This window comes from Podarcis gaigeae, assembly GCF_964106915.1.
Source record: "Podarcis gaigeae genome assembly, chromosome: 15".
Classification (NCBI taxonomy): Eukaryota; Metazoa; Chordata; class Lepidosauria; order Squamata; family Lacertidae; genus Podarcis; species Podarcis gaigeae.
The window spans coordinates 44458340-44575043 of NC_139692.1; the positions used below are offsets into that span (position 1 = coordinate 44458340).

At 49.9% G+C, this 116704-nt stretch overlaps 4 protein-coding genes and 1 long non-coding RNA gene across 16 annotated transcripts; 2 read left to right on the forward strand and 3 right to left on the reverse strand.

Moving 5' to 3' along the window:
* Positions 1 to 751: 751 nt before the first annotated feature.
* LOC310832978 lies at positions 752 to 3606 on the reverse strand. The gene is made up of 2 exons (XR_014558500.1): positions 3076 to 3606; positions 752 to 2837 (listed from the first exon to the last, which is right to left on the reverse strand). It is a non-coding gene; the product is annotated as an uncharacterized lncRNA (long non-coding RNA).
* A 1475-nt stretch (positions 3607 to 5081) lies between these two features.
* On the forward strand, positions 5082 to 14697 carry ERAL1 (Era like 12S mitochondrial rRNA chaperone 1). Of its 3 annotated transcripts, none has more exons than XM_083715183.1 (11): positions 5082 to 5364; positions 6732 to 6893; positions 7597 to 7724; positions 7827 to 7904; positions 8238 to 8284; positions 8380 to 8441; positions 9493 to 9605; positions 10553 to 10912; positions 11884 to 12033; positions 12159 to 12239; positions 13527 to 14697. In XM_083715183.1, the coding sequence occupies exons 1-11, from the start codon at positions 5097 to 5099 to the stop codon at positions 13647 to 13649; spliced, it is 1572 nt and encodes a 523-aa protein (XP_083571309.1). In that variant the 5' UTR covers positions 5082 to 5096; the 3' UTR covers positions 13650 to 14697. The 3 variants fall into 3 exon arrangements, with proteins under 3 accessions (XP_083571309.1, XP_083571311.1, XP_083571310.1); XM_083715185.1 differs by having other exon boundaries at positions 5086 to 5282; positions 13524 to 14697; XM_083715184.1 differs by having other exon boundaries at positions 5087 to 5282.
* A 2133-nt stretch (positions 14698 to 16830) lies between these two features.
* FAM222B (family with sequence similarity 222 member B) lies at positions 16831 to 46049 on the forward strand. Of its 7 annotated transcripts, none has more exons than XM_083715175.1 (4): positions 16833 to 16963; positions 33980 to 34104; positions 36258 to 37846; positions 45314 to 46049. In XM_083715175.1, exons 2-3 carry the CDS (start codon positions 34023 to 34025, stop codon positions 37805 to 37807), a joined length of 1632 nt encoding a protein of 543 aa, XP_083571301.1. In that variant the 5' UTR covers positions 16833 to 16963; positions 33980 to 34022; the 3' UTR covers positions 37808 to 37846; positions 45314 to 46049. The 7 variants fall into 7 exon arrangements, with proteins under 7 accessions (XP_083571297.1, XP_083571301.1, XP_083571300.1 ...); XM_083715174.1 differs by lacking the exon at positions 45314 to 46049 and adding an exon at positions 41251 to 41290; XM_083715171.1 differs by lacking the exon at positions 45314 to 46049 and having other exon boundaries at positions 16831 to 16963; positions 36258 to 41290.
* Positions 46050 to 54559: 8510 nt separating this feature from the next.
* TRAF4 (TNF receptor associated factor 4) lies at positions 54560 to 80629 on the reverse strand. Of its 3 annotated transcripts, none has more exons than XM_083715196.1 (7): positions 80358 to 80629; positions 63305 to 63356; positions 61700 to 61804; positions 60264 to 60425; positions 59081 to 59242; positions 58152 to 58307; positions 54560 to 56390 (listed from the first exon to the last, which is right to left on the reverse strand). In XM_083715196.1, the coding sequence occupies exons 1-7, from the start codon at positions 80495 to 80497 to the stop codon at positions 55758 to 55760; spliced, it is 1410 nt and encodes a 469-aa protein (XP_083571322.1). In that variant the 5' UTR covers positions 80498 to 80629; the 3' UTR covers positions 54560 to 55757. The 3 variants fall into 3 exon arrangements, with proteins under 3 accessions (XP_083571322.1, XP_083571321.1, XP_083571320.1); XM_083715195.1 differs by lacking the exon at positions 80358 to 80629 and adding an exon at positions 77167 to 77447; XM_083715194.1 differs by lacking the exon at positions 80358 to 80629 and having other exon boundaries at positions 63305 to 65885.
* Positions 80630 to 83032: 2403 nt separating this feature from the next.
* Positions 83033 to 109303, reverse strand: NEK8 (NIMA related kinase 8). Of its 2 annotated transcripts, XM_083715106.1 has the most exons (16): positions 109167 to 109278; positions 106186 to 106391; positions 102550 to 102782; positions 100126 to 100257; positions 98859 to 99067; positions 97269 to 97348; positions 96588 to 96769; positions 95520 to 95670; positions 94715 to 94791; positions 92786 to 92903; positions 92090 to 92240; positions 91563 to 91726; positions 91160 to 91318; positions 90884 to 91042; positions 86763 to 86949; positions 83033 to 83385 (listed from the first exon to the last, which is right to left on the reverse strand). In XM_083715106.1, exons 1-15 carry the CDS (start codon positions 109211 to 109213, stop codon positions 86921 to 86923), a joined length of 2097 nt encoding a protein of 698 aa, XP_083571232.1. In that variant the 5' UTR covers positions 109214 to 109278; the 3' UTR covers positions 83033 to 83385; positions 86763 to 86920. The 2 variants fall into 2 exon arrangements, with proteins under 2 accessions (XP_083571232.1, XP_083571231.1); XM_083715105.1 differs by lacking the exons at positions 83033 to 83385; positions 86763 to 86949 and adding an exon at positions 86981 to 88237 and having other exon boundaries at positions 109167 to 109303.
* Between the last annotated feature and the right edge of the window lie 7401 nt (positions 109304 to 116704).

Genomic DNA, 116704 nt, shown 5'->3' on the forward strand with positions numbered 1-116704 from the left:
CAGGAGACCCTTCAAATTCTCTCTATATATAGAATTTTTGTGCACTTGTACTGCCCCTTATGCACAAGCCTTTCTTCCTTGTGTTCCAAGGGGGCTGCATGTGGGTCTCCCCTTCACCCACCCTATATTCTCCCTACAACTGCACCAGGCAGGCCAGGCTGGGTCAGTTTTAGAGCTGAGAGGGGTCTGAACCCATGAGTCTCTTGACCCAACTGCAGTCCAATACTCTAACCACTATACCACACTGTGCAGCACTAAAAAAAGGCTGTGAGAACCTGCCACAGATGGGTGTCTTGCCCAGTACGGCATGCATTGGAAGTTTTAAAACAGATGTTAGGTGGTCACCTGTCGGGGATTCTTGAGCTGTGTTTGGAAGGGGATTGGACTAGATGACCCTTGGGGTCCCTCCAAATTCTACGAAAATACACCAGCCTTCTCCTGCAAGATGGTGCCCTCCAGATGCTCTGGACTACAAATCCCATCCTCCTTGACCGTGCTCATTCTGGCTAGAGATGATGGAAATTGTAGTACAAAACTAAGTTGGGAGACAGCTGATACAAACATTAAAAAGAAGAAAGTAAGTCCTGTTTTACCTCCTGGTGTGAGAATGAGAGAGTTGCACTGGTGAGTCTAGCATTGTGTGAATGATTAAAGTTTGGCAGAGTCCACATGTCAGTTTTGTAGCGGGGGAGCGGGTTCGAATTCCCAGTGTGAGTTTCCCACACCTAAACCTGCATTCCTTCTCCTTCCAGCTCCCCACTCGCCAAAGTCTGCTGCGGAGCAAAACTGACCCATTGAGGTTCCAGGCTGGATATCATCATATACTGTAAGTTGGAATGAGACACTACAGTATAGATGATGTACTACCTTGAACTCCTGGAGCCGCCAAGATCCCAAAGCAACCTTTTCATTGTCCTCAGTGCTCCCCACCGGAGCTGAGGTTGGGCTGAGCCCAGCTTGGTTGGGGTGGTTGGATAGAAACTGATTATTTTAAAAGCGCAGAGCCCAGCTTTATTTTTAAGGCCTTTCCACAGGGGGTCTTCACCCCACCAGAATGACTGTGAAATATGGAACCTTCTCTGTCTCCCCCGCCATTAAATCTAGGTATTTCAGAGCAGTGCAGTTCACCTATGGAACTCCTTCCCACAGGAGGAAGAGATGGCTACCAGCTTGGATGGCTTTAAAAGAATAGACAAATTCACAGAGGGCTATTAATGGCTACTAGCTGCAATGGCTGTACTCTGCCTCCATAGCTGGAGACAGTGAGGCCTCCGAGTACTGGTTGTTGGAAACTGCAAGAGGGGAAAGGGCTCTTGGGTCCTGCTTTCAGGTTTCCCATAATAGGATCTGTTTGGCCCCAGTGAGAACAGGATGCTGAGCTAGGTGGGCCATTGGCCTGATTCAGCAGAGCTCTTCTGCCCTTCTTCTACATCCCTCCAGATGTTGCTAGACTCAGCCCCCTTCTGCCCTGATCCTTGCAACACCTGGAGGACAACAGGGTCCCTATCCCTGACAGTGATGAGGGGGAAAGGCACCCTTCTTTAGTCTTCCATTGGACCACAGGAAATATATCTAAGAAGCTGACTTATTGGCAGCTCAGACTGCGTGTCTTTTCTAGCCCAAGATTTTTCACTTGCCTTAGCAGCAGTTATTCAGAAACAAGATTTTCCCGTCATCCTTTTTGGAAAAAAGCTAGAACCAGCTTAGAGTTTGTTTTGCCGGGGTGTGTGTGCGTGTGTGCAACACTGACTGGACAAGAAGAAGAAAATGCAATCCTGCTCAGAAGACAAATCTTGCGGGGTGTCAGCAAAACCGTTACCATTACTGAGTTTAGTAATGGTAATGGTTCTTCTGCCATCTTGCCCACCATCTGACTCCACAGATGCAGGAATTTCAGCTTCATCTGATGAAAGGGGGCTCCTTTTCACATCGGCCTATATCAGGCCACTTCTTTCTTGCTCCTGTAAGAAATAAAAAAAGTTATAGAAGCTTTTGCGTTTCCCTTTTATTTGCAGAGGGAGGGGTTCCCAAGGATGGCCAACTGGAGCACACGTCTGGGCATAAAGCCTGTGGTATTTATTTTTATGTAATTATAAAACATTTGCATACTGTGTCATATAAAATATATAAAAGAGGTTGACCGCAATAAAAACATACAAAAAAAGTAAAAAGCAGACATCAATCAAGCACAGTGGAAGGGTGCATTCTTAACTGCCTGTGTAAGCCTGGCAGAATGGGAAAGTTTTCAGCAGACATTTTAAAGCTGAAACAAAAGGCGCCTGCTGATTCTCTAGTGGCAGTGAGTTCCATCAGACTGGGTCGATGACACCAAAGGCTCAGTTTCTCATTGCTGTCGGGGGAGGGCTATTGGGAATGCTGTGCCCCAAAATTCTGAAGCCAGCACTGCAGGAAGAGGGAAAATTAGAACACAATCCTTGAAAGTTTCAAATTGTGCCACAGGTTTCTCGAAAGCACATCTGAGCTCTGTTGAGGGAAGAAATTGCAGAAGCTTGCCCTCCATATAATCTTAGAATTGTAGAGTTGGAAGGGAATCCCAAAGGTCATCCAGTCCAACCCCTGCTGCCACGCAGGAATCTCAACTAAAGCATCCCTGACAGATGGCCATCCAACCTCTGCTTAAAAACCTCCAAGGAAGGAGAGTCCACAACACCTTTCCGCTGTCAAACAGCTCTTACTGTCCACTCCCCATCTAAATCCACAACCCCCTGGGAACACTGGGTGGGCTTTAGGGTGGTTTATGAAAGGTGGAGGTGAGGCCTAAAAGGGCCCCTCCCTGTGAATGGAGCATGTGTCCTAGAATGTTAATGCTCAGAACACTGAAACTTACTGTTATGTATTGAAGTGCTCACCCTGGCCACCAGGGGTATTGTGTATATAGTTTTCACTCAGGTCCATTTCAGTTAATTTAGGCGGGAAACCCTGGGGTGTTGTTGTTACAATGTTGACAGCCGGCTGCCTATAAAAGCAGGCCGACTGAGCTGTTCAGTTCAGTTCCAGCTTACTATAAAAAACCACTTGGATAAATCTCTGTCGCCTGCTTTGTCAACCCACTACTTAATACTTACGGCATCACCTGGTTAGCAGGAAAAGGAATAATGGAAAGTAGAGACCTTGAAAAGGGAGGCTGGGCTTGACCTCTTCACTCTCATGAAGCTCTCTAGGCCAGCCTCGGGCCATTCACCTTGCAGGGTCGTTGTAAAGGGTGAGTTGGCTAGAAGAGGCACAAACTCTACCCTGAGCAACTTGGGATATACAATCCCATTAAAATTACAAGATAAGTTAGGTAAAGGTACCCCTGACCATTAGGTCCAGTCGCGGACGACTCTGGGGTTGTGGCGCTCATCTTGCTCTATAGGCCGAGGGAGCCAGCGTTTGTCCGCAGACAGCTTCCAGGTCATGTGGCCAGCCTGCTTCTTGGGAGGAAAGCAATGACAAACCTAGACAGCATCTTAAAAAGCAGAGACATCACCTTGCCAACAAAGGTCCGTATAGTTAAAACTATGGCTTTCCCAGTAGTGATGTATGGAAGTGAGAGCTGGACCATAAAGAAGGCTGATCGCCTAAGAATTGATGCTTTTAAATTCTGGTGCTTGGAGGAGACTCTTGAGAGTCCCATGGACTGCAAGAAGATCAAACCTCTCCATTCTTAAGGAAATCAGCCCCGAGAGCTCACTGGAAGGACGGATCCTGAAGCTGAGGCTCCAAGACTTTGGCCATCTCATGAGAAGAGAAGACTCCCTGGAAAAGACCCTGATGTTGGGAAAGATGGAGGGCACAAGGAGAAGGGGACGGCAGAGGACGAGATGGTTGGACAGTGTTCTCGAAGCTACCAGCATGAGTTTGACCAAACTGCGGGAGGCAGTGGAAGACAGGAGTGCCTGGCGTGCTCTGGTCCAGGGGTCACGAAGAGTCGGACACGACTAAACAACAACAAAGCATTCAGAGGCATTTGCTGCCTCCAACAGTGGAGGGAGAAGTGGGGCGCTGTGGCTGGCAGGCCCCCTCAGTGGCGTAGCCTGGGGGCTGCAGGGGGGCGGGCGCACCGGGGGCAACATCTGGGGGTTAGGGGGCGCAAATCCACGGGTTAGGGGGCGCAAATTACTTGCCTTGCCCCAGGTGCTGACAACCCACGCTACGCCACTGAGCCCCCTATTCGTTTAACAAAACGGTTTGTTTTAATATTTCTGCAAAGCTCAGTGAGCTCAGCCTCCAGCTCTGTCGACAAAGCCGTTTCTTGACGATCGCTCTAGCAAGGAAGTGCAAGAGGAATAAATCTGCAGTTCTGCTGCGGGAGAGAGACGGGTTGCAGCCCTCCTCTCTCGATCTCCCCTACAGCTTAGGAGCTTCCCTGCTTGGCTCTGACACTTCCAGACAGGACCCCCCTCTGCGCTGGCCTACTGATCTGTAAGCTAACAACTACACGACTCAACGAGTCAACGACAACGATGCTTATTGATGTTTTTCCTCATTTCCCCTGCAAATGGTTCCCTATATCAAGACAGACGCGTCTCCCAGGTCCAGGAAACTTAATTCCTCGTCCACGTCCTCAGAGGCTTGGTTTTGTCTCGCAACTCTGTGAGCGGCTTCCCGTCTCTTCCGCCTTCCATTTATTCACTGGCATAAAGTGACTCCCTGCGCTGCTCATCGTGGGAAATGGATTGCACGGATACAAATATGATCACGTGACTGAAAACGGCCGCCCTGTGACTGCGGAAAAACGGGTATGCAATGGATACTCTTTCGGAAGTGACATCACTTCCTATTTCCGGTGGTGACCCTTCCTGTTTCCGCCGGGCAAACTGGAACGAGGGGGGGCAGAGAGTTAAGCTCACCCCTCAGGGTGTACTAAGTAGTGAAATAAATAATAATAATAATAATAATAATAATAATAATAATAATAATAATAATAATAATAATAATAATAATAATAATAGCAGTTGCTCCAGGCTCTTCCTCCGACTTCCGTCATCGAAGCCGCTTTCGCCACCGCCACCCTTGCTTCTCTATGGTTCCCCTCTTCCGCCCCCTCCAGCCAATCAGATTGCACGGCTGCTTTCTTCCCCTTCCCTCCCAGAATGCATTTCGTGCCGCCAAGATGGCGCCGCCCGTCCGCCGAGGCGTTTCTTGAGCTTCGACGGCGGCGCCGGTGGTTGCCATGGCGGCGGCGTGCCTGGCCCGGCGTGGCTGGCGGGCCTTGGGCCTGGCCGGACTTGGTGCCTCGGCGGGGAGAGGGAGGCCGTCGTCGCGCTGCACCTGCTCAGGTGGCGTTGGGCGTGGTTAATCTTTGGAACTCGCAGCCGCATGTTGTGAGGTTGTCTCACTGGCGGGAAGCTGGATTAATCTGTAGATAGATCAGCCGAGTAGAAGGCCCAAAGCCAAAGCCTTTTTAGTTTTAGGGAAAGGGCCACTGGTCTTTAATATTGTTTTTAATGCTGTAAGCCGACCTGGGAGCTTAGGCTGAAGGGTGGGCAATTCATTCATTCGTTAATCATATCTTAAGTGCTGGCACGACACCTGTTTTGCATGCAGAAGGCTCCAGGTTCAATGCCAAGTAGCATCTCCAGCTACCAAGCTAAAACATTGGAGAGTTGCTGCCAGCCAAAGTAAACAATACTGAGTTTATTGACCCTACTCAGTATAAGGAAGCTGCCCGTTTTCTCCTGTTGTTCTGCATGAAAATCATTTGCCTTAGCTCCCTTCTTCCTGCCACTAGTACCTCTGTGCTTCCTGGCCTTTAATAGCCCTACTTCCTGGAATTTCTTTGTACAGTGGTACCTTGGTTTAAGAACAGTCCTGTTTACGAACTATTCAGTTTACGAACGCAGCAAAACTGGAAGTAGTGTCCTGGTTTGTGAACTTTACCAGTTTACAAACAGAATCCAAACGGTGGAAGGGCACTGGCAGTGGGAGGCCTCATTAGGGAAAGCGCGCCTCGGTTTAATAACGATTTCGGTTTAAGAACAGACTTCCGGAATGGATTAAGTTCATAAACCGAGGTACCACTCTATTCTTTAGCCTACCTGCAAAAGTGTTTCCATTTCTAGAACCTGCTTTCACCAGAGGAAAGTGTACTCCTCCTTCCCCTTCTTTCTCGGCAGATTGACTGCAAACACTCTTTGGTTCCTGAGAATTTTCCTGCCTCTCTCATTAACACTGGAACATGTGGGCATCCATTGAAGCTGAATGCTTGAAAATTCAGGAGAGTGAAAAGGAAATCCTTCTTCATGTAGTGCATAGTTAAACTGGAAAACTCACTTCCATAGATGGCAGTGATGGCTGACAACCTAGATGGCTTTTAAAAAGTAGACAAATGCATTCCTATTAGCCATGATAGCTATGCTTTGCCCACCACAGCTGGAGGCAGGAATATGCCTGAATATCAGTTGCTGGAAACTCCAGGAGGGGGATCTTGTGCTCAAATCCTGCTTGAAGGTTTCCCATTGGGGCATCTAGTCAGCCACTGTGAGAACAAAATGCTGGACTAGTTGGGCCCGATCCAGCAAGCTCATCTTATCTTCTTATGAGTAGCTGTAATGTTTGCCAGCATTCTGTGCCGTCACACCCATAGTTCACCTCGTATCAGAGCAAGTTCAACCCCCACAAATGCCTGACATTCTGGGTTCTTGGTCCTGAGGTTTCCCCACCACATCCTTGATCTGCAAGAGGAGTATTTCTAAAATGTGGGTTTTCTCTCTTGTTATTTGCTTTAGGTATCGGCCTCCATTTCTCGAAGGACCCATCCCATCAGGGCAGGACTGTCCCTGCTCGCTTGTATGGAAATGACTCTGCCCTGGATTACATCCTTGGGATTACTAAAGAAGATGCCCCATCTTTGGTTGGTCAGCACCCACCACCTTTGAGCGCCTTTAAAGGTGAACCTTGACTTCCGTCAGTTATTTTTGGGTAGCAGGCCGAAATTGATTTCCTTTGGTAGAAGCTGATTAGAATTCCCTTGGTAGAAGCTGATTGGAATTATCGTAGGGACACAGGTGGCGCTGTGGGCTAAACCACAGAGCCTAGGGCTTGCCGATCAGAAGGTTGGCGGTTCAAATCCCCGCGATGGGGTGAGCTCCCGTTACTTGATCCCTGCTCCTGCCAACCTAGCAGTTTGAAAGCACATCAAGTAGATAAATAGATACCACTCCGGCGAGAAGGTAAATGGCATTTCCATGCACTGCTCTGGTTCTCCAGAAGCAGCTTAGTCATGCTGGCCACATGACCCGGAAGCTGTACGCCGGCTCCCTCGGCCAATAAAGTGAGATGAGCGCCGCAACCCCAGAGTCAGCCAGGACTAGACCTAATGGTCAGGGGTTCCTTTACCTTTACCTTTAATCATCATAATTATTATTATTAGTTGCCAACCCTTCACCCTCAGGTCCCAGGGAGGGCTACAACATTAAAACACAATATTAAAAACGGTTTTAAAAAAACTTGCAATCACAAAATTAGCCTAGTTCTGGATGTGGAAGCCTTTAGTTTAATCTATTGGGACTCGCAAAGCACTGAGGTCCCATAGAGATTGTTCATGTGAAACCACTGGAAATAGCAAGTGATGTCTGGGCGTTCTTTCTGCAGCTGAGCAAGACATTTTGCTGGGGCACCAGCCGGATCAGCCTGAGAATCCCAAGATCTTGAGAATCGCCATCATTGGGGCTCCAAATGCTGGGAAATCGACCCTGTCGAACCAGCTCTTGGGACGGAAGGTAATGAGCTGGAGTGCACAGCCTCCATGGGTGTGGGAGGATTGGGGCCGCCCTCCAGCACTCCCTTGCATTATACAACCCCTTGGCTTCTCTCCTTGACAGGTCCTGCCTGTCTCCAAGAAGGTGCACACGACCAGGTGCAATGCCCAGGGCGTCATCACAAAGGACGATACTCAGCTGGTTGGTATTAAGAATTGGCCCAAGCACTCTCCCTGCCCCAACACCCCAGGCACGTCTTGTGAAACTCACATGCCAAGGTTTGGTCTGTTTGCCCACAGCGACTGGCATTTGGTGGTGTGATACTCCAAAACATGGAGACTCCATGTTCAGCTAACATGGTTGACGGCAGAGCTACCATTCATTAATTGAGGAGTATTCTGTTCTACTCCATTATAGCAGGAATTCCTCTCTCTTGCTTTTCTTCAGTGAAGTTCTCAATGAGCAAATTCATTTCTTCAGCCAAGTGTTTTCTTAAACCTTTTAAGTGATTTGATTCTCTGTTTCTTTGCCTAGGTTGTCTTGGACACTCCAGGCCTCACCACACGTCTCAAAGCCAAAAGGTATAGAAGTAACTGGAGCCTGGGAGAGAAGCAGTTCTCTTGGGGCTTGGAAGTACTGAATTCACGCTGTGTGTTTCTTTCAACTTTTCTTTCAGGCATCAGTTGGAAAAAACTCTGCTTTATGACCCCTGTAAGAGCTTGAAGAATGCAGACCTAGGTAGGGACTTGGTTTCCTTTTCTTACCTTGACCTCTCTCTCCCATCATGCCACCCCTGGACCACTTAGTGGTCGCCATCCTTTGCTGCTGCAGTGATTTATGTGGTGATGGTGGGAGGTGCAGGGCTTAGAGTGTTGGACTAGGACCTGGGAGACCAGGGTCCAAATCTCCACTCGGCCATGACTCACTTGGTGACTCCAGGCCAGTCACTATATTTCAGCCTGTCCTACCTCAGAAGGCTGTGGGGATGTAAATGGGGGGGGGGGGGGACATTGCTTTATATCCCTTTTTTTTCTCCATGGAAGAAATTAATAAATTTATTTATACCCCACCCTCTCCAGCAAGACCGGGCTCAGGGCGGCTAACAACCAATAATAAAAACAAGTTGATTAAAATACAACTTAAAAAACATGATTAAAATACAACATTAAAAAATTAAGATGCAGCCTCTTCACAGGAGGAGAAAGCAAAAAAGAAAGAGGGAGAGGGAATCAAATTGATTCTAAGCCAAAGGCCAGGCAGAACAACTCTGTCTTACAGGCCCTGCGGAAAGAAATCAGATCCCGCAGGGCCCTGGGCCCATGAGACAGAGCGTTCCACCAAGTTGGGGCCAGTACTAATAAGGCCCTGGCTCTGGTTGAGGCTAATCTAACTTCCTTAGGGCCCGAGACCTCTAGGGTGTTGCTATGTATGGACCGTAAGGTCCTCCGTGGGGCGGACCGGGAGAGGCGGTCCTGTAGGTCCTCCCCCTCCTCATTTAATCTCCACAACAACCTTGTGGGGTAAATTATGCTGAGAGTGAGCGACTGACCCAAGGTCACTCAGTAAGCTTTGTGGTCAAGTGGGGATTCGAACCCTGTTCTTCCAGGTCATAGTCCAACACTCTAACCACACTCTGGGCTGCCGGCGCTAGAGGCTTTTTTCCTCCTTGGACCAGCTGATGTTACCGTTAAGGATCATTTTGCTTTAAGATGGACTGGTGGCTGTCTGCTGCTTGGGAGTGAAAGGTTGACCCAGGCTGACCTTGTAACCCCCACTTCCTCTTTTGAAGTGCTAGTTCTCGTGGATGTTTCGGACCATTATACCCGGAACCGCCTCCACCCAGAGGTGCTCAAGTGTCTGACTCGGTTCCCTGATCTTCCCAGCGTCCTTGTCTTGAACAAGGTGAGTGTGCCCCATTTCCTTATCCCAAAAGGATGGGCTGCAGGGCTGTTGTTGTTTAGTCGTTTAGTCATGTCCGACTCTTCGTGACCCCATTGAAGAGAATGTAATATAGCAACAATTTCCATTTATTGCCAAAAGGTTCTTTTTTTGTTCCGTGGTGCAGAAACCACAGCAGAACCAAAAACAGCTGCAGAAAACAATCAAGAGTGCTTGCAGTTTGTTAAAATTTGTACCCTTGACTAAAATTGCCTTCATCTCTTATCAAATGCTTTAGCTGATAGATCTCCTCTCTAATCTATGCAGCTCCTACTTAATCTCGTCTTCCTCTCTCATTCATATATATGATTGCTACTTAGACTTGCATCTTTATTTTCACTGCTATTTTTTACCATGCCTTTGGCATCCTGCGGCCTCGATGTCACTCATCTCCAGTTCTGCTTTACCCCTGGAGCTGCTGATGCCATCTTCCCTAGATGCCACTAATATTGAATTTTTTTTTGATGTTTTTCAGGCAACAATGCAAGCCAGAAATTCTGGCGAAGGGATAAAGTTCAGTTGAGCCAAGGGGCTAGGGACCAGGCCCCTCAACCACCTCAGCTGAGAGAACTGGCCATTACAGCTGGCACATACCACTCATTCCACAATTGTAATATAGTGTGGCAGCACCTACACTTTGGAACTCCCCGCCTATTGACATCAGGCAGGCACTTTCGCTACACATTTTTCAGCACCTGCTAAAAACGTCGTTTAGACAAGCCTGGCCAGATGTTTAGGAAGTCAAAAGGTGTTTTAATCTGCCTTTAGTCTATTGTTGCTTTAGCGTTATCTTTTCACAAACTGCTTTGAGGGTTTTCCTCCCTGCAATCAAGGGGTGCATAAATTTTAGGAAATAAATAAGTAAATACATTCCTGCAACTCCTGATTCCCTCCCATTTCTTCTGTGTCAGGTGGACCTTCTGAAGAAGAAATTTCTCCTGCTGTACCTGGTGACGGAGCTGACCGAGGGGGTCGTCAATGGAAAGAAGCTGAAAGTCAAGTCCAGAGTCAAGCCAGACTCCCTTACTGAGGTCACCCAGGCATCAGCGGCCTCTGAACACCTGTCCCCAGAGACCAGGCATCTGGAGGCAGATCAAGGGCCTCAGCCTGGCTCCGTTTTGGATGGTGAAGCCAGTGAGGCTGCAGAAGACTCAGTTCCTGCAAAGGAGAACAGGAAACATGTGAGGGAGAAAGCCAGGAAGGGCTGGCCCGGCTTCCAGGAGATCTTTATGCTGGCTGCTACGGAGAGAGAGGAAGTGGAGACTCTGAAGGTAAATCACAGGGCTGTTGCTTGGGGTACCTGCTTTGCCATATGTGGTGGGTCCTAGGTTTCAGTCAGCAATAGCATCTCCAGGTAGGACTGGGCGGGAGGGAAGACTTCTGCCTGGCAACAATTTCCTTTGGGGGGATGGTGGGACAGGACAGAGGGAAGGCTGGCCCCGCCTTGCATTTTATCGAAATAATGCTTTTATTTGTTTTATGCATAAATAATATTTGTTTGCTGCTGTGTCGTAAAAAATATATCAAAGCGGTTTACAGAATTAGAAGGTTAAAAACAGACGTCAATCAACCATTGCGGAAGGATGTCTTCTTATTTGCCTTCTTTGACCTGGCAGAATAGAAATGTTTTCAGCAGGCGTTTAAAAGTCAGCACATAAAGGGCGCCTGCTGAATCTCTAGTGGCAGAGAGTTCCACAAGACCGGGCCGATCACAAGGAAGCCTCGGTTTCTTGTTGTCAGACGAGCCTTCCCATAAAAGGAACGGCCAGTGGCGCTCCTGCAGGTGATCTCACTTGACTGAGCAGCGATAGGAGGGTTCAGGCAGGGCCTGACGCACCCTGGACCCAAGTTGTTCCAGGTCTGTTATAGAACAGGAGGCTGGGTTGGTGTGCCATTGGTCTGAAGCTGGGAGGCCAGGGTTCGGATCCCCTACTCAGCCACAAAGCTCTCTTGCTGACCTGGGGCCAGTCTCTCTCTTTTTCTCCACCATGCCTACCTCACAGGGTTGTTGTGAGGGTAAGATCATGAGGGGGAGAACCACATCCACTACCTTGAGCTCTTTGCACAAAAGAAGGTGTGATGTAAATGTGGTATAGAAAATAAAGTAAAATCAAAATGCCAAACACCCTCCACCCCCCAGAGGCAGTGATGCAAGAATCATGGGACTGTAGAGTTGGAAGGGACCTGCAGGGGACATCTAGTCCAACCCTCCTGGCCTGACCCTGGCTCTTGTTTTCAACAGAGGTACCTTTTGAAGCAGGCCAGGCCAGGCCCCTGGGAGTTCCACAGCGAGGTCCTGACCACCCAGACCCCGCAGGAGGTCTGTGATAACATCATCCGAGAGAAGCTTCTCGAGTATCTGCCTGAGGAAGTGCCCTACACGGTGACCCAGGTGAGGCGGGGAGGGCCAGGAGGTGATGGGTTGGGATCCTATCCCCTTCTTCCCTTCCTTACACATCCTAGCATGTGCGCTCCCCTCCACTGTAGACCTGAGGGCTCCTCCTCTTTTCCTTGCAGAGGACAGAGGTCTGGGAAGAGGGGCCTGGCGGGGAGCTGGTCATCGTGCAGAATTTGATAGTCCAGAAGGAGACGCACGTGGTGAGTACCTGGTCAGAAGGTGTCTCTCTCCTCCCGCCACCAGCCAAGAGAAACATTTCTGCCAAGCTGTCAATTTGGCATTGAGGGTGGCTATTTTTTCCCCTAAACCTCCATCCCAAAGCAGTAATGGTAGTGGCCATGAAGAGAGGGATTGTCTCCACCATAGGCATTTAAAACAGCTTCATGCCACTTCAGATAGCTGTGGCTTCCCCCAAAGAATCATGGGAATTAAATAATAATAATAATAATAATAATAATAATAATAATAATAATAATAATAATAATAATTTTTTATTTATACCCCACCCATCTGTCTGGCTTTCCCCAGCCACTCTGGGCGGCTCCCAACAGAATATTATTATTATTATTAAAGTGATAAAACATCAAACATTAAAAACTTCCCTAAATAGGGCTGCCTTCAGATGCCTTATAAAAGTGAGATAGTTGTTTATTTCCTTGACTTCTTATGGTAGGGTGTTACACAGGGAGGGTGCCACTACCGAGAAGGCCCTCTGTCTGGTTCCCTGTAACCTCACTTCTCGCAGGGAGGGAACTGCCAGAAGGCCCTCGTAGCTGGACCTCAGTGTCTGGGCTGAACGATGAGGGTGGAGACGCTCCTTCGGGTCTACGGGGCTGAGGCTGTTTCAAGGAACTGTATTTTGATAAGCCTGCTGAGAATCTTTAGGCTGCTCCCCTAGTCCCTCCCACCTCACAGAACTACAATTCTCAGAGCAGTTAAACAACGAGCGTTGGAAAATTCAGGATACATAAAAGGGGAAGACCTTCTTTATGCAGCCCATACTTAGGCTGTGGAACTCTCTCCCACAGGAGGCAGTGATGGCCACCAACCTGGGTGGTTTGAAAGAGGGTTAGACAAATCCATGGAGGAGGAGGAGAGGGCTATTGATGGCTACTAGCCAGGATGGCGGTTGGAGGCAGCAACCTCCAGTGCTCTCTGAATGCTGATTTCTGGAAACCCCCTGGGGAGGAGAGGGCTCTTGCGCTCAAATCTTGCTCGGGGAGTTCTCATTGGGACATTTCGTTGGCCCCTATGACCAAAGGATGCTGGACAAGATGGGCCATTGGCTTGATCCAGCAGGCTGTTCTTATGTTCTAATATAAGCCTTCTTCCCAATGAACTTTCTGTAGTTGCAGGTAAGCTTCTCAGCTGGGGAATGGGGTAGGGAGAGCAAAAAAGGATGCTAGGCTGTGATGCCACAAATGATAAGCTGTCTCGATTCCCACTGACACTCCTTTCTCCTTGGCCTTCGCCTTCCCCCGGAGTAGAAGATGCTCATTGGCTCCCGCGGCCACCTGATCAGCAAGATCGCCCAGGAGGCCGGCTCTGACCTGATGAACGCTTTCCTCTGCGATGTGCACCTGAAGCTTTCTGTGCAGCTGAAGAAATGAGAGCCGTCGCTCCCCCTGCAGCAGCCCGGCCTTGCCACAGAAGGGGCCACTCCAAGCGAACAACAAGGCCCTGCTTTCCTGCTCATGGGTCTCGCCAGCAACCGGCCCCAAGAACTTCTTCCTAACTTCTTCTTCTCTCCTGTCCCAAAGCCTGCAGTAATTGCTTGACGGGGGCGGCCTGGCTCTCCTGACTCAGGTCCCATTTCAGGCGCATGTTGTGTCAAGGGAAGTACTACAGATGGACCCACGGCCAGCACACGACGATACACAAGGAGGAAACGGCAGTGCTAGGTTGCCAATGCGTATCTTTCACTGAAATTGCGGACATGCACACATCTCCCTGGTTTCATGCGATGTGGACCCCCAGATCATGTGGCTGAATCTCACGCTCTCTCTGGCTCGCACAGTGACTGCTGCCTGGGGTGGGTGTAGGCTTCACTCTGTGCTAGCAGGAGAAGAGACGCAAACATTTCAGAAGCTGCTGCCTGGAGCCTGGCACTCCCATCTCAGTTTGTCTGCATCATTTTGAGTCAGGGCAAGGGCTTGTCTCTTTCAGCCAGAGACCCTTCTGGGCTCTGATGCGGCTGCCGTGCTCTCAATAAATTGAAGTGGTCACTCAGGCAACAGTTTTGTTGTCCCTTATTACTTAGGTCTAATGATCTCAGCCTCAGTGCCCTTCATCTGTAAGATGGGAGCCTTAATGGGTTGCCTTTTTGTAAAGCAGTGCTGGGCAGTTTTTCAGGAGCGCTTTGCAACCTGATCTGTGGTTGCCCTAATCAGTGGTGTCCAAACTTTTCAAAGAGGGCCAGATATGATGAAGGGCCGACCAAAGTTGTTGACCTTTTTTTAGGATTTTACCCCAGGAAACAAACTGCCACAGGGGCCAGATTAAACCGACCAGTGGACCGGATTATGCCTCCGAAACGGACTTTGGACATGCCTGCCCTAGATTATTTAGTCCGGATTTATCTTGTGAATTGCCCTTTTGATGATGGGCGGTATGTTAATCTAATAAATAACAATAATAAAAAATTATTATTTAGGGTTACTGTCAATCTTTTGTGGGCATTTACAGAGCGAAATGTATAAAGGCCATTGTTCTAGGAAGGCCCATCCTTTCTAATGGCTGAGGAAAACAGATTATAGTAGTAGTAGTAGTAGTAGTAGTAGTAGTAGTAGTAGTGAACCATCTCGCTACCCATAGTTCTCAGGGTGGTTCACAACATAAAAATACAAGATAAAAGTAACACAATATACATCTCTGGCTCATGGGTTTGAGTCACACATTGGGTGAAAGATTCCTGCATTGCAGGGGGTTGGGCTTGATGATCCTCGTGGTCCTTTCCAACTCTGATCTACAAGAACGAAAACATGCCAATAACCCTGCCCCAAATACATTTAATAATAATAATAATAATAATTTTTTATTTATACCCCGCCCTCCCCAGCCAAGGCCGGGCTCAGAGCGGCTTACAAGCAATAATAAAAACAAGATGAATGGTTACAACTTAAAAACAAAAATAAAATACATTAAAATAATGGAACATTAAAATATTAAAATGTAGCCTCATCGCAGGAGGAGAAGGAAAAGAAAGGGGGGAAAAAGAGAGAGAGAGGGAGGGAATCAAATTTAAAAGGGTATTGGATGTAATCAGCCAAAGGTCTGGTTGAAGAGGGATGTTTTCACCTGGCGCCTAAAGGCGTACAATGAAAAGCAACCCCTGCCCTCTCAGCTTCCGGTTTGCTTTAGCAATCTCCATTTTACATATGGAGGACCACAGATCCCCCATCCATCCTGACATACAGGCATGCCTGGTGTGAGGTGCCTGCGCCTTTTTTGCTGCTCACCAAGAGTCCGGTGGCACTTAGTGAAGATGTAACCATTTTACTATGGACACTAGACAGATTTTTCAACGTGATGTCAGGTGCTTGAGCTACAACGCCAGGCACACTTTCTTGGAAGCAAAACCCCACAGAAACACAAGTAGAGCTTGTGTCAATGTATGCCCACGTAGGATTGCATCGTTGGGTCTGGTCAGAGCAATGGGTACTTTTTGTTCTTCTCCATTTTGCAATAGCTGCCTGGGCCCTCTCTGCGTAATTCCTCTTTATAGTTTGCTGCATCTGGCTAACAGGCGTGGCTTTATCCTGTGGCAGCGGAGACCTGGAATAACGTGTCCTCTTTTAACCTCCCACCTTCTCTCTCAAAACAGAGGTCACAATGAAATACAGTAATAAGATTTATTCCTTGACCTTTGACACAAGGGCCCAGGGTGGCTCGCAGTAAAGCACCTCGTGCCATTTAAAAGCAAGTTAAACAGTTTATGCAGTTATTAAATGAGGAGAAAGGGCCAGTGTGGTATTGTAGTTGGAGTTTCGCACTAGGACCTGGAAGGGACCAGGGTTCAAATCCCCACTTGGCCCCAAGGTCACCCAGGGAGAGCTTAATGGCCAAGTCACTGCCTCTTGGCCTAACCTACCTCACAGGGTTGTTTTAAAGGGGGTGAGGGTCATGTACACCAGCTCCTTGAAGCTGGGGCATTATAATAACTATACTAATAATAATAATAATAATAATAATAATAATAATAATAATAATAATAATTACTAATGATAAAATATATAGGGCTGCTACAGTCTCTCTACCCTAACTCAATAGGCCACAAGGTAGGGCAGCCTGCATGTCCTCCAGATGTTCTGGACTACAACTCCCATCAGCCCCCAGCCAGCATGTGCTCGGATGTGGAGGAAAAGAGAGCGCATGCGCTGCGCGTGCGCACCAGGTTGTCAAAACCGGCATTTCCTCCATAGCACAGTAGCGAGCGATGCAGAGACTGGCACAAAAAGCCATAGAGATAAGGAAAGGTCCGTGTCTCAAACGAAAAAAACCCCCAACGTAGCTGTCACTTCCGGTTTCCATTTGACCTCCGGAGATACGGTGGGTGTGATGGAAACGAACGCGCACGTGCACGTTCAAGCTGTTATCTCGCCTTGCTCCGAACCCGCAGAAACGAACAAACCTCAAGGCCGAGCCTCTCTTCTCTTTCGCCACCACACCCCCACCAGCCCCTAATAGAGAGCCGGAAGTGTCCGTGTGCCCTTTCTTGCTGCTGTGACCCTTCCCTCTTGGAGGCGGTGCTGGTGGAAGAGGAGGAGGAGCCTCTTCTGGGCCGGGCGGCGCGTGCGCAGAAGGGGGGGAGCGGCCGAGCCGGCTCTGAGGGGAAAGAAGGCGGCGGCGGCGGCTGAAGGCGGCCAGAGGAGAGGCGAGGCGAGGCGGGCGGCGGCGCCATGAGGGCCGGGCGGGGGCTCCCACGGTGGGTGAGGCGGAGGGAAGCTGCACTGGGGGGGGGGCGGTTATAAAGACACCCTCCCCCCCTCTCCTCAGGCCCGGCCAGGCGCCCCTCCCGCTCCCGGTGGGGGGAGGGGCGGAGGGCCTATCTGGGGGGAGGGGGGCAAAAGAAAACCCCACCCGAAAAGGGGGGGGAAGCACGCAAGGTCTCTCTGCGTGGGGGGGGAATTAATGGGGGGCGACTGTGGGGTAACTAATTGGGGTGATAATTGGGGGGGTTGTGTATTTGTGGAGTAATTAATGGGGATGTTAAGGGGGGCTTAGGACGATGGAGGGGGGCTGTGTATTTGGGGAGCAATTAGGGGGACCCGAGGGAAGTTCATCCCCCCTCCCATTTATTTTGCATTTGTTGAGGTGGGGAACAGAGGATTATCCCCCCCACATTCACATATATGTACAGTATATCTATATATCTATATATACACGTGTGTTTTTTCAGCCTGCTCCAAATTAAAAAACACCCCATTTTAAAATTTGTTTCGATAAAGATGGTAGCCTCATCTGCTGCTCTTCCCCCCGCACCCCTTTTTGTCATTCTTCCCCAATCCCAGTATCAAGATGAATGTTAGAGGAAAAAGAAAAAATGCCCCCAGGGGGTCGGTGGGGCCTCTTCCCGCCCCCAATCCCGCTGCTGCTGAGGAGCCTCCTCTGGCTGCATCTCCTTCTTTGCCCCTGCTTATCTGCCTACCGATTTTGAACTTGCAAAGTCACCTGCTTCCTCGCTTCTTAGGGAAGCCCCCCCCCCCAAAAAAAAACCCCTTCCGGCCTGAGTTGCTCCTCCTCCTCCTGCACCATCAGAGTCTCCTCTTTCCATTGCAGCCACCCCCACCTCTTGAACTTGCAGCCTCTCCCCCCCTCACCAGCTTCCTCTTTCCATCAGGTGGGCTCCTGCTTTCTTTTCCTTTTCCTTCCTGCACAAATCCAGCTGGGGCTGCTCATGTTTGCTCTTGCATCATTTCTCTCTCCCCTCCCCACACCTGGGTCCTTGAACTGGCTGCCTCCGCTGGGTCCCCCCCCCCCCCCCAGTGTGAGGTGGGCCTCTTGCCCCTCCTACAATGAAGTACAGCTTGCATTGCAGCTCAAGCACTTACTCCACTTCTCTCCCCCGTTGCAAACTGCAGCCCCCACTTTCTCTTGAGGTCTCTCCCCCCCCTCCCATAAATCTTTCCCCAGTGCCATATCCTGCTCCATCACCAATATCCACCCCTTTCAGCTTGCAGCCTTGCCTGCTGTCTTTACCTGGATATGACCCCCTCCTGCACTGCCTCTTGAGTTTTCTACCGTACTGAATTGGGCGTCTGTGTGTGTCCACCTTTAGTAGCAGTAGGAATAAGGTTTGGTCTCATTCCAAAGGTGGGGGGAGACATGGTAATTTTTATTTCTTTTTAATAAGGGATGGTCTAGGGCCTTGCTTTGCTCCATACCCCTGTTTGGTCAAGGAGGCAGGTTCCGCTGAAAATCTATTTAATGCTATAGAGCAACTGCCTTGAGTGAACCTGGTTTGTTCAGTAACTTAGCTACCTTTCCCCGCCCCTACATATCAGCCCCCTAAGTCTTGGCCAGTCTAACCTGCCACGCCTCCCCAGTCCAAGGCTCTCCTGAAATTCAAACTTAATTCAAATTCAATTTAGGACATGTGTGCTTTTACAAAACAGACTTGCCCTATAGTCCCCACGCTCTCCTTGTTCAGGTCCCTTTGCCCAGCTCCCTTGTGGCAGGAATTCAGATCCGAAGGCTCCCTCACCTCCCAGCAAGGGCACCCCTGGTAGTGACATTGCATCAGGCAGGCCTGGAAGGCACCACGTCCTGCTTCTGTCCTCTGTCACAGAGACATTCAATGTCCTCTGTGGATTTTGGAAGCAGGGAACAAAAAAGATGCTGGTTTTTGGTCTTGGTGGGGCCTGGAGAGACAGCCCCCCCCCCCCCGCTGTTCTTAGGGGAAGTAACAGAAAGAACAGGTGCCTTTTGGAGACCACCTTTGGCTTCTCCTGGAATTGAGAGACTAGGCCTGGCTGATTTAATTACACTTAAGGGTCTTTCCCTAAATTTCTTTAGGTGTTCTCAGTTCTCTCTGCCTCGGTTGAAGTGTCTGATGAGTCAAATTTAGATGATGTGAATGGGTTGAGAGAGCAGGGGTGGGGGTGCCATCTAGAGGGAAGCACTTTGTCCTACTCTCATTATGCAACGCCCCCCTCCAAAAAACAAAACAAAAAAAAACCACCACCACCCCTTTGATACAGAGTTTGCAAACATGTGAAATTCCATGGCTGGTTGCCTGAGGGGCGGTTCTGTCACGGGGAGCTGAGGTAGCTTTAATCAAGCTGCCACTTCCATTCTCTGCCTCGCTCAGAGGCCTTTTTTGCATCTGGCTTGAAAAGCCAGTTCGGATTATTTCCTCTCTGTCATGGACTCAGCCTCTCCCTTCCTCAGGCCACATATCTGCTGCCAGAACTGGGGATGGTAGTGGGGGCAAATGTCTGGTGCTCCTGAACGTGTAAGGATTCTGGTACTTACAGAAATAAATAGGAAGTTGCCTTGTATTGGGTCAGGATTTATGTCCCATCTAAACCAGAATTGTTTGTTCTGACTGGCAGCAGCAGGCCTCCAGGTTTTCAGGCAGAGGGGCATTGTTCCCAGCACTCAATCCCTTTTTATCTGGCGACTGAATCTGCAACCTCCTGCACACAAAGCAGGACCTCTGCCCCTGAGCTGTGAATCCTTCTACACTTTCTGTGAAGCTGAAAACCAGAATTTTGTGATGTCACAAACCAGAATTTTCCTAGCCCCATTGATGATACTGATTTACTGGGAATCCTGAATGGGGAGAGTGCTTTTGTTGTGCCCAGGTCCTGCTCGTGGTCTTCCCAGAAGAGACGTTTTGCTAGGCCCTGTGAGAACAGGAGGCTGGACTAGGCCTGATCCAGCAGCCAGACTCTCTCCTGCTGCTCTTGTAAGTGGTAGGAGTTCTGCCCCTGCTCTCAATTACCCCATCTCCATATTGAGTTTATGGTCTCCCAATGTTGGTGGGGAGTGGGGATATTTACTACCACATACTTGGAAAACTTTCTTGGGGCAAGTTAGCCTGTCACAGGACATCACCTTTCCTCAGCATGAGATACTGGGATCAATGGAGGACCGATTCCTTGGTAATCAGGGCAGTTGATAGCTTTGATGGCCATCTGTACCAGAAAGATATTGAAAATAGTTGGCCTCTTTGGGTGTTTAAATGATCATACCCAGGAGGAACTCCAGCTCCCATCCCATGCTGGCTGGAGCTAATGAGAACCGGAGTCCCAACAACTTCCAGAGGGTCCCAACTCCTGACCTATGGGGCTGAGACATTTCCCCTCCAGTTTCTGGCACTTTAAGCCCCAACCGTGCTCAAGGTTGGAGGACAATTGTGGCCCATTTAGGAACTGATGCTAGATTTCGAGATGTTCCCCCCCCCCCCCAGTCCTGATCATATAAGTGTAATTTTCTTGAGAGAGAATGAGCCCCTCAGGTCTTGTGTTCAAATCTTCAGGAATTTGGTGGGGGGTGGGAAATCATAGCTCAGTGACAAAAGCACTGAGTCCTGGTTCTCTGGACTCTTGTTTTTACAGTCAGAAAGCTCCTTGGCTCCTAAGGTGCATATCATGACCTTTCCCAGCCAGGTGCCCTCAAGATGTTGTGGACTACAACTCCCATAAGCCCCAGCCAGCACCTTGAGGGCACCCAGTTGGCAAAGGCTGGCAGGGAGGTAGGTTGTGGCATTGTCTGTGGCCTGCCTGTGCCTTTTTGGGGTGTGTTAGGAGAACTTCCTCCCAAGCCCTATGTGCACATTTGCTATTCTTGTTCACTTGCCATTTTACAGGTGAGCTAGCGATGCAGATAGAGGTTACCTGCAGAGAGTTGATTGGCTTGGCTTTCCCCGTGCCTAAGTCCCCTCCTGCTGCAGTGGGGGTGCAGAAATCTCTGAGGAGCAAGAAAGCTCATCGGGGTTGAGTCTGAGGCTGACTTTCTAAAATTATTATTAAAAGGAAGAGTGGCACAGCTTTGATAAATGTTTTGTGATGACCTTTGGTTTTACACAAGCGATAAATGGAGGAACAGCTTTCGACAAATGCCACGGGATGGGGGATGTGAGTGGCAGGTGAAATGATTTGGTTCCCGTTTCTTATTCTCCCCTCCACCTCCCCAAAATTCATTTTTCTGTGTCTGAAGTCAAGGAAATTGCTGTAAGCAAAGTAAGGTGTTGATGGTGGTCTGTTCTAACAAGCCTGATCAAATAACCTCCTCAGAATAAGAGAATTTATTCTGCTTCTTCCCCTCTTATACAGCCTAATCCAATGCATATTTACTCAGAAGTAAGTACTGCTTTGATCTGATTTTTCTTTTCACTACATATGTATCTCTAAAAACACTGCTGACCTTGAACAACTGAGGGCCATGCTTGTTATGCTTCCATTAACCCCCCCCCAATTGCCTCTAGTTCCCTCGAGAATTTCCATGAAGTGTGTCACAGGTTTTTTCCAGCCTGTTTAACCCCTGCCTCCCCCACTTTTGCCTCCATTGTAACCAATAAACCATGCAAAGCCAAAGTGCTGCCTCCCCAAATATTTTTTGTCTTGGCCAAAGTTGTTGAGCTTTTTTGCAGATTCTCAAAGAAAATAAAGGCAGATTTTCCCAGACATTTTTGCAATTTCTGCCTGGACATTGTTTCCAACTGCCATATTCCGGCTATGTCCAGGACATTCCAGACATGTGGCAACCCTATTTTACTTCCATCTGCCTAGGAGTAAGTGCCATTGAATTCAGTTCAGGTTGTATCCCAAGTAAGAACACTGCAGATCACACAACAAGGTGGTTGTTGTAATCATGTGGGTCATCTGCTCCTCTCATGTTTACGTGGGAGTAAGTTCTTCTGAGTTCAGTATGGCTACCTTCCAAGCAAGGGAAGCATGCAAGAGACCGCAGCTTCAAGGGGTTAACTATTGAACTCGTTGGAATCTACTTCTGATTAAACATGATAAAGATCAGGTTGTAAAAATGAGATTGGACTGTGTCTTGCCCAAGGTATCTTAAGTCTGAGGTTGAACAGATCACAGCTCAAATGCTGTGGGATTCATGGCTGAGAAGTAAAATTTGATCCTTGCATGTAATAGTTTGGTAAACCCAGAGTTATTAAGATGTAACCTTCATTTAAGTTCAGTTTGTATGTGTGCAGCAGAAGCAACGGTCTGGATCCAGAGTGTAAAAAAGTGTGGCGTCTCTCATGGGCTGACTACTTTATTAAACCTATTATTTCATCTGAGGAATAGGGCTGCTTACAAACATCATGAAATAAAATGGATGTACTTGTGTCCCTGAGCTAAAACACAACAGGAACACTCCCTCCCTCCAAGCATGTGGAGTTTCCTTAAAAATATGTAGGTCCTTTTTAGCGAGGCGTCTGAATAAGCCTGTGGCTGCTTTTTGGTTTTAATTGTGCAATTTATCTTTGAACTTAGCGGTCACCTGATTTGAGCACTAACTAGTTTGGTTGAGGTGACCTAGAGACAACCCACTGCATATGTTGTTAACCCAGAGTTCTTTCTGTTTTGAGCTGCCTTGCCAAGTAAGTGCTGGAAACATTTAGGTTTTCCATCCCCTGGATGGAAGAGAGAGTTCTTACGTATGCCTGATTGCACAGCGATATGAGTTGATCCCACTGAGGCTCTCTGCTGAATTCTTCTTTCCCAGGCTGGCCCCTTTTGGTGTGCTGCAAAGTATTCTGGGGTATGGTCTAGAGCAGCCTTGGGGCTGTTGGGCACCAGTTGGTGAATGTTGTTCTAGAGTCACTGGCAGTGTCTTTGGACCTCAGTTGCCATCATCTCCACTCAGCATGGCCAATGGTCAAGCATGGTGGGGTTTGGAGGGCAGCATTGTAGAATTGTAGAGTTGAATGGGACCCAAAGGTCATTGTGAAGTAGGTTGGGGAAAGGCTGCAGAATCCTGGCTTCTACCTCATTGGCACCAACATGGCGCAGTCCTTTTGATTTTTGGCTTTTTATTCTCAAAAGTCAACCATGCTGACCAAATTGCACTCATGGCAAGGAAGGAACTGTGTCGGCTCTCAGAATTGATCTCCTGAAACCAATCAGCAGCAGCATAATCAATTTTCTTTTACTTGGAAGAGGAAAGGGAAGCGTTTGTTAATGCTGTATTCAGTGTGTATTAATTGAAGGGCAATCTTGGATGTAAAGGAGCTCGTGACCTCAGCCACATAGAAAGCCTCTCTGTGTTTCCTTATCTCCCCTCCCCTCTATGTGATTCACAAAAATGCCTAGTAATGGAGGGTTTGCAAAAAAAAAATTCCCCTCCCTCTTCTGAGACAGTCAGTGGGTGCTCCCCACCCCCTCTTGCCCCTGCCCAGCTGCACTTTCACAAGGGCAGGGAGACCGTTGTTTCTAAATAATCTTGGGAACGGGTACTTGTCTAGGATCCTTGTCTTTGGTTCTGCTTACCAAATATTTCTCTGTCTCCCTGTCAGGAGAATTGGACTAGCAGTGTGATGCTGAGCTAAATGACTCTTGGGCCAAGGCTCAAGACACAACACTGCCCATACTCTTATCTGTAATTACAGAAGCAGGCCATGAGAATTGTTCGCAACCTTCACTTTTTGCTTGCTTTTTTAAAACAAACAAAAATGCTTGCATTCTTCTTCTGCAAGGCACACAGAGAGGTTGTTGGAGAGAGCGTGGTTGCATTCAGGAACTGCTTCCAGGCATCCCATTGGGGCATCTGGTTAGCTACCAAGCAGACCATTGGACTCAATTGGCCTTTGGACTGACCCAGTTGCAGGGCCCTTCCCGTGTCCTCCTAGGATTTGCAGAGCGCTGGAGCTCTGCCCCTCAAGGTCTGCAGGTCCTCTTGACTTCTGAGAGTTTACCAGGTAACATGCTTCCAACTTCAAGCTTGTCTTCCAAACCTTAAGGGTCAGAGGCTTGTCTTTTTGCTTTGAAATGAAAGCTAATGTCTCTAAGATGCAGAGGATCTTCTCAGTAGTGGCGTCCACCCTGTGGAACGCCCTCCCATCAGAAGTCAAGGAGATAAATAACTATACAACTTTTAGAAGACATCTGAAGGCAACCCTGTGTACGGAAGCTATTTAAGGTTTGATGTTTTACTGTGTTTTTAATGTTTTGTTGGGAGCCACCCAGAGAGGCTGGAGCAACCCAATCTGATGGGCGGGGGGGTACAAATAGTAAAATGATGTTGATGGTCCATACTCCAGTTCATTCTGTTTGTGCATTCCTGTTGTGGCAGCTCAGATTTCGTACATTCTTTCTGGAAGCTGAAGCAGAAGTTGCTTGGGCAAGTAGGCATGGGAAATGGCAGACGGGGAATTTCTTGCTTGCTCATTTGGTCTCCGAATGACTTGCATTCCCCACCCCCCACCCCAGTTTTTGGTGTTGTTTGGGTGTTCCTTTTCCAGAAGCCAGCTTGGGATCAAGGGTCTGGAGGGTGCTTGTTGCAGCAGGAGAGGTGCAGAGTGTCACGAGCTGAAGGGATAGCCTGGGTATGCTGAAATCTGAAGGGAGAGCTGTGGCAAATTGAGCCTTCTGAATCTTCCCTGATTTAATCTTGGTTGATTTCTGTCTGGCCTGTGAATCAGAAGTTAGAGGGACATTGTGACTTTAGATCATAGAAGCATCAGAGCTAAGAAAGGAAAGTCAAGGGAAGAAAGGCCGGGGGGCGAGGAGGAAGGATGGCTGCAGTTTGGACAAAATTTGCTCTGTACATCATGTTTTTGAGATGTTGACAGAGAACAGGAGGGCTTTTAATTTGTGATAGAAAGGAGCTGAGGTGCTCAGCCTTCTATAGATTCACTCATTACAGCAAAGGTAGTGAAGCCCTCTGAAGGGCAGCCAGCACCCCCACCTCCAAATCTGACCTAAGGGAACGTAAGACGTTCCCTTACACTGAGCCAGCCCATTGCTCTTTCTGGCTCAGTACAGTCCACATTGACTGACAGCAGTTGGTTTTCCAGGGGTTCATGTGGGAGTGTTTTCCCAACCCTCCCCCAAAACAAAGTAAAAAAAAAAATTATTTTTTTAAATGATAGGGTGTGCAGAGGTAGCAGCTCTCCCTCTGTTGTAGACTTTGCTCCTGAGCAGCAGTCAGACTCTGTTCCTGTGTGGTGGGGCAAGGAGGACTGTTTGTGACTGCCAGCCAGGAGAGCAGCTCTCGGCTGCTGACCAAGCACTGAAGCTCACCTGTTTGTTGCCCTTGGCAAGCCAGCATCTCTTGGCCTGCTCTTCTTCCTAGGGTGCTTGCAAGGTGAAGTGGAATCATCCCCCACGTCGCCTTGGAGGCAGTGGGAGAGGTTGATAATGTAAGTGTGATCAGCTACCTCTCCAGGCTGTTGTAAATTGTGAGGGTGTCAACTTACTGGCACATTGAATCAGCTTGCAATATTAACGTTGGGCCGTTGAAATCCGGAAGCCGCAACTAGTGGAAGGGCAACCAACTCAGGTTTCTTCTTTAAAAGAAAAAGAAGTTGCCAGGCGTCAGAAAGAGCCTGTTGGTGTGTTTGTAGCAGGCATCCTGGTTGAGGTGTTGAGTGTTGTATGCAGCTGACTTTGGAGCCACAGGAGCAAAGGTGGGAGCAGGTGAGATGGGGCAGGTATGTGTGATCAAGCAGCTATGTATAATAACCCTCCTCCTCTCCAACTCATGGAAACACATCCTTTCCTTAGCTGGCTGGAAGTACAGCTTCAAATATATTGGTGATTCCTTTTGCTTTTCTCTCTCTCTCCCACTGCCTTTCCTTTCTTCAATTCACATCTAAGATGATAAATTCAGCTCCCTTGAAATAGAATCTGCCAGAGTGGATTTGGGGTTTCTGCAACTGGCAGTGGGAGTTATAAAATCAGAATTGTCAAGTCGGAAAGGGACCTCATCTAGCCCCCTGCACTACACGAGTTACTGCCTTCACTGGTTCTGATTTAAAAGAGAGGTAGAGCTGGCTACCAACCTGGTCCTCTCCAGGTATTTAGGACCACAAGTCCTGGCTGGACTTATTTATTTTTATTGCTATTTATTCAGTTTTTATACTGCCAGTTATTAAAAGATGTCAGAACGGTGTACAGCATTAAGACTCCCTTATGGGCGTTCAATCCCCAAACATCTGGAGGTCGCCAGATTGGCAAAAGATGCAGCCACTGAAGCATCACAAAAGCAGAGAGGCTTGTAAGAATTTGTATGGCCTTGTAACTTTTGTGGACTTAACAGCAAGACTGACCTCAAAAGAATCTCAGCAGTATTGTGCACCCTTGTAAGTAAGTCCACAAAAGTTACTAACCCACTTTTAAAAAGAAAAGACAGAGAGAATGAATTTAGTGATGCCCTAAATAGAGAGCCAGATTTTGTGAAGTTTCCCTTCTTTAGTCTCCTGGCCATGACTCCATTCTCCGTAGGCAATCAGGCAAGCAATGATTTGCAAATATTGTTCCATATATGAAACTGTGAGGCAAGATGGCTAAGCTGTGGCCATCCAGGATGTTGTTGGATTCCAGCTCCCAGTAGCCAGCATGACTGTTGATCAACTATAATGGGAGCAGAAGTTTAGCCCCATATAGGGCAGGGCACAGGTTGGACACCCCTGCTGAACAGTCTTAGGTTGCAGACAAGATGGGGACAAAATAATGATTCATGCTCCCACCCAGTGCCCAGAAGAGAAACTGTCTGGTTAAAAAGTCATGCTCATCATTGCAGCTTGTCTTCATCAGTGGCCTTTTAGTGGGAACACAACTTGCCAGGTAGTTTAAGTCTTCCCTTTGCCTTTAAACCTTAGTGGTTTGTAATGTTTGTAAAGGAAAGAAATAGGCCTGCTACAGCTTTGAGGTTCTTTCTTATTGTGTTTTGTTCCCGTCCCTTTTAAAGTTGTCGTTCTGGGGGGTTTCACATTTAGGTTCTGCAGTTTTTGAATAACTTGTAGCTGCTGCTGCTTCTGACAGTAAATGAAAGTGCCTGTTGCATTTGTTGAAGAAGCAATCAAGGTCTGGTTTTATTTATCTTGTAGCATCGGTAGGGGAGAGGAATGCACAAAACCTGTTGTTCTGGGTTAAAGGGAAGATGTAACGGTCCTTCAGTTCTTTCTCTCCCATGTCAGAGGCGGTTTTAGGGTCACACGACTGAGGGCTCTTGGTCTTGTGGTTTGCAATCAGGGCTGTGTGTGTGTCCTCATTCACAGGAAAGCGGAACATATTTATGGTTGTCCTGGAGATCACTTTCCCAAGGATCTAGGAGCACAGGAAGCTGCCTTACACTGAGTCAGACCATGAGTCCCATCTAGCTTAGAATTGCCTGCACTGACTGGCAGCAATGACTCCCTAGGATTTCAGGCAGGAGTCTCTCCCAGCCCTACCTGTTGGTGCCACTGGGGATTGAACCTGGGATCTTCTGCTTGTGCAACAGATGCTCTGCCACTGAACTTCTCTGCTGCTGAAGGTTGCAAAGGTACAGACCCGATGAAAGATACGCTTGGCAAAATCACAGGTTGCCCCAACAGGGTTGCCAGTAATCAGGACAGAATTTAAAGTAAGCAGGATAGGGTTTCCAGTAATCGGGATTGCGCCATTGCACCTCATTTGCATAATTTATAAAGGTTGCGCCACTTGCCCTGCCTGGATTGCATTGGCCCAGGTTGCTCTGCCAAGCAGGGTGGGGCTCCGTGCACGGTGGCGGTGGAGACACGTGCTGTAATTTGGGGAGTGATTCCCCACCTTCAAAGCCACGTCAAGCCTGGAAAACTTCAACCTCCAGAATGTGGCGCTTTATACCCAGCCGGACCCAACTGCATAATTAACGGCATAATGTATGCGCAATTAGGCCTTGGAGTTGCTGCCGTCAGGCTCTCTTCCCCACCCCCTCCTTGCCTTGCTGGGAAGGAGCAACGGCCTCAGAAGCATTGATCATCCAGCAGCAGCTTGGCTGAGTAATGTCAAGGGCGAAAAACAGAGAAGGCAAGGGAGTTTTTCAGGCACTTTGGTAAATATTAATTAAAGTGATTCATAGTCCAGATAGCACAGCCCAGAGGTTCTGAGGATCCCTGAAGCGGAGGGGCTGGTTGCAGCAGCCCTTGTTAATGCAGCAGAACCGAAGAGGCCTTCTAGTGGCATGGACTTTTCCTTCACTCTTTAACATTCTCCCCCCGCCCCCAACGCTTTACTTTTAGGGCATGTAAGCATACAAAGTGCCTGCCCTCTGAAGAGTCCCCCCTGCCTGCTATGTTCTCTGTGCGAGTCCCTGTTCTGGGTGTGCCTTCTGGTGAGAGTGAAGCCAGGCGCGTGGCTTCCTCTGAGGACAGGTAATTTTGCTGCCTCCTTGCGGGCAGTGGCTGTAGCCTCTTATGCAGCTCTCCAGATATTTCTGGACTCCCGGCTCCCATAATCCCTGGGGCGAGTGGGCCTTGGGGGTCCAGTGACACCTGGGGGGCCACATGCTCAATGCCCTTTTCAGCAGAGGTGGAGGAAGGTAGCTTTATCGCCACTGCACCAGGAGAAAGCTAGAAGGCACCGCCTCCCCCAAGCCATTGGAGCAGGAACAACCTATTTCCTCTTCTCCCCCCGTCCCCGTCCCCAAATTCGTTTGAGCAGATAATAATAAAACAGGGACTTGTTTTTAAAATCATGACACTGAGAGCCAGTGTGGCATAGTGGTCAGAGTGTTGGACTAGGACCAGGGTTCAAATCTCCACTCGACCATGAAGCCCTCTGCGTAACCTTGGGGGCCGGTCCCTGTCCCTCAGCCTAACCTACCTCGCAGGGTTGTTTGTTGTGAGGATTAAATGCGGGTGGTGGAGGGAGGCTATCCGCCACATTGAGCTCCTTTGCAGGAAAAAAGGTGGGGTAGAAATGCAAGAAATAAATGTATATAAGAATAAAGGCTTCCTTCTGAGGAGGACTTAATTTTCACCTCTTGACATAGCTTCTTCATCTCAGGAAGAGGAAGGACAGTGACTGGAAACCCCCCAAGAGGGAGGTGAGTTGCCGGACAGTGGGCGAGCAGGAAGCATGGCTACTGCCTGTATTTTGTTAAGTTTTTTTAATGGCCACCTGTGAAAAGCTGGGCCTGTGTGGTGTTGGGTTGGAGCGGATGGTGACTGACACAGGTGCTTTCTGAAACTAGATAACATCTTTTTGAGGTTCAGAACTTGTGACAGGTCTGTTTATGCGAAGGGAGGCAGCAGGGACTGTGTCTTTTTATATCCCTCCCAATAAGGAGGATCAGGAATAGTGCCCCCCGCCAGCTTCTAAAATCAGTTTAATCCTCAAGATGTCCACTTGCAGCCTGGCTCCCTGATGCCAGTTTGTGTGTTTGTTTTGTTGCCAAAGCAGCTTAAGTTAACAGGCTTGTTTCTGGGGATTGTGGGGGAGGGGGTGAGCCTGGTGGGCGCCCCATTTCCGAAACCCCTGACGTCATCCCCATTTCCTAAGTGAGATATCGGGGAATTTATTCAGGAAATGGCCTGCGGTCCTTGCACCTCTCCTTCCCCCGCCCCTTGCCATCCCAGCCCGCAGAGTGGGGGCATTTGAGCTCCCTTGCCTGAAGGAAACGTGGCTCAACATCCTTCCTGTCTGGACTCCAGTTCACAGGCAGCGCAGGGGAGAGAGAGGACCCCTGAGAAGATCCTTCAGTGTATCCCCAGCCCCTAAGCAGAGCTCTGCTGTTCAGACCTCCTGTTGGCCTGGAGCTGTTCTGGGCTGGCAGAGAACCCTCCCCTGTTGCGTGGCATGCACCTGCTATGGGGTCAGGGCTGGCAAACCTGAGGGCTGTATAGGGTGTGGGGGTGCTGGAGAGCATTTGGCCTCAGGTGTGCTTTCCCACTCCTGGTGTCTCTCTCCAGGGGACCACAACCTCCTAGGGCAGGGGTTGTGGGAGCTCTGGTGACCCTCCAGATGTTGCTGGGCTTCAGCTCCCATGTCGCTCCTTCCGGGTTGCTGGGGCTGATGGGAGTCTTGCTTCTTTTACTTTACAAATTTGTGTCCTCCTTCATACCTAGGATGTCTCCCCAGTCTGTAGGAACCACCAGCTTGTTTTCAGGGCAGACCTTTTTTGCTTCCAAAGTGATGAGCTTCTCAGCTGCCCATGTTTGCTCTTGGAAAGAATGAATGAATGAATATTTTCAAATCAGAGAGATGCTGAGACTTGCAGGCTCTGCTGGTCCTGGGAAGGAGGGAGGGTGCATCCCTGGTTATAATTTGCCTCCAAGGTGCTTTCCTGGGAGCAGCAGCTGTTTGCCAGGGGCAAATTATCGGGCAGAATTACTCAGTGGTTGTCTAGCCCTCTTAGAACACGCCATCTGTGACCAGCAGTGTTATTTCAAACCCTTTCCATTCAACAGTGTCTGCAAATCAGCAGCCAATTACTGCATAAATTGACTCCATTCCGCGGAGGTGATTTTTGCTGACTTACCGAACGGGCAGAGCGAATGCCAAGAGTTTATGCTGTAATACCTTCCCGCCCTCCTGTGTCACTTCAATAGCTTTCGGCATGGATCAGCTGTAAGAACCAATCTGGGAGTGGGGCTGTTGACATTGCAGTAAGAACATATGAGCATAAGAAGATCCTCTGGATTAGGCCAAAAGGGGCCCACCTAGTCCAGCATCCTTTTGTCGCAATGGCCAACTGGGTGCCTGCAGGAAGCCCACCAACAGCACCTGAGCTCAAGAGCAACTCTCCCCTCCTGTGGTGTCCGGCTACTGGTACTTAGAAACATGCTAGCCCTCTCCTCCATGGATTTGTCTAATCCTCTGCCTCCTGTGGAAGCAAGTTCCATAGTTCAACCATGTGCTGTGTCTCAGCATTTCTTATTCCTTTTGTCCCTCAAGCTGGGCTCCAAATGGAAAGTATTCCAGAAACGAGCATGCAGTAATTTGGTCACTTGCATGCTGATCTCATCCGTTTGCAGAGTCTGGCAGGGGGCGGCTTGCCAGATACTGGAGTCAAACCCTGACTCCCTGTGCCAGGACAGTTTGCACCTTGATGGATCTGATGGGTAGCCAGCCAGTCACCTGCTTCATTTTCTAAAAAGGCCCCAGGTAATGATTGACTGCTCTCTCTTTCTACCTTGGGGATTGGGATTAGATTCCCCGCCTCCAAAGCCTTTCTCCTTGAGAGTGTCCCTTTAAGCATCAAGGGGTGGTGTGAACGTGTGTTAAGAGACAGGTCCAAGTCTTCAGAGCTGAGCTGATAAATTGCTTTTCATTAATGGGCAAGGAGGGCCCAGGAACTGAAGCTGGCTTTCCTGCAGAAGCTTTTATGTGTATATATCCATCTTGCAAATCATGCAGGTGCCAGGAAAGGAGAGCAAGCCTCTTCTGTCACCTCCAGAGAAGCCAGCCTGTGGGCCCAGCAGGTTTGCATGGAAGCCAGTGCCTGAGGCTGAGTCCAGTGCAAGCCCTGGACAAAGTCATTGGCCTGTTGGCTCTCTTGTCCCTTCCAGGACAGTGCGGTCTCTCTCAGGAGGAGTTTTGCTTTTGACCTTCCGTGGATTTTGCTTCTGTGACTTTCAGACACTCACGGGCAGAATTGGGCACTTGTTGTGGCATTCAGTTGCCATATGGGGCCAGACTGCTCGAAAGTCATATTTTTCAATACAACTTTTTGGCTCCTGAAATTCGTTCTGATTGTGCGGATAAGATGATAGATGATAGAATTTTACAGAATGTGTTGTTAGTGTGTGAAAACAGGCAAAACCGAAGGAATCTCCAGGCGTGCACCTCCAGATGGTGGAGATGTCAGGCGGCATCCTGGCGTATGGCAAATTTCAAACACTGGTGTAGACAGGTGAGCTATTAACTTTGCTGGACTGAACTTGTAAAGTTGTCATTGCAGCTTTGCAGAGAAGACATGGAGGGCTGAGAAGGGCTCCCACTGGCAGAGGGTGGGGGAGAGAGGTATCAGTGCTTGGCAGGGGAAGCTGGTCCATTTGGCCAAGTAGGGCTCTGCCCTTCGCCAGCCCTCCTGTGCCTGCCTTCTTGCAACCAGCCCTGGAGGTAGCCCTGCCTCTCAGCTTGCTCCTCCTTCGCCTCAGTGTTGGAGCCTTCTCGTGGAGGAGGAGAACTAGAATTACTTAGTTAAGAGCTTCGGAAGCACCCTCCATCTTGCAGAATCCATCTCTGAACAGCTGTGTCCTATCAAAGTACCAGCTGGCTTTACTTGAGGCTGGTGTGCAGTACTGCCAGGACAGACAACTGGGGGGGGGGGGGGGCGACCAGTGCTGCGTGGGGTCTGGGGTCAGCCACTGGACTTACCTATTCATGTGCTCATGGTATCGGGATGATGGTGCAGGCCAGGCTTTCCCCTCTGCAGAGTGCTTTGAACCATTTATCTGGGAAGAGCAGGGTGGTGTTAATAATTAAAAAATTAAAAGCCACAACTCAGGTGGGAGGAGGTGAGCAGCTATTTTCTGGTCTGTCGGTTAGCAAAAAATGAGGTGTGTGGGCAGGGAAGGAGGCCAGAAGCTTCCCACAGTCCCAAGCCACCTGCACACAGAGCATGAGAAGGTGCTAATGTAGCTTCCTGTTCTCCATGGAGAGTGGGTGAGAGGCAGGCAAGCACTTGAGGCTTTCTCCTTGTCAGATCATACTGTTTTTAGCATTGACCTCCACCGCCACTTTCTCTCCCCGTCACCAGCACCTCTCAGACCCTTCCACGATATGGGGACATCCACATTGTGCATCATTTTAAAAACTTCCCTCACACCCGGGATGCTGGGCCTTTGGCTTGTTTCAGCTGCCAGGCTGTCCTTAGAAGCAAGCAGCTCAGGAGGAAGGGTTTCTCGGCCCCGATCTCTCCCTGCTTGTCAGTTTATGCATTTGGGCAGTTTGCAGGGAAGGGACTTGGGTAGCTTGAAGCTACCCAGCAGAACTTTAAATAGCTTCCCTCCTGATCGCCTCTGGTGAGTAAGAACTGCCTTTAGGCAAGTAGGAAGAGGAGCTTTTGCAAACTGGTCTGCGTCTGTCTTCCTTTGCTCCTTCTTTCCTGGCCATCAGAATGCCAAAAATGTCATTGACGCAGACGCAGGAAAATAGTTTGTTTTATGGATGAACTCCCCACCCCCCAACTCCTCTTCAGATGTGAATTGATTTGCAAGGCTAAGCCAGGCAAGCACTGTGCCTTGGAAACATCATAAAGATCTAATGCTGCCACGTCAGGCAGACACTGAAGGAGGAGATAGCATCTCGTCCAACCCGACTGCTTTCAGGCACCCCCACCTGGTGGAAACATCAAATAGGTTTCAGGGTTTAGGTTCTGAGAATGGGGCGTGGGGGCTGCTGCGGCTTCCATCTTCAGTAACCCCACTGCTATTCAATCTTGTTATTTCAAACACCTTTATTTTCCCCAAGTCTGAACTTGGATCTTTCATATGCTCTTTCATTCAGTGCGCTGCATTTCTCTCTCCCTCCCAGCCCTCCCAAAGCAAATGCATTGATCAATGTTGGGGTGTTGAAAGTAAGATTCTTCCCCTGTTCTGTAACGGGAGATTCTGGGAGAAATCTACAGTGGACCATGAAAAAATAATGTGTGAAGAATTTTCTGCTTTTTGCATACATCTTCACATCTGTAAAGACTCACAAGTTGATACTAGATCAATAATCATCTAGAAACTGTGTGTGTGTGTGTGTGTGTGTGTGTGTGTGTGTGTGTGTGTGTGTTTTTAAGTAAGTAAGGTAAATAAGTAAATGTAAATGTGGTCCTTTTCCTTCCAACCATCAGCAGTAGCTTCTGTTTGTTTTAAAAAGCAAATTAGATTTACTGTTCCATATATCAAAAAAGGCACCTATGTTGTGATAATAAGCAAATATGAATTGACCAGTGAATTTAAAGGCAGATAACATTTTTGAAGGGAATCTTTCCAAAGAATGAAAGCCTTAAAATAGCCTGGCGGGCGGCCCTTGTTCCCCAGGCTGGACTGGATTCTCACCTGCCTGCCTTCTCTCTCTCCTTGCAGTGTGCAGAGGACTGAGGGCCCCATGTGCTAGTGACCGCCTGCCATGCTGGCCTGTCTGCCGGGACCAGGCGACCTCTCCTTCCAGCTGCTTTCTTACCCGCAGATGAACGCTGGACTTCAGAAATGTGAGTAGCTGCCACCACCACGAATCTGGACAGTGCAGCCGTGAGTTGGGAGAACCCAGGAGGGGAGAATTGCTGTTGTGCTCAGGTCCTGCTCAAGGAGTTCCCATGGGGACATCTAGGAGGTCGCTGTGAGGACAGAAGGCTGCACCATGGACCAGCAGCCTGACCCAGCAGGCTTCTCTTAGGGTCTTCCATTCATTGTGGGTTGAACCCGGAACCTTTCTCTGGGGTCCCTTCCACCGCTCACCCAGATTGACAGCAGCCACTCTCCTTGTGGCCAACGCAGACAGAGAGAGGTGGCCTTTGGGACCCTTCTTAGCAAACTCCTCCCTGAGTGACTCTCCCATCATTTCAGAAGCCAAGCTGGGGGCAGCCGTGACCCTTGGTCATGCTGCCTGAGGCTGATGGGAGTTGGAGTCCCCACAGTATCTTGGGCAGGCAGGGCATACTTTCCTCCACCTCTATTCTAAAGTTGTTTTTAAAAGAAAAAAAGCTGTTTTAGTGAAATCTGAAAAAGAAGCTCCTGAAAAAGAACAGGAAGTGTTGACTGTTCTCACAGCTATTATTTCCACCGTGCTTTTCAGCACCATTGATGTGCTATAACAGTTGCCTTTGTCTTGCTGACACTGTGAAATGTGCTTTATCTGGGTTTACAACCCGCCCTGAAGCTGCAGTGCTTCGTGGCGGGTTGACAGCTTCCATACTCCCAAATCCTGTGCTGCAAGAAGGAAACAAGGCATAAGAGGCTCCTTTGAGCCCCAGCTACTCTTCCTCTTCTGGGTATGTGTGGACACAGAGGAGACTGCCCACCGCAGCTCTGTGTGCCTCCCTGTCCTCTCCTTTTCGATTGGCTCTGCCGGTAATTTTTGCCCTATCTCCATGTCTGCTGTGGCTGGGGTGTTCAGTCACCCCCAGAGGGGTGAGAGGCTTGCCTGCCGATGGGGGAGGCTGGCCATTGCCTTCTGCCCTTCCGTCTGGGAACGGGGTGTTTTTTGTTCTTTTTCACACACCCATTGCCTGATTCCAAGCAATGCCTATGCTTGAAATTCATTTTAATCAGAGGATAGTAACCTAAACTGAAGCTGCAGGGGGTGGAGTTAAGTCCTCATCCCAAATAAATAATAATATTTTTATTATTATTTGTACCCTGCTCATCTGACTGGGTTGAAGGAATGCTTCAGAGGAGGTTGCTTGCATTGAGACAGGACGATTGGATGGCTGCCTGTCAGGGATTCCTCAGCTGTCTTCCTTCCTCCAGGGGGTTGCACTGGATGACCCCCTGGAGACCCCTCCCCACTCGACAATTCCATGATTCTGTGAAGCTGAGGAATGGCCCACCAAGAAGGGCTGGTGGGCTGCTTTCTTTTTGTTTTTGATGGACCAATCTGATTCAGATTGAATATCTTCCTTAAGAGTTACACGCCTCCTCATTTAGGGAAGGGCCAGGGGGGACAGTCATTGTGGGGCCCTCCAGGCATTTCTGGGCTCCCAACTCTGCGCATGGCCAGTGCTGCAGGATGCTGCTGGGATTTGGGAGCCCAGCAACAGTATGGGCGAAGGCACCACCTTGGCTGCTCCTGCCTTAGGACTCCTGATCTGTCCTGGCCCAGCAGAAGTAAGCTTTGCTCCGTTTCTGTTGCCTCAAGCAAAGAAGAGAGCCTCCATGTTCAGGCGCAGTCTACCTGAGGGGGTGGTTGCCAGGTGCTGTGGGTAAACAGTGGGACCAGGCTTTGGGGACGGAGAGCATTGCCATCTATGCCCTGCTGGTGAGCTTCCCAGAAGTGTCTCTCTGTCTATATCTGGACTAGATCAAGGACAGGGAACCTGCGAGGCTCTCTGGACTGCAACTCCCGGCAGCCTGAGGATGACTGATAGCACGGGACGGTGGGAGTTGTAGTCCAGAGACATCTGGAGGGTGCAGGGTTCCCCACCCCTGGCCTAGACGGACCTTTCTTGGGGAGGGGGCAGTTCTTTTTGTTCTTAAGAGGCAGCACTGGCTGTTTGTTGAGTCAGTGTTGATGGCGTCTCTTTTCTTTCTCTCGTTTTCTCTCTCTCTCTCTCTGTCTCTCTGCCTTTCTCTCTCCCTCTTCCTGCTACTCTCCTTCCTCCTCCTCCTCCTCTTTCCCACCCACCCCTCCCTTCCCCCCAACCAGGGGACACTCCACAGAAAATGAGAGCCGCACAGCAGCACCCTACTCCAGCAGAGTTGGACGCGTATGCTAAGAAGGTGGCCAGCCATCCTCTGACTATCAAAATTTTCCCCAACAGCGTCAAGGTCCCCCAGCGGAAACACATCCGCCGCACCGTGAACGGGCTGGACACTTCCGGGCAGCGCTACAGCCCCTACCCGCCGTCGCAGGCCTCCGTGAAGACGGGCCTCCTGGCCATCGTCCGGTCCCCGCCGGCCAAAGGGATCGTCAAGGACTTTGACGGGACCCGGACGCGCCTGCTGCCGGAAGCCATGATGAACCCCCCCTCCGCCCCCTACGCGGCACCCAGCACTTTAAGCCACCCGCAGGCGTTGGCCCGCCAGCAGGCTCTGCAGCACGCCCAGGGCTTGGCGCAGCAGCAGCACCCTCAGGGGATCCCCACGGCCCTGCAGCAGCCGCAGCACCCGCAGAGCATGGCCCACCCGGCCCTGCAGCCTCCGCCACATCACGCCAACCACTTGCTCCAGCAGCAGCAGCAGCCGCCGCCGGCAGCGGGCCTGCACGGGGGCCGGAAGATGGCCGACGCCGACGCCCCCCCGAATGTGACTGTGTCTACCTCAACCATCCCCCTCTCCATGGCTGCCACGCTGCAGCAGAACCAGCCCCCGGACCTGAGCAGCATCGTCCACCAGATCAACCAGTTCTGCCAGGCCCGCGCGGGCATCAGCGCTACCTCAGTTTGCGAGGGACAGATTGCCAACCCCAGCCCCATCAGCCGCAACCTCCTGATCAGCGCGAGCACCCGGGTGTCCGCCCACAACGTCCCCACGCCCCTGCCTTCCTGCGTGGTGGACCCTGGGGTCCCCCCCTCGGGCCCCGGGGCCATGGGTGTCCCGCCGCTGGGGGGCGTCGTCGGCCGGGGGCCCCCCGCCTACCAAAGCGAAATGAAGCAGGTGGCAGCCTGGAACCAGCACCAGCTTGCTCACCTGCAGCAGATGTGCGGCGAGGCCGTCGGCCCCTCGGGCCTGATGGGGAAGCCCCCCGGGCGGGAGCTGCCTGGGCAGGGCTTTGCCGGCAAGGCCCCCGGCTACGCCCTGGACCTCTGCATGGGCCAGCCTTTCAACGTGAAGCCCCCACTGGAGAAGCCCACCCCCTCACCGCCGGTCAACAGCTTGCCGGGCCCCGCCCCCTACACCAACGGGCACTACTTCCAGCCCCTGTGGAATAACATTCTGCCCACGCCCAACAGCGACAGCTCGGGCTCCCAGGACCTGGCGATGCCTTTCCACGGCGGAGGCGGGGGGCAGCCCCTGGGGGCCGGCCTGGAGTGCACAGGCGGACCTCACTACAGGGCCGGGGCCGGTGGCCCACCTGCCCAGGGCGGCCTGATGCAGACGATGGAATACCTGAGCGGGGACTTCCAGCACTCCTGCCTCCGGGAGCAGCAGGGCGGCGGGGGGGTGCTGAGCAAAGCCCCCCGCCCCGCCATGAACCGAGCCCACGATCCCGCGGATAGTCGCAGCCTTCATATTCAGCACCCAGGGTATAGATAAGGCAGCCGTCACTTTTCACTGACCAGAGCGAAGATTAGGGTTAGTCTTAATTTGAATTAATAAGCAAAAGGTGTGTGGCTGTTTGTTTGGTTTTATTCCTTTTGGTTTATTGCTTATTTTTTTAAAAACGTGCAAACTTTGGTGATCCTGGTGGCTAACTGCCAAAGGAGGTTTTTAAGCGGAGGTCCAGCCCCCTGCAGTGCAGGAATTGTAGCTCGAGAAACCCTGGCAGGTGGCTACCCAACCTCTGCTTAGAAACCTCCAGCTAAGGAGAGTTCACCCTCTTTCCCAGGTAGTCCATTCCACTGTCAAACAGTTCTTACCCTCAGGAAGCTATTCCTAATGTTCAGCCAGAATCTCCTTCTTGTCATCAGTTTGGGTCCTCCCCTCTGGAGCGGCAGAAAACAAGCTTGCCCCATCTTCCACCTGACAACTATCATGTCGCCTCTCAGAGCCTTCTTTTCTGCAGGCTAAGTATTCCCAGCTGAACTGTTTCTTGTAAGGCTTGGTTTCCAGGCCCTTTATCACCTTGGGACGCTCGACTTCTGTTGATGCAGGCTAGAATAGCATTTGCTTTTTTTGCTGCTGCATCACACGGTTGACACATGTTAAGCTTGTCATCTACTGTGACCCCCCTAGGTCCTTTTCATAGCTTATACATAAGGCCCTGTGGTGCCCATTTGTGGGGAAGGCTGTGAGCTGGCTATTTTTGGAAGGGGTTTGTGCCGTTGGGGCACAGCCCTACAAGAAAACACCCGTGCCCAGGGTCCTGTTCACCCCCAGACAGGCTTGTCATGGTCGTCATCATGAGTTTATTTGTATGTTGCTTTTTCATGACAGAGCCACACTCAGAGCGGCTCACAAGAACATGCAGAATAAAATACAGCGTTTCAAGATAATACATTTAATACAGTGGTACCTCTGGTTATGTACTTAATTCGTTCCAGAGGTCTGTTCTTAACCTAAAACTGTTCTTAACCTGAGGTACCACTTTAGCTAATGTGCCAGGGAGGGATAATATTTTCCCAGTTTTCTTGCGTCTTCTCACAGCCTTGCCTCCAAAGACAGAACTTGAGCATACAGTGATCACCATCAAGTTTGCAGTTTAAACGAAAATAATAATAATCACAATAATGATTAACAGCTGCATTTTTTAAAAAATTCTTTCTCTGTACACTGGCTAAAGCGATTGCTGTACACTGTAAACTCGGACGTGTAATATTTCTGTGTGAATGTTACCTGGTAGCGTGGTGGGGTCTGAGTAGCACTCTGGGGGTCCGCCCACTGCCCCTTCCCCCCCTCCCCCCTTCCCTTCCCACAGCCCCGTGGGGGCTAAAAACACATTGATGACAAATTAATGAAGCCTTAAGCTGTTGCTCCTCCGGTTCTCCCTAACAAGCATGGATTAAACTCTGAAAGCTATCAGACAAAAACTTCTTTTTTTAAAAAAAGAAAAGAAAACCACGACAAAATTTCCAAATGTTTAAAAGTGATGTCCTAGTTGGCTTAGAGGTTCTTAAGGATTTTTCAGAAGTTGGGGAAATTAGGATCAGTTTTTAAAGCTGTATATCTCTTTTGATTTAGGTGTCTAGTTCTGGGCTGTAGGAAACCTCAGTAACCTTCTTGAGCTTAGCTGCCATCTCTCTCCCCGCCCCGCCCCCCAACCCAGTGCAGGATCCTGAGCACTACTTTGGCTATTTAAAAAATCCGTCGATCAGGGTGTTAGAAGAATCGTGGGGTCCTTCCTTTTTTAAAGTGCTGTTGCGCTGTCTCCTTAGGACAAGATTCAGTGATCTAAAATACTTTTTTTTTTTTAAACGGATTAAATTATGCGCCGGCTTGCGTTGCCTTAACAGGATGCCTGATCTGTTACGCCAAATCCTAGCGCCACAGAAATCCTAATTTATTGTTCTTAGAATCTGACCCCTGTGGCCTTTTTGCTTTCTTTTTTTATTCGCTGGGGAGAGGGAGGAAGAAGATGGGGTCCACACATTTTGGTGAAAAAATGGGTGGTCTCCAATCTCACTTCTGCCCCCCATCCTACTTCCAGCGAAGGGTTCTCCTGCAACCCGCCCCCCCCCCAGCAACAGGGCCAGAGCCCTCTCCCTGCTTCCCTCCTCAGCCAGTCAACCGCTGCTGGGCGCTCTTTTGTTTTGTTCCGTTTTTTAAGGTTCCTGTAAACTTCTGATACCTGGACATGTTTTTACTGAAAACCTTCCCTGTCCTCTGTCACCTCTCCAGGTACCAAGCTTAGACTGTTAAACTGCAGCTCCTTTTAACTCCTCCACCTTCTGATCCCAGAGCAGTGCCGGAGCTAGCCCCCAGACTCCCCCCCCCCCCCGCACGGCAGAGCTAGTGCCCAGACCTCTCCCCCCTCTCTCGAATTATCACTGTTGTTGCTGTCGTTTTTGTGGAGAGGCACCTCCGTTTACCTTCATAGTTTTGTTTTTCTGTTGTTTTTTGAGCTCCTAAATCAGGGGTCCAGCACAGCTCACTTAACCACCGTGGCCCCTTTTTCTCCGGTGATGGCCAGGGCCTACACTAGCTCAGCTTTGAGGTGCTCCCTTCCCCACAAGGTACCCACATGTTTCCCCTGCCCCCCCCTTGCAGAATTTGGGCTGGAAGTGAAGGGCCTGCAGCCTGCTTTGGTGCTGCCCAATTCCCTCCTCTTTTCCCCCAGCACCACCACTACAAATAAACTAGTTTTAAACAGACTTCCTTTAGCAAAGGGACGGGAGCATTTCCTCAGACACATTGGCTGTTGACCACTCCGTTCTTGACCTGCGGCCATGTTTTTACAAGCTTGGTGTGGTGGGCATCATGCAGCGTGTTCACCTTGAAGAGGAGGAGGGACACGCGAATGTCCCTTTGCACCTTCTTTTCCTTACAGTCCAACCTCCTTGGGCCACTACTCAGAAAGGTGTGTGCCTCCTAGGAAAGGGGGGAGAAGGATGTAGAGGCCTGTTGGAGCACTGTAGGAGCCCCCGTCCTATTTCATCGCAGTTCCAGTAACGCCAAGACAGCACCTCCCTCTTCTCTCCCCCCACCCCCCTTCCCAGAATCAAGCTACAGGCCCACAGTTTTGCTCAGAATGCAGAAAAGTCCTGCAGCTGCCACTTGGAGAGATTCCCCCGTCTCTCTGCAGGTTGGGGTGTGAGGGGAAGCATTTGGGGAGCCCTCAGAGCAAAAGCAGTGACCCTTGCAGGTTCCCATGGGGTGTCCACAGTGCCCCTCACCCCCCAGGAGTGGGGAAGATCTTCTGCATGGGGGGGGGGGAGGTTGATGGTCTTAAACTGCTGCTGTATTTTTCTTAAAAAACACTTCACTGATTATAATTACTGTTATTAATATAAGCTGCTGCTCATGTGCTACGGGTATCCAAACTAGAGTTTCTTCTCTCTTTCTCTCTCTCTTTATTTTATTTTATTTTTTTTGGTCTGCAGGAACAAAAAATAAAAAAGTGAAGCCAAAAAAACCCTCAAATCTCTGGTCACGCTTTCTCTGTCGCCCACAACCCTTTCTGAAGGGTGCCTGAGTGTGGTCCGTCCACCTTGCCCCAAAGCCTGCCTGCACTGTTGTGGGTGTTCTTGGAAAGTTGGGGTGGGAAGTGTCTCTGTGCCATGAGGGGTTAAAGTTAAAGGGACCACTGACCATTAGGTCCAGTCATGACCGACTCTGGGGTTGCTGCGCTCATCTCGCTTTACTGGCTGAGGGAGCCGGCGTACAGCTTCCAGGTCATGTGACCAGCATGACCAAGCCGCTTCTGGTGAACCAGAGCAGCGCACAGAAACGCCATTTACCTTCCCGCCAGAGCAGTACCTATTTATCTACTTGCACTTTGACGTGCTTTCAAACTGCTAGGTTGGCAGGAGCAGAGCAACAGGAGCTCACCCCGTCGCAGGGATTTGAACCGCCAACCTGATCGGCAAGTCCTAGGCTTAGTGGTTTAACCCACAGCGCCAGCCCCATCCCCACAAGGGCAAGCAGGGAGCCCACCTGTCCTCAGGGGAAGTTATGGAAGTGACTTTGCCTTTTGGGGTCCAATCACTCCAAAGCTGGAGCGGTTTTCCATGACTCATGGTAACGCTGCACCTCTCCCCACCGTGGCATGTGAGAGACATGGTCACCATTCAGCAGCACAGACCAGCTAGGCAGAAGCATGCAAGGAACAGGGGGGAGGCCAGTGAGGCAAGAGTCCCAAGGGTGGCATAGAGAAAGCTCTGATCCTGACACCTCACACCCGTGTTGCACAGAGTATGAAAAGAGGATCGGACACATTCACGGAGGAGAGCTATTGAAGACTGCCAGCCACAATGGCTGTGCTCTTGTCTCCACAGCTGGGAGGCAGCGATGCTTCTGAATTCCAGTTGCTAGAAACTGCAGGAGGGGAGAGTTGCTCTTGTGTCGAATTCTGCTTGCTGGTTTCCCAGCAGAGGCATCTGGCTGGCCACCTTGAGAACAGGTGGCTGGACTGGATAGTCCATCTTGGCACCTATTCCCACAATTATTGTTTGGAATAACTGGATTTTATATTATTGTAGCCCACCCTGGGACCTGCTGGTAAAGGGTCAGCTAACTGAGTACAGTAATAGCAGCTCAGCTGCGCCTACACTGACTGGCAGCAGCAGCTCTCTGGGGTCTCAGGCAGGAATGTCTCCCAGGATGCCGCTGGGAACTGAACCCTGGAACTTCCAGCCATGGTGGCTGCTGGGCGCTGACCACTTGAGTTCAAGAAAATGCCCGCCAACATTTGGAGGGCCATGCATTTCCCCTGTCTCTGCCTGAGCCGTGGCATGTGCTAGACCAGGACACTGAGTGTCAGGACAGACCAGACAGGGAGGGAGGAAGCTGAGAGCGGCATTGTGTTGGTAGGAGCAAATTGGCAGGAGCCAATGATGCGGGGGGGGGGGGGATCCTTTGGACTGTCTCTCCATCCAAAACCTCCCCCTATCATTCAATTGCATTTATATCCTTGCCTTTTCCTCCAAGGAGCTCAAGGTGGCATGCTTGCTGCTTCCCTTCCTCATTCGAATCCCCATAACAGCCCTGTGAGGTAGGTTAGGCTGAGAGGCTGTGACTGGCCCAAGGTCACACCCAGTGCGTCTCATGGCAGAGTGGGGATTTGAACCCTGGCCCGAGTCAGTCTAACCACCACACCACACTGCCTCTCGGCTGCCACCTGGGAGCTGTAGTCTTCCTGGTTCTTACTGCAGGAATCCTCAGCTTCCATGGCCTCTGTATCAGAGTGTGAGCTTTGCGCACAGCGGGATGTGGGCCACCCTGCCCAAGCGCATGGCTGTTGCTCACTGCAGCTCCCAAGCTCGTACGCTAGAGGGCAGGCTCGCCTCGCACTGCGCTGCTTCTGCACTCTCCAGAGGCTGCCTCCAGCCTTGAGAAGCAAGCGCCGCTCCATTCCTTGCTCACCTACCAAATGCCTTGTGACGTGGCCTCCTTTCAACCGCAAGCCAAGCCTCGCACTCGGCTCTCAAGCCTCTTGGCCTTCTGGGAAGTAAGCAAGCTGCCAGCTCTGCTCCGCTTTCCCCAAGGGCCTGGCTCCTGCGCTTGTACAAGTTTTTGAGCGCAGAGGTCCCTTTTGAGAACTCTCGCCAGGGGGTTGGACTAGATGGCCCTTTGGGTTCCCTTTCCATCTCTACAGTTAGGCACATGGCCAGGGACAAGGAGGTTACGCAAGACAGACAACTGCTTTTGGAGGCCCCTGAAGGAACATGGCAGTGTGAGTCGGTGCCACCCCAGGGGGGCTGCTGGAAGGGGGACAAGGGCTAATGCAGGCTGTTTTTTTAATGGTTAAGGATCCACTTGCCACCTAATACGATTCCAAGCTGGGATTAGTCAAGAGCTGAGCTGGCCAGGCTCTTTGCTTATAGCTGGAGAGGTCAGTGGGCGGTTAGAGGCCTGGTGGTCCCATTCTGCCCATCTCTGCTGGTTTGGAGACTTGCTTGGCACAAGCCTAAAAACCTGCTTGGTTGAGGAGTCCTAGGACAGTGGTTCCCAGACATTTTTTGAGCCACTGCCTCCTTGGTCCCCAGTTCCCCCTACCCTGTAAAAAGCATAATTCAGAACAGTGCTTTGCCCCAATAACACAATACAACTCAAAACAGCAGCAATTAATTGCACATTTGTTCAAACCCCAGTTAAAACAATTTAGTTTAAGGATTTGAACAAAACAGGTGAACTTTATCCCGGGACAGCAGCTTTTCAAAGTCTGATAGTCATGTATCCCTTCAACACCCCCTTGCCTCTTAGTGACCCCCAGAAAATTCCAATACCCCGCAGGGGGCAGTACTTTGGAAATCTCTCGCCTAGAGGGAAGCCTTTTGCAGCCTCTCCCAGGAAACCAAAGCTATTCTCCCTCCTCCACCACTTCAGATCCTAGTCCTCGTTGTTCCGAATAGAGGGGGACATAGAAAACTGCTTTATAATGCCTGAGGTCTTGGTTCGCAGTTTGAGACTCGGGCTCTATTGCATGCTGGGCCATTAGCTGTTGCTTCTTTCTCTTCCACCCATGGGCAGGTGATCGTATTTGGAAGATGCTGAACCTGAGATCTTCTGGGCTGAGCAATAACCCACCCCAACTGTAGCTTGCCCCATCCCTGCCCATTTTACTGGTCTCCTTAGCCACCTGCTGCATCTAAAAACAGATAATCTCCTGGCCAGCAGCTTGTACTAGCCATAGTGGCTTGGCTCTGCCTCTGCAGTCAGTCTGCAACACTTTGGAGCAGCAGCAGCAGCAGCTGGAAACCTCAGGAGGGGGCAGCCTGCTTGCGGGTTTCCCTGGCTGGCCACTGTAAGAACAGGATGCTGGACCAGATGGGCCTGATCCAGCAGCCAGGCTCTTCTTGCCTTCTGGTAACCAGGGCAGGTGACACCACAGCACTCCACAGTTGCTCACCGGGTGCCCTCCCCTCCAGGTCTGCAAAAACCGGGCTGCACTTCAAAGGCCTCTTTGGAGAAGAATATTGGCATTCAAATTCACACCTGGAGAGAAGGCTGCCAGGGATTTGATTGTCTTTCTCTCACTTGACTCCAAGCAGAGCCACTCCCACCTTCGCTGGCTCTGGTTTCAGCGAAGGAATAAAGCTGGAGGAACATTAAGGAGCAGCAAGACTTGCAGCCCCCAGCCAGCGCGGAGAGCCTGGAGGTTCTGGCCACCCTCCCTCAAAAAGGATATTGCAGAGTTGGGAAAGATTCAGAAAACGGCTCCCTTGCAAAGAAAGGTCCCAGAGTTTTTAGTTCAGAGAAAAAGTGAGGGAGAGGAGACACAATAGAAGTTCACGAAATCACACATAGCCCAGGGAAAGGGGATAAGAGAAGAGTTTTCTCCCTCTCTTGTAACACTAGAGCTCAAAGCTGAACGTTGGAAAATTCAGAGTGGATCAAATAAAGGCAGAGCTTTTTTTCCAGCCAGAACTCACTTCCGGCAGCTCTCCAGCGGGTGCATAAGAGAACGAGGGAGGCGTTCGTGGTCAGTTCCGGCACCTCTTCTAGAAAAACAGCAGTGAATAAAGGACTTCATTACAATGTTAAACTATGGAACTCCCTGCTGCAGGAGGCAGTGACGATCAACTTGGATGGCTGTAAAAATGGGCTGGACAAATCCATGGAGGGGGAGAGAGCCATTGGTGGCCACTAGCCAGGGTGGTCTGCCTCCATCCTTAGAGGCAGAGATGCTTCTGAATCCCAGAGGCTGAAAACCACAGGAGGAGAGAGCTGCCCTAACCCTTTGTGGGCTTTCCTTTGGGGCATCTGGTTAGCCCCTGTGAGAAGAGGATGCCGGGTTAGAAGGGACATGGGCCTGATCCCGCACAGGCTCTTCCTGTGTCCTTATGGGGACATTGGTGGAGAGAATAATTGGGTGCACTCTTCCCACCTTGGAACAAATCTGTGCTTCCAGGTGTCATAAGAAAGCTGCAGAGAGAGTGCAGGATAGTGCACACCCCGGAAATGATCTCTTTCAGCTTCTGCCTTCTGGAAGAAGGTCCAGGGTTATAAAGACTAGGACTAGCCGCCTGAGAAACAGTTTCTATCCAAATGCGATTTTGGTATTAAAAGCATTGTAAGGAGTCTGTATGGGAGTATATTGTATTTAAAAATGGGGTATCAGAGTTGTTAGGGGCTTAACCAGGCTGGGATAGCAGGCTTGTTGGTTTTTGAATGTCTCATGCAGATTTTTTCTATTTCGTTGTTCTGGATGGGACAAGGACAATAAAGAGTATAATAATTATCGTATCGTGTGTGCACTGGAGGGTGGGATTCAAAGCTAGGGATCAATCGAGGCAGCTCCCCTCCTGCACATCTGGGAGGGAGGTAGAGCCCAGCAGGGCAGGTTGCTTAAGGTGAGCTTGGCAGGGGATTGGGGGGCAGTGCTAGGCATATAAAGATGATTTAGTAGTGGCTGCCAGGAACCCCTCCTTGCCATCCCACTGCCAGAGGGTTGCTGTCATCATTCATTATTGCTTAAATTAGATTCTTTGCTCCATTTGGCTGCAACCTCCAACCCCCTGCGGCTCTGCAACCCTATAATCTTGGTGTGAGGACAAATGGGATCATCAGCACTGTCTCTTCCCCTCCTCCAAACACACACAAACATTATCTGGGTCTGGCATTTCCTAACCCAAGGAAGGGAGACTTTAGACTTGCAGGATCTACTTAGGGTGGTTGTGGGGTTTTGTTTTGTTTTTACCAGAATCCCAAAGGTCTGCTAACCAGAGCCCATGTTATTTACAATTAAAGAATTGAGAGCCCAGGAAGCTGCTGTTGTTTGGTAAAGAATAGCTGAAAATTCAAAGGTGGGAAGTGAAACTGTGAAACAGGCACACAGAATGAGTCCAGTTGCACACACAGGAGTTTAAATAACAAAGTCCAAGTAAAGAATATTACCTGATTTATCAAATAAAGATCCAGGTTTGGGATAAGGGCTGCTTTTAACATGATGATTCCACCCCATGTCATAAAAGAACCCCAAATCATATGGAAAGTGCCTGGGGGTTCTCAACCCTGTCAAAATCTCAGATTATTGTTTCCTCCATTATAGCTCTGTTCCAGAGCGAGGGCTGTCAAGTGTCCGGTGTTGAGATTTTGGGCTGTTTTCTAACAAGTTCAGGAAGTTGCTTTGAGCTCTAGAACTGAAGCGACTCCTCAGTCTTTCTGTACTACCACTTGTTTGTTTGTTTGTTTGTTTGTTTGTTTGTTTGTTTGTTTGTTATTACATTTCTCCCAAGTTTCTCAAGGAGGAGTACATAGTTATTCTCCTCCCCATTTTATCCTCACAACAGCCCTATGAGGTAGGTGCGGGTGAGAGGGAGTGGTTGTGACTCAAAGTCACATGCAGGGAGCTTCATGGCTGAGTGGGGATCGAACCCTAGTCTCCCAGCTCCAATGCTCTAACCTAGGGGTCAGCAAACTTTTTCAGCAGGGGGCCAGTCCACTGTCCCTCAGACCTTGCGGGGAGCCGGACTGTATTTTTTTTTTGGGGGGGGGGAATGAATGAATTCCTATGCCCCACAAATAACCCAGAGATGCATTTTAAATAAAAGCGCACATTCTACTCATGTAAAAACGGTTAAAAACACGCCAGACCGTCCACGGGCCGGATTCAGAAGGCGATTGGGCCATATCCGGGCCCCAGGCCTTAGTTTGCCTACCCATGCTCTAACCACTCTGCCACACTGACCCCCCCCAAACACACTAACACCTCCCCTTTGTAAGCAAAGTAATAGGGGGTGGGGAATCAGTGGTGCCATTGCTGAAAAAATGGCAGACATCCATGTCTATAAATTCATGAATATAAAGTCAGCTCTACGATCCTAGAACACTGGCGTTCTTATGGACGATGTTAGACACATTTGTGCAGGATGAGGCTATCAGGGGCTACCGCATTCTCCCTCCAGTTCCAGAGGCAGTCTACCTGGGAGCACCGGTTGCAAGAGGGGAGATTTCCTGCTCTCGTGCTCAGGTCCTGCTTGCAGCCTTTGCAGAGGATTCTGGCCAGTCCCTGTGAGGACAGGATGCTGGACTAATAATAATAATAATAATAATAATAATAATAATAATAATAATAATAATTTTTATTTATACCCTGCCCTCCCCAGCCAGAGCCAGGCTCAGGGCGGCTAACACAATAAAATCACAGTAAAAACATAATAAAGGAAAAAGAGGGGGGGAACCCAATTTAAAATACAGGTTAAAATGCAATTTAAAATGCAGCCTCATTTTAAAATACAGTAGCCGATAAATCAAGATGGGGCCCCTGTGGCCTGATCCAGCAACCAGGCTCTTCTTATGTTTTTATGGAACCTCCAGGTCCAGAGGCAGTCTACCTTGATTCCTAGGAATATACGGCCACTGTGAGAACAGGATGCAGGACTAGACAGGCCAGTGGCCAGATGCGGAGAGGCTGAGCTTGTGTTCTTACGTGAAATGGAGAGAGAATTGTGGATGCCACCTTGAGCCTGGAGGAAAGCTGGGGTAGAAATGGGATAGGTAAAGGTAAAGGGACCCCTGACCATTAGGTCCAGTCGCGGACGACTCTGGGGTTGTGGCACTCATCTCGCTTTACTGGCCAAGGGAGACGACGTACAGCTTCCAGGTCATGTGGCCAGCATGACTAAGCCACTTCTGGCGAACCAGAGCAGCGCATGGAAATGCTGTTTACCTTCCCACCGGAGTGGTACCTATTTATCTACTTGCACTTTGACGTGCTTTTGAACTGCTAGGTTGGCAGGAGCAGGGACCGAGCAACGGGAGCTCACCCCGTCACGGGGATTCGAACCGCCAACCTTCTGATCGGCAAGTCCTAGGCTCTGTGGTTTAACCCACAGTGCCACCCGTGTCCCTATAAATGGGATAACAACTGATAAAGGACTTGCCAGGCTAGCAACAACCTTGGGCCGCTTTCAGCAAGGGCTTTAAACCCCCCTGGAAGCTGGGCTGCAGCAGCAAGAGCCCCAGGCTCTGCCCCAAGGATGCCCCCCACGGCCTGGCCCATGTTGCCTAGTTAGCAGCTTTAAAAATAGCCTCGTGATTGGATGATGCTAATCGGGCTTTAGGGCACCAAGGGGCACATCGCCCCAGGCAGCAGCCTCTGCATGGCACAGCTAAGTCTCTCTGCTCAGAGGAGACGCACCACCAGCTGCCTTAGCAAGAGAGCATTCAATTAAAACAACAACAACAATTTTAAAGTCATATTCACATTCTGAATTAAGGTTTATCTTTTGCTAGTCTATCAATCCAACTCAAAGCATTAGTCAAGATTTTGTACTCTATTTTTGGCTTTGGTTCATTTTTTATAACATCGTGATTTATTATTATTATTTTTCCTGCAGTTTGATTAATTTGCCACATTCTTCTATGGCTTGGCATGTTCTGTTGGCTTCACACCAGCTCACTTACTGCATATGTTACTGCAACAGAAATTCCAGTCTTGGCCTTTTTACAGCTCCTGTTTGGATATGTGATGTTTGTTGTTCTTTTTGTTACAAATGTAATTTTAAAATTATTATTATTATTATTACAGTGGTACCTCGGGTTAAGTACTTAAGTCGTTCCAGAGGTCTGTTCTTAACCTGAAACTGTTCTTAACCTGAAGCACCACTTTAGCTAATGGGGCCTCCTGCTGCTGCCGCACTGCCGGAGGAGCCCAATTTCTGTTCTCATCCTGAAGCAAAGTTCTTAACCCAAGGTACTATTTCTGGGTTAGCGGAGTCTGTAACCTGAAGCGTCTGTAACCCAAGGTACCACTATATTATGAAATTCAGAGAGCTGAGAAACAGCAGGATCAACCATTCTGCAAAGTACTTTAGAAGTTATAGACTGAGGGGGTTGGGGCTTTCAAAATTAAGCCTTCTGGGGCAGTGGTCAGATTGATGGACTAGGACCTGGGAGACCAGGGTTCAAATAAATCTACACTATGCTGGGTGACCTTGGGCCAGTCACTGCCTCTCTCAGCCTAACCTACCTTGCAGGGCAGTTGTGGGAATAAAATTGGGGAGGAGGGAGGCAAACCTGCTGCTCAACCCACCCTGTTAGATGATGAGACCACCAGGAGGCTTCCATCGCTCAAGTATTCAGGCCATAAAAGGATTTTGAAAAGGACCAGCCCTTTGGACGTAATCTGGATCTGGGTGGGGAAGGATCAGCTCAGATATATTGTGATACAGACAGGTTACAGTACTGGTAATCAGCCTAAAGGCAGGACTCCTCTAATGCAATTGGGAGATTAGCAGGGCAGACATGGGACCAGGGTGCTCAGACAGATTTGGGGGAAGAGGGCGTCTCTGCAAAACAGGAAGGGGGGCAGAGGCAAAGCGAGAGAGGGGCTCTTGGCAAGGGAAGTTTGCCCTCTTCTACGAAACCCTTGCGCCTTGCTGGCCTCCTTGGGCTTTGGGCAGGGGCTTTGGGTGGCTATTTGCTTCCCAAGCCGAGGCTGGCATCTCTAATGCCAAATCTTTGCCCTTCTCCATCCCACCCCCTCCCTGGAAAATGCTAGAATTGTTATTACGCTGGGAAGACAGGCCTCATCCAATTCTCCCTCCTTCCGCACACCAGGCAGTCATTTCCTTCCCGTCCTCACCTCCATCTGCTGTGAATTAGCACCCAGCTCTCAGCAAAGTGCACCTTAATTACAGATCCGGCTAATTAGGTGCTGGGATTTCAAGCCCTGCACAGCTGCTGCTGGCTGTGAATTTTGGGAAATGAAGAAGGGGGGGGGACTACACTGAATTCCAGCTGGTGACGCTGGAGAATTTTGGGGTGGAGAAAAGAGGAAATCATTTTCTGACCCCTTCCAACACACTTCCAAGCGGCTGGTTGTGAATCTGGACCCCCCCCCCAAAGTTAAAAAAAGAAAGGGGGAGTTTGCTGGCACAGACAGTTTGCAAATGACTTTTGCGTGATATAATTGGGGGTGGGTGCAGAGTGGAATTGAAAGCAACCGCATTCTCTGTACATTAATGCACCAATTTCTTGACAATTACAGGGGGACGAGCTGTATCGACTACTTCTACAGAAGCCGCATCACTGGGGGAAAATTATCACTTTTGCACTACAGAAAAAGGAGGGGGGGAGGCCTTTTCTAGTTTGCCTTTCAAGAGCGGAGGTTTCATCCCCCGCCTCCATGCCCCCATTTGAATGCTTGTCAGAGGCTCCAAAGAACCATTCCCCCCTTTCTTCCCATGTTGGGGGGCGGGGGAGGGAGGGAGGGGTCCTGAGCCTCCGGGCAGGATTGATTTACCAGCCATCTCCTTGTCTAAGCCCCTGTTGTCTGGGGCTGTATGTGGGTCACCGATTAAGGCAGAGCCTTTTGCCCCAGTTCCTAAGAGTCGGGATGGCAGGAAGCAGAGACACCCTTCTTTTCCAGAACAGAATCCCCATCTGCCTCTTAAGCCCACTGGCCTCCAATGCCTGGGTCAGGGAGAAAAGCACTCTGGGTTGCGACAGGACCACTCTGCACATCGGAAACGCTTGGGCAAGAAGGTGGGTCCCACTCTGACCGTTCCTATAAACACCACGCGACAAATTATAGAGATGCAGGAAGATGTTTCAGGCAGAGTCAGACCGCTGGAGCCACCGAGCATTGAGTGTGGTCTACAGTCCTGGACTGAGACCAGGGTTCGAATCCCCACTCGGGAAGAAGGCTGGGATTTAAATTCAAAATAGCTGTAATCATTTAGTGTCTGTCACAGAGGGCAAGAGAACTATCAAGGGAGATCTTAACCCCTGAGAGGGTCTGTAGGCAAGGAGGCATTGGGGGCCTGAGTCATTGAGGGCTTTAAACACTAATGTGAGCATCTTGGATCGGGCCCAGAAGCCAGCTGACCGCTAGTTGATTTTGCACCCTTGAGGATTTACGATTGTGCCAGGAGACAGACAGAAGATTGTGCATCCTTTGAATGGGCTCTTCTGGATGCATCCTGCGACAAGATGCAACCTGTGCTGTGGTATAATTCTGCAAGGAAAAGAAGATTCACCACAAAGCGACTGGGTGGGGCTGCTTCGTTCCGTTTCCTCATTCAATGAACTTTGTATCAGCAGTGGCCTAGGATTTTCTTGGAGAGAGATTTGAATTCCCCCCAGACACAACCTGCTGCAAACACACCTTCTGTCTTTGGTGCTCTAACAGGCTCCCACGTCACTCCTTTGGCTCCAGAAAATAGCATCATAGAACTGTAGACTTGGAAGGGGCACCCAAGGCTCATCTAGTCTCACCCCATTGCAAGGCAGGATTTCAAAGCTTGTCTGAAACAACCTTCCTGCATTGGTTTTACAGATCCCCTGATTTTAGGAATCTAGGATGCTGGTTTAATCAGACCTTTGGTCCTTCTGGCCCAGTATTGCCTGCTCTGACCAGCAGCTGCTCCCCAGAGTCTTGGGCAGAGTCTGGGGTCTTCTTTAGCACCTGAGACCTGATCCATTTCAACAGAACGTGAAAACTGCCTCCAGAGCTCATATTTTTAAAAATATTGTTAACCTTTCAGGGCCGAAGGATCAAGATGGCAAGGAACTGGAATGCAAAGGAGTAAGTATGCCGACTGCAGGAATACCACCTTTGCACTACGCAAAAATCGAAAACTGTTCCACCCAGGTCTGCCTGGCAGGTGACTCAGAGGTGAAGCATCTGGCAAATGCAGAAGAGGAACCTGAAGGCGGGGGCTGGATACACCCTGGGAGGGCAGAACCCACAGGCCAGGCCAGAGTCCAAAGAAAGGGCCGCGTTCCTGCCTATAAACAGGAGATTACGCACGGAGAGGGCAAAGGCTGGGGCACACAGGCGAGCCGTCATAGATGGTCAAAGGCTATCTGCTGGCACAGGGAAGCTTTTCTTTCCTTCCTTGCTCTCTACAAGAAATTTCTAACCCTGCACAACAGCACCCAGGCACCTCTGCGCATGCTGTGCATTCCCCCTTCCCCTAACCCCAAGAATGCCGGGAACTGTAGTTTACAGGCGTGGGGAATTGTAGCTCTGAGAGGGGTAAGCCACAGGACCCAGGATTCCATGCTACTCTGCAACGGATCTTCAGGGTCCCAAGTGGAGAGGGACCCAGTACTGAATCCCTTTTAACAAGAGATTGAACCTGGCACCTTCTGCATGCTGCACAGTAGCTGCTCTGAGCTACGGCCTTTGTGGGCCCCCACTCTGGGGAGAGGAGGCCCAGGCACGCATCCTGCACCAATATGTTGCTGTGCAAAGCATGCCAGACACGTAATCCTCTTAATGCAATTAAGCAGGCCAGTATTATTATCCCCATAGTGCAGACAGGAAGGTCGAGGCAGGAAGGACAGGCAGGTTGTCTATGGTTCCTAAAAGGGGCAGATCTAGGTTTGCAGCTTAGCTATGTGGCTGGCTGCATTTCCAAGGCCCAAGAAACCCACACATTGCAGCGGCAGCTCAAAACACAGTGTGATATATTTGGAATTAAATTGCCATTTCCAGAATTAGAAGACCAAAGACCACAAAGGCAGTTATTGCCTGGCACCACCGCTGCCGGCCTGCGGCCCCTTGGGACAAAACCAGGAGGAAATCGCAGCCCAAGGAGGTTCTGTAATTTAAGGAGCAGGATGTCAACCTCCCAGCCCCAAGGCAGGAGCAACAGTGGGCAGTGTGGAGGAGCTGGGAACATGGCTGGCCCCCTCTCCCCAATTCCTCAACACACAGCTGGAGAAAGCTGCAAAGAGGGAGAATTAGCAACACAGGAAGCTGCCTTCTCCCAGACTGCCAGTCCATCTAGCCCAGTGTTGTCTACACTGACTGGCAGCAGCTTTCCACAGTGACTCTCCCAGCCCCCCCGGGATTGAACCGTCTGCACGCCAAGTGTATTTTGTGTATGTGCAAGGACTGGAGGCAGCTCCCTTTACTGCTGGGAGCTAAATGGGCTGCCCCCCCTCATGCAGCACAAGGGGGTGGGGTACAGCGCGACTATGAGGGCTCCCCCCCCCACTGGCGAGTCATAGGTAAAGGTAAAGGGACCCCTGACCATTAGGTCCTGTCGTGGCCAACTCTGGGGTTGCCGCGCTCATCTCACTTTCCTGGCTGAGGAAGCCAGCGTACAGCTTCCGGGTCATGTGGCCAGCATGACTAAGCCGCTTCTGGCGAAACAGAGTAGCGCACGGAAACGCCGTTTACCTTACCGCTGGAGTGGTACATATTTATCTACTTGCACTTTGACGTGCTTTCAAACTGCTAAGTTGGCAGGAGCAGGGACCGAGCAACGGGAGCTCACCTGTTGTGGGGATTCAAACTGCCGACCTTCTGATTGGCAAGTCCTAGGCTCTGTGGTTTAACTCACAGTGCCACCCATCAAAGTCCATCTAGTGGTTTCTAAAGTGGATGTGTCTTGCCTCCTTGGGGGGGGGGGGAGGCAGTGGGATGACCTTGGTGGGGGCTCAGAGGCAAGGGGTCAGCTGGAAGTATAAATGCCTCTCAGACTTTGACAAGCTGGTATTACCGGATCAACTTCATCTGTTCTGTCGACTTAATTAAACTAAATAGTTTTAACTGGATTTTGAGCAAATGTGCAATTAATTGTGACCGTTTTAAATTTTATGGTGCTTATTATCCTCCTCAGTGGATAATAAGACCACTGTTCTGAACAATGCTTTTTTCAGGGTAGGGGGCACTGAAGCTGAGTTTCCACCCCCACCCCAGCTGCCAAAAAAAGTTTGGGAACCCCTGCCTAAGTCAGACCTTTCAGAGTCAGCAAGCAGAATAACACCCTCACGTAAGGAAGAAGAGCCTGGTTAATAAATACACGAAATTGTTTATTTAAAAAAAACACACACAGAGAGAATGAGAGAGAGGCAGAGAAAGGAAGTCAGGAGCAGAAATCGTAGCTGCTCCTCCCTAACACCCCTGCGGGAGAAAACTGATTCCAAAAACAGGACAGAGGATGAAGGATCCACTCAAAGACTCTGGGGCTCCCTGTACAAAATATGGCTCTGTGATGGAGTAGGGGGGCAGGGGGGCCTCTCCCTGCCCTACTGCTCCCCCCACTAAACAGGAGATCGATCCAGGCAACTGAGTGGGCGGCAAAGGGGTCCAGGCACAAGGAAGGAAGATTATTGGGGTCAGTAGCCTCGAGATGCTGGCCAGTGGCCGTACCTGGAAGATAGAAGGGGCCTCGGCCTCCTCAAGTGTCCGTCCAAAGCGACTGCAGGGCATCCCTGAGAGACCACCGAGGGAGACAGATAGAAAGACAGACAGACAGACAGATAGACAGGCCCCCATTTAGGAACACATTCTTCCCAGGGCTAGGAAAGCTGGCTTTTTTGGTGGGGGGAGAGAAGGAGGGATCTGGTGGAAGACTGGCCCATCACAAAGCCAAAAGCCCCAGTGCGCTCTCCCTCTCACTGAGGGACCCCCCCCCCTGCACACCCCAAAGCCAACCCTGCCGTTTGTCGTGGAGAAAGGGTCAAGCGTTCTTCCTGCCTCTTGAACCCAAGGACAAAGACCAGGGCAGGATGCTCTGGAAGAAGAGCTGAGGAATTATTATTTTTGGGGGGGAGGAAAACAGAGGCAGCCCAGCTGCTTTGGGGGGGGTGGGGGTGGGGAGGAGATGGTCTCAAGGCAGGCAGGATTTCCTCCTTCAGCTGAAGCACGTTAGCACCATTGGGGGGGGGGGGAGGCTGAGAATCAATCCAGAGGTCAGGACTACAAAGGGCAAGTTGGGCAAGACAAGAGTACAATATTTTCAGATGCAAAACTCTGATGCAGCACTCTGAAGAATCATAGTCTGAAGGGACTTCCAGGGTCCATTTAGTCCAATGCAGGAATCACAGCTAGAGAACCCCCCTACCCAAAAAATCTCTGCTTAAAAACCTCCAGGGAACCGTATAATCACAGACTTGTAGAGTTTCAAGGGTGCACCAAGGCTCATCCAGTCTGACCCGTTGCAAAGCAGGAACTGATTTAATCCTGTCCTCCTGGGGAAGAAGGAGCTCAGGAGATGATTTTCTGTGGGATCTCCACCGAGGCCTTGATGAAGACGGCGTTGTCCCTCACGTAGTTGCGCTTCTTGATGTCCTCGTGGGAGATGAACTTGGGGTACCCGAACCCCAGCAGGCTCTCGTCCAGGGACGTGCGCCCCGCCCCGGGCTTCTGGAAGTTCTTCCAGTTGGGATCCGGCAGGAAGGTCTCGGTGATGTGCTGCGGCTTGGAGAGCGAGGGGTCGCTCTGGTCCAGGAGGGAGAAGGTGACCCGGTAGGCGAAGGGCCACTCCAGGAGGTTGTCGTACTGGCCGGGCAGGACGCGGATGTAGACCGAGAGGTGGCTGCCCTCGCCGCTGCCGTTCCCGTTGAGGAAGGCCGAGACCTGCAGCCGGTAGCCGTAGCGGTGGGTGTAGAAGGGGGGGCTGAAGGACTCGAAGTTGCTGCGGGCCTTGGCCTCCTGCAGCTTGCGGGCATAGTCGGCGATCTTCCAGATCAGGACGCCCTCGCTGCCCACCGCCAGCTCCTCCACCTCGCGGCGGAGGTCCCCCAGCTCCTGCCGCTGGCGAGCCACCAGGGCGCACATCAGGCCCAGGTGCATCTTTGTGCTCTCGTCCAGGTGGCGGCTCATGGAGAGCTTGGGGCACTGCGGGGGGGGAGGAGAGAGACCGGGACATCGTAAGAACGAGAGGCCAGCCTGCTGGGATCAGGGCAGAGGACCGCCTGATCCTTACAGAATCACGAGGACTAGGAAACCGGAGGAAAGGAAGCGTCTTGTCTGAACGCTGAATTCTGTAGTTCGGGTCAAAGGAAATAAGAGGAGCCCAGGCAGGATCAGGCCTGCCTAGGCCAGCCTCCTCTTCTCACAACCAGATGCCCCTGGAGGGAAGCCCGCAAGCAGGATTCGAAGACAAGACCGACCTGCGTGTAAGAACAGCTCGCTGCTTCAGGCCAGTTGCTCAGCTAGCGCAGCCTCCCGTTCGCACAGTGGCCGGCCAGATGTCTATTATGGGTAACCTGCAAGCAGGATCTGTCTCTGACTGGTTGGTGGTCACCAACAGCCTTCTCCTTCTCCCTGGATCTGCCTAGTCCTCTTTCAAAGCCACCCAGGATTGTGGCCACAGCTTCCCCCTCCTGCCTTTCTTGCACAGGGACTTCAACACTGGACTACTGCAGTGTGCTCTAGGCGGGGCTTCCCTCGCTCCTGATCCGGAAGCTGCCGTTGGTGCAGGATGCTGCAGCCCGATTGCTGACTCAGGAGGGAGGCCTTGTCGGCACTTAACTCCTGCGCTCAGAGAACTGCACTTGCTTTCGGGCCACGTTCAAGGCCTTGCTATTAATATACAAAGCCCTTAACAACTTGGGGCCAATTTGCCTGTGAGATCCGCTGACCCCATCTAGGCCTCTTCGCTTGGGAGAACCAGAATTGTCACCTCTGCCACGTGAGAGCCCTTCTGCATTTATAAGAACTTGGTCCTTTAGTGTGGCAGAACCTGCACTTTGGAACTCCCTGCCTATTGATATCCGGCAGGAGCCTTTGCCGTCCCCTTTTCGGCACCTGCTGGAGACATTTTTGTCTAAACAAGCCTACCCAGATGTTTAGAAAGCTGGGACAAGTTTTAACTTGTTTCTAGTTTGTTGTTGATTTTATCTTTGGGGTGTTTTAAAGAGCTGCTTTAATGATAATTTTATTGTTTTATTCTCTTTCCAAACCACTTTGAGGGTTGTTATCCAGAAGCTAGACTCCTCTTGTTTCCTACAGTGGCCTTCTCCTCACTTGCCCCAGACTCTGGCATTCAGAGGTAGACTGTTCTGCATCCTGGAGGCTCCACACCAAGCAGCCTTTGATTGCCTCTTCCTCTTCCAGAAATTTGCCTAACCCCCCTTTATTAAAAGCCCTCTCAGCCTACGGCCATTGTAAGACACATCCTAAGGCAGCAGCAAGGTCCGACAAGTCAACGACAGCCCTGCGGTGAAGGAGGACCTGTTTCAAACCTGCAACGATCTGCTGGCTTTCACACAGTCCTCAAAAACCCTTCTAGTTAATTGATAATGCCCACAAATAAAATGGGAACTGTTCACCCATTGCTAAAAGAAGGAAAATGGACCTCCCCATTTCAGAAAACCTGCCCCCTTTTTAAATCACCCCTCTCATTCTCTGTTATTATATTCCCCCCTCGGAGCTGAAGGCAGTGTAAACATCTTTCCCCCTTAAACTCACAACAACCCCGTGAGGAAGAGCTGGCCATGGCAATGACTCTGAAAATAACACGGCAGTAACTCTGAAAGGCTTGTGCCGCAGCGGAGAGTGTTTTGGATGCCCGGCCTTGTCAGAGAGCGAGACTGGGGCGAGGGGCAGGCACAGCAGTAAAGGAAAGGCTGCATGAAGGGAGGAGGAAGGCCTTACCCGGTGCTTGCAGCCAGCTTCCTTGAAGGGGCAGAGCGCCAGCGCCGTGGTGCAGTTCTCTTTCAAGTGCCCACTGAGGTCTTCCCTGGCGATGCTGGGCACCCCACACTGGTTCGGGCAAGGCACAGGGTAACGCGGGCACTGATACTCGTGGTTCTGGGGGAGCGGAGGAAGAGGATTCAGACAGACTCTGAGACAGTTTGCAAGGGGGTAGACTAGAGAACTAGGTGACCGGGGGGGGGGGGGGGTCCCTCTTCAGCTCTGCAATTCTAGGATTCTTGGGAGGTTTCTAAGGTTGGGAGGTTTTTTTAGCTGCAAATCCTGCACTGCAGGCGGTTGGAGTAGATGCTCCTTGGGGGGCCCTCCCGACTATTAACAGTTCTACTAAATCCTTGTTAAGGTTTTTCATAATACAGTAAGATTTGGAAAACTAATGTAAATAAGAAAAAGAAAACAGCCCTGTATTAGGAGCTTTTTAATGCTTGATGTAAGATTTTTTTCTTAAAGTTTTTCAGAATACATATGAAATAATTTTTTTAAAAATAAAAATTGTCCAGTAGCACCTTAGAGACCAACTAAATTTGCTGGACAATTTTTTAAATTTATTTTGTCTGCGTCATACCAACACAGCTTCCTATCTGAATCTAAATTCATAATACGGTAAGATTTGGAAAACCAATGTAAATAAGGAAATGAAAGCAGTCCTGTATTGGGAGGTTTTTAATGCTTGATGTTTTTAGAAATGTTGTAAGCTGCCCAGAGTGGCTGGGGAAATCAGGGTATAAATAATAAAAGTATTATTATTATTTAAAAGAGCAAATTAAAGGGAAAAGGAAAGAAGCCATTCTGCTACGCTCTGGAGCTTGCCAAGGGCTCCCCTGGTCCTCCTGCCCTCCCTGGCGCAGGTCCCGCCTTCTCCCGGGTCCCACCTGGATGGTGTCGTACAGGAACTCCTTGCTGCAGTAGCCGCAGGGCTGCGTGCGCTTGGGGCACTCAGAGAGCATGTGCTGAGACAGCAGCCGTCGCATCATCCGGGCGCCGCACTTGTTTTCACAGTAGACGCTCTCCTGGGGACAGAGGCCCTGGTGGTTCTGGGGGGGGGAGAGGGGGAGAGCCCATGGGGTTAATACGGAGGGAGGGGGCACCAGAAGGACCCCTCCTGCCTGGGCATCCTCTCTGTGGGAAGGGCCACAGCTCAAGGGCAGAACAGAACCTGCTTGGCAGGTTCAAACCATCTCCAGGCAGCGCTGGGGCAGAGTTCTGGCCAGCAACCCAGGACAGCTGCTGCCGGTCAGTGTGAACAACACCTCGCTAGGAGGGCCAAAGGTCTGGCAGCATTTGGCAGCTTCCTCTGTTCCTTAACTGAGACCCATGAGGACCAGGAATCTCAATTATTATTATTTTTTTAGGCGAAGGTCTGTAGCTCAGGATCTCTCCCTGGTTTTTCAGCCCCACCCCCAATTATTTACGTTTAAATATATGTTACGATTACTGGCATGCTGGCAGTGAAAACATACAAATAAAAATTTATTAAATCCATTTTTAAAAATTCATTAAAAGCACACAATAGCAAATCACTGCATGACAGTTATTGATAGCAGCAGTTACACACATAGACCTATTTTGTCTTTCTGACCATTTGCTCGACTTGAAAATCAGAAAGTAAACATACAAACTGCATTGTGACATTTTAATTTATTTTTTAAAAATAAAATAAAAATGGATTTAATAAATTTGAAAGTCGAATGGACTTCTGGAAGTGACAGAGCCCCTCTTCTTTCTCTGGGCTAAATCTCAGCCAAACTGGCCTCTCTCCCCTTGCAAAAAAAACCAACCTCACAACCCGTCTCCCCATTCTAATGCTAAGCTTTCTGTTGCCTCTTAGATGCCGCTGACATTTCGAGGAGCTCTGTGACATCACAGCAGCCCAGCCAATGGCAGCAGCTCAGCAGGGCCGGCGAGTGGCCTGAGGTGGGTGCCTTTTGGACGAGGGTCTATCCTGACAACGGAAACGGACCCCAAAGTTTTGCTCCACGGATGCCCCGGATGCCCCACGGCCAAGAGACCCCGCCCCCTTTCCCAAGCCCCACCCCTCTGGCCCCGCCTCCTCACCTCGTAGGCTTCCCCCGTGAAGTCGGCCCCGCAGAACTCGCACTTGAGGTGGCGCTGGGGGCAGTCGTGCTGCACGTGGGGCGGGAGGTCCCGGCGGCTCAGCTTGGCCCCACAGCGGTTGGGGCAGGGCACCACGTTGTAGCTGCACGTCCCAAGGTGCACCTGGGCAAGACGGGGGGGAGCAGGATGGGGGGGGTGAGCCAGAAAACGTCTTTCTTTCCCCAGCCCTCTTCACACAGGTCAGGGAAGCGAGGGCCACCAGGTTTGATTCCCAGGAAGGTCTAAGTTAGATACCCTTTGTGGAGGGCTGCTGCCAGCCAGTGTAGGCAATATTGAGCTAGACAGGCCAATGGTCTGACTCTGCCGAAGAGATCCTATTTCAAACCCTTAACCCAGAACCATGAGGACTATCATCTTAACTTCCTAAAAGTTTTAGGACTTGTAGGGACAGAACTACCTGAATTGTACAGAAATTTATTCATGTCGGCTACTACAGCAGCAAGAATGTCACTTGCCCAAAATTGTTAAAAAGATGTCCCAGCAAAGGAAGAATGGATACAGAAACTTATGGAACAATGCAGAAGTGGCGAAACTCACAGGAAGAAGAAGAAATCAAGATAACAAACTTTTTGTAAAAGAATGGAAATGGTTGATCGATTATTTACAGATAAATTGTAAACAGATAAAAACATTAGCAGGATTAGTGTAATAACCTGCAGTTTTAAAAGAGTATATGTCTACAGTAAATAATAAAATGAGCAAGTTAAACAAACTTGGATATGCAGAAGATATTAAGAAGAGCCAGTGTGGTGCAGTGGTTAAGAGCGGTAGTCTTGTAATCTGGGGAACCGGGTTCGAGTCTCCGCTCCTCCACATGCAGCTGCTGGGTGACCTTGGGCCAGTCACACTTCTCTGAAGTCTCTCAGCGCCACTCACCTCACAGAGTGTTTGTTGTGGGGGAGGAAGGGAAAGGAGAATGTTAGCCGCTTTGAGACTCCTGAAGGGGAGTGAAAGGCGGGATATCAAATCCAAACTCTTCTTCTAAGAAATAAATTTAAGGAACTGCCAAAAGAGGGGGAAGGAAGTCAAATGCTGGAATGTCAAACTAATTGTAAAACTAATGAAATGTAGAAATTAGGAAAGTATAAATAAAAGCCTAAAAAACCCCAAAACCCATCTTAACTTCCTTTTTAAGGAATGGGCCCCAGCTCTGTGGTCCAGAACCATGGGGACTACAGTCTTAACCTTATTTTTAAGGACTGAAGCCCAGCTCTCTGATCCACAATGCTTTATTCAAAACCATGAGAACTACAACCTTAATCTTACTTTTTAAGGGATGGACCACATTAGGTCAAGGGAAGATGAGCGCCGTACCCCACCAGTACCAGGAGGGTTGAAGGCTCCCCATCCCTGGTTTTTCCAGCCTGTCTCCTCACCTGCAGATGGCGGATGGTCCCGCTCCACCGGCACCCCTCCTCGCTGTGTATGCACCGGATGGTCAAGCTCAGGACCTGAGCCTCCAGTTCTGGGTCTGGGTAGATCTGGGAAAGGAAAGGGGAAATATGAGACGCAAAAAAGCACCTGCATGACAGAATTCTTTCCTTATTTTGATTAAAACAATTATTTATTACAAAACAATTTACACGTAACACAAACAGGACAAAAAAACCCCACAGAAACAAACACAGACACTAACTAACAACATATCAGTTACAGATAGGTAGCCGTGTTGGTCTGCCATAGTCAAAAAAAATTCCTTCCAGTAGCACCTTAAAGACCAACTAAGTTAGTTCTTGGTATGAGCTTTCGTGTGCGTGTGCATGCACACGAAAGCTCATACCAAGAACTAACTTAGTTGGTCTTTAAGGTGCTACTGGAAGGAATTTTTTTTAACAACATATCATTAACTTCCGATTCATCTCATTGTACTTTTTAAACTTTATTAATCTATACGCACTTCATAATTATTATTTTTCTGTTACTTATCAAAAGAAATTTTACTTTTATAGTTTCCTTATACTTCAAGATTTAATCTAAATCTGCCAGGAGATTTGCATTATCGTAATACTTTCTAAGGTATTCTTTCAATATTATCCAATCTTTGTTGACTTTCTGGTTTAAGTCTCCTCTTATTCTCCCAGTCATTTTCGCAAGTTCGCTTGCCGTTGTGGATTAAGTCGCCTTTCCAGTTTTTTGCTATTAAAATCCTAGCCACTGTGGTTGCCTACATAAAATGGGTTCTGTAGTTTTTTTTTGAATTTCAATAGACAATACAATACAAAATACAAAATGCGGCGCAGCTTTCAAGGGGCAGCAGGAGATGAGTTTTGAATGCAGAACCCACAACATGCAGAGTGTCTTCTTTCATTGATCCATTTATTTGTTTAAAAGTATTTTTATATCTTCTTTTTCCCTCTTTCCTTCTGTGACGGAACTCCTATTTGGGGACTTCTCTGGCTTTTTTCTGGCCCACATAGGACCAGTCTGGCTAGTTAGCCTTGGTGAAGACTCGACGTTTTTATCCCCAAAAAAGGTTTTGAGTTTCTGATGAAATGAGGCTGCATTTGAATGTGGTACTTTAATCTTGTATTCAAGTTGTATTTCAAACAATTGTTTTATATTTGGTGTTAGCCGCCCTGAGCCCAGTCTTGGCTAGGGAGGGCAGGGTAGAAATAAAAATTTATTATTATTATTATTATTATTATTATTATTATTATTATTATTATTCATACAATCTATATCTATTTATCTATCTCTCTATCTCTCTATCAAGAGTGACTGACAAGAAGCACCTTCTGTTCTAACATTTAAATGCCTGACGAAAGCGCTTCTATTCTGCCAGGCAATTAAGAATAGTATCTTTCCAGAATGGTTAATTTTTAACTTTTTAAATATGGATTTTACTGTACAAACTAGGTGTCTTTAGGCGAGGAGAGAGGGAGGCAAGTGGGGGAGAGGAATATGGCCCCCCTGTAGCCCTCAGTGCCTACCAAGGTTTCAGCTAGTAGAAGGAAGGGGTTCCTTAGGTGGGGGGCACTCACCTTGGCGTAGTCAAGGGGCAGCTGGTCCTCTGGACACTTGAAGACCCCCTCACTGCAGGAGGAAAAGGAACAGGTTGAGAAGCTGACCATCCCGGGAGCTTCTGTGACATCACAGCAGCTCAGCCAATGGCTCTTCCAATTAAGCTCCCCTCCCCTTAACAGTCTGTATTCCCCACTACAAAACCAGCCATCTCCCACATATGTCATGCCAATAAAAACACATTCACCAATTTGTCCTCATTTTGCACAAGTTATTACTTTCCTTGGAAACATGAGGAATGGGATCTTATTTTATCGGGGGGAAGGGCCAGTGTTAGGACATGTGTTCTGCATGCAGAAGGTTCAATTCCTAGCAGCATCTCCCAGTAGAGACCGCCCTTCCCATCTGTGCCCACGCACCCGCTTCGATTGGCGAAGCTGGCACTGTTAACGGGTGCCACACAATGCCCGTTCCACATTTGCAAGAACTCAAATCTTTTTGGGCAACAGCAGCCGCACTTTGGAACTCCCTGCCTATTGATACAAGGCAAGCCCATTCCCTGTACCAGCTCAAAACATTCTCGCTTGCTTTTCAGTCTATGGCTATTTTAACTTTTCGAGTTGTCTTCAGCTATGGTTGTCAAATTTTCCCTAAGTGATCATTTTACAGGTTTATCCTTTTCATAAACCACTTCTCCCCCCCCCCCCTTACAATCATTTATAAATGAAATGAAATATAATAATATACAGGGACTGGCAAACGTCCCCCTGCCTGAAACCATGGAGATTTGCTGCTGCCAGTCAGTGCAGGCATCACTGAGCTTGATGGACCTAACGGAAGGAAAATTCTTTCTGAAAGTCTCCCGAAACCACTCTTGTGGCAAACGCTCCCTGCCTCTCTACCTGGGGGAGGAAGCAGCCGGGCTCCTCTAATCCCTTCCATCTGTCTGAAATCCTCGCTCGGTGGGGGGACACAGCCGGCCCCATAAACCACCTGCCGCGTTGGCAGCAGAGCCCCAGGAGTGGCACGCAAGGGTGGTGGTTGGGGGGGGGGGGCTAAAACAAACAAACCTCAATAGTCGGGAGCAACCGGGCGGAAGCAAGAGCGAGCTGGGAAGAGGGCCAAATCCTGCTAATCCCAGTGTCACATCTGTCAGGCCAAGCCCTGCCCCATTTCCCACCGTGTGTCACCCCCCAGCTTCACGCCACGGGGGCCCTGCAAAGTTAACACTCCAGTCCCGGCTTTGCAGAGGAAATGGAGACCCAGGGGCCAAAGTGGGGCATTTATAGCTCACCTTTATTCTCCAAGGAGCTCAAGGTGGCCTACAAAGTTCTCCCCGCTCCTCATTTAATCCACCCAACAACCCTCCAAGGCAGGCTGAGAGGCCGTGACTAGCTTCCAAGGTCTGGCTTCTGAGTGAGGATTCGAACTCGGGTCTCTCCCAGGTCCTAGTCCGAGACCCTTAACCAGTAGGCCACCCGGGCTCCAAACTGTCTTGTGAGATGTTTCCTAATACACCCCCCCCACCCAAGCACTCTCTAACAGGGATTTCCTTTATTTTCTCTGATCTGTGTGGGGTTTTTTTTAAAGTGTTAACAGCAACAAAAAGTGCACACAAAACAGAAGAAAAGAAAGAATTAAACCATAAAGCGTCACAGGCTGGAAGGACAAAAGTACAAGGATACAGCAAAGCTCCAAAAGGATAAATAAATATCAACTCGTACAATGATTCCTTTTACAAGGAAGATTAATATTCAAAAAAGTATTCTGCACCTGTGAGCTCCATTATTCTTGAGAATAAAGGTTCAATATAGTTTCAAATAAGCCAGACATTTGCATATACTGTGCCGCAATATTTGTATAAGAGGTAAATTCGTGCTGTGTATTTGAAAAACGGTCACTCTGACCTATTTGTTATCACCTCTACATCCCAGTTTCGCACCAAGGATCTCGGGGGGCTGCCCCACAGGACTCTCTCCCCATTTCACAACAACCCTGTGAGGGAGACCAGGCTGAGAAGGCCCAAAGTTGCCCTGGCGAGCTTCCAGATGGGCAGAGTGGGGATTCGCACCCGGTCTCCCAGAGTCCTATAATCCATCGCTAACCACTACGCCTGCTGGCTAGGCACAAATTGAGAGTCTGTTGGTGTGCTCCTGGCATCTGAACTAAGCGGTGGTCAACCAGACACATTCAAAACAAAGCAAAACAAAAATACTACATTTTGAAATTTTGCTACTGCAGCAAGTCTGAGGTGACCAGAACCCAGGTGTGCAAGCCCTTATATAGACTTTTGAAATTGCCACCCTGTAGATCAAGACCACCCCCAGAAACATCATACATACATCACAGAAGGGGTATAACCCAAGACCACCACCCCGATACATCATACCTACATCACAGAAAGGGCGGACTACAGCAGAAATCTGAGTGCTTTGTTTATCTCCTGTCTGCCAGGTTACCGGTTTAATGGTCACTTGATTGGATTGCCTGGCCAGTCTTTTGCAATGATAAATACTTAGTTCCTGAGCCAAATGTGCCCTTAAGACAGGATTTGTGAAGGAAAAGACAATGGGGAGGCTTTTCCATTTTCCTTTGACCTTGCAGAAAAACATTTGCTCAATTTGGGAATCAAAATGGGTTCAAGGTTGGCCTTCCTGTGCTGATCTATGTAAGTGCTTGGTTGGTACACTTATGAACATTTAACATATATCTAAGACCTCAAAATTCCTATCACACAGGTTGGCGGCCATCTCTGCCTCCTGTGGCAGGGAGTTCCACAGTTTAACCCCGCGCTACGCGACTAATTCCTTCCTTTTCCCTCTCCTGGATCTTCCAGCATTCATGGTTCCGGTGTTATGAGAAGAGCTTTTCTCTCTTCGCATCCTCCATTCGTAAATTTCCCGTCGTGTTGCCTCTTTACTCGCCAAACCCAAAACTCTGACCTGGCATGGCTCTCACAATATTCCGATTTGCAGGGCAGGTGGTTGGACTAGAAGACCTTAGGGGTCCCCCTCCAATGCTCCTATTCTAGGACCGCTTATGGCTGTGTCTTTTAGAGCTGCTGAAACAAAGCCGGCCCGACAGATGATGAAAAACAACTTTGCCGGCTCCAGGAAACTTGAAACCAGGGGTGGCAGCTGTGGGAAAAACCAGGCAGCTGCTGGGGGCTGGATCCGAGAAGAGGCTGCCAGCGCAGGGAGAGAGCCAAGCCCTTGTCTGTGGTTTGGCCAGGAGACAAAAGAGCTGCTTCACACCAGAACAAGACGTGAGACTGCAAAAGGATGGAGGGGAGGCCTGACGCCTGGATCCTGTCCTCACACTAAAGCCAGATAAAGATAAACCCTGAGCCAGGCTCAGGGTGGCTAACACCAATAAAATCACAGTAAAAGCATAATAGGAGAAAAAGAGAAGTGGGGGGAAACCCAATTTAAAATACAGGTTAAAATGTAATTTAAAATGCGGCCTCGTTTTAAAGAAGCTGATAAATCAAGACCATAAGGTGAGGGAAACATAAGGGTCAGACTGAGTCCAAACCAAAGGCCAGGTGGAGCAGCTCTGTCTTGCAGGCCCTGCGGAAAGATGTCAAGTCCCGCAGGGCCCTGGTCTCTTGTGAACAGAGCGTTCCATCATGTCAGGGCCAGTGCTGAAAAGGCCCTGGCCCTAGTTGAAACCAATCTAACCTCCTTGGGGCTCGGGACCTCCAAAGTGTTGTTATTTGTGGACCTTAAGGTCCTCCGCGGGGCATACCAGGAGAGGCGGTCCCATAGCTACATGGGTCCTAGGCTGACCGTGGAGCCATCCTGGCTTGCAGCCATTAACAGTCTTCTCCTCTTCCATAAATTTGATCCTCTTTGAAAGCCATTCCGGTGGGTGGCTATCGCTTCAGTGGCAGGGAGTTCCAGAGCTTAACTGTGCGCTGCATGATGAAGGGCTTCCTTTTAACTGTCCTGAACCTTCCAGTGCTCAGCTTCACAAGTTCTAGTGTTGGGAGAGAGGGAGGAAAACTCCCCCCCCCCCCCGTTGCGATTCTCAGTAACTTTACTGGGAGAGTGGAGCCGATGTGGCTCTTGCCCAACGAAACGCCAGCCAGCCCCAAGTTCCTCTCTCTTATTTGCACCCAGGGACTCCGATGCCTGCAGCCCCTCCAAACAGCATCACCAAGCACACCAGGTTGCGCCACTTGCACACGGCGCTGCCCTCAGCTTCTCCTCTGAGCCAGGGAGCCCATGACGGGCAGGACACCTGGCCCAGTGGCTGTGGACCAGGCAGAGAACCTGGCTCCTGGGGGGTCGTGGGATCTGGGTCTCCACTGGGCCTATGTATCCATCACAGAGAAGCCACGATGGATCAGCAGCAGGGATGACACTCAAGCTATGTCTGCCACGAACTGTAAGCTCCTTGGGGCACAGATTCCTCTGGAACTTAAGAATTCACTTCGACAGCCCTTTGTTCGTTATGCAGGTGAGGGGCCACCACTTAAATAAACCATGGAACCAAGGAAACTAATTCCAAGTCCAGCATCCAACGTTTCTTTCTACAGCCGTAGCTTGGTTTTCGAACAGCCTAGTTCTCGAACGTTTTGGCTCCCGAACGATCGAAACCCGGAAGTGACTGTTCCGGTTTCCGAATGTTCTTTCGGAAGCTGAACATCCAGCAGGGCTTCCGCGGCTTCCGATTGGCTGCAGGAGCTTCCCGCAGCCAATCAGAAGCCACGCAGACTTCCAGAACAGATTCCGTTCGACTTCCAAGGTACGACTGGATTGCAATAGGACAGAGCTCAGCTCAACGTGCCAACAGAGGTGTGCCCTGGGGCACTTCAGAACAAAATATTATATAGCAGTTCAAACACGGCAAAGAGTCATAAAACATCTATGCATTCTTAAACATACGTCAGGAAAGGTTACAGGTCATGAGATACAAAGATCACAGGAAGGGATCACAAGGGTAATCTAGTCCCACCCCCTGCAATGCAGGAATCTTTTGCCCAATGTTGGACCTGAGATTAAAAGTCTGATGCTCTACGGACTGAGATACACGACTCCACACTGGCGTCAACTTTCTAGCAAGGTCCCAAAACATTTGGTCTCAACGTACAGCTTATCGGACAGTTGCGTCTAGGCAACCAGACCTTCAGTAAGAAGGGAGCAGCGTCATAAGTTTCTCCCCCCTCTCCTCTTCCTGCGTCTCACCGAGAGCTTCAAGGAGAGCCTGTTCAACACGTCCCTCTTTTGGCAAAACATCCTTTGCCCTTCGAAGGTCAGGTAATGTGGGGATGGAGGATGGCATTAGGGGGACAAACCACAGGCGACAAATTCAAGCCGAATGCATTCTAAAACGCTACATAATCAAAACAGGAATTTGTTTCAAAATGGGAGGTTTTCAAAGAATATTTGACAAATAAATATAGTAGTTTAAATTCTGTTGCAGCATTCGAGGAACTTCAGTAATAGTTGCAAGGTAGATATAAGGAATTAGATCTATTAAGAAAATTTTTAATTATGATAAAAGTGTGTATTGGCAATAAGTAATATGAAATCGAAATATGGAATAGACGGGAGGTTGGGTCATTAGTGTTAAGACCAATATATGTTTTATTGTTTGTTAAGAAAATTATGGGTCTATGGTCATTCCTGTGTGTAATTTGGTATTTGTGTTTTTTCTTTTTTTCCTTGCTGTATCAATAATAATTAAAACAAAAACAAAAAAAGTTACATGCAAATAAAGTGAAACACCGAAATGTTATTAAAATCAAAAATATACACCTTGGGTCTCTAATCCTTATATCACTAAGAAGAGCCAATGGCCCACCTTGGCCAGCCTCCTGTTCTCACAGTGGCCAACCAGATAGCCAAAGGGAAACCAGGAAACAGGATTTGCACACACGAGCAACTGTCCCCTCCTGCGGTGTCCAGGAACTGCCATTCAGAAGCAAGACTGACTGTGGAGGCAGAGCAGAGCTGTCCATCGCCTTCTTCTCCAGGAACTGGCACAGTTCACATTTAAAGCCACCCCAGTTTGTGGCGTCAGTTCCTCCTGTGGCAGTGAGTTCCACAGTTTAACTACACTCTGCATGACCAGGTCCTTTCTTTCACCTCTCCTGACTCTTCCTCCATGACTTCTAAGGTTATGAAAGAGGAAAACTTCTCTCTCTTTCCACTTTCCTCAATGCCATGCAAAATTGGATAAACTGCCATCACGTTGCCTCTTCCTCGCCTTTCCTCCAAACTAAAAGGTCCCAAACGCTGCCTCCTTTCTTCAGAGGGGAGCCGCTCCCTCCCCTCAATCATTTCGCTCGCCCCTTTTCCAACTCGACAATCTCCTTTTTGAGGCGAGGCGACCAGAACGGTCAGTGGCGCTTCAAACGCGGCTGCACCACAGGTTTGTGCAATGGCATTATGAGACGGGCAGCTTCATTTTCAGTGCTAGTTACTGCTCTGGCTCGACTCCGTCAGATCGGCTGCCACCCATGCTGCTCTCCCTCCTGTGCCAAGCAGGGCCTGGCGGCAACGGGAAAGCGCAGAGGTCCTTTGGGGCCACCCCTGGCCGGAAGACGCTGCGCCAAGCAGCTAGGATCCTTGGCAAGGAAAAACTTGCAGCAACGGCCAGCGGGCGCAGCGTGTGTGACCTGTCTGGGAAGGAACACACACATGTAGCCTGGCGACTGCCTCTCCTCCCCCAGCCAAGAGATGGGATTCAGCTGGGATTCCTGCGCTGAAGGGTGGGTTGGACTAGATGACCCCCAGAGTCCCTTGCAACTCCACAATTCTTTTCTTCTTCTTCTTCTAAATCTTATTAATTTTTTTTTAATTTAACATAATTGTTACAAAATATAAGCAAAATATTGCAGATGATGATGATAATAATAATAATAATAATAATAATAATAATAATAATGTTTATACCCTGCCCATCTGGCTGAGTCTCCCCAGCCACTCTGGGCGGCTTCAAATCAAGTGTTAAAAACAATATAGCATCAAATACTATTAAAAACTTCCCTAAACAGGGCTGCCTTCAGATTTCTTTTAAAGAGAAGCTAGCTGATTATTTCCTTCACATCTGGTGGAAGGGTGTTCCACAGGGTGGGCGCACTACCAAGAAGGCCCTCTGCCTGGTTCCCTGTAACCTCACTTCTCGCAATAAGGGAACCGCCAGAAGGCCCTCAGCGCTGGATACATACATACATATATATTTCAAATAAGCACATATATATATATATATGAAAAAGGAACAAAAAAAAAAGAAGAAAAAATAAAGAGAAAAAAAGAAGAAGAAAAGTTGGAAGAATTTTTTCCAAGTTTATTCTACAAATATCTCAATATGAAAATAATAATAAAATTTCATTGATTGACTTCCATCGCTTACACTGCACTTTCTATATACATTTTAAGCAACGCCACGATTCTTTGATTCCGCATTTGCTTGAGTGTGATGAAGGCAGGGGCACGGAGAGGTGGCAGGTCGCCCCAAAAGCTTGCTCTCTGAGGCAAGCCAGGCAGAATAATAGAATCATAGCTGAGAGGGGCCCACGGGTCATCTAGTCCAACCCCCTGCAATGCAGGAATCGGGGCAAAGCTTTTGGAAGAATTGCTAGAGAGGAAGGGGGGAGACTGGAAGCCTTGGCTGAGCATAAAAGGACTGGCTTGGGACTAGCTAAAGGCACTAGAGCAGGCTTCCTCCAGATGTTTTTGGCCTACAAGTCCCATGATCCCTAGCTAGCAGGACCAGTGGTCAGGGGTGATGCGCCAAGCAGCTAGGATCCTTGGCAAGGAAAAACTTGCAGCAACGGCCAGCGGGCGCAGCGTGTGTGACCTGTCTGGGAAGGAACACACACATGTAGCCTGGCGACTGCCTCTCCTCCCCCAGCCAAGAGATGGGATTCAGCTGGGATTCCTGCGCTGAAGGGTGGGTTGGACTAGATGACCCCCAGAGTCCCTTGCAGAGTCTTCCTCTCTCCCGTCCCCAAGCACTCCCCCCCCTGAAGGAACAGAGCACTGGCCTAGGGGTGTGCCCCCCACAATCTGCAAGTCCAGCTGGGTCTCGGGGCAAGGGGGCATGAAAATGTGGGGATGCACACAGAGCTATGGCCCTTTCCTTTTTTTTAATAATAAAAGAGACAGCTAAGGTTCTAGTCCTCATGGTTCCAAATTAAGAGCTTCTTGAAATAGGAACAAAGGACGCTGCCCGTGCTCAGCCTGGGGGGGGTGTGGTGAAGTGGCCCCCGGAAGCTTCTGTGTGTATGCAGAGTGCATCTCCCTGAGCCGATGCAAGCATGGAGGTGGAGGGGAGAACTGCTGAAAGGCAAGCTGGAGGGAGCAGGCAGCCCAGCTGTGGGGCAGAGTGACCTCCATCTGCATGGCTGAAGGTTGGGGAGGGGGGGGGAACCGGTTTTTCTGCCCTTCCCAGGCTGCTGCCTCAGCGCATTCCCTGCCCAGCCAAGTGTGATGGGCCCAGCAGGCTGTGGTGGGGATTAATCTGCAGCACCCCCCACCTTGGGAATTTCCAGACCCTCTAGATTTAACCCTTTGCACCCCTGGAGCTGAGCTCTGCAGGGAGAGAGACCCTGCCCCCCTCCTTTGAGCATAAAAATCACCTCCTAACCATTCCTTCCAGGTAAAACACCCCAGGAAGGTAGTCTGATTTCATCCATTTTCCAAGTAGGAACAGCAAGATGGCTTAATCGCCTGTCTTCAGGGTGTCAAGACAGCTGCTTGGCATGCAGAAGGGCTGGGGGTGCCCTTTGCCTGAAACCCTGGAGAGACTCTGCCAGTCAATGTAAGTAGTAAGGAGCTAGCTGGACCTCTGTACCATCTTCCTTTGCTCCTGTTCAAATCAGCCTCCTACTCACGACCTTGAGGACTTGAATCCTGCGTTCTTTTTAAAAGGTACAGGAAGCAAAGCACTTTCAGCCCCAGAGAGCTGCTGCCAGTCAGTGTGGCTGGCCCTGAGCAAGATGGACCAATGAACTAACTTGATCTAAAGGCGGCTTCTTCTCTCCCCCTTCTTTCCAGCCCTCTTGTGTCCTGACTCCAAGCTCAAGCCCAACCCACAAGAGGGGGCTGGATTTCAACTGCAATTCAGGGGGTTGGACTGGATGACCCTTTGGGGTCCCAGGCACAGGATCTCGTAGCCTTAAAGTGGAATCCAGCTCCTTGGCTTTGGGCTCTTGACTCTGCCCCTCCGCACACCCGTGGGGCTCAGCCCCCTATGGATCTGTTCTCTCTCTGGGGAGGCCACAGTGGAATGAAGGAAGTCAGGGGAGAAAAAATGCCTTCTGCATTCTTGAAAACACAAAACCCTTTTATGTCTCCCTCATTATCTCTCTCTCACACACAGTTGTGCATCAAGGGTCAGGCAAGCAAAGACATGCCTAGCCAAATCCCCTCACTCCGCAAGGCTTGAACCCAGAACCCCAGGAAAAGATCAGCCAAAAAGGAAAGGTTCAGGGTGTCTGCAAAGGAGCAGAAAAGTTTAGTTAGAAGGATGTGTCTGTGAAAGACAGAGAGATAAGAAGTGTCCCTATTAAATCGGTTCACGGAAAGCTAGTGTGCAGTGGTCAGAGCATTGGGCAAAGACCTGGGAGAGACCAGGGTTCAAATTCCCCCCCACTCTGCCATGAAGCTCTCAAGTGGTAACCTTGGGGGCCGGTCACCGACTCTCAGCCTGACCTACCTCGCTGGGTTGTTGTAGGGACTAGATGAGGAGTAGGACCTGGGAGACCAGGGTTCAAATCGCCACAGAGTTCACTGGGTTTGACACTGGGGGCCAATCACTGCCTCTCTCAGCCTAACCTACCTTGCAGGGATGTTGTTGTGGGGATTAAATTGGGGGGGGGGAGCCATGGATGCCACCTTGAGCTCCTTGGAGAAAAACCCGGGATATAAATGCAGTAAATAAAACAAAAGAACAAATGTATTGCATCAATTCAGCCTCAACACTTCGGGGCGAGGGGGTTGGAAACATGCAGAACTCACCAAAGGAGTGCCAAACCTGAGTCCCCCAAGGTAAGAGGAGGTTTGCAAAGATAGCTATGAAATCGCACGAAACTACTATGACCCAAACACACACACAGAGTGCACAGGCCGACCCAAACGCCTGTGCCACACCCGGGAGACACACACAAAATTTATTCTAGCAAAGGCTTTCCGTGGGTTTAAAAGGCTCGCCGGCCTTCAAGGTGCACACAAGAACTCGGGTTTTGTTTTCGCAGCAACGCTCTGGAAACGGTTACGCAAGGACGGGGCTCTTGAACTGGAAAAGCCGCTGTCAATCTGCCTCGCGGGCATCTTTTCCGCTCCGTGAATAAGTAGGCCCATAGATCAGACGCACACACTCATTCTCCGGAACACCTGGAATGGTCCCCGGCTGACTAACAGTTCGGTGAAACTCCGAAAGCTTGCTTACGTGCCAAGCAAAGTTGGAGCAATAAAGCAGCTTTGTGCATGTCGGTGTCCCCAAAGTGGAGGGGGGTCTCTGTTTGAATGCACCCCCAAATACCAGTTCCTGGGGGCAGGATGAGTGGTCTTGTGCTCACGGCACACTTCTGGGCTTGCCTTCGTTGGCTGCTACGTGCAAATGTATCCTAAGGGGGGGAAAGTCTTCTAGATATATGGTTTTATTGCATTTTTATCCACCACCCCCCACAAGGAGCTCAAGCCGGTGTACATAGTTCTCCTGCTCCCCATTTTATCCTCACAACAACAACCTTGCGAGGTTCCTGAGTGTGGCACAGGCGTTTGGGTTGGCCTGTGCACTCTGTGTGTGTGTTTGGGTCATAGTAGTTTCGTGCGATTTCATAGCTATCTTCTGAGAGTGGGTGACCGGCTTCCAAGGTCACACACCCAGTGAGCTTCGTAGCTGAGTGAGGATTCGAACGCTGGTCTCACCCTGGTCCTATCCAGACATTCTGACCCCTGTACAATTTAAGCATAGAATTTAAAGGGGCTCGCAGCATTTACACCCTGAAATATTTCGCTTAGTCGCAGCTTTGAGCCCAGCACAGAGCAAGCAGGTCTTTGTATCTCCAGCTGCTTCCATCTCAGCTCAGACCCAAAAACTCTGGCTATTGTTCTGCTACCTGGCAGCCAGGTGAAGCGGGTGGCAAGGAAGGGCTCCCGCCCAGTAGCCTGCAGGGCACCCCAAACTAGCAATCCCAGGTGCAATGCTTGATCCGCACCCCACCTGCAGCCACAACAGCTGTAGTCCTTCTCCCCTCAAATCCCTGGTTAATGCCAGACATCTAAGAAAGTTAAACATTACAGGAATGCAGGCGGCTTACTCCACCAAAGCTCAGATTCTGAGTAGATCAGGAAGTGGTTTTTTTTTTGGGGGGGGAGTGCTGGATGAGGCTCACACACTGCCTCCTCTTCCCTTCCCTGCCTCTAAAATGCAAACAGCCGAAGGCCAACCTGGCAGGGTTGTTGGGAAGCTGCAAGGAGGCGAATTGCAAAGCGACCTTGGTGCCAATATGCTAAGCACCTCTCCCGCGCCCCCCCCCCCCAAGGGTCCCCACTGCCTCGCAGGCCTCTCTGCCGTTACATACCCCCCCCCCCCAAGCAGCTTTTCTACAAAGGCCAGAAAAATTCACTTAAGCAGACAAGCAGTCCCTGCTTGTTAGTTAGAGAGATCTTATTACAAGAGGGGTTGGCAGAAAGAGAGAATTCCCAGCTTTTTTGGGGTGGGGGTGGGCAGAGGAGATCAGTGCTACAGCCCCTCCCAGATCCCCAACACTTAACTATTCAACGCCCAGGGAGATCCGGGAAAACTTACTGCCTTTACCCACGAAACACAAACATATACAGAGTCACGCCTCTGCAGAGTCAAGGGAACAGCCTGACCACAGGGCACCTGAGCGAGGGAGAGGCTTGAACCCTGGACTGGAAGGGAAGGGGAAAGGCAGATGTTTGTAATTGCGATGGGAAATCAGGGGTGGGCAAGAGGTAAATGGGATTAGGTGGTCTTTAGGGGGGGAATTAGAGGGAAGGCGGGAGCTAGCTGGTTAGCAGGCCAGGATTATTATTATTTATATTTGTAGGATTGTAGAGTTGGAAGGGACCCCCAAAGGTCATCTAGGCCAACCCCCTCTTGCAATACAGGAAATGACAGCTAAAGGAGCCCTGACAGATGGCTATCAAATCCGTTCCACTGCTGACCAGCTCCCTTCAGATATTTGAAGAGGGCTCTCGTATTACTGCTACTACTACTATTTCTTTGTTGTCTTCCTTACAGAAATAGCTTTGCAACTGGGTTGTTTGGAATATATGTGAAACATTCTTTTATATTGTCTGAGTTGACTTCAGAAGCTGCCTCGGGAGGGCTTTGCCCTGCATTTTTTCTGAGATTAAATATCAAGAAATATTTGCCAGCCAAGAGCATTCTCATCTTCCCAGAGGACGGGGGAACAGCATGTGGCCACCACCAGGCTCCTGCTACCCCATGTAGCCAATGTTGGGGGTCAATGGGAGCAACAGCTCTCCAGAGTTTCCTGAGAAATAAAGGTGCCAGTCCTCATCGTTCCAAATAAAAGGGCTTATTTAAACAGGAACATGGGAAGCTGTTGTGTCAGACTGCTATTCTAGCTAGCTCAGCCGTGTCTGCCAACACTGACTGGCAGCCATGGCTCTGCAAAGTTTCCTCCCCAGCCCTACTTAAGGATTTTGTGCCTCGGACCTTCTGCATGCAAAGCAGGGGCTCCGTCACTGAGATACAGCCCTTCCCCAATCCAGACACCTGATCCATCTAGCTCAGTATTGTCTGCACTGGCTGGCAGCAATGGCTCTCCTGGATTTCAGAGAGGGTTTCCCAGCCCGAGCTGGAGATGCCAGCGGGGATTGAGACTGGGTCCTTCTGCCTACAAATAAGAAAGTGCTTCATCAATCAGTTACGGCCCTTTCCCTAAAAAAGAATGCAAGACACTAGTCCTCATGGTCCTGAATTTAAACAGGAAGGGAGGACGGAAGCCGCCTTAATTATACGCAGACAGATCCAGCTAAGCCTACTGCAAAAGGGGGTGGGGTTCTCCACTGAGGACCCAGCTGTGGCTCTCCTGCTCTGCTGGGTGGGTGCTGGGTCCAACCCAGCCGGACTCTGATTCAGAGGTTCAAATCATGGAGTTAAGGGACAGATAACCCCAAACCTCAGCCACGCCCGGGGGGGCTCAGAGGAGCCCCCAGATCTGTTTCCCAAGGCTTGTCTCCCTCGGACGAAAGGAGACGTCAGTCCTTGCTGGCTTCAACAGGCAGAAGAGACTTATTGGATCAAACAGACCCCTCCGCAAAAACAACCCCACCCCGCAACCTAGCCCAGCATCCCGCTTCCAACAGAGGTCAGCAATAAATCCACAAACAGGCCCCAGCGTTGGCTCCCAACAACAGATAGTTCGCGGTAGACTGCCGCTGGAGACAGAGGCTTTATTTCAGCTCATCGCCGACCATCCGCGAAGAAGGCACCCCTCTTTTTCCGAGGCCCTTGACAACCGGGGGGGAGGGGGGAGGACAGGAGGGGCCCTTCAAGGTGAGTCAACAGCAGGCAGAACAATAGAAAAGAATGAGGTGGGAGAGGGAGGGAGCCCAGCAAGACTCCGCGCCGCCGCACTCTGCACACGCTCAGAGAAGCGGCCTATCCCATTTGCCGCTGCCGAGCCAAGCGTTGGGAAATGGGGGGAGCCCCCAAGGAGGGAGGCGGGTGGGGGCCCCTCCAGTTCTCCCTAGGAATGAAGCGGGCGCGGAACAAAGGAGAAGGCGAGCCCGGGAGGCGGTGGCGGCGCGGTGCGCCCAGGGCGCGCGTGCGGGGCTCTCCAAGCAAGCGCGCTTTGGAGAGGCGCGCAGGGGCCGTGCGCCTCCGTCTTCCTGCGTCCGGCCCGGCTCCTCCTTCCGCGGGGACTGACCTGAGGAATTCCTGCAGGCAGGTGTCGCAGAAGCGGTGGCCGCAGGTGGAGACGCGGACGGGCTCGCGCATGGCCTTGGCGCACAGCGGACACAGCAGCCGCCGCTTCGGCTTCTCCAGGAACTTGTAGTCGAAGCCCGGCATGGTCCCGCCGGCCTGCCGGGGAGAGGCGCCTCCGCAGGCCCCGCGCCGCCCCTGTCGCCTCCTGCGCCCGCCGGCCTCGCAGGTCCTGCCGGGCGACCCCTCTCCCTATTGTGTGCAGCGCCGACTTAGGCTCGCCTAGGCAAGGCAACGCCACGCCTCTCCGCCTCCTTCCCCTCCCCGCGCTCTCTCCGCCTCCCCTCCCCGCCTCGGGAGGGTTGCCAACTTCGCTCCTCTCCTCCGCTCCTCTGCCGTCGAGGGACGCTTCCCCGCTTCTCTGGTTTGGGTGGTTCTTTATCTTCTATTGCAGGCTGAGCCTCCCCTCGCCTTCTCTTTCTTTTTTTTTGGCTTGGGAGGGCTGCCAACTTTGCTCCCCGCCCCCCCGCTTTTGAGAGAGAGCATTCTGTTCCCCAGGTTTGGAGCGCTGGGGTCTTTCTTTTTCCACAGCTGCAGGCGCCATACCTGGAAGGCAAGGAGAAGCAAATGCCTCTGACTAGCAGTCGCTGGGAATCTCAAGTGCAGAGAGTTGCTGCTGTTCACTCTGGTCCCTCTGGGGGGGTCACCGTGAGAGCAGGAGTCGGGACTAGGTGGGCCGTGGGCCTGATCCAGCTGCAGAGCTCTTGGGGCAAATGGGGAGGGTCTGCCAGCAACAGAAGAAAAACCAGCCCTCCAAACCAGAGAAGCGTCCCTCTCTGATGGCCAGTAATGGCCCACATACTACCAGCTGCTAATCCACCACCCAGAGAGGAATAGCTAGGCTTCCTTGCACCTTTGGCAAAAAGCTGTATCAACACGCCTCTCCCTGGTACCTTTGGCAATTGCTGGCTCTCTTAATATTTTTGTGATTTTTGCATCCCTGTGCCCTTAGCAGGGTCCAGCCTGGCCAATGCCTGGGTATGTTTCTGCCTCCAACGGCATTGGCCAGGCTGGACCCTGCCAAGGGCACAGTCCTGGGGAGGCAAATAACACCTGATTCCACCCTGATACCACCTGGTTCCACCCTGATACCACATGGTTCCACCCTGGTTTGCATCAGGAGGTGACTTGCTGTCTAAAAACAAACTGGGGACCCCCTTCACGTCCTCCCACTCCCCTACACTCTCATCTGTAGAGAAGCAGACTCTTAATCTCAGGGCTGGGGGTTCAAACCCCACATTGGACAAAAGATCACTGCATTGTAGGGGGTTGGGCTAGATGCCCCTCCAGGGTCCCTTCCAACGATTCCAGGATTTGCCAGGGCCTGCGGAGAAGACAGCTGCTTCTCACTGAGCTTGAGTAAAGAGCTTCCCTTGCCGCCCCCAGTTTCTCTCTCTCCCCGTCTCTTGGTGGCTCAAGCACATGTGTGTGTGTTCCTCATCAGTGGTTGCCGTGGGAGGACTGCACAGCTGCAGGATGGGTGTCTAACTCCTCTCCACGCCCCCAGACCACAGCAGACCACCAAGTTAAGGGCCATGGAGACAGTACACAGCTGCTCTTGATTTCAGCTGGTGCAGGGGAATGTGGGGGGGGGTGTGCAGTGTGGGCCCTCTGCCCTGTTTGTGACACAAAACTACATCTACACACACACACACACACACACACACAAACCCCCAGGGAAGAGAAGATGCAAATCTGCTGCATTTTCCCTTTGATGCACCAGATTTCTGCTGCCTTCCTCTCCTGCTTCTCCAACTCTCACCTACTTTCTTTAATTAGCTAGCAGGAGATTCCTCTCCCCACCCCCATATCAGGAGAAGTTGGAGCCCCCAGATGCATATAGCATCACATACACACTCCATTGCTGAACCCTGTGATCTACTTAGAAGGAACCATCTTCACAACATGTATAGATTAGAAACCAGGAATTCGGATGAGTCTGTGGCCCTGGGCTCACTTGGAAGTCTATCAAAACACCCAGCAGAGGACAGATGCCACAGGGGCTAAGTCACTGCCCCTTGCCCAAAATTCCCCCCAAAGCAAAATTATTTTCTGATGCCACCACTGTCCAGGTGAGTTACTGTATTTCTGTTTTATTTATTGTGTTTATATTCCAGCTTTTTCTCCAAGGAGCTCAAGGTGGTTCTTATCCTTCCTCATTTAATCCCCAGTGGTGTAGGTCAGGCTGAGAGGCGATGACTGGCCCCTTTCTAGCCCCCGAGAGGAGATTTGAACTGTGTTCTTTTCCAGGTCCAGGTCCAACACCCCTACCCTACCCTACACTTCACAGGCAAGTTAAGGATAAATTTGGAACGTCTGGTTTCACTGGGCCCAAACAAGCCCAAAGGCATCAGTGGCTGCAAGGCAGGATGTCCCCTCACTTTTTCTGCAGCTCAGACACCAGCTTCAAAAGCAAAAAACAAGGCCTTGCAGATCACAGAATCATAGTTGGGAGGGACCACAAGGGTCATCTAGTCCAACCCCTGCAATGCAGGAATCTTTTGCCCAATGGGGGGCTCGAACGCACAACCCCGAGATTAAGATGCTGTACCAACTGCGCTGTTTAGAGCATCCTGCAGGCAAAGTCAATGCAAAAATGGACGTTTCATATTCCAACTCAAAGCCTTTGTCCATCTAGCCTGGTTCTGCTCTCTGACTGGCAGCTGCTCAGGCAGAGAAGGGGTAGGTGTGTCTTTTGCTGCTAAGAGCCTGTTAACTGGAGAACCTGAGGACAGGTGCTCTGCTACTGAGCCCTGGCGCACACTGACCAATGTGGCAGCCTTTTGTGGTCAGCAGCCCAGCGTGGCAGCTTAGAGAGGCCGAATGATGTGTGGAACAGTCTCAATTGTTCAAGAAAGGGCTAAACAGCGCAATAAAAGCCCAAGCTGCTGGATCAGGCCGAGGGGGGGTGGACACTTAGCCCAGGATCCTGTTCTCACAGGAGCCAACCAGATGCCCACATGTAAAACCACCAAGCAGGCCCTGAGCACAACGACAGTAACTCTTCCCGTCTGCAATTCCCAGCAACCCTTAATCCGGGGTACACTGCCTCTGGCAGTGGGGGCACAACGCAGCCATTGTGGCCTGGAAGCTGCCGCTTGCCCTGCCCTCCAGGAGTTGTTCTGAGCTTTGTACCTCTTATCAGCTGGCTGTCCTGGAGGGGTCTGCTTGTTCAAAGTCCCTTGACCTTCTTCCGCTGGCTCCACATGTCGGTCGCACAGAGGGATCCTGGATCTGTGTCGACACACAGCCCTCAAAGCGCCAGGCTCCTCCATCTCCAAGCAGCCTGGGCAAGTTTACCGAGTTCAGCCTCTCTCTCTCCTGTCAGGGCAGTCTCAAGCACATTTCTCTCTCGAGCTCAAGAAGGGGAAGAGAAGCACGTCACAAAACGGTCCGATGGCAGCGGGAAAAGCTATGCAAATTGAGCATAGGCCTCGTGAGTTTTGACTAGTGTCTGGGTCTTGCAGCTCCAAAGAGTAGCATCCTCCGCCCCACTGCTCAGGGAATGAATGGGGCCTCCCCAAAAGCAGGCCGGGACAGGACACTGTGGCTTGGGGCCTTTCCTGGGGTGGCAACACGGAAGTTGGGCAGTAGCAGAACAGCTTCTCCCTCTCTACGCCTCACGCCCATCCACTGAAGCTGAAGGTTGGAAAAGTCAGGGCAGTTAAAAGGAAGTCCTTCCTCACGCAGCACAGTTAAATGGTGGAACTCACTGCTGCAGGAGGCAGGAATGGGCACCAACTTGGATGGCATTAAAAGAGAGTTAGACAAATTCATAGAGGAGGAGTATGGATGGGAATTAGCCATGACGGCTCGTCAGAGGCAGTGATGCTTCTGAATGCTGGTGGTTGGAGGGGAGAGGGCTCTTGTGGTCAAATCCTGCTTTGGGGGCACCTGGGAGACCACTGTGAGAACAGGGCCTGCTCCAGCAGGATCTTCTAAGGTTCTGGTGGTCTCCTGTGTGCACTGCGTCACTTTGGGCTACAGGTCCATGAGACCTCTGGTTCTTTTCCCCTTTGGACAAGGCTGGAAGCTTATTCCCTCCAGCAGTGCCTTTGCCTTGCCACTGAGCACCTGAAGCAAAATGCCTGCCTGGGTTTCCATGGTGGCCGAGACAAAGAATGTCTGTATGTGGGAAGGGGGGAGGCCGCTCCTCCACCCCGGCCAAGGATATGCCTCAACTTGCAGATCAAACAGATCCCTTTGCGGCTTCTCTCTCTCTCTCTCTCTCTCTCTCTCTCTCTCTCTCTCTCTCTCTCGGCAGGTTGCTGGGTTAGCCGACAACAGGCGGTTAATTTGGTCAATGGCCTCCGCCCAGGCTCTGCTGACCACATTTGAGGGTACAGAAGAACCTCTGTGCAGGGTCAGGTCAAAGGTCAGCCTGAGACAGCGCCCCCTCCGATGCCTTGGGGAGGCTCACAAGGGAGAGAGAACAGATGAAAACCCTCCTGCTGGATCAGGCCCATGTCCCCTCTAGTCCAGCATCCTGTTCAGACAGGAGCCATCCAGATGGCCATTATGGGAGACCAGCAAGGAGGATGCAAGCGCAAGAGCAACTCTCCCTTCCTGTGGCTCCAAAAGCATCCCTGCCTCCGACTGCAGAGGCAGAGAGGAGCCATTGTGGCTAGTGGCCTCTCCTCCGCTGTGTTTGCCCGGTCTTCTTTCAGAGCCGTGTGAAACACTTTCTCTTTCTTGTCCTGACACTTCCCCATTCAGCCACATGGGATGCCTATGAGTTCGAGTGTTACGAGAAAACTTTCTCTTCACTTTTTCCATTCCAGGCATCATTTTATAAATGCCTATCCTGTCGCCTCTTCCTCGCTTTTTCTCTCAACTGAAAACCCAGATAATTTGGGTTGCCCTTTCCTGAACCTTCCCAGCTCTTTGCTATCCTTTCGGAGGTGAGGCGACCAGAGGCTCCTTGTCCCACCTGGCACCTGCCAATCAGAGGCAAATGTGAATGACACAGCCGGGGATAATAATAATAATAATAATAATAATAATAATAATAATAATGATAATAATAAATAATAATAAATAATTTTTATTTATATCCCGCCCTCCCCAGCCAAAGCCGGGCTCAGAGCGGCTAACAACAGTAAATTAATACAGCATTCTAAAATCAATTCATTCTAAAATCAGTTCAAATCAAATTAATGGCAACCATTGGGCTAGAGTTCTGTGAAGATGTTGAAGGGTTTAATTGTGCAGAGGAGGAAAGAGTCTCAGGGCATGTACAGAGGAAGCCATTGCTAACTTGCAGAAGCCACTGCTATCTTCCAGAATGCGGCAGCTAGACTGGTGACTGGGAGTGGCTGCTGAGACCACATAACACCAGTCTTGAAAGACCTACATTGGCTCCCAGTACGTTTCTGAGCACATTTCAAAGTGTTGGTGCTGACCTTTAAGGCCCTAAACGGCCTCAAAGGTCCAGTATATCTGAAGGAGCATATCCACCCCCATCGTCTGCCCGAACACTGAGGTCCAGCGCTGAGGGCCTTCTGGCGGTTTCCTCCCTGCGAAAAGTGAGGTTACAGGGAACCAGACAGAGGGCCTTCTTGGTGGTGGCGCCTGCCCTGTGGAAAGCCCTCCTGTCAGATGTCAAGGAAATAAACAACTATCTGACTTTTAGAAGACAGCCCTGTTTAGGGAAGTTATTAATGTTTGATGTTTTCTTGCTTTATTATTAATATTCTGTTGGGAGTCACCCAGAGTGGTTGGGGAAACCCAGCCAGTTGAGCAGGGTATAAATAATAAATAATAATAATTATTATTATTATTATTATTATTATTATTATTATTATAAGTTGGTTTGGGTCCAGTCAATGCCTGGGTGGGCGGCCCCAGCTTAGTGGTAGTGCACCTGCTTTGCATGCAGAAGGTCCCAGGGTCAACCCCTGACAGCATTTCTGGGTAGGACTGGGAAGGACTCCCTCTCTGACACCCTGGGGAACTGCTGCCAGTCAGTGTAGACAATACTGAGCTAGATGGACCCTTGGTCTCACTCAGCCTAAGGCAGCATCCTCTGATCACCAGGACTGACCTGCATGCCCCCTGGGGTTCTGTGAGATCTGGAGGGTGGTAGCAAAAAGGACAGGGCCTTTTCGGCGGTGGCTCCCTGCTTCTGGGGAAAAGGAGCAGCCACATACGCCACCTCGCGCTCCTTGGAGGAAAGGGGAGATATACATGTAATAAACCAACAGAATAAGAAGATTTCGAGACCCACAAGTTTGAGGATTGTACCCACAATTTGTTTGTTTTTTTGAATTCATATACAAAACCATTAAAATTATGCAAAGATAAGAATAATCAGCAACGCGTGTTACAAATCTGGAAGATTTTTTAAAAAATACTTCTTGCTGTAAAGGCTTCATATGCAAGAACTATGTACACAGAGGCAAAGATCAGTAAGAAAACTGCAAGCTGGAGAGGTTGAGTCCTAATAGGAGGGCTTAAAATAGGGAAAACATCCCACTCTTTTAACACTCTTTTCTCAGGGTGCTTCTTGATTTCAAACATTTGTCTTTGGTTTGCAAGCTTGTTTAAGTTTCCCTCAGATGGATGGCTAAAACAATCCAAATGTGCTAATACCGTGACAGTTTGTGCTTGCTAATTAACTTGCATCCTCTCCCCTTTTGCTTGCTCAGCTATCTCATCTCCCCACCCCCCAGCATGGCTGTGCTACATCAAAGAGAACCTTTTTGGGACCCCTTCCTGGCTCCAGCGGAAGAAAAGCCGCTTCCTTTTCATGTCACAAGGGAACAAGCTAGAGCTGGAATGGAATGCTGGCAAATCACAGCACAAGGGATCCTCCAAAGGTCATTCAGTCCAACCCCCTGCAATTCCAAATCATCCCAACATTCTCCTCGAGGCGGGGCGTTTCCCAAAGGCCACTTTCTGCCCCCACAATTCACTCTGCTGCAAAGACACTTTGCCTCAGTGAGTTCTGAGCGGTTTCAAGGCTGGCAGGGGGTGAAAAGGTGAAAACTTCACAAGCAAGTTCATGGTCAAACACGTCCCGTGATTGAGACACAACACCTGGCTAGGTAAGACAACAGATGTGGAACTTGTCTGCAAAGATCCATTACAATTGGAACAGGGACCCAGAGTTGGAAGCGCTGCTTTTAAGGAGAGTCCTCAAGACAAGCTGAATGCCAGAGAAACGCAAAAACAGAAACATAGAAATCCTCCTTGTCTGCTCCAGGGATTTGATCACAGCATGATAGAGTTTGAAGGGATCCCAAGCGTCATCTGGTCCAGTGTTTCTCAGCCTTGGGTCTCCAGCTGTTTTCAGACTACAATTCCCATCATCCCTGACCATTAGTTTTGCTGGCTAGGGATGATGGGACTTGTAGTCCGAAAAAGCGCTGGAGACCCAAGGCTGGGTCTGATCCAGTCCAGCCCCTTGCGATGTAGCTATCACAGCTAAGGAACCCCTGAGATACGGCCACCCGGCCTCATTGCCTTAAGCAGGGCCATAGCTACGGTGTGGGAGCTGTTACAGAAAAATCTGGGTGTGAGGCTGCTCAGTCACCCAGCTCGTCGGACAGAGCCCCCGGGTCCCTGTGGAATAAAGGAAGGAGTCCAGCCACCAACTGGAGTTGATTTTATATTATTTTTAAAGCTAGGTAACTTCCCTGAGCTGTCAAGTTGAAAGGATACATTCAGACATAATATTTGTAACATTGAACAACTTTAAAGATGTGCCCCCCCATAATTTCCATAACACAGCAAAATATAAAAGTACTGTACAATAAAATGTCAAACATTAAAAACTTCCCTGGGGCCATGGGCTGCAGTCAAATATTGACAACCCCTCGTGTGAAAAGTGAGCTCGGCTGGCAGGGGGCTGGTGGGAATTCGTAGACCAAAACATTGGGAGGGTGCCAGGTTTCTGACAAAATGTTAGGTGGAGAAAACTGTTCGATCACGGAGTGGACACCCTTGGAAATGGGCTCGTCTTGAGATTGGATGGCCATCTGCCATGTATGATCTAGTTGAGATTCCTGTCTTGCAGGGGGTTGGACTAGAGGACCTTTGGGGGTCACACCCAACTTTACAATTCTAGGTTGGCAAAGGCTGTTCTGCCGGCCGAGCGACCAGGGTTGCAGACATTTCGCCAGGAATCTAAGTATGCAAAGTCGGCATGCTGAAGGCACGCATTCCTTTCCTTTCATAAATTCAACAAACAGGTGTGCGGCTGAGCACGGGCAACACTGCTCTGTGTCAGCTCGAGGCACTGGAAGCAGAAAATAGGCCAGCAAACCCTCTGAAAACACGCACAGCTGCAGAGTGACGCAAAGGTCAGCCTCTGCCCTCTCCCGGACCTCGCCCTTTGCACCCGTCCCTCTGCTGGTATCCGAAATAGTCTCACCCAGCACCCCCTGCTGAGCTTTGTGTGGGGCCCAGGGCAGATCAACAGAAAAAAACGTATTCCCTCCATCATCCACAGACTCCTTTGGAAGGTGGCAGGCTCTCCTTCATGGGGGGTTTTTAAACAGCCACCTGTCGGGGATTTGGTAGCTCTGTTCCTGCATTGCAGGGGGTTGGAATGGATGACCCTTGGCGGTCCCTGGCACATCTGCAATTCTATGGTAAAGGTAAATGGACCCCTGACCATTAGATCCAGTCGTGGCCGACTCTGGGGTTGCGGCGCTCATCTCGCTTTACTGGCCAAGGGAGCCGGCGTACAGCTTCCAGGTCATGTGGCCAGCATGATGAAGCCGCTTCTGGCGAACCAGAGGAGCGCGCAGAAATGCTGTTTACCTTCCCGCTGGAGTGGTACCTATTTATCTACTTGCACTTTGCCATGCTTTCAAACTGCTAGGTTGGCAGGAGCAGGGACCGAGCAACGGGAGCTCACCCCGTCGCGGGGATTCAAACCGCCGACCTTCTGATTGGCAAGTCTTAGGCTCTGTGGTTTAACCCACAGCGCCACCCATGTCCCGCAATTCTATGACTCTCCCATTATTTGAGGATGGCTCTCCCACCCACCGCTTCCATCTCCTGTTCTCCCAAGCTCCTTTCACCTTTCCTAAGAGGATGGGAGGCTCCAGGCCCCCCCTTGGGCAGAGCAAAGGCAGCAACATGAATCAGGGTCAGGCCTTGGAAAGCAGGAGTCAAGGGGGAAAGGAGGGTGGGGGAGAAAAGAGAGAGAGGCTTTCAGTGCCTCTGAAGAAGCCTGGCATTGACTCATTCCCCGAGAGCGCCTGGGGCTGTGACAAGCCAAGCGGCGTTCAGCTCGCCCCCCCCCCCCCGCCACCTGGGCATGCAAGATCCCACGCAGCACAGCCTCTGAGTCAGCTCAAGAGGGAGAGCAGTAAAAATAAACCCATGGCCCACTTCCTTGCCCCCCAGCCAAGTCACGCTGGAGAAGAGGAATAGAGAGAGAGATGGCTCAGCTGCGTGCAGAGAAGGGGCACAGCTTCCCAGCATGCACTGCTCCCTCCTGGGGGGGGTGGCTGCCCAATAACGCCTATGGAGCTGGATCCCCCTGTTTGGGGCAAGGCCCTGGGGAGGAAGAGGCTGCCCGCCAGATACCTGGGCCTGCAGGCAGGGGCTGAGTTCTCTCGGGCTGAGTTTGGCCAGGCACTCCGCGTTGAAGGTCCAAAACAGGCCGCCACGTGGGCCGGAGGGGGAAAGGCCTGCCAGAGGGGTGTCTGCAAAAGGAGGGGGCGGCGGGGCCCTCTGGTTTCTCCTCAGTGAGGACTGGGATCCTCTGCCGCAGCTGAAACACAAGAGACACAGAGGCCCAGAGTCAGACTTGAGGGTGGGAGAGTTATAGATTTGGTCCTCCCTCCTCCCTTTTAACATAAGAACATAAAGAGAGCCTGCTGGATCAGGCCCATGGCCCATCTACCCAGCATCCTCTTCTCCCAGGGAACTACCAGGTGCCACTTCTGGGAAGTCCGCGAGCAGGAATTGAGCACAAGGGCAGTCCTCTCCCCTCCTGTGGTTTCCAGAAACTGGTATCTGAAAGCCTTGCTGCCTCCAGGTGTGATGAGACGATTATACGATAATCTTTATTGTCATTGCCCCATACAGAACAACGAAATTGAAAAAATCTACATAAGACCTTCAAAACCCGACAAGCCTGCTATCCCAGCTATCCCAACCTGGTTAGCCCCCTAAAAACTCTGATACCCCATTTTTAAATACAATATACTCCCATAGGGACTCTTTACATTGCATTTAAAACCAAAATCGCATTTGGGTAGAAACTGTTTCTCAGGTCGCTAGTCCTAGTCTTTATAACCCTGGACCTTCTTCCAGAAGGCAGAAGCTGAAAGAGATCATTTTCGGGGTGGGCACTATCCTGCGCTATCTCTGCAGCTTTCTTATGACACCTGGAAGTGTAGATTTGATCCAAAGTGGGAAGAGTGCACCTAGTTATTCTCTCCGCAGTCTTTACAACCCTGGACAGCATTGTTTTTCCCCTGACTGTGCAGCTCCCAAACCACACACAGAGACCATAAGCTAATACACTCTCCGCAGTACAATGGTAAAATGCCATCAACAGGTCCTTTGAGAGATTGTTTTTCCGGAGGATTCTCAGATCCAGCCCAGCCCAGCCACCGATAATCCTCCACAAATTTGTCTGATCCTCTTTTAAAGCTGCTCCAACCAGTGGCCGTCCATGCCTCCTGTGGCAGGGAGTTCCACAGTTTAACCATGCAGACTTTCTTTGGTCTGCCCTGAATCTTCCAGTTTCACTGGACGCCTACGAATGAGAGCTCATGTTACGAGAGAGGGAAAAAACCGTTTGCCCATCCACTTTCTCCATGCTGTGAGTAATTTTATTAACTCCTATTGTTTTGCCTCTCACTCGCCTTTTCTCTCAACTAAAAATCTGTAACGCTGCATCCCTTCCTTCACAGGGGAGTCTCTCCCTCCCTCCCCTTGATCCTTTTGGTTGCCTTTTCCGGGTCCTCTTCCAACTTTCTGAAGTGAGGCGCATCACTCGCATCCGAGGCGTCGGAAATTAGCCTGGCACGAGGACAGTGGTTGGCACGAGCCTTGGGGGGGAATCAAAGACAGAGGGGCTTTGTCCCTGGAACTGGGGCTAAAGGGTTCTTTGTGGAACGGGGGGGTTTGCTTTCTCTCTCTCTCCCCTTCCCCCCGCCTGGCCTTCCTTTTCACTCCCAGCCATCTTCACCCCCCTTGCAAGCAACGTCCGAGTTACTGGGCAGGCTTCCCAGCCTTCTCACTGCCCCTCCATTCATGGACCGTTGGCTTCTTGGCTATATGAGGTGCCATCGCCTCTTGCAGCCAAGAGACAATGTAAGAGCATCGGCACCTGCAGGATCAGACCAAAGGCAGGGGTGTAGGAAGGGGGGGGCGGTGGGGGCGGATCTCCCCAGGTGCCATAGGGGTAAGGCAGGGAGCTGTGCTGCTTTGCTGGTGGCATTCCCCTCTTCCCCCTTCGTTCTGACAGCTTGGGGGAGGCTTGGGAGTCGCGGGCAGGTGGTACACCAAATGCCCACCATGGGCAGCTCACTACGCCCCCCTGAGAGTCTTGCTCCACCCCCCCCCGGCTGCAGGGCGTGAGCGCCGCTTTGAGCACGCCCACCCCTACTCCACCACTGGCCAAAGGGAGCCCGTTTAGCCCAGCCTCCTGTTCTCCCCGTGGCCAGCCAGATGCCCCTCAAGGGAAACCCACAAGCGGGATTCGAGCACAAGAGCCACACTTCCCCCTCCTGTGGTTTCCATTGTCAAGGGTTCAGAAGCACTGCTGCCTCCGACGGTGGAAGTGGCTGGCAGTGGTGTGGTGTAGTGGTTAAGAGCGATAGACTCATAATCTGGGGAACCGGGTTCGCTTCCCTGCTCCTCCACATGCAGCTGCTGGGTGACCTTGGGCTAGTCACACTTCTCTGAAGTCTCTCAGCCCCACTCACCTCACAGAGTGTTTGTTGTGGGGGAGGAAGGGAAAGGAGAATGTTAGCCGTTTGGAGACTCTTTCGGGTAGTGATAAAGCGGGATATCAAATCCAAACTCTTCTTCTTCTCTTCTGGTAGCCACTGAAAGCCTTATCCTCCATGAATTATAAGCACAAAAGAGCCTGCTGGATTAGGCCAAAGGGGAACCACATAGTCATAGCACCACAAAATGATAGAATCGTGGAGTTGGAAGGGACCCCCAAGGTTCATGTAGTCCAACCCCCTGCAATGCAGGAATCTCAATGAAAGCATCCAAGACAGATGGCCGTCCAACGGAAGTCCAGCATCCTGTTTCCCCAGTGGCCAACCGGAATCCTGTGGGAAACCAGGAGCAGGATCAGTGCACAAGAGTGCTTCTCCCTCCTGCGGTTTCCAGCCACTGGTATTCAGAAGCAGCATGGCAGAATGGAGCCTCTATCAAGGCTGGAGGCCACTGAGCCCATCAGGATCTTCCTAGAAAGCCTTCCTTGCCAGAGAGGGTGTGGGCCGGAGCGCTCCGCTGAGCCCCTTCTGAATCTCCTTCCTCCCCCGCTCACCAGCCCCACTGCCAGCTGGCTCACTGCTGCCGCCGCCACGGCTCCACGTGGGCAGGACTGTGGCAGGTACCAGAGGAGGGAGGGACGTGGCCCGTGCCTCTGACTCAACTCTCCAGCTGGCAGCAAGCGAAGCTGCAGCAAGGAAGCGTGAGGGCCTCGCGGGTACCCGCCTCCCGGGCCGAAATGCACCCTCGCCCAGAAGCCCCACACGAGGGGCACTGGAAGAGCCAGACGCAAACAGGGATGGGAGCAGAGACGGCTTGTGCTCGCTTATTCCTCGCTGGCCCTGAAGGGAAATATACCCAGCAAATACAAATGAACCGTAAGCGATTGTGTTTTTATCCCTGTTTGCAAGGTGTTTGCTTTGTGTTGAAATGAACAGTCACATTCACACCATGCACTGGAAGGGCTACAATGCGGCTTTAGACAGTCGCGGCTTTCCCCACAGGATGCTGGGAAGTGTAGTCTGTTCTCCGTGCAGAGAATCATTTGGAGACTCCCCGAAACCCACCCCGTTCCCCTCACAGAGCTACGATTCCCAGAGTGGTTTTAATAACCAATTCCTCTTTCCCAGGGAACTCTCGGAACCCTAACAACTCAGTACCCTCAACTGACTACAGCTCCCAGAATTCTTTGGGGGTAGACACGACTGCGTAAAGTGGTATTACAATGCTTCAACTGTATGGCCCGAATGTGGCCCTAGTGGTTAAGGGTGTCGGACCTGGACTGGGGAGACCTGGGTTCAAATCTCTGCTCTGCTATGACATTCACTGACATTCAAGAAGCTTCAAGCTTTACTTTGGCTGAAACTGAGAGTTGTTTGGGGACTTTTATTCCCCTCCAAGAGCTACAATTCCCAGAGTGGTTTAACAATCAATCTCTCTTCCTAGAGCACTCTGGGAATTGTAGCTCGGGGAGGGGAATGGGGTCTCCTAATACTTCTCAGCACCCTTAACATACAACAATTCTCAGGATTCTTTTGGGGAAGCCACGGCTGCTGAAAGTGCTGTGGATGTGCCAAAGTAACGGCAACGGAACTTACAGAAGTTTCCCGCAATGGGACAAACCATGGTGCTTTTGGCGGAAGGCGGACTGCAGCGGAATGGAAGCAGCGTCGCACCTTGTGAATGTCGTGTGAATGGAAAAGGACACCTTCTTCCACCTGTGCACCCTTCGCAGACACACTTACGTTTCACAGCCAGCAGGGTGCTTCCGTGGCAGCAGGAGACGGAGGCCACGAGGCTGGCGTGAGTCTCTCCCAGCTGCACGGGACGAGGGCTCCGGGGCTCTTCATCCTTCCGCCCCAGGCGCCCCCTGGCGCTTTTCCCCCAGGTGTACACCTCGCCATCTGGGGAGAGAGGACGTCCACAGCAGGTTAGGGTGACAGGGAGGCCAGGCTAGACTCCCACGGGGCCCACTGCACCGGAAACCAAGCCCCAAACCCCGCTCCACCCCATCAGCTCACCTGCTCCCACAACGGTGGTGAATGCGTCGCCACAGCCCACCACGGTGACTCGGACAGCCTGGAGCCCCTCCACCAGGTAGGGGGTGCGGCTGGCACGGCAAGGGATGGGGCCCAGCTGCCCGTGTTGATTGCTGCCCACAGTGTAGCACTGGCCTGTGGCTGGGAACAGAAAAGGCAGAAGGGCAGGGAATAGGGCAACTCCTTCCTGCTCCTGGGTGATTTCTGAGCCTTCACCCTGACTTTGCCTGGCGGGCTGCAATTACTCCAGGGTGAATGGAAGACTCTGCACATGCTCAGAGGCACCCTGGAAGAACCTCCAGCCAACACGTCCCACTAGAATGCCGGCATCGTCCCGGCTGGCTGCCGCCACCCCCCAAGTGAGGTGTCTTCACCCAATGCTCACCCGTGACGACTGCTGAGTGAGCCGTTCCAATGTCAGCCCACACAATGGCCTCTTCGCTCAAGGGGGCTGAGCAGGCGCAGCTGAAGACAAGGGCTTCATCCACCTGGTCCATGGCGAGGGGCTCTCCCTGGGGCAAGATCCTGTCCAGGCCTAGTTTGTTATACCTGGAGGAGAGTGGGGAGGGGAGAGGAGGTCAAGGGAGGGCCAAGCTGCAGAACTACCCTCTGCTTGCAAAACTCTGCCTCCTCTGGATTTGGGAGACTCTGGCCTAGCAAAACACAGAATCCAACCAGACTTTCCTTGCCCCAGTCCAGATTCAGCTCTTGCCCAGGAAGGAACAGGAGTGAGCCGTGTCAGGCCCTGGATATGAAGCCTCTGGTTTGGCTCTGCCTGCTGGCCTGGCTTCCCACTCTGGCCAGGTCAGCAGGATCGGATCTTCTGCTTTATGGCATTTCTGTTTCACTACCCTCCCTCCCCAATACTCCTGTGACTGACCCCCCCACCAGGACACAGACCTCCCGCCCTACCTGTTGCTCCCACAGGCCAGGACCTGGTTCCTCCCCGTCAGAATCATGGAGGCGTCGATGCCGCAGAGAACCTTCTGCGCCTCGTGGTCAGGTGGGATGGAGACCTGCTGTGGGGAGTTGTGGGACTCCTGGGTGCCCAGGCCCAAGCGCCCTGGGGAGAGAGGGAAGGGGTGGGAGGTGATAATAATAATAATAATAATAATAATAATAATAATAATAATAATAATAATTTATTATTTATACCCCACACATCTGGCTGAGTTTCCCCAGCCACTCTGGGCGGCTTCCAATAGAGTGTTAAAAACAATACAGCATCAAATATTAAAAACTTCTCTAAACAGGGCTGCCTTCAGATGTCTTTTAAAGAGAAGATAGCTGCTTATTTCCTTCACATCTGAAGGGAGGGCGTTCCACAGGGCGGGCGCCACCACCGAGAAAGCCCTCTCTCTCGTTCCCTGTAACCTCACTTCTTGCAATGAGGGAACTGCCAGAAGGCCCTCGGCGCTGGATCTTAGTGTCCGGGCAGAATGATAGGGGTGGAGACGCTCCTTCAGGTATACACCTGACCAAGGCTGTTTAGGACTTTAAAGGTCGGCACTAACATTTTGAATTGTGCTTGGAAACGTACTGGGAGCCAATGCAGATCTCTCAGGATGAAAGGGAGCCAAGAGAACAGGCAGCCCCGCCGCCACTCACCATTGTCCCCTCTGCCCCACGCGAAGATCTCCCCTTCGTTGGAAACAGCCAGGACGTGTGACGCCCCGCAGGCCACGTGCGTGATCTCATAGCCCAGCAGGGCCTCCACAATCTTGGGCTGCAGAGGGGGAAGGCAGCAACTGTTCAAGCAGTCTCCCCCCACAAGTCCTCCCTCTCTCTCCCCACCCACCCAGCCCCTTTCTTCCTGCCCCACAACTGCACAAGCCACCCCCACCTGCATCCCCAGCTGGCGGACCTGCAGCCAAATTTGCCGGGGAAGGATTGCCACCTCCCAGACACGGGAAACCCTTGTACGCCAGACAATAAAACCACCAGTTCAATGTGTTTCTATCCTGCCTTCATTCTGTCTTTAAAACTATGGAATGGCACACTAAGGAACTTGCTCCCGCGGGAGGCAGGCATGGCCACAAAATAGGATGGGTTTAAAATTCATGGAGGAGACGGATAATGATGGCTAGTTGCCAGGAGGGCTGTGCTCTGTCCTAAGAAGAGCCTGCAGGAACAGGCCAGGGGTCAGTCCAGCATTCTCTTCTTCTTCTTCTTCTTCTTCTTCTTCTTCTTCTTCTTCTTTTAAAAATATTTTCATTTTGCTTTAAACAAATACAGATAAATATAAACAACCAAAATTACAAAAGAAAAATCCTTGATAATAATAATGATGATGAAAAAAGCTTTAAAAACTACAAAAAATATAAAAGTACATGGTACAGAACATAAGCCATTATGGGAAAGAAAAAAGAAAAAAGGAAAAGGAAAGGAGGAGGAGGAGGAGGAGGAGGAGAAAAAGAAGAAAAAGAGGAAGATGAGCCAAAACACAAGAAGGCTCATCTATTGTACGCTTCCGTCAAGGTCACAACAGATCATTATTCTTATCAATTCTCTCTATCTGCATTCCAAAGAATCCCTCATCTTGGTATCAGGGAGCATTTCCCTATGTGGCATCATTCTAAACATAACCAGGTCGGTCTTGATGAACCCATTTTCTTCTCACAGCCGCCACCCAGATGCCTGCAGGAAACCAGCAAGCAGGATGTGAGCACAAGAACAACTCTCCCCTTCTGGGGCTCCCAGCAACTGGCATTCAGAAGCATAATAATAATAATAAATTTTATTTATACCCCACCCTCCCCAGCCAAGACCAGGTTCAGGGCGGCTAACACCAGGTATAAAAACAATTGATTAAAATACAACTTAAAAACAAGATTAAAGCACAACATTAAAATGCAGCCTCATTTCAGTAGAAACTCAAATCAAAAACTTTTTGGGAATGAAAAACGTCAAGTCTTCACCAAGGCCAACTATCCAGACTGGTCCTACATGGGCCAGAAAAAAGCCAGGGAAGTCCCCAAATAGGAGTTCCATCACTGAAGGAGAAAGGAGAAAGGAAAGAGAGGAAGGGGATCAAGTTGATTCCAAGCCAAAGGTCAGGCAGAACAACATAGAACAGCCATTGTGTCGAGTAGCCATCGACAGCCCTCTCCTCCACCCTTGGCGGGCACCCCTGCCACCTGCAGGAGTTTCGAAGTTTAACTATGCGCCACGTAAAGGACTTTCTTCTATCTGCCTTCAACCTTCCAGCGTTCAGTTTCCCTGGATGTCTCCAAGGTTGATGGCAACAGATGCTTCTGAGCACCAGTTGCTGGAACCCCCGGAGTGGAGAAGGCTCTTGTGGTCATGCCCTGCTTGTGTGCTTCCCTTTGGGGGCATGTGGCTGGGCGCCGTGAGAACAGGAAGCTGGACTAGATGGGTCCCCTGGGGCCAGACCCAGCAGCCAGACCCAGCTCCTGTTCTTGTGATCAGGGTACAGCAGAAGCCACAGGGAGGAATTCTGGCCTCCAGGGAATCTGGGGAAAGTGGCCAAACCAGCCCACCAGCCTAACGATGCTCAGGAATTGAGCCCTGGCCAACCTGGGTGACGTCTGTGAAGGTCTCGTGCCCCAGGCACCCACTGCTGCCGCTGCCAAAGGTCAGGACGATCCCTCGGTCTGCAGGGGGAAAGGAGAGCTGTCAGCGCAGTCCAGAGCAGAGGGTGCCAAAGGAAGGAAGGGAAAACGAACCACCTTCGCTTCCTCATGATCAAGGGGGCAGTGAGTGTGTATGCATGCAATCCCCAAACAGAAATAATGGTGGGGCCAGATCCCTGTGCAACCATCCCTTACACAACTGCTGCCCTCCATTGACAAGCAGGAAAATAGTAGTAATAATAATAATAATAATAATAATAATAATAATAATAATAATAATAATATTTATACCCCGCCCTCCCCGGCCAGAGCCGGGCTCAGGGCGACTAACAGCAATAAAATTTCAGTAAAAACACAATAAGAAAAAAGAAAAAGAACAATTTAAAACACAGGTTAACATGCAATTTAAAACGAAGCCTCATTTTAAAAGTCAAAACCATAAAGGTGAGAGAAACACAAGGGTCAGACTGAGTCCAAACCAAAGGCCAGGCGGAACAGCTCTGTCTTGCAGGCCCTGCGGAAAGATGTCAAGTCCCGCAGGGCCCTGGTCTCTTGGGACAGAGCGTTCCACCAAGTTGGGGCCAGTGCTGAAAAGGCCCTGGCCCTAGTTAAGGCCAACCTAACCACCTTGTGACTTGGGACCTCCAAAATGTTGTCATTTGTGGACCTTAAGGTCCTCCACGGGGCATACCAGGAGAGGCAGTCCTCTCCTGTGCCCTGACAGCCCCCTTAGCTTGTCTTTGTTGTACCTGTCAGGCAGGTGGTGAAAAGGTCCCCACAGGCCACGAGCTTGATGGTCACCCCGGACTGGCCCTCCAGGAAGCGGCAGACAAACTGGGGCTGCAGCTGCTCTGTGGCCCCGGGGAGCGAGGGCCCCCCTGCCGTGCCAAGTGGGGGCGGCTGGTGGAGAGAGAGAGAAAGAGAGAAAGAAAACAGAAGGAAGAGGGCATGTTACATTCCTGCCCGGGTCCGTCGGAGCAAACTGGGCCTAGTTTGAATGGCGGCTGGTGGCAACAGGGTCAGGGCTCAGCGACGCAGCATCCAAAGCAAGCAGAGATGCTTGAGCATGTGCAGAACGCACTGAAGTGTCCTGGCTGCCACAACCCATCCTTGGGGGGGGGGACATCTGGGGCTAACAGCAAGAGAATACAGGCCAGGAGACATTGCCACCAGGCATGTATGAGCCCCAGGGGCCTAGCATGAATTTTATTTATGCAACCTTAACTGGCTAGAGGGTCACGGGCTAGAGGGTTGCCTAGGGCTTGCTGATCAGAAGGTCGGTGGTTCAAATCCCCGCGATGGGATCCCGTTGCTCGGTCCCTGCTCCTGCCAACCTAGCAGTTCCAAAGAACATCAGAGTGCAAGTAGATAAATAGGTACCGCTCCAGCGGGAAGGTAAACGGTGTTTCCATGCACTGCTCCGGCTCGCCAGAAGCAGCTTAGTCATGCTGGCCACATGACCCAGAACAGTACGCCGGCTCCCTTGGCCAGTAAAACGAGATGAGCGCCACAACCCCAGAGTTGTCTGTGACTGGACCTAACGGTCAGGGGTCCCTTTATCTTTAACTGGCTAGATTTCAACCACACAAGGTTGACATTGCTCGGGTTAACTGTGCATAAGATGTGATCATACTGTACAATGAAACACAGGGCCCAGGAGTTTCAAGCAGAAGGACAAGCTGGTCTAATGTAAGGCATATTTAGAAATTCTCAGTCAGCCTCCTTCCTCCTTTCAATAATCCCCAGAGCTGGGAGACGGATAGCGAGGGGCTCCTCACCCACCCACGAACCTGTGGGACCCCTCCTCGCCCTCTCACCTCCCACAGGATCAGCCGCCCAGATTTGGTCACGCCCGCCTTCTGGGTCCTTCCGGTGGAGACCTGCACCACTTCAGTGTTCAGCATGGGCAGGCGCAGAGGTAGGGTGATCCCGCCCCCCCAGGTGTAGACGGAAGATGGGGCGGGGGGGATGCCTGGCCTCGCCGAGCCAGCTCTGGAGCCTGGGTCCAAGAGAAAAGCCCTGTGAGTTAGTGGACCTGGGGGGCGGGGGAAGTGGGGAACCCCCAGACTCAGGAAAGGGAAGGTTGGTGGTATGGAAGGCCATTGTTATCCGGTTGGCCATTGTGAGAAGAGGATACTGGACTGGGTGGGCCATTGGCCTGATCCAGCAGGACAGAAAATAACAGCAAATAATAATAATAATAATAATAATAATAATAATAATTATTATTATTATTTATATCCCGCCCTCCCCAGGCTCAAAGCGGCTAACAACAATAAAATTAACACAGCATTTTAAAATCAATTAAAATATAACTTTTGATATGGGAAGGATACACTGGCCATACATGCCCTTGTCAGCTGTGGTGCCCCAAACTAAAGCCTTCACACCCACCCCACCCCAGTCGTGCCCTCTGGGCCACTGGGGAAGGGCCCCAGGCAATGCTCCCCCAAAAAATAAAGAGTGTGAAGCCCTCTTCCAAAGGCCTCCCACCTTACCTCTGGTTCTAGGGCCGACGGCTCCCGCTCCCACCCTGCCGTGGGTCACTGGTGGCACAGCGGCCAGCGGCTTCTCGGGCCTGGGGGGGGGGAGGAAGAGGGTGAGCTTCTCTCAGACAGCGGTGTCAGGGAAGGGCTGCAGCTCAGAGGCAGAGGATCTGCTTGGCATGCAGAAGGCCCCAGGTCTAAGGCCCAGTGACAGCATTTCTGGGTAAGGCCTGGGAAGATTCCTGTCTTAAAACCTTAGAGATCTGCGACTCAGTGCAGACAATGCTGAGCTAGAGAGGGCAATGGGCTGACTTAGCCTAAGGCAGCCTCCTGTGTTCCTACGGAAGGGACTTCTGTTGAAGGATGTTGATAAGAACTGGAAGGTGTGCAGAGGAGGGCGACCAGGATGATCAAGGGTCTGGAAACAGAGTCTTAAGAGGAACGGTTGAGGGAGTTGGGGATGTTTAGCCTGGAAAAGAGGAGACACTGAGAGCCATCTTCAAATATCTAAAGGGCTGTCAAATGGAAGAGGGAGCAAGCTTCTTTTCTCCTGCTCTAGAGCAGGCATAGGCAAACTCCAGCCCTCCAGATGTTTGGGACTGCAACTCCCATCATCCCTAGCTAACAGGACCAGTGGTCAGGGATGATGGGAATTGTAGTCCCAAACATCTGGAGGGCCGGAGTTTGCCTATGCCTGCTCTAGAGGGTAGGACTTGAACCAACGGCTTCATCTTACAACAAATGAGATTCCAACTCAACATCTGGAAGAACTTCCTAACAGTAAGAGCTGTTCGAGGTGGAATGGATTCCCTCTGAAAGACCCTCCTTCCTTGGAGGAGTTTTTAAGCAGAGGTTGGATGGCCACCAGTCAGGGATGCTTTAGCTGAGATTCCTGCATTGCAAGGGGTTAGACTAGAGGACCCTGGGCTTCCCTTCCAACTCTACAATATTATGATTCCATGGTTCTTCATGCAGTGCATGGCTAAAGGATGGAACACCCTCCTGCAGGTATGGCCAACAATTTGGATGCCTTAAAAGAGGAAAAATTCATACAGCGGAAGGCTATCAATGGGCACCAGCCATGCTTCTGATTCCCAGCTGCTGGAAACCACAGGAGGGGAGAGGGCTCTTGGGCTCATGCCCTGCTTGAGGCCTTCTCATTAGGGCATCTGCTTGAGAACAGGATGCTGGGCCAGATGGACCACTGGCCTGATACAGCAGGCTCTTATGCTCTTCGTCTGGGACCATGAGGACTAGAATCTTATTTTACAGCTCTACAGCAAAGACCCTTCTTTCAAAGCCCTGGGCTTGATCCTCGGTGGCACCTCCAGGTAAGGATAGCTCAGCTGGTATAGGATGAGACTCAATCTCAGGGTTTTGGGCAAAAGGATTCCTACATGGCAGGGGGTTGGACTAGATGACCCTCGTGGTCCCTTCCAATGCTACAATTCTATAATTCTATGACTAGGAATATCCCCTGCCTGGGAGCCCAGGGAGTCGCTGCTGCCAGCCAGTGCAAGCCCTACTGAGCTAAGTGGGCCCGTGAGCTGAGTGTTCCTGGAGGAGGGGGCGTCAGCGCCACCACATGGGCCCAGGACTTGCCTCCTCATCCTGACACTGCCGACGTCGGTGTAGAGGTTGAGGAGGGGCCGGGCACAGATGGCCTCCGCCATGATCTCGTTGAGCTGGGGCCGCTTGGAGGGGTCCAGGTTGAGCAGGCTGAGGATCAGCTGGCGTAGTTCGGGGCTGTAGCGGTCTGAGATGGGGGCGAAAGTCCCACTCATGATCTTCAGGACCAAGGCGGGCAGGTTCTGTGTGCGAATGATGGCGGGACAGTTAGGAGAGAAGGCATGGAATGCCGCCTTGCCATACAGGAATAGACAAGGAGTGGCCAGCGCCAACCCAGCAAGGCAGGGCACATAAAGGAGACGCTCTTTAGGGTGAGAAAAAGGAAGGAAGGAAGATGGTGAGGGGACGTTTGTGAAATTGTTGACTAGACCAGTGGTTCTCAAAGTGGGTGATACTGCTCCCAGGGGAGGGGGATTCCCTGGGGGAACCCTAAGAGGCAAGGGGGGCACTGGAGGCGGGGCCCTCAAGGCAGCCTGATCACTTATTTACGATTGACCAGGCTGGAGCCTAGAGCGAAACACCTTCCTTGCTTTGTATTCAAAGGTTTACTGCTTTTATCACTCTCAAAGCTATTTCTTTGGGTCACGTCTGTTTGCCACAAGTCACAAGATAGCCAATTATTGGTAACATACCGGTATATTGATTTTCTTAATAAACTAGTTATAGCACATCTGTGATAGGTGAAGGTTTGTGTGTAACTTATATATTAAAAATTTTATGCTATAAACCTCCTTCATCCTTATGGTTTTGTCAGTAAGAATGAGCCCAATTTACCCATGCAGTATCTGGTATCAACGGATCAAGTTCATCAGTTCCGAAACTAAATAATTATAATTGGATTTTGAATAAACATGCAATTAATTGTTACTGTTTTGAATGTTCTTGCAATATCTTCCTCATACCACAAACCAGTATTCTGAACAATCCTTTTTTATAGGGTAGGGTGGGGTGCACTGGGGAATAATTTAGGGAACCATGGGGGCAGTGGCCTCAAAATGCATGGGAACCACAGGACTAAACTGAGGGCCGGTTTATCTGACCTGGCCGTCAAGCAGTCTTCTGGCCAGGGGACCAGCTTCCTAGAGGCATGGAGCTCTCCCCTCTCGGAGACAGGATGCTGGGCCACTGCACAGACCCCGACACGATTGTTTACGGGACCGAGGCTGAGCAGACAGGGCGTTCAGGACGCAGAGACTGGCCGGCCCTCCACTCCAACCAGATTTCGAAGGTGTCTCCTTACCGCGGCCTCAAAAGCCCTCTTCAGGCTGGCCAGCTCGTAGAGCACACAGCCCAGAGCCCAGATGTCACTCTTCTGGTTGTAAGGCTTCCCCTCGCAGAGCTCCGGGGAGATGTAGCAGGGGGTGCCCACCACCTAGGAAGCAACATGGATGTGCGAATGAGGCCCAGAGCAAAGGTGGAGGGTGGGTATTACTTTCTCTTTTTTCTTGAATAATGCTATTAACCTTCTAATATTCCAATGCCAAAATTGTTACTGTATTTTCTGGCGTATAAGACTACTTTTTAACCCAGGAAAATCTTCTCAAAAGTCGGGGGTCGTCTTATACACCAGCTACAGCAGCAGCTCCTGCAGCAACTCCCCACCAAAGGATAAAATGACAGCAAATTAAATCGGAGGACACCAAGCTCTCTAGATGAAGCAGAAATACGCTTGAAAACTGGCCCCAGAAGCCCCCGGCCACTGGGAAGTGGAGCGGATTTCCCAGCCGGACTGGAGACTGGTTTTTTAAATTTTTATTTGGTGTGCGTTGGAGGAGGGGTAGTATTATACAGGGAGTATATCCCAAACTCCAGTTAAAATATAAACAGGAAAAGTTGGGGGGGGGGGTTATCTTATACACCCAGTCGTCTTATACGCCGGAAAATACGGTATATATCAAATATCCTTGTTTCCCAAGAAGAAAATGAATGAATGAAATAAAAACAGTAAAAAAATAAAATGATGTGTGTGACGGAAATCCTATAACAAAAAATCTGATAGTACTGTGTAATGGTTCTAAGGCGTTGCTCGTGCGTAAGCAGGTGCCTATCTCCCTGGCTGGGTGCAAACACCTGGCTGGGTTGCCAAAGTGAACCTCCTCTGTCCAGACAGCCACTCACCCGTGGCTGACTCAGTCGCTGGCAGAATCCGTGAGTGGGCGTTTCTTAAACTTCTTCCAGCAAAGAAGTTCTTTGACGCCTAGTCTCCGTCTACCCTCTCTGCGCGAAAGCCTTCTGCGCAGGGAGGGCGTGGGCAACGGAGGACCCCTACTCTCCCCGCTGGTCTCAGGCAAGGAGTCATGGGACCGCCTCACCGCTTCACCCATCTGCCCCCCTTCTCCACTGGTGCTATGCTGATTCTCTTCCCCAGAAGATGGGCTGCTTCTCCCGATCCCTGGACGCTCTCTGGAATCCCTCTGGCTTTTGCGCTCCCCCTCCAGTACTGATGGCAGTTCCCTGACATCCACCCCCTCCTCAGGACCCCCCTCACCCCCGGCACGATCTTCCGACACCTCCTCCTCTCTCTCTTCGACCGACGATGCGGGGAACCCCCTGAAAGAACTGTCATCATCTTCTGAGGATTCAAAACCGGCATCCCATCCCCTCGTATCTCTTCCAGCTGGTCAAACCTCCCAGTCTGATTCTTCTCCCTCGGACACCTCCCCTTCCTCCTCTTCAGAAGCAGGAAACCCCACAAAGTCCCCTTCGTCGTCTGTGGGTCCGAATTCTTCCTCCCAGAATCTAGCTAATGGTTTAGGCCTATCCGGGAACAAACCATGAAACTCTTCCACCAGATACCCGTCCGTGATTGATTCAGCAGGGACCCAAGTGTTTTCCGACCTGGGTTCTCCCTCCCAGGCTACCAAGTACTCTACCTGGTGACCCCGCCATCTTGAATCAAGTATTTCCGTAGCTTCGTTACAGAGTTCCCTCTCCTCTACCCGCGGGTGGGTGGTAACCCCTCCCTCCCTTCCTGGGAATTCCCACCCCTCCCTGTACTGTGAAAGTAGGGACCTATGGAACACCGGGTGTATCTTCATGCTGTCGGGCAACTTGAGTTTAAATGCCACTGGGTTGACCTGCTGTATTACCTCAAAGGGCCCCAGTCGCCTAGGCTGCAACTTCTTGCACCCTCCCTTTAGGGGCAACCCTTGGGATGACAACCACACCCGGTCTCCCACCCGTATGGCCTCCCCCTCCCGATGGTGCCTGTCTGCCTGCCTCTTGTAAACTTCCTTGGCCCTCTCCAAGTTCAGCCTGAGTTGCTGGTGTAAGGCCTCCATTTCTTCGGCAAATTGCTCATCCGCAGGTACACTCCAACCTGCTAGGAAAGTATCTTCCACCCATTCAGTGCCTGTGAGAATGTTTGCTCTTTAAAATTCCTCCTGAATTTTTGATAATACAATTTGTTTTAAACCCCGGGACCATGCAGTGAAGGGTGAGTAAGCAACCAAATAAATTAATCCAATAATAATACCAAATGGCCTCATGAGGGAGAGCATTCCACAAACAGGGACCCACCGCTAAGAAGGCCCTGTCATGGTGCAGTAGCACATTGGCTGCCCTGTGACTGACGCCAAACCTGGCCAGTCCAGAGGCTTCAAATTACCGGCCAATCGCAGGGGGAGGGACATGGTCACCAGGAGTTGCTATCAGTTGTTCTCACCGTGTAAGCTTTGCTCTTGCTACTGAGGATCTTGGAGATGCCAAAGTCCCCAATCTTGACGATCATGTGGTGCTTGTCCAGGAGGATGTTCTGAGTCTTGAGGTCCCGGTGGAGGATCTGCTTGGCGTGGACGTGGTGGAGGGCCAGGAGGATCTGGACAAAGAAGTGGAGGATGGTCTCCTCGTCCAGGAGGGAGTTGCCCCTCTTGTGGATGAACTCAGCCAGTGTCCCACCTGGAAGGGAGCAAGCAGAGAGAGGCCAGCATAAGACCTGGGGCATGGTGGGATTAGCGAGGGGGCTGCTAAGAGCCAAGGGGGTGGCAGGTGGGCACTGGAAGTGAAAACGACTACCAGACTTTCTTTGAAAAGCTGGTATCATTGAATCAAGTTCATCCATTTTGTTGCATTAAACTGAATAGTTCATATATACAGTGGTACCTCGGGTTAAGTGCTTAATTCGTTCCAGAGGTCCGTACTTAACCTGAAACTGTTCTTAACCTGAAGCACCACTTTAGCTAATGGGGCCTCCTGCTGCCGCCGCGCCACCAGAGCACGATTTCTGTTCTCATCCTGAAGCAAAGTTCTTAACCCGAAGTACTATTTCTGGGTTAGTGGAGTCTGTAACCTGAAGCGTATGTAACCCGAGGTACCACTGTACTTTTAATTGGACTTTGAATAAAAGTGCATTTAATTGTTACGGTTTTGAACTTGACTGTGTTATCAACTTCCTTACAGGGCTGTTATGTACTGAGTTGAATAGGATCCAAAATGCAGCAGTCTGATTGGTCCTAGAACAATAGGATCCAGAATGCAGCAGTCTGATTGGTCCTAGAACAATAGGATCTAGAATGCAGCAGTCTGATAGGTCCAAAGGAGCCACCCAATCCAACTCCGGGTAGAAGTGAATCTGCAACCTGATTGGCCTACAGGAGAATCCCAGAATTAGCCAATCATGTGGGGCCCATTGTGTAAATAATGTATATAAAGCAGACATTTCGGGGGAACTTCCATTCCTCACTACTCTGAGCTGAATAAAGAGCATGAAATCCACACTCGACTCCGAGTATATTTCAAGGGCCAAGCAAACTGCTATTGTGAATCATGTTTTTATTAGGGTAGGGGGCACTGGGGATGCGTTTATGGAACCTAGGAGGCATGGTCCCCAAAGCTTTGGGGCCTACTGGTCTAAACTGCTTTTGATATTGCATTTTAAATTGTTGTGATTTTAGATTTTAAATTCTTATCATAGAATTGTGGAGTTGAAAGGGACACACACAGGTTCTTCTAGTACATCTCCCTGCAATGCACCATATTTTGAAGGGCTAGTGATAAACTGAATAATAACAGAAATAACAGAAAGCCACCTCCCAAGGAAAACTACAGCACTTACTCCCCTGAATGGGAGCAGAGCTACAGTTGTCCCTAAACGGGTTAAACCCTTGACAAGGGTGGAACCACAAGGAAGAAAGCCATTTTTTCTCCAAGGGCAGAGCGAGCTGAACCTGTTCCTTCTGCCTCAATGATATGGGGGTCTGTAGATCCTCCTGGTCCAGGAAGCACACCCCTGCCCCCCTCCCCTTGCGAAAAACACACATGCCAAACAAACCCAGTGCTCTTTTGTTTCCAAACCACAAACCCAAATCTCAGGTTTGCAGCTACCTTGCCACCACTGGTGGCTTTGAAACCTGAAACCTCCTTTTCACCTGCCTGAAGGTGACCTGCAAAGAAGAGGGTGGGGAGGGGGAGGTGATGTGCTGTGGGCCAGGCCCTGGGAACAATGGTGTTCCTCTCTGGCATTCTTCCCACTGCCATAAGTCCAGGTGTTGCTAGGAAGCCACACGTCAAAGACTGCCTTGACCTGGAGGTTGGAGAGGGAGGGCTCAGTGCCTTTTTCCCTCAACGGTTTTTCTTGAGCTTTAGCTCTCCCAGGAGAAGGAAGGCAGATGCTGGAAGTTCCTTTTGATTGTGTCAGGGCATTGGTCCATGTAGCTCAGTGCTGCCAGCAGCTCATAAGGAGAGCCTGCTGGATCAGGCCAATGAGCAGCCGCCGAGACCACATAACACCCGTCTTGAAAGACCTACATTGGCTCCCAGTACGTTTCCAAGCACAATTCAAAGTGTTGGTGCTGACCTTTAAAGCCCCAGGTGACCTCGGTCCAGTATCCCTGAAGGAACGTCTCCACCTCCATCGTTCTACCCGGACACTGAGGTCCAGCACCGAGGGCCTTTTGGCGGTTCCCTCGCTGCGAGAAGCCAAGTTACAGGGAACCAGGCAGAGGGCCTTCTCAGTAGTGGCACCCGCCCTCTGGAACACCCTCCCACCAGATGTCAAAGAGAAAAATAACTACCAAACTTTTAGAAGACATCTAAAGGCAGCCCTGTTTAGGGAAGCTTCTAATGTTTAATAGGTTATTGTATTTTGGTGTTTTGTTGGAAGCTGCCCAGAGTGGCTGGGGAAACCCAGCCAGATGGGTGGAGTATAAATAATAAATTATCATCATCATCATCATTACTATTAATGTCCCATCTAGACCAGCATCCTCTTCTCATAGGGGCTAGCCTGAGAGCAACTCTCTCCTCCTGTGGTTCCCAGCAATGGGGATTCAGAAACATTGCCGCTTCCACGCTCCCATCCATGAGTCTTTCCCAGTTTGGTCAAGCTGAGATTAAACCCAAGCGCAGAAAAAATGTTACTATTTTCAAACCAGGTCAGCTCAGTCAGTAGGGCACGAGACCCTTAATCTCAGGGTCAGGGATTTAAGCCCCACACTGGGTAAAAGATTCCTGTATTGCAGGGGGTTGGACTAGATGACTCTCATGGTCCCTTCCAACTCTACGATTTTTTGATTCTAAGGAAATAAAACAGGCCAGGGGTAGGGAACTAGGGGCCTTCTAGGTGGGACTCCCAATTCCCAGCAGACACAGTGTCCGGGGATTATGGAAGTCCAGCAGTTTCTTGAGGATAATAATAATAATAATAATGTATACCCTGCCCATCTGGCTGGGTTTCCCCAGCCACTCTGGGCTGTTCCCAACAAAAGATTAAAATACAATAATTCATCAAATGTTAAAAACTTCCCTAAACAGGACTGCCTTCAGATGTCTTCTAAAAGTCAGATAGTTCTTTATTTCCTTGACATCTGACGGGAGGGTGTTCCACAGGATGGGCGCCACCACCAAGAAGGCCCTCTGTCTGGTTCCCTGTAACCTCACTTCTCGCAGGGAGGGAACCACCAGAAGGCCCTAGGAGCTAGACCTCCGTGTCCGGGCAGAACGATGGGGGTGGAGACGCTCCTTCAGGTCTACTGGGCCGAGGCCGTTTAGGGCTTTAAAAGTCAGAAGCGACACTTTGATTTGTGCTCGGAAACGTACTGGGAGCCAATGTGTGGTGTTGAACAGCTGCCCCAAACCTGGCACCCTCAAGACTGAATGATTTTTTTTGGGGGGGGGGTCGCTGGCAGAACCACAGCTATACAGGCTGGGACTGATGGGAGTCCAAAACATCTGAAGGGTGCTAGGATAGCTGAAGGGCAGCCTTCAGCCTGCAGGGCCTGTATTGCACCCCCCTTTCCTTGGAGGTACAAGCCTTTAGGTGGCAGGAGTGTGCCTTGCTGCCTTGGGAAACCACGATCCTCACCCGGCGCATACTCCATGGAGATCATGAGCGCCTTGTCCTCCAGGAAGTTCTCGTAGTATTCGATGACGTGGGGGTGGTGGAGCAGCTTCAGCACTTGGCACTCGTTCTGGGCGGCCAGCCGCTCGTCCTTGGTCATCTGCTCCACGGGGATCTGCTTCAGGATCACCAGCTTCTGGTCCATTTTCCGAAGGCAGAGGTGGACGATCCTGAGGGAAAGGGGACCAGAAAAAGACCAAGAAGGAAGTCAGCCCCTAAACATCAGAAGCCATATTGGTACGCAGTCTGGCCATGGAGTCACCCAGCTCAGGGCTGTCAGTTCTGACTGGCAGAGGCTCACCAGGGTGTCAGGGACAGGAAAATAATAATAATAATAATAATAATAATAATAATAATAACAACAACAACAACACCGAATATAGATACAGTAAAAACATTAAGAACAAAACAAAAAACAAAAAACCCCAACAAACAGTTGATTAAAATATAAGTTAGAGTACAGTTTAAAATGTAGCTTAAAATGCATCCTCGTTTTAGTGGTAGCCTATAGATCAAAGCCATAAGGGGAGAAAACATCAAATATTCACTGGGGCAAACTATCCATGCTGGTCCTACATGGGCCAGCAAAATGAGCCGAGGGAAAATGTATATACAAAATCCCATATAAGGGGTTCCATCAAAAAAATAATGAAATTGGGGGGGGGGGGATAGACTGAGTCCAGCCCAAAGGCCAGGTGGAACAGCTCTGTCTTGCAGGCCCTGCGGAAAGATGTCAAATCCTGCAGGGCCCTAGTCTCTTGTGACAGAGCGTTCTACCAGCTGAAAAGGCCCTGGCTGAGGCCAATCTAACCTCCTTGGGGCTTAGGATTTCCAAAGTGTTGTTATTCATGGACCTTAAGGTCCTCCGCGGGGCACACCAGGAGAGGCAGTCCCATAGGTACGAGGGTCCTAGGCCGCATAGGGCTTTAAAGGTCAAAACCAGCCCCTTAAACCTGACCCTGTATTCCACCGGGCGCCAGTGCAACTGGTAAAGCACTGGATGAATGTGATCTCGCGGCAAGGACCCCGTAAGGAGTCTCGCCATGGCATTCTGCACCTGCAGAGTTTTTTAAACATTAGGAGGAACTTTCTGATGGTATGAGCCATTCAGCAGTGGAATGGACTACCATGGACTCTTCTGCACTGGAGAGTTTTCAAACAGGTTGGTTGGCCAGGGATTCTTTAGCTGTGATTCCTCCACAGCAGGGAACTAGATGGATCTTGTGGTTCCTTTCCAGCCCTACAATTCTATGATTCTATAGCAGTAAGATCCTTTTTGAACCTGGGGTCTTCAGGACAAAAAGCAGGCATCTCTACCATTGCAGAGGTGAAAGCCTCAAAGCTGTGCCATGGCTGAAATATCCTGGATGAGTCATCATCAGTTAGCTCAGTTGCCCATCTGTGAAATGGAAGCAGCAAACATGGCCTACTTTCCAACTCTGGAAAAGCGTACAAATGAAAATGTAATGCACACATGATTAGAACACCCCCTTAGGACATTTTGCGTCACGGCTGTTTTATCTGGGGAGTGTAACATGTGAATGTGACTCATGCAGGAGAGAAGCAATAGGACACTCTTTTTTTTAAAAAAAAAAAAAAGTCGGAATGCGGAATCTGTGGCCCTCCAGATGTCATGGCGCTGTGACCCCCATCAACCCCCAACATGGGATGATGGGAGTTGTAGTCCAACAACATCTGGAGGACTGCAGAGCCCCTGCTTTAAAACTGCTTCTGGTTTTATGGCATTTTGCTTTCATTGTTGTGTATAATTTTTATTTCTTTTTATCTCTTAGCTGTCTTTATACTGATTGCATATACTGTAGAGGGAAGGCATTAATGAAAGAAAAGGTGAATTTAAGGCCTAGGGTCACAAGATTCCACATGAGCTCAGCCATAGGTTGGCTCCAATTGCATTTTGTTCAGAGTAGACCTACTGAAATAATGAACAGACCTCAGCCCTGAGGCAGCCTGCTGTGATTTAAATGACATCCAGCTTAAAATAACCACATACAGTGGTGCCCCGCAAGACGAACGCCTCGCAAGACGAAAAAACCGCTAGACGAAGAGAATCGCGGAACGGATTAATTTCGTCTAGCGAGGCACCACTGTACAAAGTAAAATGCAGCAGATAAGCCATGCAGTGTTAAATGGAGAGAATATAAAAGAACCTCCTGAAATTAAGTGCAATTAAGTCTGGGAACGTAAGAGCGCCTTTAACGGGCGCCAAAACATCATTAAGGGTGGGGCTCAAACTATGCTGAGAGAGGAGACTGTTCTACTCAATACTCCCTATTCAGTCGTTTCCCTCCAAAGATAGGGAAGCTAAACTGCGTCTAGGTGACCCAAAGAACTTCATGGCTCCTTCAGTGCAGGATTTGAACCCAGATCACCCTGCATTCCTTTTCACAATGCCACTCTGGCTCTCATCCTCTGTATGCTTCCTTGGGAGTAGGAGCCACTTTTATTTCGAGTGGGTTAAATTGTGCATAGAGAATGGCAGATTGAGAAAATGCCTGGCCAATGGGGGAACGTGATTTATTTCATCCTAAATTTTTTTTTTTTTTAATGCAGTCATATGTATTATACATATACATCTATATGAGCTCCTTTTATTTGCATATGCAATACACGCACATTAATATGCATATGCATATTTTTGTAGCTTCTTTCATTTGCATAGGTTCATTATTCGAAAATAGCATTTTTTTAAAAAAGCTTTCTTAGGACAGGGCTGCGACCTTAGCAAGAGAGAGATGCGAGGGGGGAAAGGGGTGCTTCGTCGGGACGCCCCTTTCAAACTGGGGCTGAGGCGTCCCCCAAAACCCTGATTGGCTGGAGGGAGGGGTGCGCCCCTCCCATCACCATGGCAACAGCGTCGGCATGCACCACCCGCGAGTGCGAGAGAAAGAGAGAGAGAGTGTTTTCCGCCTCGCCCCTGTTCTCACCCGAACGCCCCCCTCCCGACCACCCGGATTCGCTCGTATTTCTCCATGGCGCTTCTTCTTTCCCAGCCAGGCCGCGGCCACAGGGTCTCGCGTCGCCATGGAGACGCTTCCGGGATGAAGGTTACGGCGGCCACCGAGGGACAAGGCTGGCCGGGCAGCGCCGTGCCACGTTGCTTGGTGGGGAATAGGTGGGTATCAAGGGCCTCCGGCAGCGAAAGAGTTAACGGGAAATTCGCTCCTGAAATGGCCCCCACCATCGGGAACTTGGAGAATAAACCCATCACAAACCACACAAACAAACAAACAAACAAACAAACAAGAACATTGATTTAATCATTATTACATTTAATTATTTATTTAATAATTATTGCATTTAAGTATTGACTGAAGGATTATTGCATTTAATTATTAATTTAATGATTTTAAAAATTATTGTTATTATTAACAAGACAAACCTGAATGCTATTTTCTGTTTCTTTCTCTGCTTAAGGGATCCTTGCTAAACTTCAATAGTCATAGCATAAATAAACAATAAACTAGCTGCCAAACAGTAACAGCAACATGACAATAATCAATCAATAACATAACTATCAGAATCACAACAGCAATAGCAAACACTAGCAAAACGCTGAGAACAACGTTACCTTCCTCCCATTCTCGCTCCCTGCCAACCATTCTCACAACAAGCCTGTGAGGTAGGCTCACATTGCTGAGAGGTGGTGACTGGCCCAAGGGTTCCCATCACAACCAAAGGCTTGCTTCTGTGAATTTGAAGACCCACCCAAGGGTCTCTCTGGAGCCCAAGGGTGCAAGCATTAGCTGCTGCCCTCTTGCTCCTGGGCCTTGGAAGCCTCTTCACCTTCCTGTTGCCCTCCAGATGTTTGGGACTACAGGCAGCCCAAAACATCTGGGGGAAATAGCAGGCCAGCATAACATTATGTTTACTGACTGGGAACAGTTGTGGACCACAGGTATGAAATTTACGGCATGTAATGCCTTAAGAGAGAATATTATGAAAATGATATACAGGTGGTACATGACACCAGTCAAGCTTGCAAAAATATATCATTTGCCCGATAATAAATGTTGGAAATGTAAAGAAAATGAAGGTACATTCTTTCACCTTTGGTGGACGTGCCCAAAGATTAAGGCTTTCTGGGAGATGATCTATAATGAAATGAAAAAGGTATTTAAATATACCTTTCTGAAGAAACCAGAGGCCTTTCTCCTGGGCATAGTCGGCCAATTGGTGCCAAGGATAGAGCTTTCTTCATGTATGCAAAAACAGCAGCAAGAATACTTATTGCAAAGTATTGGAAGACACAAGATCTACCCACCCTGGAAGAGTGGTAGATGAAGGTGATGGACTATATGGAATTGGCGGAAATGACTGGCAGAATCCGAGACCTGGGAGAAGAGTTGGTGGAAGAAGACTGGAAGAAATTTAAAGACTATCTGCAGAAACACTGTAAAATTAATGAATGTTAAAATGATGTTGGATTGAAAATAAGTGGCATTAGCAACAAAGTTAATAAGAATATGCAAAAAGGAATTGATAATGGATGAAAATATAGAGTTATAATATGTTAAGATAAAGAGTTAAGATAAATGAAAGAGGGTAAGGATTTGCTGACTTGATTATGTAAATGGGAACACAAAAAGGGGAGGTGTGAGGAGGTCAAGGAAACAAGCTAATGAGTTTAAAGTTATAAAAAATGGATTTGTTTTTAATGTTTTTCTTTTTTTGTCTTTTGTCTTTTTATTTTTATTTCCTCTTTTTATGGATTTTTGTATTTATGTTTTTGTAAAATCTTAATAAATATTAAAAAAAAGAAAAAAAAGGAAATAGCAGGCCAGCAAAGGCTGCATTCGGATTTTTCTCTAGGGTGCATAGGCAAGGGTGGGGCGCTCCAGATGCAGCTGGACTCCAACTTCCACAGTCCCTGACCACTGTTCCTGCTGGCCAGAGGCTTGTGGTAATGGGAATCTAGTCACAACAGGAGATTCTGTCAGTTTCCCCACAGACTGATAGATAAAATTGCTTTCTGTGGGGCTTGGTCCGGAGGCAGACCATTGCCAGCACAAAATGCTCAAATCTCACAGAATTTGGAATTTTGACAAGGGAAAATACAGATGTATGGCAGCTCAGAAACTTTGCCCAAAAAAGCAACCAGATGTTCACTTTGGCAACCCTATTAAAATATGATTTGGCATTCCTTTATTACATGTACAACAGAAACATCATTTTCAAGCCATTAAAGTCTGGAACCAGAGTTGTTAATCAGATGACACTAACATTCTTTACTTGGACTTTTTTATTTGAACCTACGTCCAGGTGGACTCATTCTACATGCCCATTTTATACTTCTGTTTGCCATCTTTTAATTCTCATCTGTTATTATAACTGTTCTCTCTGTTTTATATACATTATGAAATGAAATATCTTTACTTAAAAAAAAGTCTGCATTGGCTGACCATATACTCCCTGGGCAAGTTCAATCAACAAATAAATAAATGGTTCTTCTGACTATTTTTTTCTTTTTTGTGGTTCTGACACCATTATAATTATCATTTCGATAACGCCCTCCTGGAGCAAAGCACTTTACGAAAAAGAAACAAAAAATGAGAGGACAGGTCTCTGCCCCAAGGGGCTTCCAATCTACAGACTGATCCCAGGGAGTCAACAGTATGCAGGAGAGAGAGCCAGGCTAGAATATGCTGTTTACTGTAGTTACATGTACTTTGCAGTTTTAGGACTAAGGCAAGTGTGGGGAACCTTTGCCCACCCCAATATGGTCCTAAAGCACAACTCTCATGAGCCCCAGAGCAAGCATAGCCAATAGCCAGGGATACTGGGAGTTAAAGTTCAGCAACATCTGAAGGGCCAAAGGTTCCCCACATCTGGACTAGGGGATTAACTATGGCTATTTCTGTTGCAAACCGGTTTAAATATGACAATTAGTATGGTATATAAAGCATTTTAAAGGCACCACTCAGGCCCTCTGCGATCCAGGAGGTTCATTGCTAATTATTTGCCTATTTTCCCACCTCTGCACCTAATGGATAGGGCCCCCCCAGGAGACAGGACTCCCTCCCCCAAACACAACACAGCTGAGGTCCTTTTCAGGCAAATTAAATGCCCCATCCCTTTGGGGCAAGGATGAGCTGTTGTTGAGGCATAAACAGCTGGCGAAGCGTTTCCTCTCTAGACAAAGGGAGCCAGTCAAGCCTGCTGTTGGACTCCTGGTGGGAAGGATGCAAAGAAAGAGCGGCCTTTGTAAAGTGGGTCTCTGCAGGGACCAGGTTTGAATATTGGGGACAGAATGAACCATCCACACCACCCATCTAAAGCCCTCTTATACCACTTTAACAGTCATGGAGAAGCCTGGGAACTGTAGTTTGTTAAGGGTGCTAAGAACCTAAGAAGAGATTGCTGGACCAGGCCAAAGGGGGGGGGGGCACCTAGCCCAGCATCTTGTTCTCACAGTGGCCAACCAAATGCCCACATGAGAAACCTGCAAGCGGAATTAAAGCACAATGTTTTCTCCCCAGCAGAACAGAGCCATCATGGTGCCGGGAATTGTACGTGCGTGTGCTCAATGCCCTTAATCAGCTAGAGTTCCCAGTTTTCTCTGTGACTGCTAAAATGCTTTAAGTGTACAGTGTGGATGTGATCTTCACTTGTGCACGCTAGTAGTGTGCAAGCTTTGGGGCTTAACAGACCTTTTCATCAGGCGCTAAAACAACAGAACAATTTAATAAAGCATATGTTTCAAAGCTCTCTCTTTTCTCTTTGGCGATCCCTCGTAGCCGAGTAAGATTGTCTTCCATAAACACGGTTTTAACAACGTAAGTGGCTGTGGAGGCCAATTCTGGATCCACATGTCCTTCCACAGTGGGGACATTGGTTTCCGTCCGGGAGTTGATCACAGTGTGGATTTGCCAAGTGTGCCTTCCTCTTAGCACATTTCTTCCTTGCGTCCTGAGTTCGAGCGCCTTCAAAGCCCATGACACTTTTGGTAAAGGCTGTTCTCCAATTGAAAGACTCGCAGGCAAGAGTTTTCTAATTGTTTCAAAGCACCTGGATTAAGAACATAATCACTCAATGTCGGGGGGGGGGGGCAGAAACACCTCTCTTCCCAGATACAGTCATTCCTGGGCCAGTACAGTATGGCCATAGCAATTTATGCCCTTTGTGTCGACCCTTGAAGATGGTCCACAAGGTTTTGCTCTAGTGGCTAACAGCAATTGATAGCAGATTCAGGTAGGTAGTCATGTTGGTCTGACGCATGCACACGAAAGCTTATACCCAGAACAAACTTAGTTGGTCTCTAAGGTGCTAAGGGACGCAGGTGGCGCTGTGGTCTAAACCTCATGGGGTGAGCTCCCGTTGTTCGGTCCCTGCTCCTGCCAACCTAGCAGTTTGAAAGCACGTCAAAGTGCAAGTAGATAAATAGGTACCGCTCCGGCGGGAAGGTAAACGGCATTTCCGTGCGCTGCTCTGGTTTTGCCAGAAGCGGCCTAGTCATGCCTGGAAAAACTGTCTGCGGACAAACATCAGCTCCCTCAGCCAGTAAAGCGAGATGAGCACCGCAACCCCAGAGTCGTTCGCGACTGGACTTAACTGTCAGGGGTCCTTTGCCTTTTTTAAGGTGCTATTGGACAATTTTTTATTCATAGCTTAATTGATCTCCCTGCAAGCAACCCATAGCTTATATATAAGGAGTTGGAAAGCCTTATCGAGTCTAGACCTACCGGTATTTACCAAGTCAGGGCAAACAGCAGATTTGTAAAGAACACTGGAAGTGCTTACGAGGGGCATTTCCTACAAAGCAGTCAACGTTTGCAAGAAGGGGGAAAACAAAACTCTGAATGCAACTCACTAATCTTTGGCCTTGATTCAAGCTGCCATCTGCCCTGTTTGCAGAGGCAAATGTTTTGTTTCCAGGCACACCTCTGGAAAGGAGGTGCATGGATTTCCTTTTCCAGCAAAGCCCACAGAGGCTTTCAAGGTCTTGAGACAGATCCTCTGAGATAAGGTGGATGTGGTGGCTGATTCTCCCTGCAAGGTCATTCCCAGCCAGCCAGGTGTCCTGCAAGGCTGGTGCTGTCTCTGAGAAAGAGCTTGGCTTCCCCTCTCCTCACCTTGATAAAGGGGTGGTTTGTTTTAAAGCAAAACATAGGAGGGAGGAAAGCACGCTGAGTAGTGCATGTTTTCAAAGGAAAGCTGGGGAAGATTCTGCATATATACACAAAAATAAATACCAGAATTTGTCAGAAAAGGAAACCAAGGGGTTAGCTAATAATAATAATAATAAATTATTACTTATACCCTGCCCATATAGCCGGGCCTCCCCAGCCACTCTGGGCGGCTTCCAACAGAAGATTAAAAATACATTAAAAATCAGTCATTAAAAACTTCCCTAAACCGGGCTGCCTTCAGATGTCTTCTAAACATCAGATAGTTGTTTATTTCCTTGACATCTGATGGGAGGGCGTTCCACAGGGTGGGCGCCACTACCGAGAAGGCCCTCAGAGCTGGACCTCAGTGGGCTGAACGATGGGGGTGGAGATGCTCCTTCAGGTTTCACATTTAAACATGCACTGCTAGGGTTTTGATAGCACAAAAATGGAAATCATCAGAGATCCCTACTGTTATGGATTGGCAAGTAAAATTTTTCGAATATGCATAATTAGCGAAAATGACACATAAAATTAGACACCAAAAAGGTACAAAGTTTATTGAAGAATGGAGTAAATTTGTAAAATATGTTGAATATAATTGTAGAAGTTTAAGAACTACAGTAGGATTAACATAAACCTTGTGATGCGTACATAATTGGGAAAGAAACTGTAAGAGAAGAGGTATACCAAGAAACCTGCAACTGGGAGGGAAGGAAGTCGAGGCGTGATATAATGCAATGTAAATAAGATGATGATACCAAAGAATGAATGTCAAAATGATTTTATTATAATTTGTTTGTTTTTGCTTGGTTTTGTTTGTTTTTTGTTTAACTGAAAAAGCCAATAAAAAGTATTTAAAATAAATAAATAAATAAACATGCACACACACCATTGCTCCAAGGAACCCATAGCAGCAGACACAATGCCTTCCCCTTCTTTGATTCTCACAACAAACCTGCAAGGTAGGCAAAGAGGCCCAAAGTAAACCAGAGGGAGCACAGATCAGAACTGGTCTCTGCCACCAAACCTGGCGAAGGACAATACGTTAGATCAGGAATGAAAAACCTCCATCCTGTGTGCTCAGATCCTGTTTGCGGACCAGAAGATGCTGGACCAGAGGGGCCCTTGGCCTGATGCTCTCCTTATGTTCTTATGTAGCCTTATCCCCCATGAATTTCATCTAATCCTCTTTTAAACTGCTGAGGCTGGTGTTCATTGCCAATATCTCTTTGCAGCAGATTCACGAGTTTAAGGCTGCACCGTGTGAAGAGAGTGAGGGGCATTCGGCGGGGGAAATCGAGTGAAATAACTATTCCAGGTGCCTGTCAGAAGCCTTATCCTTCTTCCCCAGCAAGGAAAGTCTCTGGATAAACAAAAAACGGCCCATCAAATATTGTGGTGTGTTGCTGCCACCCAGTGTCAAAGGGCCCACTCTTCACATCAGTGGCTCAGTGACAACTCAGGCTAATGCTCTGCGCATCTGGTGACGTGGACTGTCGCTCTGGCCGTAATAAAAGAAGCCATTTTCGACCTATAATATATATTTATATCTTGCTTTCCTCCCTGGCAAGGGACTCAAGGTGGCTTGCAGCTAAAAAAGAGACAGCCAAACAAATGGGATGGTGAAGCAATCCTTAAAAAAAATGTAAATAGTAACAGAATGTGTATGCATTATAATATGTTTACAACATACAGATCATTACAATAAAACAGCACAGTACCAGCCCTTTCTTTAAAAGCAGTCAGTTGCCAACAGCCTGTTGGAACAAGAAAGTCTTCAGCTGGAGGGACAACAAGGGCCTGTGCGCAGTATACAATTTAATTAATAGTCACCATAATACTGTTAGCATTCACACAAGGCTGGTTTCTATTTTTAAAAAAGAGGTGTTATTGCAGGCTCACGCAAAAAATCAGTGGCAATTCCATATGGCGAGGCCACTAGAAATAAAGCCATAAAATGACAATAAAGTCCTTATTATGCGGCACCTTGAGAACGAAGATGATACTCTCCTTATCACTGGGGTGATGATCAGTGCCAGATTTACGTATAAGCTAAACAAGCTATAGCTTTGGGGGCCCCCAAAAGACTTAAAGGAAAAAATTCTGGGTGTACATTTCCAAATTATAAAACAAAAACAAATAAAATAAACCTACATACAGCAACAGTGGCAAATGGCTTTAGATACCTATTAGATCCATAAATTACTATATAGCACATATTCAACACAAAAAACAGCAACAATTTGTTGTTGACAGCTGGACATATCCAAGGGCCCCATACCCTTCAGTAGCTTAGGGCCTCATCAAACCTAAATCCGGCCCTGGTTATGATGTATTTTTAAAAATTAGACAAT

Coding starts and splice junctions, on each gene's coding strand:
- FAM222B (XM_083715171.1), top strand. CDS start 34,023: ATGCTGGCCTGTCTGCCGGGACCAGGCGACCTCTCCTTCCAGCTGCTT. Junction 34,105..36,257: donor GAACGCTGGACTTCAGAAAT/GTGAGTAGCTGC, acceptor CCCCCCAACCAG/GGGACACTCCACAGAAAATG.
- TRAF4 (XM_083715194.1), bottom strand. CDS start 63,511: ATGACATATGTGGGAGATGGCTGGTTTTGTAGTGGGGAATACAGACTG. Junction 59,243..60,263: donor TCACGGGGGAAGCCTACGAG/GTGAGGAGGCGG, acceptor TCCCCCCCCCAG/AACCACCAGGGCCTCTGTCC. Junction 58,308..59,080: donor TCCTGTACGACACCATCCAG/GTGGGACCCGGG, acceptor CCGCTCCCCCAG/AACCACGAGTATCAGTGCCC.
- ERAL1 (XM_083715183.1), top strand. CDS start 5,097: ATGCATTTCGTGCCGCCAAGATGGCGCCGCCCGTCCGCCGAGGCGTTT. Junction 8,285..8,379: donor ACACGTCTCAAAGCCAAAAG/GTATAGAAGTAA, acceptor CTTTTCTTTCAG/GCATCAGTTGGAAAAAACTC. Junction 9,606..10,552: donor GCGTCCTTGTCTTGAACAAG/GTGAGTGTGCCC, acceptor CTTCTGTGTCAG/GTGGACCTTCTGAAGAAGAA.
- NEK8 (XM_083715105.1), bottom strand. CDS start 109,213: ATGGAGAAATACGAGCGAATCCGGGTGGTCGGGAGGGGGGCGTTCGG. Junction 106,392..109,166: donor GTCGGGAGGGGGGCGTTCGG/GTGAGAACAGGG, acceptor CCTTTCCCTCAG/GATCGTCCACCTCTGCCTTC. Junction 91,727..92,089: donor CTGGCCTGTGGGAGCAACAG/GTAGGGCGGGAG, acceptor ACTCTCCTCCAG/GTATAACAAACTAGGCCTGG.